Here is a 144,179-nt window from a genome sequence, read left to right as displayed (position 1 = left end):
TTCCAGTCATGGTCTCCGTCGATGAATACAGTTGGAGATCGCCGGGAACAGATGTGGTCACCAGTCTACATTGGCCAACTAATAGTTTTGTAGCAGGGCCCTCATTGTAAATTTATTCTAGCAATATTGAACTTTTCCTTGTGTTGAGCTTGCATTTAATATTGCTTCCAAAGTCTGGGTGTTGGCAGGTTAAGAAGTACATGCATACCACACGCACAAATAATATGCTAAACAATGCATCCATATTTTCCCCCACACTGCATGTTATACACCATTCATGTGAGACGTGCTGCTGACATGCTTGGAACATCTTGAATATCCTTAAGGCTTTACTAATGCAAATCTGTGAGTTTGTTTCCTTCCCAAGACGTGCTTCTTTTGTACCATGAAGTGCTTGTGTGTGTGCGTATGCATGTATGTCTGTGTGTCTCTGTGTGTGTGCGCGCGTTCTTGCCACACAGAGAAACAAGCACTTGCAAGTCAAAGGATGTGACTGTAAACACGCAAAATGAAAAACATCCGATGGGGATGGCCTGGAGAAACTCACCTAGCTTTTTATTACATCTTTTCATGGTTACTCTTTTTTTAAAAAAAAGAAAAGGAAAGGAAGAAGAAATAGAAGGGGGGGCATGGAAAGCTTTAGGTTCAGCAACAACTGAAAAGAAAAATTAAGAACAATTCCATAATAAAATTCTGAAATGTTAAACCAATCTTTGAGTTAATAATAATAATAATAATAATAATAATAATAATAATAATAATAATAATAATAATAATAACAACAACTTTATTTTTATACCCTGCCTCCATCCTCCCAAGGGGACTCAGGGTGGCTTACATGGGGCCAAAGCCCAAGCAAATACAATAACAAAACATAAAACACATCAAATAACAGAACCCCATGCAAATATAAAAATTAAACATCAACATAAAAGGATAAAATGGCAAACATTTATAAAACATAATTTAAAACACAAAGAAAATTAGAATCGTAAAAACAAACTGGGCAAAAGTGCACTAAGTGAGTTTTGTAAATATGAGGTAGTTGATGAAGTGCTACAAAATCATGAGAGATCACCTTGGAGTGGGGTGGACCCTGTGACTATATCAAAATTTCCAAAGCAAAAAGTGCAACTGATTAGGATGTGGTCACCGATACAGATACAAGTTTAGCATGGAGATGGGCAGTCCTTATCCAAAGGCCTGTGTGAAGAGCCAGGTTTTCAGGCTCTTTCTAACCGCTACCAGGGTGGTAACTTGCCTAATTTCCCTGAGGAGTGAGTTCCAGAGCCGGGGGGCCACCACAGAGAAGGCCCTCTCCCTCATCCCCACCAACCACGCTTGTGATGGTGGCAGGAGCGAGAGGAGGGCCTCCCCCGACGAACGAAGAGATCGTTAGAAGAGATCTTCTAACGAAGAGTTAGAAGAAGACTTTAGAGTTCAAGGTGTATGGAGATTAATCTGCTTATATTTATTTACTCCATCTGGTATCTTAAGAGTGGAATTGTGTTACTATTAAAAATTGTGGCATTTTCCATAAGTCACGGGGCCTATTTAGCTGAAGGGATAGTGTAGGGCTGTCCTGCCCCACTCTGTACCCATCTTCATGCCGTCAACTTGTTGAGTTGATGTCTCCATCAAATAATTTTGGAGATAGAATCCAAAAAGTAAAAATGTCCAGAGTCAATTCTATGGATGGAAATCCTGTCAAACATTCACAGACTCTTTCGTTAAAATAGTGTTTATAATGTCAGAGTGGACCAGGTTAGTTATAGCTTCAAAGTCCATAAAACTTAAGGAAAGATGCGGCAGCAGCAATAGTGGGTCAGGCAGTGCTCAAATTCGTTCACTGAAGAACATTAAAAGGTGGGAGTTCAAGTGACCATCTTCAAACATTCAAATAATTAAAGAGTGAACACTTCAGGCTGATGTCACGCTATCACCCCAAGGCACCCACCACCTCCTGCCATGTCTGCATTCAGCATCAATGAAAACAGGCCCTGCACATCTACTGATGTGCATAGGTAGAGTTCTTGCATGCATGAGAAGGGGGTAAGACTGGATTATTCACCCCCTTGCCCTTCATAGAGGGATTGTGTGCATATGTGTGTACATCACCTTCTAATGAATGCCAAACCAGAGCTGAGGAAAGTTACTGTTTTGGACTACAGCAGCCAGAACTTACTGCCACCATCACAACTGCATTTTTCAAAGTGCAAGGGATGGTGGGAAGGTTATCTCATGTGGCCTAATAATGCCTCACACTTTCCTTGAATGTATTTTTGTGGAGTGGCCTGACTATATCGCTTTCTTATAGGAACTACTGATAGATAGAGGCGATCACTTCTTTTTTATTGTATTAGCAGGACAGTTCCTCTCCTGGCATTTGGAAATATGGCATTTGGAGCCTTCCATTTTGTATTGAGATTCAAATTATATTGTTTTTAATGACTTTCTATACTTAAGGTTTTAATAATTAGAATAATGAAATTCTAAACCATCCAGTTTACTTGATAAAGGATCTACAATGAAGGCTGCCATGATTTACAAACAGCTTGGAAAGATGGTTTTTGTAATCTTTGTTTAAATGTATTCTGTGAATTAGAGACCACCAACTTCTAAAGAAATTCTGTTCTTCTGCCAAACGGTTCAGATCGTTATAAGGAAGCTGAGTCTAGTTTTGGCTAATGTGGACAGTTTAGAATACTTTTTGGCAAACATTTCAATAAAAACCCCTTCAGTGCAATTTTTACCCATTCATTCTAGTCTTCCTGGCTGGAACAACAACAACCATTTGCTCCATCATTGTCATAAAAATAGCCATTAAGCTGGCCAGCAAGATTCCCATAGACATTGATCCAGCAATATCATTCACATGTTTTTAAACTTTCTTCCATGAACTCCTAGTGTGCAAGCATTTTATGAGACTCTTGTCTGTTTCAAAAAGAGTATTTTAATCCCCGTATTTGGACAACTATTTTCATGCTTGGTCCTCATGCCCTTCTCCCTCCTTTTTCTCTTTTAGTAGTGATAAAAAAAGAGGATGGAAGGGGCAGAGAAGAAGAGAAGAAATGTGGCAGCACCCTTAATGTAATTGTTTTAACTTTACATGAGCTTTTGTGAGTATAAACCTACATCTTTGCGTGCAGTACAGAATAATCATAACTGCTCAGATATAAAGCATATGTACAGTTATAGGAGTGGGATGGAATGTAATAGTAACCAGAAGGATGCAGATCACAACCCTTGTCAAAGTTGTGCTCAAAGTGATACGGGCCTTTTAGATCTTTACAGTATTCAGTTAGTTATTGTCAACTTGGAAAATAATATTGTAAACCTTTTCAGTCACACACTAAGCCAGGCAGAAAAATCTGTCTTTTCACAAAACCTATCCTTCAACCTCTCAAAACCTACATTCATGATTCAGTCCCCACACCCAAAACTGTGTAATACATTTTCTTCCTGATCATTTTATTATATTCCCTACAGCATCTGATGAAGGAGATTATATCCATTTAAGCTACTACAAAAATATAAACCAGAAAGTCTTTAGAATGCTGTTACATTTCCTCTTTTTTCCCTTGCCTCCCCTTCCTTCCCTGTTTTTATGCTGCAAGAGCCTAACACAGGTACAGGCAGTCCCTGAGTTATAAACATATGACTTACAAATGACTCATAGTTAAGAACAAGGGTGAGACAACAGGAAGTGAAAGAAATCTTCCCCTAATAAGGGAAATCCACTCCTGGAAGTGTTATCAAGCAGAAAACGTGTCTCAACTGAAGTTTTCTCACCAGTCCTTATTTCCACAATAAGCCAATTCCAATTGTCACAGGGAGGGAAAGTTAGGTGAAATCTTCTGAACAGAGGCACAGACAGCAAAACAAACACCCTTTCCTGTCTGGAGTTACACTTTAAAGATGTACCTGTCCTGCCTTACATACAAATTCAACTTAAGAACAAACCTACAGAACCTGTCTTGTTCGTAACTTAGCAACTGCCTGTAATTCTTTGAAAAATACCACTTTGCAAGTGGTGTTTATTATGTGTTACACTTTTTAAATCTCCTCCTCCTGGTTTTACTTGGGTACTCTGTGTGTGTTTGTGTGTGTGTATAGAAAATGAAACGATTTTATATAGATATAGATATAGATATAGATATAGATATAGATATAGATATAGATATAGAGAGAGAGGGAGGGGGACAGATATACACACATACACATACCATTTTATAATTGTTTCATTATAATTTTATTTCTGATTGTTTTCTTTCATTACTTGCATTTCAGCTGAGAACTCAGGAAGCCTGATAGTGCAATCAATGAATAAATACACATTCATTAATAAGAAATTCTGTTCAAATATTATTCACCCAGATTCCAAGACAGAGGTCCTATTTAATACAAAATGTGGGGTCCCATCTTTCCCATTCCCCTCCCTCTTTTTGGACATTGTCCATCAATTTCTTTGAAGCCCTAGAGCACTGTATTCCTTCCTCTTTCCAAACTGGAATCATACTTGTGTTCTTCTTTTTACCTGGCTGATATTGACAGATGTTGGCACTGCTCACTTTTGTTCTGAGTATTATTCTTGTGATGATACTAGACGGCGATTGAGCCAAACAAAGATTGTATCACTTACCCTTTGGCTGCCATGGTTTGCCCTGAGAACTAAAGCACCACATAAATTTGAGAATAGATAAAAAAATACCCTGTTTTGTCTCCCTCATTGAGATGGATGACAGACTGAACATTTATTCTCATTAAACATTCTTTTCAGCTTTTCCATTCAGAGTTTGTCCTCAAGATACAGTTTCTTGGCTGCGGTGCCCAATGGTGAAAACTAAACCACTGAACAGACTAGACGCAGCTTAGCAAATGAATAGATGTTTGGTGCAGTGGAACATGTGATCCAAGGCGTTTATTTCCCTGTGACTTGCTCGGCTGAGTGGCTTAGGGGCTGTTTAGTATTCAGCCTTACAGGGTTGCACATTGAGAAGTTAAGTGAGAATGTAAAGCAGACACATCCATCCTATGTCACTGCTAATTGATTATGATCCAACAAGATGGTACACAATAAACCAATGTCATGATCATGATCGTTTCCTTTTTTTTAAGCTGTGGGAAGGGAAACTAGAATAAAGGCGAAGAAAGAACTTCATTGGTGGTGGGGCACATACAACCCAAACAACTATGCCAAGGTCACTGTAGTTGTCTTCTGTTTCAGTTAAAATTATGTTTGCTAAGGATTTCTTGCCCCCTCCCTCAGAATCACATTTGCTAGGGTTACATCTGAAATCTCCATGCGCCTAAAATGCCAATTATGATTCTCTGTCTGAGGAGTTCTAGATCAGCTGATGTCTGAGGAGACTTCACAAGGAACACAGAGTTGAGTTCTAGACACCACAATTCAAGAAGGATATTGACAAAGTGAAACATGTCCAGAGGAGAACAACCAAATAGTAAAATATATGGAAACCATGCCCTTTGAGGAGTGACTTAGGGAGCTGGGAGAAGAGGAGGTGATATGATAGTTATATTTAAATATCCAACTTTATGATTCTAAGAGGCCATGACATCAATTTGTGTTCAATCATCATATAGAATCATAGAGGTAGAAGATACAGCAAGGGTCACCCAGTCCAATGTATATTCATCTCACAGTGGACAAGGCTGCCAATGGATACTAGTCATAATGGGTTATATCTTACCACTAGTATCAGAACAAGCACACTATCTTGTTCATCTCTCTATATATCCTTGCCTGGATATTGGACACCTACCTCTACCTGGTAGATGTTCTAAACCATTTTAGCTTTTAATGCCTTTTTAGTCTAATGTGTTAAGTTATGTTTATTTAAGTTTGATCTTTGGTTATTTTCTGGTCAGCTTTATAATTTTATATTGAGATTGTTTTATCCATTGTTTTGATTTGTCGTTTCCTGGTTTTGGGCATTGAATGTTTGCCACTTTGTTGCTTTTGCTGGAATCTGCCCCGAGTCCCCTTGGGGAGATAGGGCAGGTTATAAATAAAGTGTTGTTGTTGTTGTTGTTGTTGTTGTTATCATCTTCAGGTAAACATAAATAGAAAGTATTATTGTACTTGTGTCCTATTTATTGGTTTCCCTTCTATCTCTGACTTGCCACTCCAAGGACACAATATGGAACAAGATAAACTGTTGATATGTCTAAATTCGGCTTGTTTTATGGACCTGTTGAGAATTCTGTAATACCTAAATACAAGGAATGCTGCATGCCATTCATTCTGCTACTTATATTTCTAAGCCAACACATATTTCATGGGATGCTTTGTTACGAGTGAATTAGTTAGTAACTTAATTGCTGCCATCTAAGCCTGCATCTAATAATCCAATTAACATAAGAGGAATGAGATAATGAAAATCCATGTTTGACATTTAGTGACACTCAGAGTTCATAATCCTAGATTAGTCTGTTTCAAAATGTTTCAGTCCTTTTCCCTTCCCATGGGGTCAATTTATTACTTAATAATCGCAGGAAGTTAACCATACTGAAAATTATCTTCCTGCAGGAGCACTGATCCCTGCCAAGTGTACATGTTGTTGTTTATTTGTTCAGTCGCTTTCAACTCTTCATGGCCTCATGGACCAGCCCATGCCAGAGCTCCCTATCAGCTGTCGCCACCCTCAACTCCTTCATGGTCAATGTTGCACCCCTAAGCTGCAGAGGCACCTCAAAATCACATTGGAGCCCCAGAATGCAAGCAAAGCAAGCTGTTTATTGAAGATTATATGCAAGAAATAGCAAATCAGAGTTCAAAGTCATTGAAATAAGACTTAAGTCCACAAGCTACAAAATACTTGAGAATCATAGAATCATAGAATCATAGAATCATAGAATAGTAGAGTTGGAAGAGACCTCATGGGCCATCCAGTCCAATCCCCTGCAAGAAGCAGGAAATCGCATTCAAAGCACCCCCGACAGATGGCCATCCAGCCTCTGCTTAAAAGTCTCCAAAGAAGGAGCCTCCACCACGGCCCGGGGGAGAGAGTTCCACTGTCGAACAGCTCTCACAGTGAGGAAGTTCTTCCTGATGTTCAGGTGGAATCTCCTTTCCTGTAGTTTGAAGCCATTGTTCCGCGTCCTAGTCTGCAGGGCAGCAGAAAACAAGCTTGCTCCCCCCTCCCTATGACTTCCCTTCACGTATTTGTACATGGCTATCATGTCTCCTCTCAGCCTTCTCTTCTGCAGGCTAAACATGCCCAGCTCTTTAAGCCGCTCCTCATAGGGCTTGTTCTCCAGACCCTTAATCATTTTAGTCGCCCTCCTCTGGACGCTTTCCAGCTTGTCAACATCTCCCTTCAACTGTGGTGCCCAAAATTGGACACAGTATTCCAGGTGTGGTCTGACCAAGGCAGAATAGAGGGGGAATCTTGAAGCAAGAGTCTATGAAAGTCACACAAAAGAACAGAGTCCAACGAAGGCAAAGGAGCAAACTGGATCACTGGAATCAAAGCACCAAGATTAGTCCAAGGAACAGAATAAATGCTAGAATACAGGATCTTAACTGGAACAGGAAATCTAAACTGCAAACTTACAGGAACAATAACTGGGTAATCCAAAAATCCCCAAGAGCAAGAACAAAGACTGGTACAAAACTCAAGGCACAAGGCTGCATAAATTGACATGAAAGTCCACAGGAACATGGAACAAGACTCTTGAAGCATGAAACAGGGATCTCTCTCTCTCGATGAGCAAAGTTACCAACTCTCACAGAAGCAGCTCTTCTTAAGGATAAACTCAAGGCCTCGTCCCATGGGAAGTCTGTTCATTATTCTTTCTTAATAGCAGCCTCTTGCTGCACCTGGAAACCTCACTTTCTCTGCTGATATACCACTTTCTTTCTGTCAAGCTCATTAGCCTTATCACATCTAGAATACCCATCTGGCAAAAGAAGGCCCGACATTGACTTTTTCAAGGAATGCAGTTCAAGCTTCTGGCTTGAAACCATTGTGTGCCTGTTCCCAGAATCCTCTGGCTGGCCTGGGACAGCAGTTTCCACCAACTTGAGCTTCATAGGAATCTCAGGCCCAAACCCAGAGTCCTTTGACAAGTCAGATGCAGGAACAATCACAGAGTCAGGAGCAGGGGAATACCATTCCTTCAACTATGCAGACCTTTGTTGCCAGTGTGATGTCTCTACTCTTCACTATTTTATCGAGGCTGGTCATTGCTCTCCTCCCAAGAAATAAATGTCTTCAGATTTCCTGGCTGCAGTCTACATCTGCAGTAATCTTTGCACTTAGAAATACAAAGTCTGTCACTGCCTCTGTGTTTTCTCCCTCAAGTGTACATAGTTAGTGCATAATAGTGATGAATTCAGTTCTCTAACAGTACATGTGTAGCTAAACCAGTCCCCTTGTCCTCACAAGAGGAAGGTTCTCCCACGTGGTCCCTGTGAAAATCCGCACATGTGGTAATTAGTGCACGTGCACAGCAGTAACGGAACATACAACAGCTGTTTGTAATAAAGTAATAATTGCCCCGCGCTCCCTCCCCAGAGGGTATATATATGGCTCAGTGAAGCCTTGGCCTTAGTTCCCTTTTTTCCGCCGTTCGCAGCAGTCATACGAACCTCTCTCAGTTTTTCTCCTCAGACTTACTTTATTTATCTTCACCTCACTATGGCGACTCCGGTCTTCAAAAAATGCCTGTCCTGTGGAGGAAAACTCCCTGACACAGACAGGCATGACAAATGTCTCCTTTGTTTAGGAGAAGCACACACCGTCACTTCTTGCTCAGCTTGCCGCGCTTTTACGCCCCAAGCTCGGAAGAACAGAGAGGCACGTCTTAAGGCAATTCTATATGAGCATGCCTTAATGCCTCCTCAAGCCTTACTGCAAGCCTCAGTGCCTCCAACACCAGGCCGCTCACTGGACCTTCCCTTAGAAGTTCCCTCAGCACCTCTTTTCTCTCCCTCACACTCTTCTACATCAAAGAGGTGCCACTCCAAATCCCCTTCTCTCCGGGAAGGTGCAACCCTGGAAAAGAAAAGGAAGAAAAAGAAACACCATTCTGCTTCAGCAGAGCTGGCCTGCCTTCCGCTTCCTGGCGCCTGCACCCCATTGCAACCTCCGTCCACTTTGAGAGGCCGCTCCTCTCGTGGGACAGAAGGGACGCAAGTAGCCCCAGCTACTCCAGTTCAGTGAGAGGGTGCGGCCCTGATCCCTACGGAGACAGCCCACTTCACTGCATCAGACCGCCACAACTTTCTCCTCACTCCTCAGAGGGGAAGAATGCGGTCAGGACCGAAGCTATACCATCCCGTAGACAGCCAGATGGGGAGCTCCCTCCTTCAGCTCCATTGAAACCCCCTTCTAACCACATAACGCCGGCGCAAAGGCCTCCCTCTACAGAGCCTATGCCAGCAACTTCGGTCCCTGAGCTTCCATTACACTATGTGCAGGCTCCATTCCCATCTCCATCACAACGGAAGACATGGCATGCTCCTGATACCATACTGACGTCATTCCCACAAGATGATTTCATTCATCGCTCTCCGGGAGGGAGAGAATATTTTTTCGGTCCCATAGAGGCTCTTAGTCGTCCACAGCCTCCTCTATTAGCACCACAACATGGACAGCCTGCTTTGCAGCCCTCCTCCTATGATACCGAAGTACCCGTTCCTTACCTTTCAGATTCAGACTCCACTGTTTCAGATGATCATAAGGAGCCTGCACAGACAGACTCTACCATACCAGAGGAACTTCTTACTTTTTCCTCCCTCATGACTCGTTTGTCAAAGGCCTTGAATTTACCAGTACCTACTCCTCAGAAGCCTATTGAAGACCCGCTGTTTCCATCCGAGCAACAGCTGCCTCCTACCTCCTCATTACCTCTTCCACCTTTACCTTTCCTGTTACAGCTCGCTCGTACTCCTGACACTTCTCCCCTAATGGGCCCTCCAGTCTCTAGAAAGAATGATATACTTTACAAACTAGATCTTGCCTCTGCTCCATGGGCATTGAAACCTCCTAAACCGAATTCACTGGCCATCAAGGTCACTCAGGGAAAACGTTTATTTATTTATTTATGTACAGTATTTATATTCCGCCCTTCTCACCCCGAAGGGGACTCAGGGCGGATCACATTAGAACACACATAGGGCAAACATTCAATGCCCATAAACACATCAAACAGAGACTGAGAGACACACGCAGAGGCAAGTTAACCTTCTTCTGAGGGGATGTTCGATTCTGGCCACAGGGGGGAGCAGCTGCTTCATCATCCACACTGATGGCACTTCCTCATTCCAGGTCGTAAATTAGTTAATCTTGCCTCCCCACTTTATAAGTGGTACCTTATCTCCTACTTGATAGATGCAACTATCTTTCGAGTTGCTAGGTCAGCAATGAGCAGGGGCTATTTTTTATTTTTAATTGACGGGTGCTCACCCCGCCACGGGCTGGCCTCGAACTCATGACCTCATGGTCAGAGTGATTTAAGGCAGCTGCTCAACAGCTGCGCCACAGCCCGGCCCCAGCACGATCTCACCCCACTCCAACAGATAAGGAGGGCAGAAAACTTGAGCTTCTGGGTAAGAAAGCCCACCTTACTGCCGGATTTGTAACTCGTCTAGCTCATTACACAGCCTATATGGCTTCTTATCAAGACTATTTATGGAATAAGATGAATACCTATATCGACACTCTTCCTCCAGAACATCGTGTGTTGGCAAGAGCATATCACCAGGAGGCAACAGCCCTTGCTAGGGCTCAAAAGGACATGTCAAAACACACTGCAGATGTGGCAGGCCGAATGTTTGCAACTGCAACTGCAATCCGGCGCCATGCATGGCTCCGTGCCTCTACACTTCCTGAGGATGGAAGAGAGATCGCGGAGAACCTTCCAGTCCACGATGATGGCTTATTCCATCCAGATACTGATGAGCAACTTAAAAGTATGCAAGACATGAAAAAGTCGACTTCCAAATATGGTTTTACTCCTCAGAACTCTTTTCAACCTAGAAGTAGAAACACACAATTTTCTTATTATCGTCGTCCCTTCATTACTGGGAATCAACCATTCCCGCAAACATCTCAACCACCTCAATTTCGACAACAACCTACAGCTCACCCTCGGCAACAGCCCAGAGGCCGTTACCAGCCTAGGGCAAGGGGCCGCTTTTAACGCATCTCACACCTTACCCTCCCTTAACCCCACTCATTTCTCTTTGGTGATGGGTTCTCCACAGTTACATGATGCCACTCCTCCCTCCACTTACAGTAATGTACTTACAGTACACAAAATTCTTCACTTGTTTTTGGAAATAGGTTAGCACTTTTTTCTCACGAGTGGCATCGTATTACATCAGATAGATGGTTTTTACAGGTTATCACAAATGGTTATTCCATCGAGTTTCACACACAGCCGAAGACAGGCCATATTAAAGTTACTTCTCTTTCCTCACCGTTGTGTCAGGAAATTTCTGAGTTGTTGAATAAAGGGGCAATTGTGCCCATTGATCCTTTGTTTTACTCTCGTTGTTTCTTTTCTCGTTACTTTTTAGTTCCTAAAAAGGATGGCGGCCAGCGTCCTGTTTTGGATTTGAGACTGTTACATTACGGCCCATAAATTCAGAATGATTTCCATTGCTACGATTTTACCTCTCTTACCTGAACGGGCACGGTTTGCTACTCTGGATTTAAAAGATGCATATTTTCATATAGCCATCGCCCCCCATCACCATAGGTACCTAGCTTTCATGGTCGGGGAACGGGCATTTTGCTTTACAGTTTTACCCCTTGGAATCTCTACCGCACCTCGTGTTTTCACGAAGTGCATGGCGGCAGTAATTGCTCATCTCCGCCTCCAGGGAGTTACTGTTTATCCTTATCTGGATGATTGGCTTTTTGTTGATAAATCCAAACAAGACCTTCTCCGCAATATTCACCTTACCCTCTCCCTCCTTCAGAATCTAGGTTTGGTGGTCAACACCAAGAAGTCCAAACTACAACCAACCCAACACATAGAATTCATCGGCACCTCCCTCGATTCAATTTCATGCACAACTCATTTACCGGAGGACCGGTTTCGAGCATTCAGATCACTCATCCTTCAAGTTCTTCATGCGCCTATGACACCGGCCTCTCGTATACATACTATACTTGGGCATATGGCTTCTACAACAGCAGTAACACCATATGCCTGTCTTCGCATGCGTACACTCCAGGCATGGTTCCTCTAGGTCTTCGACCCATGCAAACATGACCCACGTACACTACTTCATCTTCCACCACATGTCCATCAATCACTGATATGGTGGACTCATCGCTCTCTGTGCAGGAATGCCATTCAGACCAGCAGGCCCTTCCAAACAAATCACAACAGACGCCTCCCTCCATGGTTGGGGAGCGTTCTCCGGCAATCTCTCAGCCCATGGCCATTGGAGCCCTCTCAAATCACGCTACCACATCAATGTCCTGGAACTTCTAGCACGTTTCAAAGGCCTTCAAGCATTCTGCGACATTCTTTCAGGCTCCACAGTTCAAGTATGCACAGACAACACCACCGTAATGTGGTATGTCAACAAACAAGGTGGCACCAGATCCCGCTCACTTCTCAAACTCACAGTTGTTCTTTGGGACTGGTGCATCGCCCACAATATCACTCTCTCTGCCATACACTTGCCGGATCACGAAAATATCATGGCAGACAACCTCAGCCGGATAATATCCATACCTCACGAGTGGTTGCTCCACAAAGACAAGATAGCCAGACTGTTCCACAAGTGGGGACAACCTCAAGTCGACCTCTTTGCATCCCCAGCAAATGTCAAATGCCATTTCTATTGCGCTCGAGGTATATCAACATCCAACAACCGTTGTCTGGGAGACGCATTCCTTTTCAACTGGAAAGGTCCCCTACTCTATATCTTCCTTCCAACTCCCCTCCTCACTGAAGTAGTAGCTAAAATTTACAAGGACAAAGCCAACTGCGTTATCTTAGCACCATGGTGGCCCCGTCAACCTTGGTTTCCACTACTTTCAACAATGGCAGCAGGGACTTACTACACCCTTCCACGGTGCCCAGACCTTCTAACTGCAAACCAGGGCACACTTCGCCATCCAGACATAGACCGCCTTCACCTTACAGCGTGGCGGATCCACAACTAACTCTATCTCAACCAGTTAAAGACATCCTCCAAGCGGCTCATAGACCGTCTACGAGAAAATCATACAATTCAAAATGCGATAAATTCAATACTTTCACCCGCCAACATCACATTGACCCCCTTTCTGCACCCACATCCATCCTGCTAGAGTTCCTCGCCTCCTTAGCATCAGCTAGTTTATCTTTATCATCCCTTCACTGTTACCTTGCAGCGATTATGGCTCACCCCCGCAAACATGGCCTTCCTTCCTGTTTCCGTGACCCTATGATCCAGTTGTTTCTTCAAGGATACAAGAACACTAACCCCCCTCGTCCTCTCCTTCCGCCACCATGGAACTTGGAATTAGTCCTTTCAGCTTTGACAAAACCTCCTTTCGAACCACTGGCTACCACTGACCTTTCTTACCTTTCATGGAAGACAGCACTTCTAGTTGCTATCACATCAGGACGTCGAGCCAGTGAGATATGTGCCCTCCGTTCCGATGAATCCTATGTTCAATTTCACTCCGACAAGGTTGTCATGCGCCTCGACATCTCCTTTTTACCAAAAAGAGCATCCCTCTTCCATCTTTCTCAAGAGATAGTCCTACCAGCCTTCTACCAAAACCCATCAACACCGCTCGAATGCTCCCTTCACCTGCTGGATGTCCGCAGAGCCATTTCCTTTTACCTCAATAGAACTGCACCTTTTCGCACTTCACCAAGACTTTTCCTAAAATACCGCTCTGATACGAAGGGGAATCCAGTCTCATCCCAAAGGCTATCGGGATGGATCGTAGCCACAATTAAGTTGGCTTATCATTTACACCACAAGACGCCTCCCCTACATCTCAAAGGACATTCCACGAGGGCAATGGCAACCTCAGTGGCTTTCGATCGTGGCGTACCTTTAGAAGACATCTGCAAGGCAGCTGCTTGGGCTCCACCTTAGACATTTGTCAATCACTACAAATTGGACCTCCTTTCCGAATGACATGCAGCTTTTGGGAGAGCAGTGTTATTTTCAGCAGTAGCATGACTCCCACCATCCACGGTGAGTAGCTAGCTAATCTACCACATGTGCGGATTTTCACAGGGACCACGTGGGAGAACAATGAGTTGCTTACCTGTAACTGTGGTTCTCCGAGTGGTCACCTGTGAAATCCGCACATCCCCGCCCTTCCTCCCCTCTTTATGTCATGCCTTGGTGTCTCTGCCGCTCTATGGCGGGGGAACTAAGGCCGAGGCTTCACTGAGCCATATTGTGATGCCTCATGGGCCTTGTAGTCCTGCTCCTAGTGCCATCATGGCAGATGAAGACGAAAACATGGTTTTCGCCTGTTCAACAAGAGCCGGAGTCCTTTCACCTGCCGGATGTTGATGTTTGTCCCCAAGAATTCAGTAAAACAGACCTTGGACATTCCTCGCCTCCGTTCCCTAGAAAAGAATCCTACTGTGCTGACAGAGGAGTCAGGGAACAGAATCGCAGGAGTTTACGGATTGCTGCCAAACAACAGGCTGATTAGACCTGCTTCCCTTGGGAAATTCTAAGGAGTCTTGCATCTGGACAAAGTTGGGTTTCGCTTCCCGTTCTCTAGGGAAAGAGATTGTTGGCGGGAAAACGAGACCCCAATATAGGTGCCTGACGCGGGAGAATCTTTGCGGAGTCAACAGAGCAGCTTCAGGAGTAAGATCGTGTGTGGACTTCGTAACCCCAGTTCCTTGCTTCCCGGATTAAGTATTCAAGACTTGTCTCGCTTTGCTTTTAACCACGGACCTTGTTCCAAGAATCACTGTTCGCCTTGTATCCAGCCTTGTATCCAGCCTTGTATCCAGCCTTGTTTCCAGCCTTGTTGTCAAGCTACCTAGGACTCCTGAGACTCAGACATTTCCCCACACTATTGCTTGGCAATACTGTGTTTCGGTATTGGATAAAAACTTTGAACTCTAATATCATTTATTGGACAATACATTTTTGGACTATATTTGACCTCATCTGAAAGGTCTGCTTCTGAACTATATTCTTCACTTGTTTTTATTGCTTTTATACATTTACTTAATAAAGATATTAGATAGAGATTGGCCTCCGTGTATGGTTCTTGGTGCCCTGCTGTCAGGGGTCTGACACATATATATACCCTCTGGGGAGGGAGCGCGGGGCAATTATTACTTTATTACAAACAGCTGTTGTATGTTCCGTTACTGCTGTGCACGTGCACTAATTACCACATGTGCGGATTTCACAGGTGACCACTCGGAGAACCACAGTTACAGGTAAGCAACTCATTGTTATCATCAGTCTTTGAACAAGGCAGTTTCTGGGCGTGAAAAAATATTTTAAGTTGTCCTCCCATCTCCACAAATGTTTGTAAGAAACACAGACAAAGCATTATAAAGATTGGGCAAACCTAGTGGGCAAAAAATGTAAAATGTGGACTAGGGAGGTCAAAATTGCTCACATGGGTAACTGGGATAGTGATAGCCTCGTTTTCTATTCATTTGGTGTACTCAAACTTTGTTTCATGCACAAAATTATTCAAAATATTGTATATACAATTACCTTCAGTCTATGTATATGAGGTGTACATGAAACATAAACAAATGTATTTATATGTGGGATCCATCTCCAAGATATCTTACTATATTTAGAACATATAAATATTCCAAAGGAGACATATAAATATATTCAAAGCATGTCAAGTCCCAAGCAGTTTGAATATAGGATACTCAACTTTGTGGTTCATCTACTACAGATAGGTACAGTGAGGCACATTTTAGAGGTACAAAAATGGTTGTTTCTGTTTTAATTTCCAGTGTTATCATTAGGGCTGTGCAAAATTTCCTTTACACGCTGTAAGTCGTATGAGCTTTGTTAGGTTCATACTTAATGATGCGATATCCGATGCGTGGGCGTCATCTGCACAATTTTTTTTTAAAAAAATAGAAACTTTGGCCTAGTATTTTTTCATAAGTTGCATAAACGTTGTAACCCTGTGAGCCAGTTTTAATTCACAGAACAACCAAATACTACCGGGAGGCGAAGCCAAACGTATTGCCATGCCTCTCAGCCAATCAGGGCTGAAGGAAGGGGGTGGAGAGAGAGCCGCAGTCATTGCTCTTCCTCCTCAGCACCTCACCAGACCCTCCACTTGCGCTCGGGAAGGGAAAGAGAGAGGAGCTCTGTGCCAGGTTAGCTTTCCAGGCAGGCAGGCAGGCAGGCAGGCATAGGGTTCAGGGTTGCCAATTCCATTAGCTTATAGCTTACTGTAGCTGAGGCTGACCCTTTGTGCTGGGGAAAGAGAAGGCAAGAAAAACTTTGCATGCTGTAGAGACACTGAGACAGGCACTGGAAGGCAGGGGCTTGCTTGCTCTTTTTTGGGGTGGCTGGACATCTTTTACCTTAAGACTGCTTTATATTTTTGCTGCATTTTAAGAAATCTTTGAAAGTTACTGCCTGGGCTACATTGCTTTCTAGGTGTGCATAGAACCAAAAAGCAAACAACAATTTTTCACCCAATCACAATTTGCCTTGGCAGCATTTTCTAGCACTAGTGTGATCTCTGTGTGCATAATCAAGCAAAAAAGCACACAAACCTGTTGTTTAGTTCTGCCACAAGTTGCTTTGACTGCATTTTCTAGTACTAGTGTGATCTGTGTATGCATAATCCAGTACAAAGAACACAAACCCTTGTTTAACTCTGGCACAAGTTGCCTTAGCTGCTTTTTCAAGAGCTAGTGTGATCTCTGTGTGCATAATCTGTGTATATTTATAATTATTTTATGTCCCAGCATGGAATGCTTGCCGTATATATGTTGTGCTTCATCATGAGTCCACTTCGGGGTGAGAAGGAGGGATATAAATGTTTTAAATAAATATTTCGGAAACTTGGGAGGAATCGTGCCCTGGTTATGTTTTGTAATTGTAGCGAAATTTCAGGACTTAGCTCTTGTAGTTTGTTTTTTTTAAAGTTTTTTTTTAGTAAAAACAAAGAAAAATACCCAAAAATCCATAGATTAGTGAAATGTTTTGAAACTTTGGAGGGGGGATACAGTGTTAAATGTGTTCTACTATTGTAGCAAGTTTCACCTCAATAGCTCTAAAATGAGGGAGAAAGGAGCCCCGGAAGCCCCTCCCTTATGAACATAATTACTTTCACAAAATAATAACGAAATTTCATTACTATCATTATAGTAACAAAACACTGGTTCCCCCTAATTATATGATGATTTTTGAAACTTTTTAAATTTTCACACACTCCTAGTTTATCATTCTTATTGAGTTGTTGGTGGCTTCCTTGTCTTGAGAAATTTACTAGGTACACCTTCATTTCTTAACCTACAGCATAGTGTACATTTTCCTAGAAAGAACAAAGCCTTTTGGGAACAATGGGTCTAGGAAATGCATAAAATTACAACTGAAATTTGCTCTTCTGAAAATGTAATTCATTTCAATACATTCAATATAGTAGTAAAGGTAAAGGTTTTCCCCTGACATTAAGTCCAGTCGTGACTGACTCTGGGGGTTGGTGCTCATCTCCATTTCTAAGCCGAAGAGCCAGCGTTGTCCATAGACACCTCCAAGGTCATGTGGCTGGCATGACTGCATGGAGTGCTGTTACCTTCCCGCCGGAGCGGTACCTATTGATCTATTCACATTGGCATGTTTTCGAACTACTAGGTTGGCAGAAGCTGGAGCTAACAGCGGGCGCTCATTCTGCTCCCGGGATTTGAACCTGGCACCTTTCGGTCCGCAAGTTCAGCAGCTCAGCGCTTTAACACACTGTGCCACCAGGGGCCCCTTTCAATATAGTAAGACAGCAAATAAACTTAATATATTCTTTTGTAGTTATAACTATGACTGCATTGAAAATGTTTCACTTGTGTGATGTAAATCTTACCATTTATATTGTTGATTCATATGCCTGATACTCCACTTCATAGCATATTGTGAAGTCCACTTCACAAAAGTTCTTTCAGACAGGGGGAAAATCTTTTTTCTCTCTATATATCCCACCACTGTCACCAATTTAAACCTGGAACACACATGTATTCCCAATCAAAACCTGCAGGGATCTTCTTGGACTCTTTAAATCCTATTCAGTGTTTTGGAGAAACAGTCTTCATACAGAACGAAACAGTAACTCAGTTTATTTATTGAGATCTTGCAACAAAAGCGTGTTGGTTACATTTGTATATTGCTTTCTTGGTTGAATAACAATGTTTTGTTACAGCTTTCCTTCATACAAATCTTTATACACAGAAAGATTCATTTGTTTACTATGCAGAAACAGCCTCTTAACTCTTTTCAACTTGTTATACTAACTATTAGTTCAAATACCTTTTGTTAACATATTCCCTGACCTATATTCACTGACAACTAACTATCCTGACCTAGCAGTTAGCTTTCCCTGTCCTGACTGACTTTAGAATGTTTGGTTTTTTTTCCCCAACTGCCATTCTTGGCTCTCTCCCCTTTCAAATTCTAGCACCCGCTCATTTACATATGACCAATCAGGTTGCCCCTATGTAAATTAGCTCCTCCCCTGGCGCTACCTTCTAAGAATCACAAAATGGCTGTTCGCACACCAGCCCTGCAAAGTAGGTCATGTTTCAACACTAACACTCATATTTAAAATTTACACTATAATTAAGTATTTTGCTACACATATATTCACAAATGTGTTTTTAAAAAGGCATATTTTGTTTGAGAGATGGTCTAAATGCTTATGTTTGTCTGGTAACCATGGAAATTTAGCATAGAACCAAATTATAAACTGATTTGCTTCAATTACTATAATTTAGAGTTACTTACTTACTTTACTTACTTACTTAGGCGATCCCTCATAGTTCGAGGAAGATTGTCTTCCATCTCTGGTGTCTTGGGAGTGGGTTCTTAGGTGACTGAAGAGACCTATTCTTGATCCGCATGTTCTCCCGCAGTGAGGACATTGGTTTCCAGGTGGAAGGCGGTCTCGGTCAGGGTTAGCTTGACGCTCCTTCCTCTTGGCACGTTTCTGCCTTAAGCCCTCCATTCGTGCCTCTTCGAACTCCGCAGCACTGCTGGTCACAGCTGACCTCCAATTAGAGCGCTCAAGGGCCAGGGCTTCCCAGTTCTCAGTGTCCAGGCCACAGTTTTTAAGCCAACCTTAAAATTTAGAGTAAGGCTGTACAGACACAATGATCTTCATCTCGTGCGAAGTCAGCAAAAGTGTCCATAACAAAATAAAGGCCATTTTGTTATGTATGCTGAAGAAGCTACATTCCTCATCTAAAACTTTTGACTATAACACAGTGTCACACACACAAACACACCAACACTGCCTCCAACATTCTAGTAAGCAGTAAACTATGGTAGACTGTATATCAAATTATCTAGTTTCAAAAAATTGCTTGCCAAGAAAACCAATGATCAGCAGCTTGTCTTGGTGCCTTATTCTTGGCCTATTCTTTAGATTGTGCTGATACAACTATCAACACACACAAGTTTAAAGCAAACAGCTAGAAGACAGATCATGTGTTTTCTGAGCAAAGATATTTTTTCCACCTCCTTTACAGACATGGACTAAGCATTGTTCAAATCCCATTGTTATAGTTGACATTGATTCCTTCAAAAATATATTCTGCAGCTAATGAATGCGTCTGGAAAAAGCTGAAAACAAAGATGCTTTCATACTCTTTCCAAGAATATGACAAAATCAATAATCACAGTTTTGCAGAAACAACACAAGATTGATATGACCCTAGTACTTGGAATATCCTGCTTACTATATTTGATGTTGAAAAATTTGTCTCCCCAATCTGATCATCAGACAATTTTGTCTTTCTAAGCAATAATTGAATACTTGAAATGAGTTGCTATTTGGTTCATCTTATGGACAGGAATTAATAAAACATTCTCTATTTGTATCATGCCATTCTTTTTGAAATTGACATTATGGAAGGCTCACATCTATCCAATTGTTCCTCAAAAGATTTCTGAATCATTTGCCTGCATCAACAATGGCAAAATATAATTGCCAATTTAATAATACCGTCATTGACAACATTTTGAAGTGAGATACTTTGAATATGTCTGTGCCAACATCTTTAGTCAGGCTGATTGACAAAATATATGTACATGGAAATTTGAAGCACGGTTTAATTTTTCCCTCGTTATGCTTCTCATTGTAGATTTTTCAGTAGACTTTTATTGTAGTCCTTCTAAGATATTGTTAACACTGCAAAAGAGGAACAATTACAAGTGACAAAAAGACTGAATTGATTTCTGCATTTTAAAATGCTACCTTGTTTCAATACTGAAACGATTTTCTTTCTGAAAATAAAAAAACCTGGGATATAAATAATGCAAAGCATTTGCTATTATTTGCAGCTGGGTTTTAGTTTTTGCAGTTATTATGGTATCCAATGGGATTCCATTTATACATTTAGAAAACTTTAATATAAATTAAGAAATGGATGTAGGGTTCTAATGATATTTTAACCTATTTGGTTATTATAAAATTGATGCCTCCTCTTGTTTTTAAAATACTTTAAACATACAGGAGAAAAAAATTAATTTGCTGGTGAATTTCATACAATTTTTTCCTTCCAGCCACTCATGGTCAGCTATAGAATATCTGCACATCAGAGGGGAGGAATAGGAACTTCTAGAACATTTTTATGTTGTGTTTTATGTTTTCAGACAGTCTTATAAGAAAAACACTAAAAAGCCTTTGCTGATAATTGAACTAGATGGACTTAAACTGAGAAATATATCCTGGCTGACAACCCACTTCCTCTCAGCCTTGCTTGTAAGACAGACAACAATATTAATCTATGTTATTGGGCTGTTTTAAAAACTCATTACTTACACATTCATTAAAAGGTTAATTGACCCAACCAATATGCCATTTCACGGAATAATGCAATATAAACCTTTTTTGAAAACTTAAAAACTGTACAGGATGGCAAAAAGTCACAAAAGCACATGCTGTTTTAATATTTTTTGAAAATGTCTTTTGAAAAGATTTTACACATAATGTAATTTTATTTCATATATATACACACACATACACACGATGCTGTGGTGTTGTAAATTAAAAACAAAATAAAGGAGTTACTCTATTAAATATTGTGAGTAGCACTGGTCTACAGTCTGTTTGGTAGCTGGATACAGGGCAAATTAAGTACCATCCTTGGTTAATTTAAGCTCTCTCTCTCTCTCTCTCTCTCTCTCTCTCTCTCTCTCTAAAAAAAAACCAACAAAAAAAACAAGGAAAACAAAGAATGAGGATGAAAATGTTACTGCAGTTTCTATAACAAATTATAGAAAGAAATTCAAAGACAATATAGAGGTAAACTCTGCTCCAGACTTCCTGTCTCCTTAGAAAGGTCAGTGTAGACTCAAGTAATACAGTTGAATGCAGTTAAACCACATTATATGAGTCTATACTGACCAAACAATGAAGTTGCAAACTATATTATTTGGCAATGTAGATGGGGCCAATGAGGCTGAAGAACAAAGAGGCTGGTAGGGATCAGCATGCTGGGAGAAGGCTCAATATATACGGCTGTTTCAGAACTAAGCTCTCATGCACCTTTTGGGATGTCCATATTTTCTAGGGAGCTACACCACACATGGAAATTTTCCAGGCAGAATTCTTTCACTGTCTAGCTTTAAATTAGATTGAGTTCAATAGCTCCCCCACCTTATTTATGCTGACTAGGGCATATAAGAATTGCTATAATGTACTGGAGGGCAGTACTTTGTCCACTCCTGGGGACGCTTCCAGACTGACCTAGAAACTGCACCAAACAGGTTAAAATAATCCACTTTGGCATGAGTGCTAGTCCCCACTCCTCAGCCCAAACCTGGGCTTTCCGGGGTGGAACAACATTTTCTTCCTGCTTATCAAGGAAAAAGTTAAGTGAACTGATTTTAGAATATTAAATAAATGGTGGTTAGCAAAGTTGGCAGTGATAAAAAATCTTATCAGGAGTGGGATCTGCTAATCTGCTAGCAGCTTCATGTACGAATTCTGCACATGCAAACATGATCCGACACTCTTTTCTGAAATGTCATTTCATTAAGCATGGTAATGTAATCACGCTGAATCGAAAGCAACTGTTAAAAAGTCTCACCAAGTGTGTGAGCAAGAGAAACAACAGCAAATTTAAATCCTTAAGTAAATTGAAAGATGCTAAGCCTGCTAGTAACAAATAGGACACATTTGATCATTAGAGGGCTACGCAACTTGGTTCTGAGCTACAAGAAAATCATTTTCTATTTTTCAGCATTTTACACTATAAAGGAAAAAAGAAGACAAGAATGTAGAAGCCTAATCAGGAAAAATGGATCTGAGTATTTAAAAGTGGCAAGAACTCATTGTGGCCCAATAATAGACTTCATGTCTTATTTTCAAAAAACCAGAAATTGTCATATCATGTTAGGTTCTGCTTTGGGCTAGTTCAGAGTCCTTTGGGATTTTCCCCATTTGAGTGATTGTGGGAATGAGCAGAGCCAAACTGATGCAATTTCAAATAGTCTGTGACATTTTAAATAGTTTCTAGACAAAAATGCTCAGTTTTCAAGGAACAAACTGTATAATATGAGAGTCTTCAGGTGGGTTTGGAAAGGCATCAAAATTGGGGGTTGGGGGTTCTACTGTCTCCTCACTGTTAATTTAAAGGGACATGCACTCCTCTTTTCATTCCATTTTCATATCAAGAAAATGTTATTGTGAAGTTTACCACTATTGTATAATGAATTTTTTAGTAACTGAGGTCTGAATGTCATATGAATGCGAATAGCAGCCGCTGAGAAACCTGGGCATTCTCAGGATTTTAACTTGTTCTCTTGCTGACATGGCATGGCAACAATTTTTTTTAATGGGGTGGCTCCTTGGTACTTGTGTAGGTTTTCCTTGGGAATATAAATAGATGTTTCAGACAGGCGTTTCATTAAAATTGTCAGAGAAGTAAAGTACCATACTCTCTCTCTGTGTGCACTTTATGAACGTAGGTTTTTCCCTACATGTTACTTATGACCTCATCACATGGCTCAAAATAAGCATCCTAGGACGCTTAGAGCCAGCTTCTGGGATGGAGTCCCACGGCAGCCACCAGAGGATGTTGCCTGTGGCTCCATCCCCAACCAAAGTAAAAGCATCGCCAGACGCTTTCCCTGGCAACATGGGAGGCTTCCCATGTTGTGCTGGCTCCAGGGCCTCCCTGCAAGGGCTACACTTTCCCCTATGTGATGGGGAAGGTGTTGTGAGAGGGAGCTGTGTGTGGGGCTACAGATTCGCCTCACTGCTCCCTCTTTCCTGAACTTTATGATAAGGTTCTTACACTACTAAGGACTTCATCAGATCTGGGAAGTGTTCAGAAGAAGAAAGTTCAGTCTAACTCCATTTTGTAATAAAATGAAGTTTCCCCCTACCTTTTAATCACACTGTTTAGTGCACTCAGTTGTCTTGCGTATTTTTCAATGAAGAGGTTTCCGCACTGCAGACATTGGGCCCCGCCCATCATCCCTCTCGGTGCTTTTTGGTACTTCAACTCCAGTGGAATTTATGTTATGTGATGAAGTGGCAAGGCTGGAACTACACTGCTCTATAATGCAGTTTCAGAATGCAGATTAATTGCGTTGACCTGGATTATATGGCAATGTAAACTCATATGCTCCAGTTCAATGCAGCTAATCTGAATTCTGAAACTGCATTGTATGAAAGTGTAGATCCATCCAAAGGGTCTTTCCATACTACACACATATTGTTATGCTTCCACCTTAAGAGCCAGGCTTCCATCTTACAAAATTTGGGGGCTTGCAGTAATTAAAGTCTCAGCCAAGGGCTTTAATGCCTCACCAAACTACAAAACCAAGGATTCCATGGTAATTAAAGTGGGATCATAGTGTTATGATTATGTAATATCAAATGGCCCTAGATAAGAAAACAGACAAACTATATTAAGTGATAAAATTCAATGGCAAATGCACTCTACAACTATCATGCAGATTGTGTAAGTTTCGTGTACTTAAAAACCTCCAAAAAAGGAAAGTCCACCATGCTCTGAGGCATCATATTCCATTGACAAACAGCTCTCACGGTCTGGAAGTTCTTCCTAATGCTTAGGTGGAGTCTTTTCTCCTGCAGTTTGAATTGACACGAGGTTTGCACCTCTTTTTTGAGTTTGGGGGCTTGGGGTAGAGTTTCCTAAGTCTGATTTCCAAACTATGACTGTCTAGGGTGAACAATTCCAAAAGACTGGATTGCCCTTGGGGTCTGGTGTTTTCACCAAAGGAGATGTAGACACCCAACCCCTACTAAGACCCCAACCTGGTTGGTCTTCCTCTCTAGCAAGTTTCCCAGGTTTTAATCTTAATTATTAACATAGGTGTTATGTGTCTGGACTTGTTATTTCAGGGTTGGTCATCAATTATAATTGATGTTTATGGGCATGCATGAACAAAGACAAGAAAGGCGGTGGATAAGCATAACAGTAATAACATGGAACTGAAGTGGACGTAGGGAGAAATGAATGTCAGACAGGTTTTGGACTGAATGTATCACCATTTTGAGTAATGTTGCCCAAGGAGAAGAGATAAGAAACAAAGAACAACAACCCAAAGTGTTTGTTTTTGGGATTTGTTTCGGTAAGGATTCATCTGTCATTAGGCCTTGTATCCATTATAGGTGTACATTTTTTGTTAGTCCTCGTAAATCATATCAAATTTGTTCAATTCGTACTTACAAAGCAATATCCGACATGTGAGCCTGGCCTGCACCAAAAACTTAAGAATTGAAACTTACTCAATACTTTTTCATTTGCATTTTGTAGATCTTGGAAGCCTCCCAAAGTCAGTTTTATTTTCAGCATAAGGAAGCAAAGCAAAGCCAAAAGGGCCACCTTTCCTCTTTAAATTAATGGCCTCTTGCCATTAGAAGAGGAAAAGTAGGAAGGAAGCAGATTTCTCTGGAAAAGAAAGCACAGAACACTGGGAAATGTAGTTTGAGAAGGTGAGGAGCCCTATGCCAGAGAATGAAAAAGGCCATCCCCAAAACTCCATTTCCCAGAATTCTGCTGACATCAGAAAGCCCCAGTCAGAAGAGGGGAGAGATTTGTCCCTTCTGAGCAGCAGCCAGCCAGAGTTCCTATGAATGCCTGAATCTACAAAGAGGAGGACTGACTGATACTTCTAGTAAGTATTTTATTAATAATAATCATACTAATAATTTTATTTATTTAAATCAATGCGGGACAGGGAAGAAATCCCTAAATAGATGGCCTTTGGGGGGTCCCTTCCAATTCAATAGGGGAAGCATATTATTTAGATTAGAGGCTCAATGGCCATCTGTCAGGAGAGTTTTGATGTTGCCCTTTTGCCTGGAAGAAGGGCCCCCTCCAACTCTAGAATTTTATGAAAATGTATAATTGGTTAATATTAGTTTCTATTGGTTAATATATGAAAGACATTCAATAAGATAGCTGTTGTGGCTTTTAAAAATGTTTTTGTCAAAACTTAAAACAATTCCCTAAAACCAGTAAATGTATGAATATTTCTGAAATAAATTTGAGGGGAAGGCACGATCATCAAGTTTGCAGACAACACCAAACTGGGAGGGATAGCTAACACTCCAGAAGACAGGAGCAGAATTCAAAACGATCTTGACAGACTAGAGAGATGGGCCGAAACTAACAAAATGAAGTTCAACAGGGACAAATGCAAGATACTTCACTTCGGCAGAAAAAATGGAAATCAAAGATACAGAATGGGGGACGCCTGGCTTGACAGCAGTGTGTGCGAAAAAGACCTTGGAGTCCTCGTGGACAACAAGTTAAACATGAGCCAACAATGTGATGCAGCAGCTAAAAAAGCCAATGGGATTTTGGCCTGCATCAATAGGGGAATAGCGTCTAGATCCAGGGAAGTCATGCTCCCCCTCTATTCTGCCTTGGTCAGACCACACCTGGAATACTATGTCCAATTTTGGGCACCACAGATGAAGGGAGATGTTGACAAGCTGGAAAGCGTCCAGAGGAGGGCGACTAAAATGATTAAGGGTCTGGAGAACAAGCCCTATGAAGAGAGGCTTAAAGAGCTGGGCATGTTTAGCCTGCAGAAGAGAAGGCTGAGAGGAGACATGATAGCCATGTACAAATACGTGAGGGGAAGTCATAGGGAGGAGGGAGCAAGCTTATTTTCTGCTGCCCTGCAGACTAGGACACGGAACAATGGCTTCAAACTACAGGAAAGGAGATTCCACCTGAACATCAGAAAGAACTTCCTCACGGTGAGGGCTGTTCGGCAGTGGAACTCTCTGCCCCGGACTGTGGTGGAGGCTCCTTCTTTGGAAGCTTTTAAGCAGAGGCTGGATGGCCATCTGTCGGGGGTGCTTTGAATGCGATTTCCTGCTTCTTAGCGGGGGGTTGGACTAGATGGCCCATGAGGTCTCTTCCAACTCTACTATTCTATGATTCTATGATCCCCTGTTGTCTTGTGTCATTGTATAGAACATTCAAGGAGATAGCTCTTGTAGGGTTTTTTTAAAAAAATGTTGTTTACAAAACCTTTGAGAATTCCCCCAACATCCCATGGATATGTGAAACATTCTGAAAGTTCATGGGCTAACAGTGGTAATTATGTTCTACCATTATAGCAAGTTTTACCCCAATAGTTATAAGGATGAGGGAGAAAGGAGCCCTTGAAGTTTCCCCAATGATAGTAATTATGTGCATAATGAAAAAGTAACGATATTTCATTATTCTCATAATAGTAATGAAATTTTCACTAACTATACTTTAGAAACACCATAGAAACAAAATGCCAACACCCCCTAATTTTGAAATGACTTCTGAAACTTTTTAATGAATTGCACATGTCTAGTATCCAGTTACATAATTGTATTTTTTACTTTGTTTAATAATGTGTTATTATGTTGTTATGTAATGTTTGTGTTGCTTTTATGACTGTAAACCTGAGTCCCATCCGGGAGATAAGGCGGTATATAAATGAAGTATTATTATTATTACATTGCCACCAATTAGCAGGCACATCACTCATCCTCTTAAAATTCACATAATTTTATATTTCAAGATTAAAGACAAGAACCTGTTTTCCTTCATATTCCTGTTTCTCCTTCTCTGCTTCTCACAGTTTTCTATCTTTTTAAGATGAATGATAGTTCTTAGAAGATTTATACATTTTATAAAAGTTGTATCAGTGTATATGTGTGTTTGTTTCTCAACCTGTAAGATCTGCTCTGGCTGCTGCCATGTTCCATGCAGAAATAAGATTTGTGCAACTGGAGTTAAATGGTCCCAAATAAATTGTGCCCTGTGATGCATCCAATATCCCCTGCATTATCGTATGATCTTCATTTCTGGTCTGTCCTTTCTTATGCCATGAAAGGCTTTCAGACTAAATTCTGTAAGAGAACCTGTTCCAACACAAGATATGATCACAGTCTGTTTTTTCTCTCACACACAGAGTAGGCAGGTGGGAATGTAATCTTCCACTCTGCACTACTGTGTAATTCATTTTACTATTAACCCCAAGTCAATAAGATGTGCATTTGGTTCATGTAGAGAAAATGAGAGAAGGCATGCTTTAATTTGTTTCCTGAAGTGCCCAGCTATTATTTTAACCTTTAATTTATATCCTTTTCTGCCCAAACCCATTCAGGAACTGAAGCAAGATAAGACAAGTAAGTCTTTACATTCTTTATGGTCTGTTTTGTGCTGCTAGAAAAACTTTTAAAGGGTGAGGCTGGAGTTATTTGCACGTATTTCTTCAGTACCTCATGTAGCCAATACAGGCCCAAGGCTTTAAATTGTAAGGACTCCACTAACATGATTCACTGTTTATTAGTGAGAAAGTGAGAAAACAGAACAACAGGATTTTTATGTGTGAACTACTTTAAACATCAATATCTTTAATATGATTATATGTTATTACAATATTTTAAAGAATACCGTATTTTCTTTAGGAGAGGGAAAGGTGAAACAGTTAAATTATATGAACATCTCTAAACATTGAAAGATGAATGTTCATGTCACATCATGGCATGTTTTGATCAAGTCCCCTAAACTCCATACAAATACATTGAATCAGACTCCTTGAATAACAGCTGAGGTATTTTAATTCCATGCATGTACTTTGACCAGAAGTATACTTTTATATGTGCTCCTGAGGATCTTGGCTATATGCTCCACTTAGTACAGCTCCAAGACCAGGGTGGAGGAAGGACTTGGAAGTGGGATGACTGTAAGTGGAGAAAGCAAGGAGGCTAGATAATCAATTTTTAACATGGGGTTAGAACTCAAAGACATAGCCATGTTAGTCTGGAATTTCAGTATGCAAAGGGATATTGTCGCACCTTAAAGACCAATTGAAATAATGAAGTCGGAAGCATATTCTTTCATACACATGCTGTTTCTTCAGATGCATGTGAGAAAATAGATTTAGGGCCTGTGTACACAAACCCTGAGTGGTCTAAGTTGTTGGCTAGATTCTGCAGGGAGTGACATCTGTATCAGACTGGATAAGCTTGCAAATATTTGTTTAACCAAATAGTCCACATGGGCTGAGAGATTGCCGACTGTGGAAACAGAGGCTTAGAAAATGTTCATTTGTTTACCCTTTTTTTATTATTATTACAAGCCCAATCATGAATTGCTGGAATCATCACCTTTTGTCTCCTGGAAGTCACATCTTTGTTAAAGTTTGGAACTGAAATGCTGACTCAATCAAGACTCACTAACATCTTTTTGACCACTGTATCTGCAAAGGATGCTCCTCCCAGGGTACATCCGAACAGCTGATTGGATCCTGGGCCAGCGAATCCCAGGCTGCCATTTCCCAGCAAAAGGGAATTCCCACTTGGAGGTGGCGACATCAGCGGTGCTCTCAGCCAATCAGGGTGCGGATCCAGCCCAGCCCCTCTCTTTACCAGTCAGGGAGGGAAGCAGGAGCTTCAAATAGCTGTCATGCATATAAAGATCATGCTTTTCTCTGTATGTTATGGTTGTACCTTTAAAGCATCTTTGTGTGTACTTGTATCACTTCTGGCAGGTTTGAATAAATTTCTGTGGCTTGTTTTCACTCTGGTGAGTTTTCTCTATCTGTCCTGGCCTACTCAGTATTAGCCTGAGCTTGTCGGACATGAATCCGCGGTCCTAGTCTTAGATTTGACTACAGATATGCTAATAAAGAACTGAGTTGAAATAAAGCCTCTTTATCAAGAAGGAAAATTATTATTTTTATATAAAGTAATATATAAAGCAATTCAGGGGGGATTAAAAAGCATCCACTTTGGGCCAACACAAGTAGGGCTTCAAAAAACAATCCTGGTTATTTTAGGTGGTTCACATTTTTGCTCCAGTTCAAGCATTGGATGATGGGGAGACAAACTCAACTGTAGATCCACAAAGAGAAATTGAGAGGCCTGGAAGAAACAAAACATCCTAAATAAATTTATCTAGAACTCCCACAAAAGTGGAAGATTAATGAGTTGTTGTTGTTGTTTTTTTTAAAAAAAAACACTTTAAAAATCAGACTAACATCTCCTTAAAAATCTCTCAGTCCATCAGCATGACTCTATAGTCAATTTCCACTAGACATTGACCACAAAATCATGCTGGAGAACTGCAAATGCCTGGAGAATTGTTCTCTCTATGATGACTCTGTGGTCAATATCTGATGTACAGCCATTCTGGGGTCCTAGAGATTTCTATAAACAACATGTTATATTGATCAAATCTATGCACAATCCTGTTCACAAAACCTAAACTCGTGAATGTGATTTTTGCCAGGAGCAAAGCTTGCATGGCTTAAATTCATAAGAAGAATGTCTGGAAATATGAGATAAAGTCTCAGTCCTAGAAGTACCAGCCAGTTACTGTCCAAAGAAGACATTAGACTTAAAGACAGTAGACCCTGATATGCAATGAAGGCTCATGGTGCCAGCAAGAAGATGCCAATGAAAACCTTCAATGCAAGCTTTCTCACTTGTCTCAGCCAGAGCTAAGAAAAATTTTTGCATGATAACTCCCACTCCTGCTGGCTGGGGAATTCTGCAGGTTGTAGTCCGAAAAGTAATTCTTCCAAGTCTGATCTAGAGAATGAACGTATTTGGTGTTTCTGTCTCCCCTTGGTCTGAGCCATCTTCAGGAGCTGAGGCATTCCTCAAATTTTTAAGAAATTCACTCTAGCAAAGGGGGTTTGGATCCCAAATATGTCATAAGTTGCTCTAATGGCCCACTTCCTCAACAAACGTATTGAGAGGGTTGGCACTCAAAACACAACACTTTGCAAGGGCACAATACCCCCAATTCTTAATTTGTAGCTCAACTGAATCCATATAGTCTTTTATAAATAAACCCCATTTATAAAGAATGGATTTATCATGCATTTGGTGATTGAATCCTGAGAAACTAAGTAAACACAGTTACTTTTCATTTAACTCATAACATCTTTTAATGAAAGGGGGTAGATTGCTGGATCTGGCTAGCCTACCTTGAAGGCCTCAAGGGCTTAATAAGCATTCTGTTTAATGTCCTCTAGGGCATCTCTTTGGGATTGTTTGGTTTCTCGTGTTAGAACTAGTGTTCCAGGGTGGAGTTATTCCATTTATTTTCAAGTGGTCTAAAATAATGGCAGGTGTCTGCAGTCTTAAATACCGCAATACATTATATATTTCTTCACTAAACAGGCAATTACTTGAAGACTTTTGAAGATACTTCATTTAAATAATAGCAATAAAATTATCCTTATGTGTTCCTCATGCTTCTCAAGTCATACATTGTAATTTCTTTCTCAGAGGTGGAGCAATGCCAAGCTATTACATTTGCTCCTCAATTTGTTTTTTTTTCTTTTCATTAAGATAACATATCTGTGCTCGAAAATGATTCATTATGCTTCTCAACCATAAACAGTTTTGGATTATATTTTAATCATTAAAAGACACAATTTCCAGGACATTTGTTGTCATATTCCTTCAAATGAATTGTGACTTATAATAACACTATCCTAATGTGTTCTTGGCAAGATTTGTTCAGAGGGGTTTGCCGTTGTGATTATTGTTATTATGTGGCTTCAGATCATTTCTAACACAATGACAAAGGTGAACCTATCAAAGAGTTTTCTTGGCAAGATATATTCAAAGCGGCACTTACCTTTACCTTCCTCTGAGGCCAAATGACCAAGGCACCCAATGGGTTTCCATGGCTGGGTGAGGAGTTCAAACCTTGGTCTCCAGGGTCATCACTGAGCACTCAAAACACCCATATGAATACATATACCATAGTAAACTTTTATGAATATATATGATACTATACTGGAAATGGATGTATGCAATCTACAGGAGGTAGTAAAAATGATTTCTTGTAGAGACTAGTGGTGTAAGAAATGTGGAAATGCTAAGTACAGAACATATAATGGAAGTGGATTTTTTTAAAAAAATCAGAGTTTAGGAAAACAATATTTTGGACTACAGTTCCCCTGATCTGCCAATCAGTATGGTCACTGGGCACTTCACAACTGTCTATAACAGCTTCTTACCTCCAATTAATGCATCCAATATCTAAAATTCCCTAGCAATATTACTATTGCTTTCTGATGGTGCAGGTTGTTAAGTCTTCCAGATGGGTTTAAAAAAGGAAGTTTTAACAGTCTTGGTGCCTCTGTAAATGCTGATAAACTTGCTTGGCAAAGCTCTGTCATCCAGGAACCAGGGTTTCCTTCCTCTTCCTCTTCTCCTTCCTCCCCTTCTTCCTTCCTGGGTGGACAGAAGTGACTGGGTAGCTTGAAAGCATGGGGTTGAGGCTGAATATCCAGTCAGACACTGGAAATGAGGAGATGAAAATACAATAGTTTGATCTGCAGAATAACACCAAGGGGTGGGTGCAAGAAAGTCCCACATTTGACAGTTTGGTAGCTTTTGTGTGTCATGAGTGACTTGAGAAACTGCAAGTCGCTTCTGATTTTGTAGCTGACCAGAGAAGTTTGAAGTAAACATATGCAGTCAAACCTCTTCCCCTTTTCTTCACTTCTCCCGCTCAGCTCTGTCCTTCAATTCAGCATCTCTGTTCCAAAACAATTCTGTTTTCCAAAACTTCTTTTGCGCTTCCCCCTCCCATCTGATCCCATCTGATGGGGACAGGAACAGGGCCCCAGTGCACCTTGTCTTGTCCCCACCATGTGATGGGGGAAGGAGGGAGGGTGTGCAGGGAGCCACAATGCGCTCTGCGCAACTGCCAGCAAAATAGCACGGCTCCATGTGAAGAGGTTGTATATGAAGCAAACACTGTGATGATTGTGTCCATGTTATCTCCACACTCACTGTTGTTTTTTAAAAGGTTGAATTTGCTTTGGAACCTTTATACATTTTGTTTCATCTCTTTTCAGACATTCAGTGCAATGTCAGAGAGTTCAATAGTTCTGGTCCTTTGCAGATTAATTTTTGGTGTGTGAAAGTGAATGGCTTATGGCAGATTAGCTTAATTAAACAACACATTTCTAGCACATACTGTTCCAAAATCAAATGAGTTTCTCATTTTAATTTTTTCCCATATAGGTATGTTTTGTGATATCGTCTTGGCAGAACATGCATAAACTGGAGCCCCCGGTGGCGTAGTGGATTAAAGTCTTGTGACTTGAAGGTTGGGTTGCTGACCTGAAAGCTGCCAAGTTCAAATCCCATCCAGGGAGAATGCGGATGAGCTCCCTCTATCAGCTCCAGCTCCATGTGGGGACATGAGAGAAGCCTCCCACAAGCATGGTAAAAACATCAAAACATCCGGGCGTCCCCTGGGCAACGTCCTTGCAGACGGCCAATTCTCTCACCAGAAGTGACTCAGGTTGCTCCTGACACACACACACACACACACACAAAAACCATGCATAAACTGCAAACAGGTAGGGATTTGTAGCTTTCATTCAAAATAATAGTCTCTAAATAGTTGCATATAGCCCGTGTGAAGCAAATTTCCCTCCCCCCTCCCCCCTCTCTCTCGCCTCTCTCTTAAGAACTCAACTGGTCTCTGGTTGAATAAAATGATGAACACTAGTACCAAAATAAAACAGTGTGCTACTAATCAATACTGTTGGTTGTGATATTGCATGGGGTTTTTAAAATACTTGAAATAGAAGAATTCGAAGAGAGCCAATGTGGAATAGTGATCGGAACATTGGACTATAATTCTGGAAACTTAGTGACCTTGGGCAGGGCACACTCTCTCAGCCTTGGAGGAAGGCAAAGGCAAACTGCTTCTTAGCAAACCCTGTGATAAGTACATCTTAGGATTGCCATAAGTCAGAAATTATTTGAAAACATACAAGAATGAAGAATTTGATATACTAGGCCAAGTCTTTTAAAACGAAGAAAGAGAATTACTGGGTGTTGTAAGAACATTGGTGTATCAAAAACCTGTAATAAAAAGCCAGATATTTTATTCCCTCCATCCTGCTGCCAAAAGCAGTTGCCTTTTACATCCCTTTAAAATGGTAAATACACAAGCAACTTTCTGCTAACACTCAGTGAGGTTAAAAGGTCTGTACACTGTGATATTTCTGAGATCTAGAATTGGCTTTTGATCTCTTTAACACCTCAGGAAAACTATATTATGTGCTGTGGTGGCTCTGCTACCCCATCCACCAGCCATCAGTAACTGTAGCATCTGGATGTAAGTGTGAAGTCATCCCTGGGTTGAGGGGCTACTAGCTATATGAGGATGTAAGTTGCAACAGTTCAGTTCCTGACACCTGCAAGAGAGCTTCTAATATGCCCTTGAATATTTTGTCCTCATTGTTATTTTATTAACTATTTCCAAGGAAAAATACATGGAAGACTCCAGTCACTGCTCTACAACTGCTGGGTCTTAACAGTTTGGCTATACATTACTTTAGGACAGATAATTTAATTTTAGCCAAGTTTTGCACACATGGTAAAATAAAAGGGAAAGGTCTCCCCTTGACATTAAGTTTAGTTGTGGCTTTTTTTGTGTGTGTGTGTCAGGAGCAACCTGAGTTGCTTCTGGGGTGAGAGAATTGGCCGTCTGCATGGACATTACCCAGGGGATGCCCGGATGTTTTGATGTTTTTACCATTCTTGTAGGAGGCTTCTCTCATGTCCCCGCATGGAGTTGGAGCTGATAGAGAGAGCTCATCCACACTCTCCCCGGGTGGGATTTGAGGTGGGATTCGAACCTGGCAGCCTTCAAGGTCAGCAACCCAGGTCAGCAACCCAACCTTCAAGTCACAAGGCTTTAATCCACTAGGCCACAGGGGCTCCTGTTTTGGCTGACTCAGGTGGATGGTGCTCATCTACATTTCTAAGCCAAAGAGCCGGTGTTGTCCATAGACACCTTCAAGCTCATGTGGCCAGCATGGCTGTATGGAGCACTGTTTCCTTCCCGCTGGAGTGGTACCTATTGATCTACTCACATTTGCATGTTTTGGAGCTGTTAGGTTGGCAGAAGCTGGGTCTAACAGCGGGAGCTCAACCCACTCCCTGGATTCGAACTGCTGACCTTTTGGTCAGCAAGTTCAGCAGCTCAGTGGTTTAAACTGCTGCACCACATGGTAAAATAATCAACCATTATTTATTTGGCAGAGTTGTGCTGAGTATGTTGTTTAATTCAGCTTTACAGCCTTGTTTCACTTCCAAAGCACTGGGCAGCTGTACTTCATCCATGTTCCTATTTTCACATTCTACCATCAGTTGTCCACATTTGCTTGGGTGAAGGGTACCAGACCCCTGTGAAAGTGAAAGATCACAAATAAAGATTGGTTTTAGCATCTTGACATTGTCCTCCTTTCTTCCTGTTACCTTATTTTTGGCCACTAACAAGATGCAAATTTCTTCAGGCAGAAAGCAAAGAGATGATACTGGAGTCCCTGTACTAAGCTGAGCAGACATGTCTGTCATACTTCAAAGTACCCAATTGATCTTGTACAGTTAGCAGTCTTTATTTGGCACCTGTTAATATTATGGGGCCCCTGATGGCACAGTGCGTTAAAGCGCTGAGCTGCTGAACTTGCGGACCAAAAGGTGCCAGGTTCAAATCCTGGGAGCGGAATGAGCACCCTCTGTTAGCCCCAGCTCCTGCCAACCTAGCAGTTCGAAAACATGCAAATGTGAGTAGATCAATAGGTATCGCTCCGGTGGGAAGGTAACGGTGCTCCATGCAGTCATGCCGGCCACATGACCTTGGAGGTGTCTACGGACAATGGCGACTCTTCGGCTTAGAAATGGAGATGAGCACCAACCTCCAGAGTCAGTCACGACTGGACTTATCGTCAGGGGAAAACCTTTACCTTAATATTATAGGTCTCTACATGTAACAGAGACACATCACCTTAATTCCATAGGTGTGGTCTTGCCAAGCAGAGGTAACTATCATAGACATGGGATAAGACTTTCACTAGCCTGAAAATTTCTACTTTCATCATGTTTTTTTATTTCCAACCAGTATTCTCCGCCTCTCTGTTTTGCCTGGAGTTGAGCCTAGAATGGTGATCACCTCCATGGATTAAACAAGAGAGCATGAGGCTCATCAATGAGACCTCGCCCTTCAAAGGGCTGATCAGAAACTAGGGAGCTGGCCCTTGTGTGAGTAGCATTATCTCTCCACTCCATCCCAACATTAAAAGATAGGGATCATAGTACACACAGTTGGAGCACATTCTAAGATATAATATGTCTAAGAAGTCAATCTCGTCATCCTTTTTACTGATCACCCCATTCTGACATATGCAGAGGTGACCATGACAAGGAAAAGGTGATGGCACTGGTGCTCACTCTGGACAGCAGATCAGGCTGAATCAGACCTGATCATGCAGCCCCAGCATACTCCATAGATTACAGCAAATTCTGGAATATCTTTCAACTTTGCTAAAAGCAGAGTAAAGTCAACTGAAAATCCCCATGATATGCATTATTTCAGGATTTTCGGGCTCATGTAAACAAGCCCTGTGTTTATACAGCCTTTTCACCATCCTTCCCTGCTTTCCTAATCTCTCTCTTTATATTGCTCTTTTCCTGATAGATCCTCATAAAAGGTAGGTCTGAGGGGACATTACAAGGAGACACAAGCTATAGAGATATAGCTATATGCCTGATGCATGTCTTCAAGACAGGATTTCAGCCTATGTTTTTTCTGTTCTTTGCTTTTAAAAAATAAAGGCTTCAAAATCTAATAGAGACCACAACTGCATCATAAAGCATATAGAGCAAAGAGAGTCAGATATAGTTATTTGTATTTTCTAGTGATTAATTCCAAATCCAACAGTGGTAAATCACAAATGCACATTATGTGTTTCTGTTGTTTCTACAGGCTCTTTTTTGACTTCGGTTCTAGAATTGCCTCTGGTTTTTTACATCTTTTTCTGCTGGAATCAATAATTCCAAACTGTCAGAACATGAGCAGTATTTTGTTTAACAGACGAAGCTAGGGAGGAATAGGCAAAAATAGACACTTTTTGTTCCAATATGAAATGCCCTGCATATATAACAGAATTACTTCAAGTAGTCCTCTGCTGTGTTGTTGTTTTAAGAAACAATATAACAGAAATGCATACTCTCCAACTGACCAAGCTAGATAGAGACAGTCCCAATTAATCTTCTGTCACCCACCTTTTCAACTCCTAATGTTCATATCCAGTAGATGGCTGTTGTTTTTAAGTACATAGCAAAAATGTCATTGTGATAGATGTGCATTGTGCATCAAAGTGCATTGTGCCATGAGGCTTTTTTTAGCTTGAGTCCAGCTGCATGATTAGCCACAGTACTACTTATAATTGACTTATATTATTGAGTAGCTTGTTGAGTGACTTTGGACCTGGGAGTGTCATCTTTAGGAGCTACTCATTTTAGATGGTCTTATCATGGGTTTTTCATGGTAACGTTCAAAAGGCGGGTTACTGTGCCTCCACTAACAAGTGTTAGCTGTAATGCTACTGCCATTATCTCCAAGATGTCCTATACCAGTGTCAAGTCCCACTACTACTGCTGCCCAGTAGCTGCTTGGCATATTTAGGACGTCACCACATTAAGTAGTGGATTTGCCACAACGAAGAACCAATCGCCCCACAGCCCACATTGTTTGGCTTCCCCCTTACCCCATCGCATGGGGGGAAGCATCTACCACCAGGCTTCCACCCGTTTTTCCTCATGAAACACAAGAAGCCCTCCATGTTGCTTCTTTGATGGCTTATAAAGTTTCCTCTTCACTTGTGCCATTGAGCCCCGCTGGAAGTAGATCTACATAGTGAGATAAGAGCCGGCAGGCTCAGTGGCTGAAGAGGGGTGAAAGCAACATAGGACAGGCAATTTTGCCCATATGATGAGGCCCTTAGTCTATCTCCTCAACTTTCTGACATGGGAGACACTAGCACTGTACCTGCCACATATCCTCTTGCCCCACAACTTAGCTGCTTGCCTCACAACAAACATCAAATTTTCAAATGCAAAAGATTTTATCTGTCTTGAAATGCTTATTGCCCTTTGTCCTAGGAAACAACATAATACATAAGGAAGTTGCTCTCTACTGTACTAGGAATAAGAAGGTTGGAAAGAAAAATCTAGTAGTGTTTGTCCTAGGCACATATACATGCTACCAAAGTGAAGATATACAGTGGTTAATTAGAAATACGTACAAACTTCATCCTCAGAGTACATAAGCATGTTTCTAATGTGTTGAGATATTATGCTGTTTAAGAGCCTAATGCCCAAATCATCCAAATACTGTATTTAGTTATACTATGCTTGTATGTTTGACCGTCCTCAGTAGAATCCAATGTTCCAAAACTTTCAGGACTCATCTAAATCCATAATAAATATTTCCTCTCATCCTTCCTTATCCCTCACCCCATTTCGCACAAAACCATTTTGTATGTGGGAGAAAATCTGATGTAGACAAAAGCAACACAATTGAGATGTAATATCTATTTTAGTCTGCATGTGAAAAGGTCTTGCAGAGTGTGCAGATGTGTAGACTTTATTGAAGGGCTCCCTTTCTTTGTGTCTAATTACGTCTCGGTTCTACTCTCCCAGTCCTGCTTACAGCCAGCTCAGGGAGGCCTTAAGCCAGCACAGGTGTGTGCTGAACTTCTTCCCCTAGCATTACACTCGGCTCCTGGCTTTAGTGCCAATTTTATGTACATTCTAGTACAGATGTGAGGAAGACCTCACCCTAGAACCCAAATTTCATTTACAGAAAGTTCTACCATTTGTACATTATGTGTACTTCAGCCCATTAAAGTGAGGCCTGAAAGATATACTTTTTGAAACTGACAACTCAGAATCATTCAACCAATATGCCCAATACATACATCATATGAGATGAACATACAGTGCATACATCAGCTGTAGGATTCAGCCAGAGAACTAAATTTAACTAGGAAGGAATTAGATCTTGAAAAGAATGGTAATTATAGGAGGCAGCACATAAAAGAGATCAATTCTGCTTTCCAGAAATCCAGTGACTGTGCGATCCATGCTCTACAGAACCAGTTCAGTCTTTAAATATGTTTTTGCTCTGTGCAGTGCCCGCCTATGCTTGTTTACTCAGCATAGGTACCATTGTGCTCTGTGGGATTCACATGTGTTAGAAGTGAGCATAAGCCTTAGATACTTTTCTTTTGGAGACAAAAAGAAAAAGACCTTTTGGCATCACCAGCATTCAGAGCCTGGGGTGCAATTTCAAGGCAGTTTCTGATTTATACACAGTGTGCAATTATTTTGGGTTGCTATGAGTATCTTGTTGAGCCCTGAGGCAAAATCCAGACTCCAAAAAAGCAGGTGCAACTTAGCTGAAATTTTGTAGGAACTGTTCTTTCTTTATTCATAAATACCAGGTTGTAATTTCAGCAGCAGAGCCCTTGATCATTGATAGGGGTTTTCAATGATTCATTGAAATGTTTCCCCTGTTAGACAGTCAGCCATTTGATTCATGAGTTTTAATATCGCTTACAATGGAAATGTTATTTTTCTTGAGTTATGGACTGACTGGTTTCAATCTGTGTTTGTTTTACACTGTATGACAGGCTTTGGCATATGTATGGATTCTCAATGTCACCTCTCTTCACTAAAAATATGTTTCAAAGACTGATAGAATTTGCCCCCCAGAAGCCATTTCATTGAAATTGTTTAGCCTGAAGTGAGAATGAACAGTGTTTAGATTACAAGTTGGAACAGGCAGGACCACACAAAACATTACACAAACAAGTTTTTGTTACGAGGATATGTAAATTGTGAACCTTTCAGAAATTGGATTTGAGTGAGAACATAGAAGACTGTTTGGATTTTATATGGAAAAATAAGTCATCTATGTGGAGAACATATATTATTGGCCCATTGTTCCAGAAACACGTATTTTGTTATTGCGTGAGTCATAGATGCTTGGAATACATCAATTCAGGAGGAAAAAATAAAAATATCTGCAACAGGAAGCCTTATTTTTTAATCAAAAATTTAAATAATGCATGTAAACATATCACGAGAAAAACTGTGGAATTATAAAAAAAAAACTACATAGAAATGTATCTATTTCCAGTTTACTAAATCAACTCAGCTTCCCACAAAATGTCTATGTTCTTCTGAGGCACATTTATGTTATAAATCTAGTTCACTGCCATGTGCACCAATTCAGGATAGAATGGGAAATAATACCATGCTTTCAATAAACATGTGATCAAATCTAAAATGTCCAAATGAACAGCATTTTAATAGTACAATTTTAGGTGACAAATCTATTTCATATTCCATTATTTATTTTGTAAGTCTCAGCCATGACTGCCAAAATGTATATGCTTAATATTTAAATAATTTACAATCACAGTTTGACATCTCCAACATCTATCATTTTATAAATCATCAATCTTTGTTAAGTGTGAAAAAGTCACATACCATCTATATTTACATTTATAAAGACGCTCTTTAAGATACGTTGAGATTACTTCCCTTACTGCATTTAACAAAGTCAATTCCAGCTATCCTTCCTTCAATTTCATTGAAAATAAAGAAATGATATTATCTTTAGCCTAATCAAATGATATTTTAAAAATGCAATCTATATATTATATCATTGCTTTCATTTAGTTTTTATAACTATAAAAGGCAAACCTCTGAACAAATCTTGCTGAGAAAACCCCTGATAGGTTCAGCTTACAGTCGTCATAAGCCAGGAACAACTTAAAGGCACACACCAACAAATTATTTCTTTTCCCTCTCTGAAAGCCACTTTGGGTCTCATTTTGGGAGACAGGGAACATAAAAATGAAATAAAATAAATCCTTTTTAAAAAACTCAGAATGTACAATTTTTGCTGGGCTGTTAGTCAAATTGTTTTACTTTTGTAAATTGCTGTGTACACTGATTTTGTTATAAGTAATACAGTAGAGTCTCACTTATCCAACAGAAACGGGCCGGCAGAACGTTGGATAAGCAAATATGTTGGATAATAAGGAGGGATTAAGGAAAAGCCTATTAAACATTAAATTAGGTTACGATTTTACAAATTAAGCACTAAAACATCATGTTACACAACAAATTTGGCAGAAAAAGTAGTTTAATACACAATAATGTTATGTTGTAATTACTGTATTTATGAATTTAGCACCAAAAATCACGATTTATTGAAAACATCGACTACAAAAATGTGTTGGATAATCCAGAACATTGGATAAGCGAGTGTTGGATAAGTGAAACTCTACTGTACTACTAGTAGTAATAACAACCACCACCACCATAATAATCTTGACAGAAATCTGGTCAGAATATATATAAAGAAAGAGAGTGTGGGCAATAGATTAGATGTATTCTAAGTGTGCAGGTCATACTGCATTTGAATTTGCAGAGACTGGGAAACTCTAGTTTCTGTCTGTAGGGACACCTTGAAAATGCCATTCTTTGAAAAGAAACGATTATCTCTTCACTCCAAAGAGCAGAGAATAATGTGAATCACCTGGATCCATTTGAATGAATTGTGGAATAGTTTTACATGGCATTCAACGATACAACCAGAAGTCTCAGGACACATGTTTGCTTGATGTGGAGCAGCACCCCTGATGTTAACAGAGCATACGATGCAGATTCCTGAATGTCAAACTGACTTCTTGGCATTTGGATGTGTTTTTTAAAAAAATAAATAAATAAAATAAAATGGTGCTATACCTTTGGGAAACTGCATTCTTGTCAAATGGCAACTTTGAAGTTTATTCATTTGCCCAAGGCATGTGCAATTATTCCTCAGTTGTTATAGGGCAGGGGTGAGCAACTCAAGTGGATACAAGGCCAATTTCCACCCAGGTACTGAACTGTGCTGAAAATGATACCTGAAATGTATTTGTTCAGGATGCTGTTTTGGCTTGGGGAGAGGTAGCAGCATGGAGGGGCGATTTAAAATAAATTGCTGCATTACTTATACTGTATGGAGGTGTTTTTCAGTGAAATAAAATCCTGAAAAATTGCAGTTTTAGGTGTTTTCTGTACATACAAGATGCCTGAGGAATTACTAAGGAATAAGGATCTTAGACGGTTGAATAAAGAGGATACTGTTTTTAGAATGTCAAACAAAGAATAAAACATCTTTTCCTTTGTTCACCATATCAAATTCATTTTGATGATTACAAAATGACCTTTGTCCCATCTGAGGTACACCCACTGTGTCAACGAGATTTGCATAAGTGTTCCATTGACTTTAGTGGGAACTCACTATGGCAGCTATTTATTTGTTTATTTATTTATTTACAGTATTTATATTCCATCCTTCTCACCCCAAAGGGGACTCAAACATTCAATTCCATTAGACATATGACATATAGACAGACATAGAGGCAATTTAACATTTTCTAGCTTCTGGCTTCATGAGGGTATGCTCGATTCCAGCCACAGGGGGAGCTGCCACTTCATCATCCACTTGTGACACCAAATCCTTTATGTAGTACTTCTTCATTACTTTCCTCATGCTGCTGGAAGTTTTATGATATCATAAATTAGTTAAATTATCCTCCCCGCATAAAGCGGTACCTATATTTTCTACTTGACAGATGCAACTGTCTTTCGAGCTGCTTGGGTCAATAGCAAGCTAGGCTATTAATGGTTGGGAGTTCAATCAGACCTGGGCTTCGATCTCATTGTTGTAGCCCAGCCTGATATTGGCCCCATTCATCCAGTTATTGTCCCTGCACCTGCTTTTCCAGAGGCACCTGCCTTGCCAGAGGAGTCTGGGTTTGGACCTGAGATGCAGCCAGAGCCTGCGATGCAGCCAGAGTTTGTTCCAGTGGATTCTGGGACCAGAGACAGAATGGTTGCAAGCAGGCATTTTGAATCACATTCCTCACAGCCGTCAAGGTCGGATCTCCAAGTGCCAGATGGACATTCTAGTTTGTATGTGGGAGTTGATACAGTGGAGAGATAATTAGTTTGACAGGAAGACAGCGATAACTCACTAGAGGAGGGGAAGGGAATTTTTGAGGAGGAGCAGACGGTTGCTTTTGAAGCAAAACAATAAGAAATCTTCTCATGGGAAAAAGACCTTGGATTTCCCTTTAAAAGGGTTGCTTTCCCTGACACAGCCAGAAGTGGTAATGCTGCTAATTCAAGAGAGGAAGATCTTTGTTCTGTGTTCCTGTGTATTCCTGCAGCCATGTATCTTGCTTCAAGTTCCAGCCTCGGTTTGGCCTTGAATCCAGTTGGATATTCCAGTGACTTTACCATTTGATTTCTATTCTAGTCAAGATCCTCACCTTGTGTTTCAACATTGACTTCATACCTTGGACCATCTTGGAGTTTAATCCTGCTTTCTAGTCTTGTTTCCTGTGGTTATCATTTGACTCATGCCTTGGAATTAATTTTGTTTGGACTATTCTTGATACCTTTCTTCAAGTACCTTGCTCTTGTGGATTTAAACCTATTTTACTGACTCTGAACTTTGTTTTGCTATTGCTTGCATATAAGCTTCAATAAACAGCTTGCTTGCTTATATTGTGGGCCTCCAGTGTGGTTTTGAGGTGCCTACGTATCCTAGGGGTGCAACGCTCATGAACTCTCAGTCAGTAGTGATTTATTGCAGCTGGCTAATAACCAGCTGTGCCACAGACCAACCCACTATAATGTGATAATTTTGACACTTAAAAAAGTGTGCAACTACAAAGTGTAGGAAAATCTGATGTTATTTCTTAGGTCATCTTATATTTAGAAATCTCTTTTAAAAAATCCTTTCAAACAGAATTAGGCTATACAAATAGAATCTTCTTTGGGGCAGGGCAGTCAGAAATAGACTCAGCTTGACCCGGCTGGTGTAGTCGGAGTGCCAAATGACCTGTTCATATTTACCAGCAAAGATTTTGACAAAAGAACAAGTATGCCAGCAATATTGAACAAAATGGAGGGGGGGGGAGAGTAATAAAGACAGCTAGCTGGAATAATATAATTTTATTAATTGTTAGAGAATGAAATCTGTATTAATTGCCATTTTGAAATAGATTGTTGTTGGTTCAGGCATCACATCAGGAGAAGAAAGGAAGGAAAAATTAGGAGTGAGCAGTCAGCTTCACAAACAAAGGGACATTCAGGACTCATTCAAGGCTAAATTTGGCCTGGGAAGTAGCTAGATAAAGATAAGACAGTTGCAAACTCTGTATAAACAATAGGACTCAGTCTGAAGAATCCTGGACATGCTCAGTGCGACAACTGGGAGGAACAAGAGCAGGAGGTGGAATTGGGAAGAGTTGTGAGGTGGGGCTAGGAGAGAGGTGTGTGTTTCTGTGTAATTTTCTGTACCCTGTAATGTTTGACATTTAGGTGCCATGTTAAAGTTAGCTGTGGTATGGAATTCATTTTAGGATTCTTGACAAAAGCAGAAGACATAAGTTTTAGAAAAACATGCATTTGGACCTTCCTGATTTAAGATCAAAGGTTTCCTGCAGCAAGGCTACCTGCTATAGCAGTGGTTTTGAGGGGTTGCCAAAAGAACTTCCATGATCACAATACTCTCTAAAAAGATCAGTTTTATACAACCCTTCAAGTACTTTTAACACTGCTATCTGCAGTTGACATATCCAAGGGGATATCTTGGATCAAACTGAAAAGTAAAATTGAAAGTACATTGATACATGGCATAAAGAAGTGGGATTAGAAGGAACAGGTAAGAAAAGGTAGGAAAATGTAAACAATTTATTTTCCTTCTTAGTAGACAATCGTGCCTCACTTTGTTACCAGACTCCAGACTTAATTTCTGGACTAACATGCAAGTGAGATTTAATTGTTCCAGGACATATAGGCCATGTGCCTTGATCTCCTTCTTGCCCAGCCTCAGAATGGGCACAATGGCTGGTGAAGGCTTTTGCAAGGATCAGAGGCATTTTGGATGAACAGAGGCCAGCAATCCAACATGTGGATTATGTGAAGATAAGCATGTGTCCATTTACCAGAAAAGAATACACCAAAAGCCTCTTATTAAAGTCAATAAAGCACAGCAAACATTTCTGGAATTGGTATTTGTACTTTGTTGGTTGAAGAAGAATGTAGACAAAAATTAAAGTCAGCTGAACAGAAAATGACTAACAGTTGCTTAAGTGCCGGAAAGAGCATTTACGTAGATGGGAAAATTGTGGAGTTTGAAAACAAGCATGTTCTACAGCTCGATTTCAGTTTGCTCACCATGTGTGCACTGCTGCAGCTGGATAAAAACTTCTAAGGGTTCTTTGTTGGTAAATTTACTACTGCTTTGAGAGCTTGGAAAACTACTTAATTTCATAAACTTACTAAAACATTTTTTCCAAGCTATGATTAGTTTGCATTATACAAATATACAAGTGTACTAGGAAATATATAAATTATTTTGTGGAACCAGGAGGAATCTTGTTTTTGCCATTTTGTATAAGGGACACAATTTTATTATGCCATTGTATAGTATGGGATGTGAGCACCTACCAGTTTTGGTGTCTGATGAGTGGCCTGAGAACAAATCCAGTGGATACCAAAAAATTTCAAATCTCCCACTCTATTATCTTTGGTGAATCACACACTCCTAGCTTTAGAAGAAGGCAATGGGAAACTTTCTCCAAAAACTTGTCAATAAAATCCAATGGTAGAATGCCATTACTTAGAATCGACTTTAATGTACATTACAACAACACAATTCATACAATGAGCACATCCATGCTCATGCAAATAGTAAAACTGCCACTGTGAAAAATCTGTATTTCAAGTTTTAGGGCTACAGAGTTATTGATCAACACAATATAGTTTCATTGAGGCCACTCTTTCCATCATACCATCAAATTTATCAAGCCCTGATTATGAGCAGATTCTGGAGCCCCTGGTGGCGCAGTGGATTAAACCTTTGTGCCAGCAGAACTAATGACTTGAAGGTTGGGTTGCTGACCTGAAGGTTGCTGGCAGAGTCAGCCCTAGGTATTTTTCAAGTGTAGGCGAACAGAATTTGCCCCCCCCCCCAACAATAACTGAAAAATAAAAGCGTTGGATAAGCAAAAATGTTGGATAATGAGGGATTAAGGAAAAGCCTATTAAACATTAATTACATTAAGATTTTACAAATTAAGCACCAAAACATCATGTTTTACAACAAATCAACAGAAAAAGCAGTCTCGACTGCGCCCCCGTATGTTTGGCGCCCAAAGCGACCTCTTAATTCGCCTCATTGTTGGACCGGCTCTGGTTGCTGGTTCAAATCCAACATGGAGAGAGTGTGGATGAGCTCCCTCTATCACAGTGGTTCTCAACCTGTGGGTTTCCAGATATTTTGGCCTTCAATTCCCAGAAACTGGTAAACTGGCTAGGATTTCTGGGAGTTGTAGGCCAAAACACCTGGGGACCCACAGGTTGAGAACCACTGCTCTATCAGCTTCAGCTCCATGCAGGGACATGAAAGAAGCCTCCCACAAGGATGGTAAAAACATCAAAAAAAATCCAGGCATCCCCTGGGTAACGTCCTCGCAGACAGCCAATTTCTCACACAAGAAGTGATTTGCAGTTTCTCAAGTGGCTCCTGACATGAAAAAAGCAGATTCTAACCATTAGTAGAATCCATTGATACTCTCAAGGGAAATATTACTGGCACCCAGCTTCAGTGAACACAGTGTCAAGTTTCTCAGACAGGTGACAAGTCTCATGGAAAACAGTTGAAATCTGGATTAATGGGGTAGGAGAAACTTTTTCAAATCCCAATAAACCAGACAAATATTAAGGGACCAATAGAAAAAATATTATCAGGAAAAATAGTTCATGAGTTTGCCTACAACTGTGTGTGTGTGTGTGTGTGTGTGTGTGTGTGTATAAAATAAAAATGCCAGAATCAAGCACATAGTTTAAGAATTTGTATCTGTAAGAGTTTGCATTCATTACCAACATAAGGGGAACTTCCACCATATTTTGAAATGCAAATGGTCAGCTGGCCAACTCTTTTCTGGACTGGTTTGGGAAAGAAAATCTAAGGAACAATGAAAGTACTGAAATGAAGTTGGGAGTTGGCAAAGGCTGAACTGTCCATCATGTTAAATTTTAATAAGGAGTAAAATTAGAGCTAGCTAAGTTGTTGAGTGTGTACTAAATTATGCCTCCAAGTTTAAGTAAATGCCAATCTGCAATTTAATAATATTTCACGGTATGATCTCACATTTTGAGAGAGGGTATGCTATCTACTTCTTTGTTGGAAGGTGTCATATGTTTCTGTTACCTTTGAAAAACACAATGGAAATACAGTGCCTCTGTCATCCTTCTCTTTGCACAGCCTCTAAAATCCTGCTCTAACATCCTATGCCAACTGAGCACAGTCTGCGGATACAAGGGGCATGTTTCTTTTCACTTGTTTCATTGACATTATGAGATGCCTGTCCCAGGAAACCAGCATTGTTGCCTCTGTTCTTTTTGATGGCCTCACCAAAACAGCCTAAAAAAAGGACCTTGGAGAAAAGATTATATGTTTCCTGGTTTCCATTATGTTTTCATAGTCCACAAATGATGTCTCTTGTTGGATTGCTTGTGTAAAATATTATCTTGATGTTGTTGCATGATTGTATTAGAAGTGTCTAAAAGTTAATTTGAGACACCCCCAACTACAGATGTCTTATCTGATTATGATGTTTTGGGTGATTATGTAATGTGTGTGGATGTATTTGCATTGGTTTTTTATTTTTGTAAGCCGCTTTGAGTCCCACCCACAGGAGAAAAGCGGGATAGAAATGAAATAATAATAATAATAATAATAATAATAATAATAATAATAATAAGAAGAAGAAGAAGAAGAAGAAGAAGAAGAATGATGTCACTTTGTAGTTAAACAACTTGAGTTTCCTCATTCAACAAGAAGTCCGGAAGTATCAGAAGCTACAAGCGGATCCTTAAGAAATTGTATAATACAATAAATGTAGAACCCTTCTATCAATATCAGAAAAGTATTTCCAACTTGTCTTGATAACTGGTGAGTTTGTTTGCCTCTACCTATTCTCTCAACCCATATCAAAGCACTTGCTAAGCATTCCACACCTTCCATGTGGAATGTAGGTAAAGCTGCATACTATTTCCATTTTGGTAACATTGTAGCCCAAACCTTTGGATGGCCTCTCCAACTTACAGAAGAAACAAGATGGAATTTTGAGATGCCTGCTGAAGTTTTTCCTTCTGCATGGGAAAAGGAACAGCATAAGATATGGCATGCATGGGTTAAAGCTGTTCCTCTGCTGTGGGTAGGTATAATGTAGAAAAGAAATATTCAAGCAGAAGCAGGCATGCTGATAAGGTACTCACAATTAGTCTTTTATTGCATCACGTCACAATCAGATCTAAAGGCATCTGATCACTCACTCTCCCTCCCTGCTTCTCAGTGTTCATTCTTTTTATCTTCCCCCAGCCCCACTCTTCACACACACCTTCACAATCACCCAGCTGACATTCATAAATATGGCTTGTGTCTCTTCCCCTTGGCTTAAGGGAGTATGTTTTCTTTATTCCAAGGGCAGGACCCCCTGACTTCCTCAAACTCTTACAGTACTCCACAGACCACGGGGCACAGGAAAACTGAGCATTCAAGTAGGATCAGAGCTCTCATAACACGGTGTTCCCAAATCCGTTCTAGCTAGGCAGTCCATAAAGATACTGTGGATAATGGTATCAAAAATAGTTCAAAGATACAACAGAACTAGTAGAATCATACACTCATTTATCATTCCAACTGATTCATAGAAAAGCTCATGTGTAGACAAGAATACCTTAATGTGAATTGCTGGAGTTAAGAGACATGGGCCTAGTCCAACTGCTAGCTGCAATTTAATCACTGTTGATTTACCCTTTATTCAAATGGTCTTCTCTCATCAGGACTATCAATTTTATTTAGACCATCAACTGCCAGATGATCAAAAATGTCACAAATCTGGAAGCAAGAGGTGCTATGTTGTTGTCTTGGATGACAAAACATGATATTGTTTGGGAGTGGGGAATATAGAAAGGGGAAGAAAGATTACAGTTTCATAATTGCATTAATTATCCCAGATGAAAAAAGGAGGAAACAGAAAACACACGAAACTACAAGATCAAAGACAGCTGCTTTGAAACCGCAAGCAGAGATAGAAGGAGACTTTTTCCCCCTCACAGCTAAACACGAGATCATAAGAAACCTAGTTGGCATGATACGCTGGCATTCTGTTCCTGCAATTAAGTACAGATTAGTGTTCCAAACATAATAAATAGAAACCCAGGAACAGTAACAGATATATTATATTTGGAACAATGTTTGGCTCTGGCAATACTCCTTTCCTACTGGAGTAATGCCAAGGTTAATCTAACATAATTGTTGCTATCTCCAGATTCTTCTTCTTTTAAATAAATAAAGCCGGCAGCCCTGGGGTTGTTGATATAACTCTGACATTAACAACCACAGAGCATGACTATATCAGATCTCATTCTTTCTGGATTAAGCAGCGGGTTACTGAATTACTCTGCCACTGTTAATGTGTTTTGCAGGAAGGTGGCAGAAACTCAGTGAAAGCCTTCGCTCTGAGTCCACTTAAGACTCATAAACTTGTGTGTGCGCAATTGATGTAAGCTTACACGCAAGAACCACTACCATTCTGATGTGTGGTAAGGAACAATGCTGAACATACCATACAGCAATCTACGTTGCCAACTAGAAACTTTACAAACCAGAGCCAGGTGCAAAATCCTGAAGGGTGGGTGTGATGATTGCCAAACACTAGGCACAGCAGCAGGGGAACTTGGCTCGGCTTCCCATGAGCCATGCACTAGGATGACCTACAGTGAAGAGATTCAAGGAGCTGATTTCAGAGGAAGCAGTGAAGAATCTTTTTTTTTATTAAACTGCTGAGAGTCAAAAACATTGACTGGAAATTGTTCAGAGATCAATCAATCTCAGTCTGATTTCTGGACCTTCCTTGTTGGAAACCAATTTAAGAGACTTCTGTTAAGATCAAAAAATGAAGCAATACAGGTCAGAGCTTCAAAATGTTACTTTTGGGATCACGAGCCTCAGACTCCCTCAACTAGCAAGGCCAGTGACCAAGGGGTTTATGGATTCTGGGAATTGTAGTTCAAGTAACTCTCTTTCCCCACATACACTAAATCCTATTGTTAATTTATTTGTTTTGTTGTTTTTATTGTTGTTGTTGTTTTTATTATCATCATATCTCATCTTTTTTTCTGAAAGGTGATTAGACAAAGACTAAAGAGAAGTAAAGCTAAAAACTTTTTGATAAATGATTAAATACAATTAAACAACTTATATTAAAATAACATTAATTTTAAGGAGTGTAAAACTATTTAAAATTATTTTCTGTAATAAGAAATGAAAAAGACAGCATCCCATCCCCCATTTTAAAAAAGGCTTCCCGCAGGCAATCTTTAAATCCATGCTGCAGGAAAAAAGGTGTTTGCAATGCTCACCAGTGAAAGGAAGGTGTGCAGGACTGCTTTACCCCTTCCCACAAAGAGAATCTCACAACCTGGGAGCAGCTACCGAGAAGACTCTTTCCTCTTTCCTCACCAGACTAGCCAATGACCGTACTGAGGCAGGGGGAAACCCTCCCCTCCGTCCCAATGAGAAGATGCCTATATCCAATTCATTGAATTTACCTGTGTGTTCACTGACCATTCTACAATTTATTCTATGGTTCTTGTCTAATTAAGACTAATAGGACTCTAGACTTATACCAAGTTGAATTATTTGTCCATCTCGCCTCTTGGCAGGCACCATATAGTCTGTGGGTTGCCCTGCTATTGGTTTATTTTTGAGGCACCTGGGCAACCCTCTCCTGCTAAAAAAATACACTTTGCTCTAAAAAGGGACTTTCTGCTTCAGGATTAGTTGTTTTCTCTTAAAGCACTGATTCTCAACCTGTGGGTCCCCAGGAGTTTTGGCCTACAACTCCCAGAAATCCCAGCCAGTTTACCAGCTGATAGGAATTCTGGGAGTGGAAGGCCAAAACATCTGGGGACCCACAGGATGAAAACCACTGTCTTAAAGCAAAGTGTAAGGCCTTGCCTTAGAAAGTATGTGAAGGTGTCTTTCCCTACTTCACTGTATTTTTTTCAAAACCAGAAGTGACGGGCAGACGCAATGGGAGGAATCTCTCAATAATCTGCCTTTTCATCAAACCCATCATTCATTCATTCATTCATCTCTCTTATATTATTATCAAATGTACCAATTAAACTTATTTAGCCCCTATTCTTCCCTGTTGCAATGTGCAGTGGTATGTCTCTAACGCCAGGGCATCAAAGCCATTAAAGCCTTTCAGCTAGTATATTGCTCAGGAAAATGTACTATGGATTGAGTACCCCTTATATGAAATGCTTGGGGCAAAAGGTGTTCTATATTTTGGATTTCCTCCCCAGATTTTGGAATACTTGAATATAAATAATAAGATATCTTGGAGATGGGATTCAAGTCTTAACATGAAATTCATTTATGTTTCACTTTAAACAAATTATTTTAAAAAATAATTGTGCAAATTAAACAACATTTGGGTATATTGAACCTTCAAAAAAGAAAGGTGTCACTATATCAGCCACTCATGTGGAAGATTTTGGATTTTGGAATATTATTGATTTTTTAATTCCAGATAGTCGGTATGATCATGGAATGGGTAAGTGATTTTATGCATTCTAATTATGTTTACTATCTCTTTCTCTCAATAGTAAATTCATATTTCAAATAGATTCTTGGTCTCTACTAATGTTATCTTAATGGACTGTAATAGCATTACATTTGCTGCTCTTATTCTATGCTAACACTATCTTAATTAAAAAGAACTGTATTACATATTATTACATATTGATACAATATAATATTGCATCAACTAATAAATCTGGCTATTACAGAAATCAGCTGCATTGGATAACAATATTATAATTAAAAACAGAGCTGGGACTGAATGTTCAGACTAAAGAGAGTAAGCTGCACAGACAGAAAAGGAATGGAAACACCCTTTAGCTTTGAATGTTCTGAAGCATAAAATACAGATTTTTGTGACTGTCTTAATGCCTAAATATTTATAACAGGGGTCAAAGGCTTTTTGTTAAATGTCAAAGTTGGTTATATTAAGCATTCCTTGACATGATCTATCAGAGCTCTGCATATGTTTTTAATGAATGATGACTCCACTTCCTCCGCAAGGGTTTTGGCCTGGAGCCAATAGTTGGGAAATGCTTCAAGAAAGAAGAGAAGAGAATAATAAACAGCTTCTGACTATTTTAAAAGATTTTTTATGTATTACGTATTTTTCTCTTGGATTTAGACAGTTGATGAAAAATAGATACAGATATATATATCCCACCATGGCACTACCTTTCTGTTATGGTGGGATTTCATGCTCATGTAAGGCAAGAGGCTATGTTGATGGCAGCAGGGTTATTGCCTCCCAAGTCTGTCAGGCTTTTGCTGAGGAGCCAGACTGGATGTGCCAAACAGCTACTGGGCAGCAGTGGCAGTGAAGGGTGACACTGGCAGAGATCTCCCAGACACAATGTCAGTGGCACCATAGCTAACACTTCATAATACTATACAGGAGGAGGCATGGCAATACTTTTTGAATGTCTGTTACCAAGAAAACTCTATGATGCAACAATTCAAAATGAAAAAATGATTTGCCATCTGTGGTATAGCTGGTAGGGATGTACAATTCAGCTAAACCCCAATCTGTTTTCAGTGATCCGAATTTCAGTTTTTCGGGAACTTCCTGAATTTAGGAGAACTGAAATCCATTTTTCAATCCAGCAACTGAAGGATCCGGGAAGATCTGGCCCATTGGCGGCAATAGGGAACTTATGAGGCTCCCCTTTCCGTAATTTTTAGGGCATCAGTCTTAAGAACCTCCCCCTCCCCCCCCTCTTTTCTGGGATCTGTTCTTATATCCTGGATTAAAAGCATCAGGTTTAAGAAACCAGCCTTTCTGGTATTGTTTGCCCTCAACACCCTTTCAATGAAGCTGAGTTCAACATTTATTTCAATGGGAGCCAAACCATCTGAAGGAGCATTAGCCATTCTTTAAAAAAGATATACATTACTTCCTCATTTTATGGCGGCTTTAAAAATGGTAAGATATCTCTATTCCACTTTTGAAGCTTGCCTCGTGTGAAGGGCACCATCAGTGGCAGTTTCTTAAGTATGTAGAAAGTAAACTGCTTATTTATTGCTGAGGAGCCCCTAGTGGCGCAGTGGGTCAAACCCTTCTGCCGACAGATTTGATGACTTGAAGGTTGGGTTGCTAACCTGAAGTTTGCTGGTTTGAATCCAAACCGGGGAGAGCGTGGATGAGCTCCCTCTATCAGCTCCAGCTCCATATGGGGACATGAGAGAAGCCTCCCACAAGGATGGTAAAACATCAAAACATCTGGGTGTCCCCTTGGCAATGTCCTTTCAGACAGCCAATTCTCTCACACCAGAAGCAAATTGCAGTTTCTCATGTCGCTCCTGACACACACACAAAAAAAATGCTATTTGAGTCAAAAAGCAAGGCAAACCATGCAGAACTGCGAGCGGCACTGAGAATTTAGATCACCGTACTGTCTCTCAGAAGCCTGCTCGCAACAGAAAAATGGAAGCCCAGTTTGGCTGAAAGACACATCATGGCTTTCTTCTGTTTTGGTTGGCTTAACAGGCAGGGCTCATAGGGAAACCCCGTGCGGGTGCGCAGGTGCCTCTCTGTGTGCCATACATAGCTGAAAGAAACAGAAAGCAGTCATTTTTGGCAGCCACGTGGTCTGTTGTGGCTGGAAAAAAATGGTGGTGGAGCCTGTGCTGGGATGGCTGGCCAAACCAGCTGGAGCCCATTTTTCAAAATGGATCCATGCACAACCATAGTAACTGGGAGAAGAACAAAATGAGAGTACTGCCACCTACAATACAAATTCTCCATTACTTCAATGTTAGAAATTTGAGGACTGACCATTACTTTGCCCTTGCTGCCTGGATTGGATCTTTCCTTTCTGCAAGATGAGCTCACAGAAATGGGATGATCACACTAGAGGTAAGAAATATATGAGGGCTATCCAGAAAGTAGATTACGTTTTGGAATTAAAAATGAACTAAGTATAGGAGAAAACATTTACCATATGCAGTTGAAAGCCACACCCAAATACCACTTCTCAACATAGTCGCCATTCAAATCTAGGCACTTATCATAGCAATGAATGAGCTTGGCAACTCCTTCCCCACAAAACCGTCCTGGATCTCTCTTCTAAGGTTTTGCAAATGCTTGCAAACGATGTTGGCAAGGAAGGTTATGGCAACGGTTTTTTGAGACAGGAAAGATGTGCTTCTTGTGGACTTCCTGGAACAAGGCATGACGATAAACTCAGAAAGGTATTGCCAAACTTTGCGAAACCTTAGAAGAGTGATCCAGGATGAGCATGGGGGTAAGTTAAGCGCAGGGATTTTGCTGTTTCATGGGGACACCCAGCCCCACATGGCAGGTCACACACGTGAAGTTCTGGGGTCTTTTGGGTGGGAGTTGTTTCCTCATCTGCCGTGCAGTCCAGGCCTTGCACTGAGCGACTACCACTTGTTTCCAACAATGGGGAGGGGGTGGCTGGCAACGCAGCGTTTTGGCGACGATGCACAGCTGCGGGAAGGGGTGACCAGCTGGTTGGGGATGCAAGCGGCAGAGTTTTGTGGGGAAGGAGTTGCCAAGCTCATTCATCGCTATGATAAGTGCCTAGATGAATGGCGACTATGTTGAGAAGTGGTATTTAGGTGTGGCTTTCAACTGCATATGGTAAATGTTTTCTCCTATACTTTGTTCATTTTTAATTCCAAAACATAATCTACTTTCTGGATAACCCTCATATATGATTCCCCCTCATCTCTCTAGCCTCCTGAGAAGCAACACCAAGCTGTTCAGATATCTTCTTGAACAGTTTTAGAAGAGTATGCTGAGTAGATGAAAATTATCTTGCATCTTTTGGCAGGGATCCTATGCTCAATGTTAAAATTTTCCTTAAAGAGAAAGAGCTTTCCATTCATGGAAGGATCACTCTGGTTTCAGTCCAGAGTAATTTAAAATGACTTGACCCTGATTCTCAAAGTAAAAATGAAAAAGTACAGTCCAGTCTGAAGAATCTTTCAGATATTTTTATATGATAGTCATGTTTGAACTATATGAAACCATCAAGGATAGGAAAGGATTCCCTGGCCTGGATTTAGCTGGAAAATGCTAAGAGGGAAAGCAGATGTTGAAGACAAATGCATCTAATGAAGCCCCAATGGTGTTTTATTCATACAGACCAAATGAACCCAAACATTGGAAGTCTGTGACATTCTGTACTGCTCATGTTTTTATGTATTTCTTGTTCATGTAACATCTTTATCACAATACATTTGGGGCTTGATTCACCAAATAACAGCACACACATTTTTTTTTTAGAAAAAACATTCTTTCTTAAACAAATTGTTACCTGAAATGAGGGACACAATAATGGTATCAACTGCACAAACTAATAGAAATTGTTATTATATATTGAAAAGAAATATCTATATTCACCCAAGGTTACTAAGTGGGTTCCCATGGCCAAATGGGGAATGGGATTGTGGTGTCCAGAGTCAACATTCACTACACCATGATTAATTATATGAAATGATTGAAAGCAATTCACAGCAAGCCCAATGTTGTTAGTGCTAGCTAAAAACTGTGGGCCTTTCTAAGGTGAAGGTAAAGGTTTTCCCCTAACATTAAGTCTAGTCGTGTCTGACTTTGGGGGTTGGTGCTCATCTCCATTTCTAAGCCGAAGAACTGGCATTGTCCATACACAGTTCCAAGGTCATGTAGCCATCATGACTGCATGAAGCTCCTTTAACTTTCCACAGGAGCGGTACCTATTGATCTACTCACATTTGAATGTTTTCAAACTTCTAGGTTGGCAGAAGCTGAGACTAATAGCAGGAGCTCACCCCCATTCCCTGGATTCGAACCACCGACCTTTTGATCAGCAAATTCAGCAGCTCAGAGGTTTAATCCGGTGCACCACTGAGGGCTCTTCTACACAGATCTAAAACCCCGGCTAAAAGAATGAATTAGCCTGAGGCATCCAGATGATGTTTCAAGCTAGAAAATGGGAGTAAACCGAATTTACTCAGTTTAATCCAGTTTTTAAAAATACCTCTAAAGGTCCCGATCTTTAAAGATATGGGGCCTGTGGAAACCCTCCTGGGATTACTTTCTAATCTAATGCTTTAAGGCTGTGTAGTTGTAACAAGAGATTGGTCTGAAGCAATATAATTTAAACCAGCTAAAATTCCACATCTACGGAAGATTACTCTGGATTGTATATAGGTTGCTTTTTTCTTGGTCGTGCTGAATTCACTTAAACTTTCTCCAGAAGCATCTCCTTTTCTGAAAAATAACACTGCTATTATTTCCATGCTCAACAATGTAATTCACTTTCTACACCTGCAGCTTTTTTTGTCAGAATTTTAAAGTAATATGTTTTAACAGACAAAACAATAGCTTCCAGTTACATTGATTCCTTCTAGCATGCAATTGCAAATAGGCATGATAGGCTGTAATCTTTTTTGTGAAAAACAAACTAACAAAAAACACTACCAACTGCAGATAACAGAACATATGATCCCATGCTTGTTTCTTGATGAGGCAACCAGAAAGGGAACACAAAATAGCATTGCACTTGGCTATGGGGAAAGCTTAGTGTTGTAGTCTGGGGTTCTGAGAGTCTAAGGGCCCTTCCACACAGCCATATAGCCCAGAATAGCAAGGCAGACAATCCACAAAATCTGCTTTGAACTGAGTTATCTGAGTCCACACTGCCATATAATCCAGTTCAATGTGGATTTTATACAGCTGTGTGTAAGGGGTCTTACGTTCAAATTACCGCTCAACCATGGAAATTCACAATGGGCCCTTCCACACAGCCATATAGCCAAAAATATCAAGGTCGATAATCCACAATATCTGCTTTGAACTGGATTATCTGAGTCCACACTGCCATATAATCCAGTTCAATGTGGATTTTATGCAGCTGTGTGGAAGGGACTTTTGTCACCTTGAGCAAGTCACATTCTCTTAGCCTAAGAAGAAGGTAATGGCAAACTCTCTATGAACAAATCTTGCTAAAACAACTCTATGAAAGAATCACTGAAAATTGTAGTTGTCTTGAAGGTAAACACTAAGAATAACAGGAAATGTTTATACAGTATCTGCAACAAAAGCCCATTTGTAATTTTCTTGTTCACTTGTCTTGGATAGGCTAACAAGGCAGTTGGCCATTTTGAGGTGTGTAGAAGTGAAATGCTGAAGCAGCCACTGCCATATAATCCAGAATATCAAAGCAGATAATCCACATTATCTGCTTTGAAGTGGATTACATGAGTCTACATTACCATGTAATTCTGTTCAAATCAGATAATCTGGATCTTATATGACAGTGTAGAAGTGGCCTATGAAAGAAGCAGTCACCATACTGATAAACATTACCAAATCCTCCAACGGTCCCAACTTGGCAGGGGCAGTCCTGATTCGCCGTCTATCGCCCATTTTACATCTGCTTTAAAAATATTCCAGATTTCCCTTCTCCCAGTTTCCCACTTAGTCCTCCGTTTATTTCAGTTAATCTAATCTTAGGACCCTTCCACACAGCTGTATAAAATCCACATTGAACCGGATTATATGGCAGTGTGGACTCAGATAATCCAGTTCAAAGCAGATATTGTGAATTGTCTGCCTTGATATAAAATCCAGATTATCTTCTTTGAACTGGATGATATGGCAGTGTAGACTCCGGCCCCTTCTACACTGCCCTATACCCCAGAATCTGATCCCAGATTATCTGCTTTGAACTGGATGATATGAGTCTTCAGTTCAAAGCAGATAATGAGGATTATTTGCTTTGATAATCTGGATTATTTGGCAGCGTAGAAGGGGCCTTAGTTCAAGGTGCAAAAACAGTTTGCACTCAGATTAGCAGAGGGAAAGACTAGCAGCCTTATCATACCATCGGCAGTGTTTCTCGACGGCTCTCCAGTTCACCGCCAGGCATCAGGAAGCCACCGTCACCTTCACCGGGCTCCTCTCACAGTTCTTCACACAGGGAGAAGCGTGGAGTGTGCCGCTTCTCCCATTGAAGGAATGGCAACACAAGAAGCTTCCCGTGTTGTCAGAGCGGTGACAGCAAAATGCTGGTTCTGCCCCCCTTCACCCACAGAGCCAGCATGACATTGTGTTATCAGAGCTGGCTGCTCTGTGGGTGACAGGGGCTAGATCAGCGTGTGCCACCGTATCTAGCCCCATATGATGAGGTCTTAGGAGAAGCAGAATCTTGCCCCCCCCCCCCGCCCGCTGCAATTGTATTTAGCTTGTGAGTTATCTCTCATTAAGAACTTCTGTCATCTTGATCACACTTTGGTTTTGCTTGACCTTACACTGGCTTTTATTTGTGAAATATTGAAAGGAGTTCATCACTGGAGTAGGATACATCTACACTGTAGAGACTTCAACATTGCTTTCCAAAGTCTTTAGCCTTCTCTGACAAAGAATGCTGGTACCTCACCAAGCTTCAAATCCCCAGATTCTATAACATTGAGACATGGCAGTTCAAGTGATGTCAAACTACATTAATTCTACAGGGTAGATACACCCACAGTCGCACTATTGAGAGAATGAGATAAGAATGGCCCCAGTGCTGCTCGAAACACGAGTTACTTCATTCAAGTGTATTTTTCTCCTTTATTAGTGAGATATTGCTGCTTCCCACAATTTGTGTCCAAGGGATGGGAAGAAATTTCACTATGCTTTTTACAGAAGTTCTTCTCAGGCTGCTTCCAGAATTAAAGGCAAAAAGAACAGACTACACTTGAACCTGTTAGGCATTTGACATTTGGATCATTTATTAATTTAATTTGGTAGTTCATTTTTCCCTTGAACTTTTCTTCTTTGAAAATGCCTGTAGGCCAAGATGCAAAAGTGGAAAAGACAAAATGTTACTTAAGTTTTTATTTTATGATCTGTCTGATGAAAACAATTTTCCATGAAAATCAGAAAGGCTTCTGTTTTTACATTCACTTTTAATTAACCAATAAGGTTAAGCACAATTTGATTATCAGTGGCGAATTATGGGTGGTAGAAGGATACTTTGGATACTTTGATTGATGATATCAACAAACCCACTGAGAGATCTTAGAGGACCCTATTACAAAATAATTTTGACCAGTGTGTTTAAAAGTGGCTCTGTCCAAAATGAGGCCTGAAACTAGAAAGGATTTATGTAATCATTTTCATTCAAAAAACAGTCTCCAATTGATACATGTTTTATTTTGCCCAAGAATGGCTAATTGGTCAACAATTTGGGGGGTGGGGAAGAGCTGCCTTATCATCGCATCCCTCAAAATAGTAAGAAATTATCATAACCAGCAATCACCATCTGGTACTTAGTTATACTTGATGGCATGTAGCTGATGCCCATAAAGTAGTTTCTAGGTATGGGAAGAATTATGATCATGGCATTCGTGTCATAATTATGACTAATTAGTGATGATGAATTTAGAATGACTACATAAATGTACTCATCTATAGTGGTTTTGTATTCACAATCACTACTTACACATGATTGTGACACTATTGCCACAATTGTAACTCTCCCCCACCCCATCTATTTTAGCAGGCATGATGTTTCCATTAGGCTGCAGAAGGGGGAGAGAAATGGTTACTTAGTGAACACATGATACATTCATTTTTAGGTCACCATATGTTGGAAATGACTTCAAGGCACTCAACAACAACAAATTATTCTTCATTGAAGACTAATAGCTCAAGCTTCAGGAAAATCCTCAGGTTCAACAGTCTCTGAGAGCAGTCCATCAGGTTCTGTCTACCAGCTTTACAAAGATTACAAGGAACATGAAGGTCAAAATCCATATGGTCATGCTTATGATGCCACTCTTGGTAGCCACAGATCAATTTCATCAGATCTATCTAGATCCAAAGTTTGTCCAGCCACAGATGTTGGACAAAATATAAATCAAAAACATTCCTCGCTGGACATGGAAGCTATGAAATTTTGAGCTGCCACCAACAAGATTGCCTTAGCATATATATGAAAGTTCCCAGACACCACTAGCCCTTTGGTGATATTGCACCAGAAAGTTATTTCGGAGAAATATGGGAACCTAAGCTAAGTTTGCAATTCTATGTATGTATGTGTGTATGTGTGTGTGTGTGTGTGTGTGTGTGTGTATGCATGTATATGTGTGTGTGTGTGTGTATATATAATATAGTGTTGTATGGTTGGTTGGTTGGTTCTATGTATGTTATATTATAAACTTGTTAAAAAGTATAAAATAAATCCCCAGTAAGTCAAACATGCATATTATATAAAAATGGTAGAATGTCTTAGCTTTCCATTTCATTATTTTTTTAAAATGAGTAAGATGAATAATGAAGGCAGACATCTCTAATCCTTAGTTTGACCATCCATAATGCTATTCTTATTATCATAGCACAAGATGTCATCAACAGATATGCTATGACATGGTTTAACTAGAATTTTAAGAACGAGCTAATCTAAGGACGGATTGGAAGATATGTGGGAAAGTACTTGGGAGACAAGCAGATGGTACATTTAATAGATTTTGGCTGATACCTTTGAACTTCTTAGCCAGTCCATGTCTTCTAGTTGTGCTCTGGCATCATATTTCCAGGGTTAGGCTGTCTGTTTTTTTAATTTAAGAAGGGAAAGAAATTTACCAAATCATTTGAAGTCAGGTTGCTTTGAAACCTCAGCTGCTCGCTTCACTTTTTGTTTTTCCTAATTGGGGTTGGGAAAGTTCAGAGTACAGCTGCAGGGTTGACTAGCTCTAGGATGAAGTAGAAGCTGGAATCTGTGCACAAAGCTTGGACGGCAAGCTCAAAAATATGACTCCATCAGAGAATCAGCTTCTTCTAAGGCATCCAAAGAGGTCCCTTTTCATTTACTTGAGGTACTGTGCTTATTTCACAGTTGCTCAAGAGGAACAATACCATTCCCAATTCAATATAGTCATTTTAATTAATTTTTGAGTGTTGGAATGATTAATAAAAAAATTCCAAGTTTTTCAACCCTGACATTTTGAGCCATTGCAAAATGTTCTTCTTTACTGCAGTCAAGTTCACATTTTCTTGGCCAGTAAAACCATAGGAATGCAATATTTTGTTGCTAGGAATCTTTGGCTAAGACCCATGGTAACTCAGTTGAACAAACTGGAAGACTGTGGCCTCAGCTTTAATAGGATACAATATATATAATAATCAGAGTTTGGAAAGGCTCTTTTTTTTTTTGAAGTCTTAACTCACAGTATATCCCAAAGGTAATGTTTCATATATATTAGAGTAGAGCCCGAATCCTGTTTCATCTGTTTCTTTCATGGTTTTGTACCATCCATTTGGATTGCTCAGAGCGGAACAACTCCACGGAGACAAAAGAAGCAGTGAAACGAATTTTAAAAAGGAATAGTATCTGTTTGGTAGACTGATTTTCGGCACTTGGCTGTAGGCCCGGCAGGCAGGGCCTACAGTCGAGCACCGAGCGCTCAATGCTCATAGGCTTGGCTTGCAGGGCCTGGCACTTTGCCGCCCAAGGCCTGAAAAATCTTTGCCCCCCCCCCCCCCCCCATGCTCAAAAAGAAGCACTATTGGTCAGTGAAAAAAACAACAGGTGGAAGGTCTTGGGAAAAAGGGGAGGAAATAAACATTGGGGTATCCAGAAGAGAAGGAAGGTCTTTTCTCACCATAGCTGTTGTTACCACCATTTCCCTTTTGCCCTCCAGCCTCACTTCATGAGTCCCATCACAGCAGAAAAATGATATTAGTTTTACAAGCTATAATCTTAGCCACTTTCAGTGATGGGATATTCTCTACAAGCCACTTTGTTTTGTTTCATGGGTTCACAATAATTGGATTTACTGTTGCTCAATAAAATTGTATGTTTATATTGTAAGCCCCCCTGAGTCCCCTGATGGATGAGAAGGGCGGGGTAGAAGTGATGTAATAAATAAATAAATAAATTTTGGAGGCGAGGGGTTGTAAGAAAACACAGACTTTTTTGCTCTGAAAAAGAAGATGTATCTGGGGAAAGGAGGACATACGGTAACCTGCAAATATTCTAACAAAAGTAAATAAATATAGCCCTGTAATTGATGAGATAAATAGTACGAGTCTTTATGCTTTCAAGAGCTACAAAATATTCAAGCAAGACAGTAAATTTTTGAAAATGAAGACCTTCTTTCCATAAGATAAAAGGATGATAGGCAAGCAAGTAGAGATGGAGTATCAATACATCAGAACTTGACCAGTTTTAGTGAAGATGAGCCCTCTGCTGTTTTAGCCCCCCCTCCCTTTTCTAGCATATGAGCATCTTGCAGATGTTAAATTACATCTGTTTACAACATTTCCCAATAAGTCCTCTGAGTTTTCCTCTGGTAGGTCCTGAAAGGCTTATGTCTGCTGGCAAAACACTGTGGTTATTTTTATTAAAATAATTAGTCATGGTGCCTGGGAAGATTAATGAAAAGCTTGAGCTTAGGATGTCTGTTAATGAGCTGTGGATCTTTTTCCTGTCACCTTCACAGCTTTGTAAGTTGTTTTAACCTTCAGATTTAAAAGTTAGGGCTCACCACTTCCCCCACATGAAACTTGAATTATTTTTTTTTCTGCTGAGCTTTTGTAATATAGAATACAATTGTATTGTGAACTGTAGCCTTTTTCTTTATGAGAATAATACTGTAGTATTTTTCCCATTAAAACTTTAAACGAATGACATGTTAATAGAATGATTGTCTAATTGTGAACATTGGTAAATTTATTAACACTATTCATAGCACTGTGATTTCTCATTACCCACCATCCTATGAGGTTCTGGGCTTTGTTGTTTAGAGAGGGACATTTAGAATTCCCAGCCAGGGAGCTCCTCTAGTGATATCCCAAACTACAAATTTGTAGATTCTATGGGATGCTGCCATGGAAGTTAAAGTGGACTTGCACTGCTATAATTGTGTCATGTGGAAGGACTTCCACTCCCAATCCAAAATAAATATGCTCTAACTCTCTACCAATATGTTATGGAGAGAAAATTCTGTTAAAAGTAAACAGTGGTTTTCAACCTGTGGGTCCCCAGATGCTTTGGTCTTCAACCCCCAGAAATCCTAACAGCTGGTAAACTGGCTTGGATTTCTGGGAGTGGTAGGCCAAAACACCTTGGGACCCACAGGTTGAGAACCACTGCTTTACAGATTTCAATTTGTTAAAGCTTCACCCATCCACTGAAGACAGGGTGATACTCTTGATGGTGATATCCCACAACTCCCAGCAGCTCCAGCCAATGTAAATAATGGTGGGAAATACTGAAATTGCTTAATTCGCATTCCCAGTTGTGCATCAGGCTCAGTTCCTCAGATGCAGCATCAGACTGGGGAAAGGAAAGAGAGACCCCATCTACATCCCCAGGTCTGCCTGTTCTCAGTATAACTGACAGACTCAAGCACTAGACCCAGCTTACATAGTACATATGTGTCTATCAATATACAATAGACTCGAGTGGAACCAGCATCCATCGAAAAATGCAAAACGATACACAGAAAACACAGTGAAGTCTGCTGAATGGCAGCCCTGACCTCAGTTATCCATGTTCTGATAGCCTCCTGAGTAGGCTATTGTAATGTATAATTTGTGAAGGTTAGCCTAAAATCCATTTAGCGAGTAATTACAAATAAATGCTAAATCCTAAATGAGAACCAGCATGGTGTAGTGGTTTGACACCCACAATATAAAATGCACACACACAGCTCTCCCAAAGACAAGACTAAAGATTTTTTTTTTTAGCAGTGATACAGAAAATGGGTACCTGATACAGTTGGAGGTTAAGAATTGTGATGTTTGAAAGATTTTATAGACTGTGGAGGGCATAAAATCATTTTATTTTGTGCCTAGTTTCCCATCCCTTAGACATTATTTTCATCCACTCTGTCATACCAGTTTTCATGATGTCTGCCTCTATCATGTCTGATGGCAATGTTTTGATCTTCCAAATGATGATACAATCAGCTTTCTAATTACAGAAACAGTCACATGATACTTCAACTTTTTATTTCAGCTAAAAACTTCAAATGTGCTACTTGAAAGTTTTCCTTAAGCTTTCTGATCATAGGGATTGGGAATCAAGTGGAACACATCAGAAAAATAATGACCTGGGGCAAGCCCCAGTGGCAAGAGGATCTTTCTTTCATTTAAGCTGTAAATCCAAACCCTCCATTATTAGGACCACATTTTTGTTGGCTTGAAGTTGCTCTGTTGAATCATTGTACTCCTGCTTTAAGATGTAATAAACTTTAAGCACTGCTATTATTCTAAGACTTGATTAATCCCAGACTGCCTGGTATGAGCATGCGTCTGTGTTGTGTACACACATAGGGGTTTTTCAACCATAAATATCTCTCTGTGTGTACAAAATAACTATGTAGTAAGCTACAAGTCTATATGAGTAAAGAACCTGTGAATTTCCAAATGGGTTTATCCACCCATCATCTTTGACCGTTGGTCATATTGGCTAGGGCTCACAGTACTTAGAGTTTAACATAATCAGGAGTTTTATCTTGGTTATCAATATATAAGTACAGGAAGAATTATTAATCTTATGAACTAAGGATTTTATTGCAAAATGTAGGCAAACTGACATTGAAGCAGGACCATTACCTTTGATGACAGTCTCTATCACATTATGTAATGTGCATCCCCCTGACAGTCTGGCTTCTCCCTATGATAAACCTATTCCTTGTTATTGTTGGGAAAACCCAGGCAACAGAAGAGGAATGGCCCCATCACATCAGGAAGATGACGGAAACATTCCACAATCTGCTACTATTGATGAGAAAACCTATCAATGGCTGCAGGTTGTATCGTATTTACATCACTTACCTAGTGCAATTAGGCCATTCCACTTCTGTTGACTGGGGCTCAAAGTATATGAAGTTCAACATCACCTGAATGGTCACAAATGTCCAGACCTTGATTGAAATGATATCAGGATGGGATTCTCCCCTCCCCTCTCCCTTGCTATACCCGAGGCAATATTATTTTTTTTAATTTAAGTTTTATTTGAAAAAAAATTAACATAGCTAAAATGGCAAAATTACAAAATTAGGGGTGTGGGATCATGAATTGGTGATTCAGCTCAAATGGAGAGATGTGCAATAGCGAAGGCGCTCATGCCACTATGTTGCCGCTATTGATGATCACATGAATAGCAGCTTTGTACAAAAAAGTCCTAAAAATGATGCTTCTCAAAAGAAAAAAAGTACACACTACCATACTTTTCTAATAACCCATATGCAGTTTTCCTTATGGACAAAAGGAGTCAGTATTTTATACTCAAACACAAAAGATCAATTTACAATTGGGCCTGATTAAGTACCTCATCACAAAAGCCATGGATTAGCTACGCATTGTGGCAAGTCCATGGGCACCCAGCAGGGGGCATGGAGAACTCATCGCTCCACACCACTCATCACATGACTTATAGAGACCCCCCATCCCATGAGCGAAAATGTTGCCGACTGGCTTCCCCCCATTGCTGGTACAGCAACGGGGGGAAACTCCCATGTTGCTGCAGTGGCGACATATGCCGCTTGCTCTCCTCTTCCTGGACGGAGCCTAATCAGAAGTACACATGCATTGTATAATTCTGAAAGGGGAGAACAAGTAGCGTACGGTCAGGAAAAAATCCCATTGGATGAGGTAGTAAGAGATTTTTGTGCTATATCCCAGAATTGCTCAGCCAGCATGAACATAGTGACTGGGAATGCTATTAACTGTACTCAAATAATGATGCAACCAACTTTTCTGAGTTCTGGCCTGTGCTCATTCACAGAGGAAAAAAAGAATGCAACTGAAGATGCAGTTTTATGAGTGGTGATCCTATGACATTGAGAACAAACAACATTTTAATCAGGCCAGACATGTGAAAATTTTGAATAGACATGGCCCTGCTCACATGAATGTTAGGTTGATATGCACTTTCTGGCATACCCAGCAGAGAAATGGCTGCTTATGTGTATGTTAAAAACCGCTCTATCTAAAGAAGCATCACCTTCAGAACAAGTTAACACCCTGCTGACTTTGCAGTTACACTTGTGCATACTTTCTTACCTGACAAATCATAACACTTGTACGATTTGTTTTGCCTGGAGCAGTAAATCTCTTTAAGTGATGAATGTAGATAAGATAATATAGGTAAAGAATCCAAGCTATGCACAGATGTGCATGCCCTTGGCTTGCTATTGATCAATGTGGTGAAGTTTTGAAGTCATATTCTGATCTATTGCCCAGCCATGTTTGCTCATCTGTGTTAACTTGATATATGAATTGTGCAAAAAAAAAAAACCAAAACAGACTAAACATTTTATTAAAGATTGTACAACTCAAAACATGTTGGTAACAGTTTTGCTTTCCGTGTATATGTGTGTGTGTATGTATGTGTGTGTGTGTGTGTGTGTGTGTGTGTGTGTGTGTGTGTGTATATATATATGCTTGCTTAAAGAGATGGAGTATTTCTCTTGCTACTGAAAGCTTTTGAGAAAACCATTTAGGATTTCATCAGATGACCCTTTGCAAAGCAGGGGGCAATGGAAGACAGAGAGTGAAATTGTGGGGCAGAATAGGGATCCATGTCACTGTGTTTCCTACCATTGGGGTCTGTGCCATTCCTTCCCATGAAGTTTTCCCACTGTTCCCTGTTTCTTTTTTGGCTCCTATGCTTTTTTCCTATGAGGAGTCAGGTGTACACCCGACTCCTTTGGGTTCCGCTGCCACAACGCTGCTGGTACAGAGCCCTATGGAATTCTGCCAGAATTAGCCCCGTGTCATGTGATGGGCTCTGGGGGGGGGGGAGGGGTGTCCAAGCCAGTGGCATTAAGCTTAAGAAAAAACAATGATCCTCAACGCTTTATTGTGTGGGATGAAGTCCTCTGTTTTCTCTTAAGCTAAGAATTTCCATGCCCTGAAATATCTGAGTATTCATAAAAATAATTTTTCATTTTTGAGAAAGGTGTTATGTGCACTCTTTTTGGAACCTTTTATTACAGAACAGATGTTCAAGAGTTAGAAATTTCAACATCCACTCGAATATCTGGAATAGTAGAATTAGATGCACTGACTCATAGTCTAAGTTCAGAATCTTCTCTCAAAACCTTTTGAGACTTGATGCATCCAGATGATTAAAATAGAGTACTGAGTCAGGATATAATTATAAAAGGTACTGTAAGAGAAGAATTAACATCCAAGCTGTAAAATTCTCTCCCTGGTGAAGCCTGCTTGGGTCCTTCCTACATTTTAAAAAGAATGTTCCCAGCCTTTAATCTGTGAGAAATCTCCCTGCTTCCAACCCTTGTCCCTTCTCCATTTGCTGAATGTTCTGTTTTGTTTTCTTTAACAAACAAGACTATTCTTATCTTCTAAATTGTATTTTATGGCTGTAGCAACTAGATGTTTATCCAGAAGGTGTTCCTCCACTAATTGAAGACCTTTGTTGGATCAAAGAGCTTAGCATCTGCTGTGGCCCTACACCTAGAATCCACAGAGATTCCACCAACAGCAGCTACTTAAGGGCTGCAGCTACACTGTAGAATTAATGTAGTTGACTCCACTTTAATTGCCATGACTAGGTGCTATGGAATCTTCAGAGTTGGTAGTTTCTTGGTGCTCTTTGGTAAAGAAGGAAAAAACTGTGTAAGACATAGCACTGAGTCTTGGTAATTAAAATTGCATTATTCTAGAGTGCAGATGCCTCTTAAGAATATTTTTGATGCATGATGCTGTGGTCCTATTCAATTAGGGCCTTCTGTTTTGGTTGCCATATTCCATGTGCTCAATCCCAGTGCTGCTCTATGATCCAACGAACTAGAACAACTTGGATGGAGAAGGTGGTGATAGTGGAGGGGTGCTGAATTACCCTCACCAAACATGCTTGTGATGGTGGTTGGACTAAGGCAAAGCCCAAATGACACTACTTGGATACAGCCCCTAAGTCCTCTCTTAGAATTTTCGAGGTCCTCCAGGTGACTCTATGGTACCTATCTACTGGAAGCTAGCATAGGGTCATGCTGGAAAATTCCTAGATAGGATACTTTTAGGTCCTCCAGGATGACTATGGTAATCTCTGACAAAATTTGTTTATTTCATTAAGGTTTTTCTATTATCTATAGTTTCCTGTTTTCACAGTAGCTTCAGGAACGTAGTCCCTGTGGATATTGGGATCATACTGTATATATGGATCGGTAGGAGATGCATAATTATTAAGCAGGTGTGCTATGTTGCATTAAAACACATTGTAATGGCAGTGGGGTGGGGGGAGAATAGAAGAGTGTCCTTGTTTGTCCTTTGGGGTTTTGTGGGGGTGTAACTTTTCATTAATGGTTCTGATTTTTAAAGTGATAAGTTTTTAAAATATGTAATTCTCTGAATGGACATGATAACTGTGTTCTAGGTTTTCCTGTATAATGGTTGCTTCCCCACCAACAGTACTGACAATTAAATGGGCTATGCAAGTAATCGAAGAACAGGTGTTCTTCAGCTGAGCCGACATATCAAATTCAGAAAGGAAACAATGCCTGTCTCTTGCTAACAAAGGAAATAATACCTCTCATATATACATCAAATTGTTGTTGCAACATTGATGACTTTGGCGAGACAAAAGTTTAGTGTGTCTTTCTTAAATAATTAAGTCTGCCAAGGCCTCTTCCCTTATCCATCTGGCTAAAACCCAAGCAGCCTGGATAGACATTCATGGATTATTGATGCTTAGTAAATATCTATTATGTTTCTAAGCTCATTGTTACAGTTTTAGAAATCTGCCAGTTTTAGAAATCTGCCAACTAAATGTAGTGGGGGACAGAAGAAAAACAGGCATTGAAGAGACTTCCCAAAGTATTCAATAAGGAATTTTTCCTACAAGTAGAAATCTTTACAAAAAACCTAGAATTTAATTTTTTTCCTAACATTCTAGCATGGTGAATATGAGTACAATTGCCCCATCACATTCACAGACTTTGTAGCATCGATGGGTTTAATTATCTATGGTTTGAATATATATATTTATATTTAAATCCAAAAAGCAAACCTTGATTTTGCCATTTTTAAATATAAAAAGGCCATTGTACTTCATCACTGAATATAATAGAACTTGAGAATCCTTGGATCGTGATATCCATGACTGTTCCTGGAACCAAACTCCAACACGTACTGAAGGCCCAACTGCATACAGCTGAGGAATGTGTGGCCCATTAGATATTCTTGAACTACAGCTCCCAAGTGTCCTAATTACTTTGATCATACTGGGAGTTCCGGTTCCACAACATCTGGAAGGCTTCAAATTTGCCATAATAATAATAATAATAATAAAACTTTATTTATACCCCGCCACCATCTCCCCAACGGGGACTCGGGGCGGCTAACATGGGGCCATGCCCAGAACAATACAATATAACAAAATATAAAACAACATAACATAGCACCATTAAAAATACAATAAATGATAATAGGCATTACATCAAGAAATCAAAAAACAGTAAAACAAGGGCAAGCCACGTGAACACAAAGATAAAACCTGGAGTGAGAGGGACATAGGGGTACTCCACTGCGGGCAGGGACATATGGAAGTGGGGTAATCTAGAGGATAGATGTTCGGGGTGGGAGTAACACAGAAGTAACAGAAATTACTCACCAAAGGCACAGCGGAAGAGCCATGTTTTCAAGTCTTTCCTAAAAGCTAACAGCGTGGGAGCTTGCCTAATTTCAGTAGGTAGTGAGTTCCACAATCGGGGGGCCACAGCAGAAAAGGCCCTCTCCCTTGTACTCACAAGGCGGGCTTGGGATAAAGACAGTGGTGATAACAGGGCCTCCCCGGATGATCGTAAAGATCGGGCAGGTTTATGGAAGGAAATACAGTCACAGAGGTAGGTGGGTCCCAAACCGTTTAGGGCTTTATAGATGATAGTCTGCACCTTGAATTGGGACCGGAAAATGAACGGCAGCCAGTGGAGCTCCTTAAACAGGGGAGTGGATCTCTCCCTGTAACTTGCCCCCGTTATTTATCTGGCAGCCGAGCGTTGGACCAATTGTAATTTCCGAGCCGTCTTCAAGGGAAGCCCCACGTAGAGCGCATTACAGTAGTCCAGTCTAGAGGTAACTAAGGCATGGACCACTGTGGTCAAATCAGACTTCACGAGGTATGGTCGCAGTTGGCGCACAAGCTTGAGTTGTGCAAAGGCCCTTCCGGCCACCGCCGACACCTGTGCTTCAAGCGCCAACGCTGAATCCAGGAGGACTCCCAAACTGCGGACCTGTGATTTCAGGGGGAGTGCAACCCCGTCCAGCACAGGTTGCCACCCAATACCCCGATCCGACGCACGATTGACCAGGAGGGCCTCTGTCTTGTCAGGATTGATCCTCAGCTTGTTCCTCCTCATCCAGTCTGCCACAGCGGCCAGACACTGGTTCAGCACCCGAGGCGCTTCCTTGGAGGCAGATGGAAAGGAGTAGTGGATTTGCGTGTCATCTGCGTAGAGATGGCAATGCCCTCCAAAACTCCGGATGACCCCTCCCAGCGGTTTCATGTAGATGTTAAATAGCATGGGGGATAAAATAGACCCCTGCGGAACCCCACAGGTCAATGGCCAGGGGTCCGAGCAGGTGTCCCCCAGCTTCACCATCTGGGAACGACCCTCCAGGAAGGACTGGAGCCACAGCAAAACCGTGCCCCCGAGCCCTATCCCGGAGAGCCTCCCAAGAAGGATACCATGATCGATGGTATCGAAAGCCGCTGAGATATCCAGGAGAACCAGCAGGGTCACACTCCCCCTGTCCAGCTCCCTGCGGAGGTCATCCACCAAGGCGACCAAAGCCATCTCGGTGCTGTGCCCAGGCCTGAAGCCTGACTGCGAGCGGTCCAGAAAATCAGTGTTATCGAGGAACTCCTGGAGCTGCGTGGCAACCACCCGCTCCAGAACCTTGCCCAAAAATGGGAGGTTGGAGATTGGTCTGTAATTGTCACAAACCGATGGGTCTAGCGAGGTCTTTTTTAGTAACGGTTTTACCACCGCTTGCTTAAAACAGGATGGAAATGACCCTTGACCCAAGGAGGCATTTATTATAGCCACAAACCACTCCAACAACCCATCTTTGGCCAGTTTAACCAGCCAAGAGGGACAAGGATCCAGAGCACAAGTGGTCGCCCTCACAGACCCAAGAATCCCCTCCACGTCATCAGGAAGAACAAGCTGGAAAGAATCCCATAAGATCGAACCGACAGGTGCCTCGGTTACCTCTGCTGAAACCATAGTCAAGCTGGAGTCCAACTCACGACGTATCTGAGCAACTTTGCCTGCGAAATGGTGTGCGAAATCGCCACACCGAGTCGCCAAGTCATCGGGAAGCTCCTGGGCCTCAGGAGGCCGCAGGAGCTCCCCAACAACTCGGAACAACTCCGATGGCCTATTGGCTGCAGACGCTATGCGGGCAGTCGTGAAAGCTTTCCTGGCTGCTCGCAGAGCCACGGAGTAAGCCTTAATAGCGGCTTTAGCCCGTGCTTGGTCGGACACATCCTGAGATTTCCTCCAGATGCACTCTAGTCCCCTCCTCGTACGCTTCATCACGGCCAGCTCCTCAGTGAACCAAGGAGTAGACGTGACTCTACGCAGCGAGAGGGGACGTTCGGGAGCGATCGTGTTCAGTGCCCTTGCTAGCTCACTATTATAGTGATCAGCCAGGACATCAACAGGATCGCCAGTCTCCAGAACAGGAAGATCCCCAAGAGACCTCAGGAGTCCATCTGGATCCATCAGCCTCCTGGGGCGGACCATCTTAATGGGTCCACCACCCCTGCAGAGGTTAGAAGACACGGCGAAGCTTAAACAGATCAGATTATGGTCAGACCATGACAATGGAAGGATGTTTTGTTCTTCCACTCTGACTGTCCCACCGTCCACAATGAAGACAAGGTCCAAGGTGTGTCCTGCCTGATGTGTGGGCCTAGATACAACTTGAGTCAGCCCCATGGTCGTCATGGCAACCATGAAATCCTGAGCTGCACCTGTTAATGTGGTCTCGGCATGGATGTTAAAGTCTCCCAAAACTATGAGTTGTTGGGAGACCAAGGCCGCATTAGAGACCACTTCTGCTAGCTCAGATAGGGAGACTGCTGGGTCATGGGGTGGACGGTACACCAACAGAATCCCCAAGCTGTCTCGGGCTCCCACCTTCAGCAGGACACATTCAAACCTCGTAGATTGTGGAACAGTGCATCTGATCAGGGCGATGGACTGCCGGAAGATCACCGCAACTCCTCCTCCCCGCCCCTCAACCCTGGCCTGCTGATGGACCCCGAAACCCGGTGGACACAGCTGAGTGAGATTCACCCCACCCAGTTCATCCAACCATGTCTCGGTAATACATGCCAGATACGCCCCCTCATCCAGGATCAAATCCTGGATGATAGCTGTCTTACCATTGACGGATCTGGCATTCAGAAGCAGGACCTTAAGGTTGAGGGGTCTGTCCTGAAGACTACCACACCTATTCCTCTCCAGGGTCGCAATAACTCTGTTGCACTTCTCCCTGGGTCGTTGGTGACCGTTCTTCCTTCTCCCCCACACCACCTCAATGGGGCCCCACCCGTGAGAACCCTCTTCCTCCTGAGAGATTGGCTTGTTGAGATTGCCATTTGAAGGGGATAGTCAGCTATCCTGGGATGAAAGGCCTCCAAGTGTATTTGATTGTTTAAAAGAGAGGCTTATCTCCGCTGGTATGAGAGAGGAGGAGTCATCTAATATGATAACATCATCTAATGTGGGAGGGGGACTAGGCACAGCTAGTGACTGATGACAGGGCTGGGGGGTAGAACAGACATGGCTTGAAATTAGAGACTCTTGTATTTCGCGAGACAGCCCAATGTCTAGGGGGCGAATCACTGGGTCTACTAATACCCTCTTAAGAATGATACCCCATTGTTGGAGTTTAGGCCCGTACAAAAACAGTTCTTCCAGTAACATTCTATCCTCCAGCCCAATGAGAAGACATAAGGAGCGGTTCCAAGATTGATAGTCTCTGCGAAGCCAGTCAATGGTCTTGATCTTTACTTCCGACCGGCTCAAAGAAAGAATTTGAGAGAGAGATATCTGGACAGCTCGCTTTGATGTCCATCTGCCTCTATTTAGCATAGAGTCTGAGACTTCCACTGCCACCTTGTTGGTTCGCAACAGATTGCAGGAAGTATCTCGAGATTGTCCAAACAGTTCTGGGGACAGTATGTTGTTTGTCCTTTGGTAGGCTCTATTAATTTCCTTCCAGGCCACCCTCCCCTGACCCTCTTTCCCAGATAATAACCCATCCCCATCCTTGGCCACTTCCAAATCTGACCTATTAACTACTTTCTGCTCCTCTAGCTTTATTCTTCCATGGTCTTCCAGAGCGTTTAGTTCCTCATTAATGTTAGTAGAACTGATTGGTACAGTTGTTATAGTGTCTATAGGAGAAGGGTTTTTCACAATCAGGGAAATTCCCTTGAAAAGATGATCAATTTTCTTGTTCAGTGTCTCCAGTTGATACAAAACAGTACTGAACGATTTCCCCAACAAATCACATAGGTGAAGAAGTTTATTTTTCTTCGGAAATTCCTGCCAACTCATTCCTAATACTTTCTCAAAAACCTTCCTATAGTAACCACTCTAATCTTTCAAATCTCTGTATGCAACATGAGGGCACATGTTATGGCAGATTCTTCTTCTGATGCTGAGAGGCTTATAAATGTAAAGGCAAATAAATAGCCATAGATTGAAGAAAGGAGCAAAGGTTCAGGCCCAACCTATCTGTCCGACTGCATCTCCCGATATGAGCCTGCCAAAGCCCTACGATCTGCTAGAGAGGCCCTGCTCTTGGTTCCACCCTCATCTCAGGTACAGTTGGTGGGTACGAGAGAGAGGGCCTTCTCGACATTGACTCCTTAGCTCTGGAACTCCCTCCCTAAGGACATCTGAATGGCCCCCTCCCTGCTTTCCTTCAGAAAGCAAATGAAAACTTGCATCTGGAGGGAAGTTTTTAGGAAAGACAATGAGCAATGAGAAAGCACATTAGATGACAATGGATTTTGAAATTATAGCAACAAGTTGGAGCTGGTTTTTAATTATAGCTGATTTTAATTATTGTTTTATTATGTACTGTAGTTTTATATGATGTGTTAAAATTTTTGTATCTGTGATTTATCTTCAACTTGAATTTTGTATTGTCTTAGATTCATACAGCATCAAATTGCTGCCGAATGTTAGCTACTCTGTATTTGTCAATGAGGGAGAGGGTGGGGTATAAAATAAAATAAAGTAAATAAATAAATAAAGACTCAGTCAAAAATTCATGACACTCTTAAACTGCCCTATTTTCGATGCCTAAGGGCCCATCCAGACAGGCCCAAAATGTGGGAGCTGTTGTTTTTTTTTCAAACGATGCCTCCAGTAAAAACGAATTAATTTGGAATAACATAAGTTATTCTGAATTAATTAAATACCCCATTAGATCTGGGCCTTCCTAAAAGTCCCAGGTCTAGTAGGGTATTGGACCTGTGGGGACTCACTTCCTGGTAGTCCTGGGACTATCCGGGGTGCCTATCCATATGCCATCCCAAATCTTTTGGGCTTCTGGAACGCAAAGGTCTGGGATGGTGTCCACCCCTCGCTCAAGCCCCAAAATAACCCCTAAAAATAAAGTTAAACTTACCTTGCTGCCATTATGTTCCTCCTCGCACCCTTCTGGCATGAGGAAATGATGCACCAGGAGACGGGGGTGGAATGAGGAGGGATTTTCTTCTTCAAACCCCCCCATCACCTGCCGCATCATTTCCTGGCACCAGGAAGAGGAATGTAGTGGTGGCCAGTTAAGTTTAACTTCATTTTAAAGGGTTATTTTGGGGGGCTTCGGGGTGGCTACATGCCACCCAATTGTTATCAGGATGGCATGCAGTCACCCTCCCCAGGAAAGCCTTTTTTTTGAGGGGGAGAGGGAGTGGGGACAAAAATCTGTGCCAAAGTGGTTTTTAAAACCCATTTTGGTGTGGATTTTTTGGGCTGTGTGGATACTCTCTCAGAGCTGTATTGATCTGAAGCAATGTTTCAGCAAAAATAATTCCGTTTAAAATTTATTGGAAGTGTAATTAGCCCTTCATATAAAGAAATGTCCTACCTCAGTTATCAATTGTCAATATAATCCAGAATGTGGTATATAATGTGGGCATGTGAGTGGTTACCCCCTTCTAGTTGGTTGTGTTATATTATGACATAATACGATAATAATGTTGTATTTAAGACATTTGGAAAACAAATGTGTCCTTTTCAATGATCTTCAAATGTGGAATTTAACCAGTCAATTTGATTGAATCTTGAATGGTTGTTCTGTAGCTAAAGACCTCTCCTCTAAAGATGGATAGGTAAAGGTTTGCTTTTTCTTGTTCAATGGTCAGAACATCTTACTGCCTCAGCTGCACTTGAGCAGGTATTTTATAGATGTCAAATTCAAGAAAAATATTTTTGGAATGATGCCATTTTAGATTAACATGCGTGACTAATTCATGTTCTTTTCTTTTCCAACTTTCCCTTTTTTTCTTTCCTTTGTAATTTTTTTTTTTACAGGCTCAGCCAATCTTCACATAATGCTTTTCTGTCCTTTTAGATCTTTGAAAGGGGAAGGTGCATAACATTTCATTCTTGTCAGGACCAGACTAGGCAGCAGAAAAATCTGCAATCATGTAAAAGGAAGGAAGGAAGGAAGGAAGGAAGGAAGGAAGGAAGGAAGGATAGAGTAGGAACATAATTGGGACTCAGGTATGTTCCTCTTTATCCTTGCTAGCTAGTGCTAACCTAAATCCAACAGCTAGATTCAACTAAATGTTGACTTACCCCTCAGCAATACATTGAATGGGTTTGCTCTACTTTGGGGAAGCAATTGGTTTTAGAACTTTAACTCTAACAGCTATTTTCCTAATGGAATGAAAACCAGCTTGGGAATGTGATATAGGGTGTATATACACTGTAGAATTAATTTTGGGGTTTGTAGTTTGGTGAGACACCAATACATTTTGGTAGATAAGGATAAATACCTTGTAAAATCACAACTCTCATGATTCCATAGCATTAAGCAATGTCCCATTGGCTTGCTGTCATGACCTAAACATAGCACCTCCTCCTGACACAGACAAGGAGCAATTTAAATCCATTCTCACTTCCACAACAAACCTTCCATCATGGAATAGGATAGGACACCTTATCTCATTTTGCAGGCCTGGACCCAAACATCTTGACTTTGTCCTTCTAGGATTTGCTCCTACAGCATCTGTTGGACCTACGTGGCTCCAAAGTTCTCAGGACACAAGAGGAAGGAAGGTGTTTTGACTCCTGAGAACTCTAGATACTCCAGTTTCAATGACAGCGCATTTGCCTGCCAGGTGCAAGCTTTGGAGACATACTTCATCTGGAAGTTGAACCTTTCAAAAAACAGGGCCCACCACTGCTGACATTGGTTCAAATTCCAACCATCTGCAGGTACTCTCAATTAAGGTGATCGGTGTGTACCTTTACTGAATTGACCACTCCCTCTAGCAAATTCTGCCAAGCTTCAAATGCAGACTTCACTACCAACAGTTCTTTCTCCCAAATGGTATAGTTACGCTCCAAACTGGACAATTGGCAGGAGTAGTATGCACAGGGTCACCAGTCCACTCCCTCAGGTTGCAACAATACCTCTGCAAGTGCCAAATGCAATGCATTGGCTTGTACAACAAAGGAAGAATGTGAATTGGGATGCTGAAGGACTGACTCGGACGTAAATTGTTCATTTAGCTGCTGAAATCCCTTCCCTGCTTGGCCACCACTGAAACGGGGCCTTACCCCTCAAGCACTGAGTGATGAGGTCAAATACATTTGCAAAGTCCAGAATAAAACTGTTCAAAAAGCAGCAGCCGAACTGCTATATGGGATTGGTTACAGGGAGCATAAGTAAGGTAAAGGTTTTCCCCTGAAGTTAAGTCCAGTTGTGACCGACTCTGGGGGTTGGTGCTCATCTCCATTTCTAAGCCGAAGAGCCGGCATTGTCTGTAGACACCTCCAAGGTCATGTGGCCGGCATGACTGCATGGAGCGCTGTTACCTTCCCGCCAGAGCAGAACCTATTGATCTACTCACATTTGCATGTTTTCCACCTGCTAGGATGGCAGGAGCTGGGGCTAACAGCGGGCGCTCATTCCGCTCCCGGGATTTGAACCTGGGACCTTTCGGTCTGCAAGTTCAGCAGCTCAGCGCTTTAACACACTGCGCCACCACCAGGGCGCATACAACTCCACTATTGCAACAGCTCCATTGGTTGCCAACACATTTTCAGTCATAATTCAGAGTGCTGATTTTGACCTACAAAGCCCTATATAGCTTCAGTGCAGGTTATTTGAAGCACCATATCTCTTTCTATGAGCCTGGAAGACATCTAAAATCAACTATAAAGGGCCTCCTCTCTGTCTCAGTACTCACTCAAGTGTGTTTGATGGGAACATGGTGGCTGCTCCTAGACTGCGGAACTCCCTCCCAAGAGAGACCAGTATGGCCACATCCCTGTTGGCCTTCCACAAGCAGGTCAAAACCTTCCTCTGCCAGAAGGGGACTGTGAGTTTTAAATGCTATTTTAACTGCATTTATTATTTTAACTGTATTTTTAACACAATTTTTTAAAAAATATTATTTGTATTCACTTTGTTTTAAAATGTGACTAAAGTGTGTGATTGTTAGACACCTTGAGTCCCCACAGAGAGAAAGGCAAGTTTTAAATAAAGTAAATAAGAATAAGAATATTGTATAAAATTACCTTCAGGCGGTATGTGCAAAGTATACATGAAGCATAAATGAACATCATGTTTAGACTTACCTCCAAAATGCATACATATGCAAATACAGACATTCCAAAATCCAGAAAAAAATCCAAATTCCCCAAACACTTCTGGCACTATGGACTTTGGATAAAGAATACTTAACCTGCATTATCTGAATCGTCACCAGGCCTCACTATACGGAATGCTTTCTTAATAAAAAGGGCCACGTGAATGAAATATTCAACAATAGGGTGATTGTCTCAATAGTGCCCAAGGACGTCTTAGGCCAAGGATGGATTCATGTCCTCTGGAATCTTCTGCCCATTTGAAAAGCCCATTTAGCAAAAACCAGCACTTTATGGCTTTGTAAGTGCTTTAGAATATGTAAGCATATTTGAAAGAAAAACAGAAGAGAACCTAAATTGGCCATGAAAGTTCGATTTAGGAACAATAAAAAGGAATGAAACTTACATCATAGCTGCTCCCTGCAATTTAACATTTAACATCATTACAGATTAAGCAGTGGAAATGAAAGAAGCTACAATAAAGGATTTTTGGGATTTGAAAGGATGATTTGCAATTGAAATGGAGCTCTTTCGATTAAAAATGTGTATAGTTCAATCTGTACAATCCAGAAAGAGATGAAAGAAGGAGGAGATGATGATTCTGAAGGAATATGAAAAAAGAAATGGAGCAGGTAATCTGGATTTTTGCTGAGCGAGAAGGTAAGCTATTGTCTTTTTTAAAAGGTTATGAACTAGGGACAATTTGGCTACATGAGCTGTAACATGAGAACAAGGTTGTACAAAATGGCTCTTGAATGTATAACCAAGTTTGATATTTTTGGTGGAATAATGCAGTAAGACATGATTGATATATTGGTATAACAAATTTAGGCCCCTTTCACACAGCTGCATAAAATCCCACATTTTCTGCTTTGAATTGGAATATATGGCAGTGTGGACTCGGATAACCCAGTTCAAAGCAGATATTGTGGGATTTTCTGCCTTGATATTCTGGGTTATATGGCTGTGTGGAAGGGCCCATAGTTACAACAGTTCAGCAGTTTTGATAAATTGGTATATCCTTCTATAATGTGACTCTTGATTTTGAGAATTCACAACTGAGAAGTGGGGGAAGTAACTCACATAATCAAAATGCTCCTTAGGAACATTTTAAAGCAGATTTTCTTTCTTTTTTCTTTTTTCTTTTAAAAAAACCCCCTGATTTCAAAATAATCCTGTGTCGGTAATAATCTAGCAATTAAACTGAAATTCTGTCTTAATTAAAGCCATCTTTCAAACAGATGAGTATTTTGTTATCAAAAAGAGCTGGATTTAAGTCTGTCAGTTTGAACCAGAGGTTGAAGCCTCTTGTGAGGTAATATTTTAATTATAGAGAGGAGATTTGGATTAGTGTGGAAGGCAAAAATATATATGAAGGGTTCTGCAGAAGCATATGACTATGTTCTATATGATGAGAGAAAACTAAATATTGGAGAATTCTGGAAAAATCAAAGCCTTGCAAAGCAGAGTATTTTATAAACTCCAAATAGTTGCCAACCTACTTTGCATGTCATCTCAATTTTAAGCAACTTCTATTATTGACACTTTGAAAATTATATGCTATTATCTTCTGAGCAGCTTTTAAAGATACCACAACTAATCTCTTCTGCACTGTGTCTGTGGTAATTTTAATAAGGATAAAATATGGACATTTTAAGGAGGCTGTCTTTAGAAGTTACTGGAATAAACTAGGGGTCCATCACACCATGTGCACAAAAGCAGATTATAGATGGTCAAGAGTATATTCATCCTAAGTGGCAATGAACTGTCCCTTCAATATATTTTCAGAAAGAAAGAGAAAAGGGGTGATGGAGGATATATTGAATTTAGTGGTGAATTTTGAGACACTGAAACATTTATTATTATTATTTTATTATGACACAGCAAACAAGATAGATATGCTGGATTTCGTATCACAAAATCACAAGTCGAACAGATCCCAGTAGGGTGGCCTTTTGCAGTTGGCAGATCGTAATTTTGTCAATGTCTATTGTTTCCAAATGCCAGCTGAGATCTTTTGGCACGGCACCCAATGTGCTGATCACCACCGGGACCACCACCGGGACCACCTGGTTTCTGCCAGAGTCTTTGAAGTTCAATCTTGAGGTCCTGATAGCGGCTGAGTTTTTCCTGTTGTTTTTCATCAATGCGACTCTCACCTGGGATGGCAACATCAATGATCCAAACCTTTTTCTTTTCCACAACTGTGATGTCTGGTGTGTTGTGTTCCAGAACTTTGTCAGTCTGGATTCGGAAGTCCCACAATATCTTTGCGTGCTCATTTTCCAATACTTTTGCAGGTTTGTGATCCCACCAGTTCTTTATTGCAGGGAGGTGGTACTTGAGGCATAAGTTCCAATGAATCATTTGGGCCACATAGTTGTGCCTCTGTTTGTAGTCTGTCTGTGCGATTTTCTTACAGCAGCTGAGGATATGATCAATGGTTTCATCGGTTTCCTTGCAGAGTCTGCATTTTGGGTCATCAGCTGATTTTTTTATCTTGGCCTTAAGTGCATTTGTCCTGATGGCTTGCTCCTGGGATGCAAGGATCAGGCCTTCTGTCTCCTTCTTCAGGGTCCCATTCGTGAGCCAGAGCCTGGTCTTCTCCTTATCAGCTTTTCCTTCAATTTTGTCAAGGAACTTTCCATGCAATGTTTTGTTGTGCCAGCTGTCAGCTCTAGTTTATAGTGTGGTTTTCTTGTACTGGTTTTTTGTCTGCTGTACTTTGAGGAGTTTCTGATTTTTGACTTCAATCAAAGCAGGTTCTTCACTTTGCTTTACATATTCTGCCAGGGCATGTTCTTCTTCTTTGACTGCTTGTTTTACTTGTAAGAGTCCTCTGCCCCCTGATCTTCTAGGCAGATATAGCCGGTCAACATCACTGCAAGGGTGCAGTGAATGATCAATGGTCATGAGTTTTCTTGTTTTTTTGTCCAAATTGTCCAGTTCCATCTGTGTCCAGTTTATGATGCCTGCAGTATATCTTATGACAGGTATGGCCCAGGTGTTTATGGCCTTGATGGTGTTGCTCCATTGAGCTTGCTTTTGAGAATTTTTCTGACCCTTTCTTTACTGACCTTATTATTATTATTATTATTATTATTATTATTATTATTATTATTATTGCACCATCTTTGTGCACAGAGCTTAACATGTAAAACAACAACAAAACAGTTTCCTCAGATGTACAATCACAAGTCAACATCTATCGTGTATTTGGAAGAATAGTCTGCTCCCCAGTGGAGCCATCATTCTTAGTTCATTGATGTATGGTTTCCAGGTTGTTTGACTTTAAAAAAAAAGAAATGAGAAATTAAGAACTTGGGTAATTTTTTTTTTAAAAAAAATAATTTTCATCCTTCTTCATTCAAGGTGGAAGGAAAAGAAAAATAAGGAGGATTCAGAGTTTCTTCCAAGATGGGTCACTGCCTGATAGTTTGCTCATTTTTGTTTTGTCATCTTCCTTATTTTTTATTTTGAAAGCTAGATAAACAGGAAGGATTCAGGATTCTTCAAGATTTTCCAAATTCCTCAATTTTCTGGTTAAAATTAACACTGCGAGGGGGTGTGTGTCATGCATTTTTTTTCTTTTTTCCAAGGACATTTCTTTAGAACACTTTGCAGAGGAAATGCAAGCCAATGTTTGTTCCACAAACAAAGAATTTTCTTAGCATGGTTCTTGCCGACTTTTCTTTGAGACATGCAGGGAGAGTCCCACATGGGAAGTGGTGTTGCAACTGGTTTAGCAAATTAAAATAGTAAACAGAGGGGTATCAGTCAACATATTTCTGTACGGAATGCTTAAGTTCAGCAAAATGAAATAATTGCATCTCCAGCTCCTAAAATGAAATTAGCAGACATGTACATTACCTGGGAACTAGTGCTTTTTATGCCAAGTCATGCTTGAGACCAGGATCTGTCATTCCTCTCCCCCCCCCCCCCCCCAGTATGCCAGGGAGCATACATTTAAACCCTTCAGCTATGTTTCTTTGTGTCCTGAGACTCTCCAAGATTCGACAGTCCCTGGCTCCCAAAGTGACAACAGTCTAGAAACAAAAGGGATGATTTTAGCATCCTAGGATAGAGACCAACACTGGACATCACACAACATTGTGCCCCACCCACAACTGGGGTAAAAGTATCACCGGATGCTTCCACCTCAACACGGAAGGCTTTTTGTGTTGTGCTTGCTCCAATGGAGCCAGCACGGGGCCTCACCACAAGGGCGATGATTTCCCCATGTGATGGGGAAATTGTCATGGAGAGGGAGCTGTGCATGGTTCTTTTTGATGAGGTCCCATAACACTATTGTAAATCGCTTTTTCTGTTTTACCTTCTGAAGATATTTTGTAGATGCAATTATTTTAATTTTGACCTGACATGGCTTAAGGATTAATACTTCTGCTCCATATGAGTAAAGGAACACAGCACTGAACGTTGAGGTTGGAGGGAAAATACCTGCTTCATCTGAATCCCCAGGAGTCCATTGTTGGTCATTTCTATGAAACCAGAGGTGATCTAGGACCTCTTCACACATCCTTTTTACAACCGCGGGAGCTGGATTTTTGGGGTTCAACCACAGAGCCTGATGGCTCCCATCACACCCTGGATAACTACTTTGGAGGCAGCTCCGTGGCTGTTATGCTATCGCTGAAAAATGGTGATGGTAGAAAACAGCACACTCCCCATTTTTCCGTAAGGAAAGATGGGTCAAGGCACCGAAAAAATGCTTCCCCTGATGTGATGAGGAAGGGGGAAGCCACAATGGAATGGGCTGTGGGGCAACAGGTCCCCGTGCCCCCTGTGCGACTGCCGCCAGGACAAGGCAATCCACAACATTTTCAGTAGCATGTCTGAAATGGTCCCTAATCACCTTTGCTGCTTTTTGCAGCTGTGTGTTTCTAGGGAGCAAACAGGGATTAAATTGAGTATCATGCTTTTCTCATGTAGTCTATCTAGGGGAAGGGGGTCAGGTTCAGTACAAAATGCACAATACCACACCCTGTTCTAGAATAGCCTTCCCCAATTCACATCTTTCAGAGGTGATGGACTAAGCTGCTATCATCCTTATCCAGGGCTCCATGTTGGAAGTGGCTTCCCTAGAAAATCAAACTCTGAGGGCACCTTTACACTACAAAATTGAATCACTTTAACTATCAAGCTTCATCCTATGGAATCCTGTGGTTTTTAGTTTGAGAAAACACTAGAGATCTCTGGCTCAGAATTCTAAATAACCCTCCCTAAACTACACTTTCTAAGGTCTCATCTGCACTGCCATGTAATGCAGTTTGGAACTGCATTATGTGGCCAGTATAGATGGGGCCTAAGACTTCATGGCATGGAACTACATCAGAAAATTAGAATCAAAGTGTTACCGTTTTTTACTGCATGTATTTCTGTGTGTGGGATATAGGCTCAGTGTGTCTTAGAAAATGGTTAAAAGACTATACCTCTATTCACAGATTTATCTCAGAGATGTTGGAAATCAGAATTGCTCTGGAGAAGACAGGAGCCCCTGGTGGTGCAGTGGTTTAAATCCTTGTGCTGGCAGGACTGATGACTTGAAGGTTGGGTTGCTGAGCTGAAGGTTGCCTGTTCAAATCCAACCCAGGGAGAGGATGGATGAGCTCTCTCTATCAGCTCCAGCTCCATGCGGGGACATGAGAGAAGCCTCCCACAAGGATGGTAAAAACATCCAAAAAACCCCCATCTGGGCATCACCTGGGCAATGTCCTTGGAGATGGCCAATTCGCTCACACCAGAAGCAACTTGAGACCAGAAGTCGCTTATGACATGAGAAAACGAAAACTGGAGGGGACAACAGGAATACATTCTCTTTTTGTTTGAACAATGTTCAAGAGAAAAGACAACATAACAAGCAGTTTCATCCTATTGTTGGAATCGCTCTTCAGAGTGCAGAAAATAGTCAAATGGCTCCAAAAACAATGTAATACCCCATGTGCATTCAAAACTAATTTGTCTGAGAGAAGTTATTCTGAGATGAAGACTATATGCACAAGACAAATATTGCTTTCAGAAAATACTGCTTTTAGATATTCAAGCAGTCATGTTATATACTCTTATGTGAAAATAAATTCAACTGAACAGAGTGATCTTCCCAATAAAACACCTGTAGGGTTGTACAGTCTAATTCTTATTATTGGGATTCTGAAAGAGAACACTCATGTTATGGGGCCGATACTGTAGCTAGGTCTTAAATATTCCTCATAGGTTTTAGATACCTATGATTTTTTTTCTTTTAAAGCTGGGATGGGGAAAGCACTGTATGGTAGCAATTTTATTCATTATATCTGCTCTTTTTCATCCAGTGTCTAAATAGAATAAAAATCTGGAAGCTTTTTGCTGCATGAGAGGAAAGCAGAGTATGGCATGTCCAGAACAGAAGTAAACATCCAAAACAGCCTCCCTTGGATTTTGTTTTCCTTAAAATTTGGACATTTCAGGATTTCATGAAATCAAGTATGTTCCCTATTTACAAGTAACTGGAAGCCAGGAATATTAAAGCTACTATGTGTTCTATCTTCTGAATTATTGGTATGCAGTTCACATCCCAAATGTCATTAACAGCTTTTGCTGCATCTGTGACTAATTTGAGGCTAAAAGGATACATCTTCCAACAGAAGGGATGTGGAAGTACCATTGGTATTGCCTGAGAAAGCTTCAAGATAGAAACCTCACAAGAATCCAATCCAAAATAGAGGTGATTAATCTGCATTTCATGTCATTTTATTTTCTTAATTTCATTTTTGACAGCTACATATATTGGCTATGGGTCATCTCAATTAGCTGTATTTATTTTGGCCACCCAGAAAGGTAACACAATCATTTTAAAAAATCACCTAATATGCTTCGAGAAATAAGAGGCTGCAAGAACCATAGAAAGGAAAATGTAAAGTACATTTTATCCATGCTAGCCTCACAGACCTCTTTTTATGAACATATTTTAAATGCCAACTGTAAGACTAGAAGAGTTCAGTGGTCCATCTGACTTGTTCTCCTGATTTCCACAGTAGCTAAGGAAAACCATCAGTAGACTGCATGGCTAGAAGAACTGGCCTAATTTTGACATTTCCTTTATTTTCATATGCTTTGCTTTTTGTGTTTCCTAACCTGACAAAAAATATTGGAAAATTTATACAACATTGTGACATTTTGCTTGGCCAATTTAAGATCCCTCACATTGTGGATTCCCCCTCCCCCCAATCAAGGACCAACACACGTGTGTGTGTTGTGTGTGTGTGTATCAGGGATGTGCAAAATTTTATTTTTAATTTTATTTTTTCATAAGTTGTTTACAACAAATAAGATACAGTATCATATAGTAATTTTTGCATTGGAAAATTTAAACATTCTTGAACATCACATAGGAATTAATTAAAGGCCTTAATGTTAATAATTAATAAAGTGACATAATGATATAAGTAATAATAAAAGGACACCTAAATTAGTTTAAAACTTTCCTTATCTAAAATATACTGTACTTATAGTTCTAATACAATTCTTCTAATTACTTAAATATATTTAACTTTTTTTGCCTTCCCTTTTCCCCTTCTTTGTGCAACCTGCTGCTTCTGGTGTGCTATTTATCTCTATTTTATTATTTATCTCTATTATTTTGATATCTTTTCTATTATTTTTTATCTTCAAGGACTCTATTATCTATTTTTCATTTTTTTGGCTTTTATGATTTATTTTTATATCTGCACTAATTAACGCATGATCTGAATTTTTATAACCCTTCTTTCTGCATCTAGCGACCTAGAGATTAAGAGACAAATATATAATCTATTATTGAGTAATTTTGGTGGAGTGAAATGTGAATCTCATTTTTAATACATTGTATCTAATTTGTAAGTTTTGTATATACAAAAGGATATTACGAAACACCCGGGGGGAGTGAGGGGAGGGCACCCATGCAAAAACTTAAGATTCAAAACTCACCCAAGACTTTTTTGTTCACATTTTTTAATGCTCAGAAGCCTATCAACGACAGTTTTGTTTTCAGCGAAAGCAAGGGAAGCCAAAAAGGCTGCTATTCCTCTTTAAATTAATGGCCTATCACCATGAGGAGAGGAAAGCAACAGGATGGGACAAACTGAATGAGCTGGAAGAGAGACTGAGAGAGCTCAGAATTCTGGGAAATGTAATTTGGGAAAGCAAGGAGCCCTGCACCAGTGAATTCAAAATGTCCCGCCCTAACTAGATTTCCCAGAATTCTGTTCAGCATGAGAAAGCTCCAAACCAACAGGGGAGAGATTTTTCCCTCCTAGCAGCAGCCAGATTTCCAATAAATTGTTGAATCAGTGCTGTGCTGGGGAAAATCCCTTAATTGAAGTTCTATTGGATATTGTGAGAGACATTCAATGAGATAGCTGTTGTGGCTTTTAAAAAAGTCTTTGTCAAAACTTTAAAAAAAAATCCCAAAAGCAGTAGATGTAGGAATATTTCTGAAACTTGGGGGAATGATCACTTGTTATTTTGTGTCATAGCATAGAAAATTCAAGGTGATAGCTCTTGTGGGTTTTTTTAAAAGTTGTTTGTAAAAGTTTTGAAAATTCCTCAAAAATCCATGGAGGAGTGAAACATTCTGAAACTTGATGGGCCAACAGTAGTAAATGTGTTCTATAATTGTAGCAAGTTTCATGCCAATAGCTCTAACAATGAGGAAGAAAAGTACCCCTGACGTTTCCCCATTGGTACAATTAATTAATTACTTAATGAAAGATAACAAAAAAGTAGTTAACTTGTTATAGTTATGATACAGACCTCGTCCAATTTCAGAAACTATGTTTTCATTTGTTTTGATCTGTTTTAATTGTATTTATATGTTTAATCTGTTTTTATTGCTCAATGTATTTATTTGTGTATTTGTAATGTGCCATTGAATTTTTGCCATAATTGTAAGTCCCCTTTGGGGTGGAAGAAATGGGTAGAAATATAGTAAAGAAAGAAAGAAAGACTTTAGAAACAATTTTTCCCACCCCACTAATTTTGTAGTGAGTATTGAAACATCTTTTTTCATTGATCACATAGACCTTATATATAAATGCATAAATTGCATTCTTTGGATCTCTGAGAAACAAAAAAACTAAGATGCAGATGTGAACTACATAGAAGAAAGGATTTTAGCCCTCTGTGTTCTACTCTTCCCCATTTTGAATGTTCATATCCAGGCATAGCAAGATTGTCTTTTACTTTTATTATGAAAGAAGATGAATGGGGAAGAAACAAGGTTTTGTATAAAATGGGGGAAATTGCATACAATGCAGCCAAGTTTTAACACACAATAGAAATCCAAGGGCTGTCCCAGGAGGCATTCACAGACAACAGAACTCTGTTTACCACAAATCTCTGTATTCTCCCTCTTGGGTGGTTACTGCTAGACCCTCTGTTCTTCGGCCAGGTTTCACATCCTTTGTATCAAGTGACTTGTGCTGAAAAGCAAAACATGGAGAGGTTCAGAGGGACTTGAGATCAAAGCCTCAAATACAGGCATTTGGGTGGTCAGTTACAACAAAAACCCTTGTATGAAGCGTAATGCTGTTGATGTCCAATGAATATATCAAATGAACAAATGTATCCAATACATTATCCAATGGCTATGAAATGGTAAATGTTAGCCATTGAAGGGAGACATAAAGCACAAAGGGGCATTGGGAATATACATGAGCATAAGCCAAATAAAGCGGCAGTTTGGAGCCATTAAAATATCCACAAATGAACAGAAGCCTGAGCACAGATAGCTCTACAAGGTGCAAAGGTGTCTTTGGACACTGGCCTCAGGTGTCTGTTTGATGATACCAGTTAATGTCATGCACTTCACACCTGGGAAAAGCCTCTTTATTTGTTTTTCATGCCTACATATGTATTTCCTTGATATAAGAGAAAGGCAAAGATGAGAACTCTGGGAAAAATTGCAGCAAATAAAGGAAGGGCAATGTTTCCACCAGGCCTTTTCACCCCTCATATGCAACCCGTTCCTATGCCTGGTACGACTGATAAGAAAATAAACTAATTGAAAAGTATTGTGCCATGAAAAGACGGAAATCTCCAAATGTTAGGAATTAATTAAACTACAAAAAAGAGTATTTATTTTAAGGTTTCCTTTTGGGCGAGATGAAAGTAACAAGAGAGCACACAATCTCTCCTCAGCCCTCCTTGTGAAAAATGTGCTGTAGCTTGTTAAGCAAATGTTAGTCAAACACAATCTCTAAATATCTCTGGAGATGATTCAGTCCAGTGACGTTTGGAATGGTTTATTTTGGAAAAACCAAATGTTGTGCTATTTGAGGAAGAGATTGTTCCTAAGTGACAGGGAAATCTAAGCAAGTGAACAAAACTTTGGTTTATTGAAAAGAAATTAAGAGTTTTCAAATCCAGCACAACTAGAGTTTGGTTTCATCCTGTTGTAGTCTTTGTGTAAACTGTATAATCCCATGCATTAAGAAGTGGTGACAAGCAATTGCCTTTGGGTCGAATGTACTGAAAGCTAAGTGATGCATTGCTTTCTAACTGATATGCTGCTTTAGAGAATAATGAAGTCTCCTTCTCTGGAGGCGTTCAAACAAAAACTGGCCATCTGTCAGGAGTGCTTTGATTTTGTTTCCCTGAATATGGTTGAAATGGGGCCCTTGGGGGTCTCTTTCAACTTTCTAAGTGACACCCAAGTGACGTATTGTTTACTTGACACTTCTGAAGTGATTCTCAACCTTTTTGTCATGACCACACTGAAGTCAACATATGCACTATCTTTTCAATCATTTCATGCCCGTCCTGCCCATATTTCAGGCTGCTACATCTTAACTCATGGAATGAGTGAAGATTACTCAGATAATGTGTTCTGAGTCTTGCTGAAGGAAACTTGGTTTATATGTGGACATTCTGCCTTTAAGCCACCTGTTAATTTATAGCAACTTCGTTCATTTCATGGGATTTTCTTAGGCAATATTTAGAAGTGAAATTGCTTCTTCTGAAATATAGCCTACAGTACCTGGTATCTATTAAATGTCTCCCATCCAAGTTCTAAACAGGGCTTACTCTGTTTTGCTTTCATGACCAGCTCTGTTTCTGGTGTCTTAATATCACTGGGAAATTCAGTGGCGCGTTGGTTCCAACTTGGGAGGGAAATAGTTTTCCCATAAGCTCAATGGGAGTTTTATTTATGTCAGTCTTGCACCAAATTTCTTCAAGAGGCAGCTACAATATCAATATACAATATTTTGAAAAGCATTTTCAGTATATTTTAACTTAAATTGTTGCCATGTGCCAGTCATTTCTAACCTATGGCAACCTAACAAGCAGTTTTTTTATGGAATTTGTTCAGAGAGATTTGCCCTTCCTCTAAGGCTAATAGAATATAACTTGCCCTAAGTTTCCATGGCTGAGTGTCAATCTGAACCTTGGTGTCCCCTGGGGGAAAAGAGCGGTAAATAAATAAATAAATAAATAAATAAATACATCCTCTGCCAGCACTTAAACCATTACACCATTATGTTCTCAGTAACATATACATTTACCAGGTAAATATGCTTTCACAATGAAATGGCATTTTGAGAATGTTCTGTTTCCAAACTATCCATGTAAGAAATCACCCATATTCTTTCCTGCACATAGAAAAGCAGGAGCTGTGACTTTGGTTTCCATGAAGGTGAAATGTCCTCTGAAATCATAATGTATGCAATCTTCCTCTCCATCTTTGAGAATAATTTGCCCAAAATATGTGAAATTACCAAATCTTGCAATAGCACATGAAAATGAAGTGGTAATAGATTCCATCGAAATAAAGTATGGTTTAGATACACCAACCTTCAAAAAAAACTAACAAGTAAACAAATAAATGAAAGCAAGTACTGCAAGATAATGAAACATGACTTCTCAGTTGAACTTCCATTTTCAACTTCCACATTCATATTCACATGCTGCTTTTATGTAGGTCACAATAGCTCAGCTCTGTTTTTTACTTGAAACATCAGATATTCTGATTATGTGCTTGTTCATTTACGCTGCCAGTGTGGATTAATTATACAAGTTTCTTTCTTCCATGTATATAAAGCAGGCAGATGGGCAGAGGGTATAGATCAAGATAAGTATTTAACTAAAGTGTTTTCTGACTTTTGCTCACATAATCGCTAAAGGCAACAAAATGGACTAATGTCTAAGGCATAACTAAAGCTTAACAGATAGTAATTAAAGGAGCTCCAAGAAAATGTGGACTTATGAATGCCAGGGGACCCAAGGCGAACATGATCACACTCATTTGTTTCCCATACAGAAGGTACAGTCATTTAGAAAGGCAGTTACTATGGAAACTCCATAATTGCTGGGCCCATATGTGTTGTTCCTCAAGGGAAAAAGTTTTGTTTCCTAATATAAAATGACAGTCATGTCATGAATACAGATGCCATTTGCAAGTCTAAAGAAAAAAGTAAATTATCTTCTTTTTCCTCCCTATGTGTCATTAGATGGTTAGTTAATTCTTTTTAAGTTAGATTTCCTTTGGTCCTCCTTCCAAACAAGAGAAGTGACCTATTGCAAAACATCCCACCCTTCGCCTCTCTCTTTCTTCTCTCCTCTTCCTCCTCCTCCTTTAGTTTTGTTTTTGGAATAATGCCATTTTATTTTACATTCTGTCATTTTGTTGAATACATAATATATATACTGGACACCTGTGTAAATATGTTTAAATATGTATCCTTTGGGGTTAGGCTTGCAAAGCTTTGAAATTGGGTGGGTGCAATCCACAATGAAACTAGTTTTAACTCCCTTTACCTATTGAATAATAAGGTACTAATGTTCTGAAGAGGTCAAAGTTAAATTTGATGGTGAGATCAGCATCTTGAATTATCAGGAAAGGACAAATTCCGGCTTCCTCTTCCTCATTTTTCCACTTGGACAAATTATTCTTGATAAATTTTCCAGCTTGGTACAAATGTTAAATGTCAAAGAAGAACACTGAAATCCCTTTCCCCCATAGACAGAGACACTATTGACTGAGAAACATAAGGCTTGATCAGTAAATTAAAAGAAGAGTAAATCTCCTTAGGAAAATGGTTCTTTTTTCTGATGTTTTGCAGAAAATTCATGAATTTTCATGTGTTGTTCTTAGTATGCCTCTTTTATCAGGCACTCTAAAATGGTAAGCTCCCATATTTCCAGGAACAGCTTGGAAATCATATTGACAAAGTCATAAACAATGTTCAGCTATCCACAGTAGTCATGGAAAAAATCTTATTTGTGTGCACTCCAAATAAGTATCTTTATAAACTGGCCATTTTACATTAATGTATATACCTAACTTGCATTCATATTTGGTGTATTTCTTCCCTCTTTGTTCATCTTTTCACTCTATCCCATTTTCAAAAAAGATAAGATTGTAATTATTATCCAACCAATCAAGCAAAGCTCACTCCAGTATTTAGAATAAATAATAATAATAAACTTTATTTATACCCTTCCACCATCTCCCTGAAGAGACTCGGGGCGGCTCACAGAAGTACTACCAGTGACGAATATAAAATAAAAAACACATAAACATGTAGAATATAACAACATAAATTTACAACAGCAAACATGCATAAAATGACACATAATAAAAATGTTAACATTTGTAAAACACAGTGGTGCCTGCTGATAAGACTGGTAGTCTTAAATTAACAATCCAAGTGCTGGAATGAAGCAATCACTAAATCCTCACATCTAACCATTAAAATCTACTCAAGGTCAAAGGCCTGTTTAAAATGAAGTTCTAATGTGGAAAAGGCTTTTGATTCAATTATGTGACTACTTTTTATTATTTGACAAAATGACATTGTTACAGTTTTCAAATGATTCTAACTTTCTACTTGCCTCTAAACTGAAATAATAATTGGACTTACACCTGCTTTGTCCATTCTAACTCCATTCAATTTTTCAAAGTGTAATATGCTGTTTCAGTTCACTCTTTTCTCCAGAAAATAAGTATCCCAGCAGTTTTATCATGTCATCAATGGATATGCAGAGATGACACACTGTATTTTCTCTAAATTTGAAGTCATATTCTTTTGCAAGAATTGTATCTTAAGTAGGAAAAACAGGAGGAAAGGAAAAAGAAGGAGTAGTGGTAGGTTTAGCTTGGAGAAGAGAATATTAAGAGGAGAATTGAAGGCCACATATAAATAACTGAAAGGATATCATATTAAGGAGGGAGCCAGCTTGTTTTCTGCTGCTTCAGAGACTGAGAAAAACAGCAACAGATTCAAATTACAGAGAAAGAGATTCTACCTAAATATTCAGAAAAAAAACTTCCTCAAAGTAAGAGCTGTTCACCTGTGGAATTTGCTGCCTTGAGAATGGTGGAATCTATTTCTTTGGAGGTTTTTAATCAGAGCCCAAATGGACATTTGCTGGAAGTGCTTTGAATATATATTCCTGCATGGCAGGAGTTTGGACTGGATGGCCCTTGGGGTCTCTTTCAACTCTAGGATTCTGGGATTCCAAGAAAATAATGTTTATTGATTTAGACTTCTCACATTTTGCCATTATCACAGATTCCTTGGAGAGAGGTGAAATCAGATGTGGCATGCTACTTCTGGACTTCATAATATGATACCTTCATAACCAGATGTTTGAATCAAGACAACCACAACTGCACCTGAAATTTTCAGAATGAGAACAAACACAGCAACGAGTCTGCATACCAACTTAGGCGATGTTAGAGGGCCTGACATAATACTAATAAAAACTACAAAAGCATTGCCTTCCAGATGATGGTACTATCAGTGACCATAGCCACATCTATTTCCAATTTTAAAAAATTGTCATGAAATTAATTGAATATGCTGAACAATTCAACATGTTCTATGTGGTGCACAAACCCCCGAAATGTTAGTGGTTTATGTCTGGAACTTTTGGATTCAGATTGATTTCTAACATTATTTTTTGAAGAAGTATAATGCAATATTGGTGTTGTCCATGTAGTTGGTGCATCTTGGGAAACCTCTAGTATGTGGCCTCCCCCTAAAGGCTTCCACAGATGGCTGTCTGTTTCAAATTGGCTTGGGCTGACAGCCTAACCATGCAATGAAAAGGTTGACATTTTATCTTTAAGGTTCCCAAATGCAGATTCCATTACTAATGAAGCCATAAATGCTAGAATTTCTGTCGTTATACAAGTGAAACCTTGTTCTGCTCAGGTCCACTTCCCTTTGGAACATGTTAATACAATTAACATCTGAAAAATATTAACATAATGTAGAATACAAGATGGGGCTTTAAAATTTCTACATTGGAAAGCCCATATGACTTTCACTTTTTTTGCAGCTCCCACTCCCCACTCCCATCCCCTTTCAGTTGAAGGATATGCATTTTGCTGGTAAAGAAAGGCTTAAGCAGCACAACACAATTTTTACATCCAACAAGAGTTGACCTACTGCATGTCTTCAAAGGATTTTGTGGCAAAATTATTCAGAGGGGTTTTGCCATTGTTGTCTCAGTGCTGTCAGAGGGAAGGTGGGATTCCTCTGCATACTTTCAAGGGGGTGTGTGAAAGGAGGAAGAAACCAGACCCAGCATTTTGGTGTGGGTGGGGAAATGGATTTTCTCTGCCTGCTTAAAAATAGAACAATAAAAGAGTTATGCACTAGAATAAACAAAACATATATGGATCTCCAAAATAAAATCACAAATATTTTGTTTCTGGTCTATTTAATCAGGCTGCATTCACTCAAAAGTTGTGGAGGAGAATTGGAGAGACTCACAAGTGCCACTACCTCTCACTTACAAATCAGAAAGCTTCCAGTAACTTCTATAAATACATAAAGAGTATGATGATCTGAAAGGACCATGTTGTTTCAGGATCTGCTGCTGAACAAACAAATCATCTCCACACCTTCCATTCCTCCATTCTATTTTCTGTTCTGTTTCTTATAAGATGTATGAGGCAGCAGGCAAAATAGAATAATAATAGCAATGATAGTGTCACCATACTTCTTGACCTATTCGAATGATTTAAAATACCCAATTTTCTTAGGAAATAGCTGCAGTATGAATCAGACAGTCCTTGGAGTTCACCCATACTAGGGAAAGCAAACAAATTTATGAATTCATGTAATGGATTTTTTGCTGTGTTTAGTATGCTGGTAAACAGAGGCATAAAAAGTGGGGCAGTGGTGATATTATTAGCTTCCCGAATTCTGCTCCCCCAGGAAATGTTCCTTCAGCTATAATTTTTTTTAACATTGGAATTGAGCATTTAGAAATAAGTAAGTTTTAGGCAATAGGCATCCAAAGAAAATTTTACATTAGAATCCTGCAACGCAAACACTTCATCAATTTACTAACATATTATATATGTTCAAGGAAGACTTTCCATGAATACACATTCTGCATGTTACAGGACTCATATTTGTTGCATTTATATATGTGTATGAAATTTCATTTTTAGTTTTGACACATATGCACTGACACCATAGAAGTGCAGAAAAGAAACCTTAGTCAACTTGGCTTTTGAAAGCAACATATCTGAAAGAATTTCAAGTTCACTGTTTCTCTGTAGGGTTGCACAGAAATCATGGATGGCATCTTAGACTTTGTCAACAGTTCAAATAATTACAATAGAGTGGCTTGTAAAATATGTCTGTTTGCTAGTCACTTGATATTTTGTTTACAAAATAATTTTGCATACATATAGGCTAAGTATCTCTTATCTAAAATGTTTGGAATCAGAAGTGGTTTGGATTTTGGATCTTTTTTAATTTTGTGTTATCTGTATTTGCATATGTGGATGTAATGAAGTATCTTGGAGATGGGACCCAAGTCTAAACTCAGAATTCACATATATTTTTACACATAAATGCAAGGTAATTTTATACAATATTTTTCAATTATTGTGTACAAAATAGCTTTCAATTATACTGAAACATCAGAAAATAGGGTATTACTTTCTCTGAGAACTGTGTAGACAGACAGTTTTGGAATTCTGGATAAGGGATGCTGCCTCTTTTCTGTTATTTCAACTTAATTAGCTTTTGGGGGGGGGGGAAACTTCACAACATACTTTCTTAAAACATATTAATTAGGGGTTAGGTTTGTTGTCAAATTTGAAAAAAATCTCCAAAGGGCTAAATCATTCAACACTCTTTCCAATTTTGCTACACACAACCAGTGAAAATTGTCTCACTATACTCTCGCTGATATATTAGTAAACTTGTGCACGGATCCGTTTTAGCTGTTTTACGTCAGCCAAACCAGCTTCTTCGGCTCTACTAGATGGCCACAACGGCAAGAGACTCTTCCTCCCCTATTCTGCATCACAATTGTGTCTTGGCTTCAGTGTATTTTTGGCTTGGCTTCTGGCTTGGCCTCTCTTTTGAATCTTTTTGTTTTTTGTTTATTTTATTGATTTGTTTTATTTGGTGGGACTGACTGGGGGTTGGGAACATGCAGGATAGGTGGGTGGGGTGCTCACGAAGTTTGAGGGTTTGGAGAGTCATCCTTTTAGCCTCTTTTTCTCCTCCCCTCTTCGCCTTCAGAAAATACTTCAAAATGATAATAAGTATTATTAATAATAGTAATCCCAGCCAAAAGAAAAGCGTCATTCTCTGAAATCTACTAACCTAGTTACCTCTCTTCTAGAGTAGAAAGTAGAAACAACTTTAAGGAAGCCTTAAACCTGAAACAGAAAGGCATGAAGGGAAAAAGGGCAGGCACCACTCCAGGCAAAGACTGCATTGCAATCAAGAGAAAAGAGAGGGCTTTTAAAAGGAAGCCCAGGGTAGGATAACTCCAGGGAATTGGTCTTCCTTCCCTAGGAAGTTGAAAGCCTTGGAAAACTGCATGCAGGGAGAGAGCGCATGCTCCTGCAGCACCTTTAGTGTCTGTCTTTTCTAGAGTAGAAACAGCTTTAAGAAAGCATTAAACTCAGGTATCCTCTACAGACCAAAGGGAAAGGATTGCAGAAAGAGTGGTATCTTAACTCTGATGCTTTTAAATCTAGATCTTAATGAAGGATATAAGGACACATGATGCAGTTGCCTAAAATGATGAGAAGGGGAGCCGGAGACACCCCCCCCCCTTTTCCACCAATCGGTTGGATCTAGCCATATTTTTCGGCTGTGGTTCAAAAACACCATTTGGCTGCGAGCCCATTTTCGGGAGGTGCACAAAAACAGATATGGGGGTCTACCAGTATCTGGCTAACAGAAACTAATTGAGGTGGAGCCAAAATGCACAAGCCCATAAATTAGTGTTCTTAACTGTATAGAGATCCTCTATAGTCAGAGGATGCTCTCTCCTTCAGAAAGTTCTTCAGCAGGTGGCAAGTGATATTTCCACCTAGATAATTACTGAGGCCAACAGTCATTGTTGGGGGAGCTGCTCATTCTGTTCTCACCCTGCTTTTCATTAGCTCCAAGAAATGTCACAAAATATGGACAACAGGTATGCTAATAGAGAAAGGAAGTTTCAAAAATATCTTGAAGCATTTCAGTTTCAACTCTGCCATTGGGTTGGGCTCCCAAGGATGTACAGCTCCCAGTAAGTGTCCTCCTTCCCGCACACACACATATATACTTGCCCCCTTGAGCACCGTGACATTTCATGCTACCTTTATGTATTTTGATGTCACATAGTCATTTGTGGTACATCATACATAAAGGCAGCAGAGAAATTTAAATTAAAACTCCATGGGCAACATTAGACCACTTTGGTTATTGCTGATGTCACTATATGCTACAGGCATTAGCAATATGTCCTGTTGCTACAAATCAATTGAATGGCCACAAACCTTTCAGCCATAAATTAGGAGAGGGCACTCTCTCCCTCATGAAGAGGTCACAGCCTCGTCTTCCTTTTTCTGAATGATATTAAAGCATATGAAAGTAATTATACAACTTGAAAAATGTCAGAAATAACTGAGTTGAACAACCCCGAGATTAAACATCTGCCAGTTTTTGAGGATAAAGATGGTATTTTTGTTTGGGTCATTTGTCTTTCTTCAAAATCTCTACTGTTACAATGAGCCTGTATTGGCATCTGAAATATTCTCCAAAGGGACCACTCAAAACGGCACAAAATTGGAACCTCAAGGTCACAGAGGAATGAAGAAAAAGTGGAAGCAGACACTTGCAAATGCTCTCTCCCAACAATGACAATGATTTAAATCTTGTTTTTCTTGTTAAGGGGGTTAGGAACACTGTGCCACATATCTGTGATCTCATACATGTAACCTCGGCCCAGCCCCAAGATTTTGCTCCCTGAGGAAAAAGACAAAGGAGTGATTTCCCATGCAATTTTTCATTGTTGACTTTTATTTCACCAATCATAATATGGGGCAGCTTTCTCCATGCCCTGTAGAATAGAGTGCTACCTTGGGGCTAGAGAGGAAGGTAACTGTGATGCACATAGCTCTGCTAGGAAAAGACGGAACTGGCGGAAACCGGCCTCTCCATTGGTGTGAGACTCCTGTATAGGAAGCTCAATCCACAGGTAGCCTGGGTCCAAGAGCAGAAACATTTTGCTACATCCTCTTCAATTTTTATCCCCAGGACATTTTACTAAAAAAAATATCAGCTTCACACTGTTTGAAAGCCTGTGATATATTACAAACAGATAGTAAAGAGGATGTATCTTTTAAATCTTGTGGGAATTTATAAAAAATGACATTTACATGTCATTTTTTTTTTAAAAAAGGAAACCTGTTTTTACACAGTTCCCTTCTTTCTCTCTGTCATCCACCATCCTGCCCCAGTCAGAAATATTGTGTATATATGTATACATGATAGGGCTTGTAGATGACACTCTTTGACAGCAACAGCTCATATATTTTCCCCCTGTCAAAGTGATTCTATTTTCTATATATTACCAAGCCTCCTTGGAATGACTGCCTTTCACTAAGTTTTGTTCTTGTCTGATATAACATGTTGCGCAGTAACAGGTGAAAATAGGATGGGTACTAAATGTTAGTGATACAAGAAGGTACACAACGTGAACCGCATCTCCTTAACATGTTCTTATCTGCCACTCTCCAGTGCTACTTTTACAGGTTGAAAAAGATACCAATCAAAGTTCAAGTTCAGTGACTGGATACACTGGTGAAACTGAGAAGCAAGAATAATGCTCAGAACATTAAAATCCACAAACTTTACACCACACTGTGGATGGAAGCCTTTGGGTATTTAATTCTTTCATATAAGGAAAATAATTATATTAGAGGTATTTTCCCCATTGCAATATTCTGTTCATCCAAAGGTCTTGCAGAAAAAGCAGTATGCTCCTCCTCCACATCTTACTTTATCTCCAAAATTGGGTCTCAAGGCAGTTTACAATTTAAAAGAGCTATACATTTAAAAAGATATCCAAACAAACTTTAAAACAGAATTAAATTCTGGACAGTACTGTATTAAAACACAGTATCAAGTTATTTGAATGCAACTTAAAAGGATAAAAATTAGACATGTGTGTGAAATTCGTTCCTACCATTTCTACTGTTTCTTTTGTGTTTTCTCTTTCTATGGAAGCACAAAATGGGAAGCCCCCTCCCCACACAAAAATCTGCTTGACATGAAAGCCTACTTTCATGTCATCCAAACTAACCTCCTTGCCTTGGAAAGAGAGTGTGCGTGCAGCTCGGCTGCAGGCGCACTCTAGGCCTGCCTGCACACCCCGCCACATATGCACTCTCGGAGAATGTAGCAGGGCATGTGTGGCGAGGCAGCCAGGCTCAGAGCTTGGTTGCAAGATCACTCTGGGCCTGCCTATATACCCCACCACATATGCACTCTCAGAGAGTGAGGTGAGGTGTGTGTGGTGGGGCGTGCAGGTAGGCAGACCCGAAGCTTGGCTGCAGGTGTGCTCCAGCCCTACCTGCATGCCCCGCCACACTCTTTGAGAGTGTGTCAGTGGGACATATGTGGTGGGGCATGCAGACAGGTAGGCTTGGAGCTCAGCTGCAGGCACACTCCTTGCCTACCTGCATGCTGCATCACACACACACACTTCAGATAGTGTGGCGGTAGAGCATGTGTGTCAGGGCATACAGGTAGGCAGGCTTGGCGTGTGCCTGCAGCTAAGCTCTAGAGTAGAAACAGCAGGTGCCAGGTAAGAAGAACACATGCCAGGAAGAGGAGCTAGTGGGAGGGAAGCCCCCCTCCCATAATGATCTGATTTTTGGGCCCTGAAACAAAAGAACTGAAAGCAACTCTCAATTTTGGGAGGCTTACAAAAATGGATCAGGGCCCCCAACAAATTCCGGTACACAAACAGGGCAAGGTTTCCCCTGAATGTACATATCTAATAAAAATAGTACAGTTCAAAACAATAGAGCAATACAGCAGCCCTTATCATGTTCTTTAAACATTGTCTGGTTTAAAAGCCTATCAGACTAAAAAGGCTTAGCTGCCCAACAGTAAGACAACAAGATGGGAGTTCCAGAGTCTCAGGAAACCATCAAGAAGGCCCTTTTGTGTTCCTACCAATCATACTTGCAATGATGGTGGGGCTGAGAAAAGGGTTTCCTGGCCACATAATAAACCACAGCCTTCATGTTCAAAGCTAAGGTCAACTCAAAGTGTCAGTTTGTGTCTTCAAAGGAAAAGTATCCCTGTCTAATGAAGGCTGAATCATCTTTCCATGGGCTGCCTTTCAATTGATCAGACACTGGTTTAGGGCCAGGATAGCTTCCTTGGATTGGGATGGAATGGTGTGATACAGCGGGATGTTGTCCACATATTGATGTAATCTTCATGGAACCCTTCTCAGCAGTTCCAAATAGTGTGGGGAAACAGAACCAAGTTGGTCCATGGTGGTCTATGGACTGGTTATTGTCCACAAGTTATTAATTTCTAGCCCCTGGAGAATTTCCAAGCAAGTGAGAGGGAGGAAAGAAGGAAGGAAGGAAGGAAGGAAGGAAGGAAGGAAGGAAGGAAGGAAGGAAGGAAGGAAGGAAGGAAGGAAGGAAGGGGTATAGCCACTGGGTACAAATATTATGCCGGTTCCTGGCATAAGGAGAAAAAAGCCCATGTGGTCTCCAACACTAAATAGCTTAAGAATCACTGTACTACAGTATTACACAAAATACAAATATATGTCTACTTGCACAGTTCTATTGAAGTTATAAGAAATGTATCTTAATTTATTTTTTAATGAATAATCTTTATTAAGTTTTCTACAAATTAAAATTCTAGTAAGTTCGAAGTAGAACCAGGGGGAAAAAAAAGAAAAGTAGGTAGATATTAGAATGATATCAGCTATAGCAACAAGGATATAAGGGATACGTGCTTTTGAAAATGTGGTAGTTTTCTACACACACATATGCAATTACCTGATACTCTTGTTTCAACATGTGGTTGTTGACATGATACAGCAGCTGTGGATAAGAGCATCAGGCAAACTGGCGGCTCTGTCACACTGTTTTGAAATCCGATTAAGACTTTGTATAAATATTTGGGCTGTGTAACTGTAGACAGTAGATGGGTCTCAGTATTCCAGGAAAAGAGAGAAAAGGCAAAAGAGTTGGCAAAAGAGTGGAAGAGTAGGAAGTGTATGCCAGAAATAATAATTTCTATCAATGAGCAATGTAACAATGGCAGGTCTCCGCAACAGGAAATGCTAAAGCAGAGAGCAAGCCACTATATAGATACAGGATGAGAAATTATTAGGGGAGAAAAGTACAACAGATGGGTTCTTTTGGCTGAAGCTTCACTGGTTGTAAAGGCAGCCAAAGCAAATACAGGATGAAGTAAATACTTCGATTCTCAAAACACCTTCCTTCTAAAACCACAGAGGAATTAACAGCAAGTCAGCTGGCCCCAGCATGAAACTCCTTGGCCTAGTCTCAGAGTCACTCTTCACATTACACGGAAAGCCATGGTCAACTAAGAGCCAAGTGAGCACCAATGGGGAATTTCTACAAAGAGGGGGACAATTGTGCCAGGTACAGAGAAATAACCTTCCCATGTATTTTTGGCAATAGTTGGCATGTACAATTGGAACTCGACTTTCATTGGGTGGTTAGATGTGCAGGATCCACACAAAAGTGGAAAAAACTGCACATTTTAACCCGCAGTCACTCATGCTACAAACTATGCTACTGCAAAAATCTCTGCCTTGCTCCCAGGCTGCCTCTACTGCCCTTCCATTGTCGATCTCCAGGCTTCCATCCCCAACCTCCTGGGATAATGACACTGCTGCAGAAATCTCCTTTACTGTCATTCTTCTCCTGAGAAGAACCAAAGGATAGTAATACTAAAGGAGATGTTTGCTATAGCTGCAGCAAGACTAGCCACCTTATCACATTGAGAAATTTCCCCCTCACAGGACACTTCAGTCTCTTTTCAAGCAGGGAGAGGCATGGAGCTCATCATGTGTTCCAGAGTTGAAAAGAGGCAGAAATGTCTGAAAGGAGGGAACTCTGAACATGGACCAGCAATCGTGTTCAGGGCTCCTACCTCTTATCACACTTTACAACTGAAAAACAGGTGGGATGAGAACCATCAAAAGTTTCCTGTCCTGTTTCATTGCCCAACTGTCTGTTGTATCCTATGGGCTTTGATGCAGAACTATAGGATCACTATCTCATGTACCCTTTCAATGTGATGAGGTGATAAGTCCTCCTTGCCCTCTTCTTCATCCCCTTTCCCACCACCATTCCTCCAATGCATGGTGCATGTGGTCCATGACAGATGCAGCTCAGCCATCTGCTCCCATTCTTTCTCACTGGCTAACTCACTCTGTTGGCTTCATTCAGCCTGCACACCACTCTGGCAACACCTCCATTCCCTGCCACTCACTGGATGCCTCTGCCCCCTGCTTCCTCTGCCCTCTTAGGCCCCCAACAATGATGACCAGAGCAACTAGAGTGAGAGGGGAAAGGGTGAAGAAGGCAAAGGGGTGCTTGTTTCTGCTGCTTTTGCCTCTGTGAACATTTCTTCCCCCCGACTCCTGAAGGTGGAAGTGTTCCAACTCACTGATTTCCAACAAGACAGTTGAAAGTGCACTTGCAACCATGTCACACGGCCACCAGAGGTGCTCCACTTCATTGAATCCAGTGCCCCAGGCTGTGTATCGCTGGGCTCCAGCTGAGGGAAGGAAGCATGGAGGGAAGCATGGAGCACGCAGCGTCCCCCCATGGATTGCAATGGCAACACAGGAGCCCTCCCATGTTGCCATGGTGGTAGCATACACCAGCTCCTCCCTCCTTTACCCACAGAGCCACGACAGCATTGTCTGATGGGAGCCGGTGGGCTCAGTGGGTGACCTGGGCTAAACCAGTGCATACCGCTGATTTTAGCCCTGTGTGAAGAGCTCATTGGTCTCTGATCTTTTAAGAAAATGGGGTCTTCCTGGCTGCTTGATTGGTGAATAGAATGCTTTTCATTTCAAACACCTAATAATATTTTTTAATTTTTGACAAATTGTGGCAATTAATTTGCCTATATTTTATCATTATTTTAATATAATTGAAATATAGTGTATATGCCATAATCCTTGTGGGTTAGATGGATACCAGACACATTGCAAAATGCAAACTCAAGTGCTTCTAGGAGTTCTCATTGATTTCACACTGAATAGTGAACTTAGAGTTAGTTGCTTTAGAGCTTGTCATGAGGATTTAAACATTAGAGTCCCTAATGCTACCAAACAAAATTGATAACTGGGTTGTTGTATGTCTTTCGGGCTGTGTGGCCATGTTCCAGAAGTATACTTCTGGAACATGGCCACACAGCCCGAAAGACATACAACAACCCTGTGATCCCGGCCATGAAAGCCTTCGACAACACAAAATTGATAACTACCAATGTTGAAATCCCAGACTGCTTCATCAAAGTATTGTCTGTTTTCTTTTCCTGGCTTGACAAATCAGACAAATAGATAGTCTAAATATTTTGGAACTGTCTTCCATATAAATATTCTACCTTTAATAGAAATTCTGTGAAATACAGTAGATGCGTAGTTAAAGAAACTTATTCTAATGCAGTGCAGAATGCATGCTTGTTGCCCTACAGTTTATTCTGAATATTCTCATTTCAAGCCATAAAGATCCATGTGGTTCTTAGATCTCTTTATGGAAATTCCAGTTAATTTTTACAGACATTTGTGGTAATCAAAAAATGCCTTGCTACATGTAAGAATAACAATAACAACAGCAACAACAAAACCTTTCATCCAGGTGTAGCACCCCATTCTTTGCCAATGTGAATTTTCCACACATCAATGCGGCCATTCATAAAGCTCGTGCTCTAGTGTGGAAAACATTTCTGAAATACATTGTAACATGGAAGATCTCAAACACCACAGCAACATTTGCAGGCTAGAGTTGAAAATAACATCAGTCTGAGAAGAAATCTTTCAGGACTCAATGGATTAATAAAATTTTCAGAATGGCTAATGTTAACTTTATGATAACTTTATAGAATCCAGCCGCAAAACCTGGAACTGTCTATCTGTAAAGCAGATAGATGTACTTAACAGTCTCCATTGTTATATGATTTATATGGTGAGAAAGTGGGATCGCCCAAAACACATACAAAGACAGTTCATGCTTTTAGACATTGGAATGTGGTTTTCTGCACCAATATAGAGTAATTGCTATGTCCATTAAAGTGAGCTCAGCTGGCCAGTTGTAGATTGATTCACATGTACACACTCTGATTGGTATTCTTCATTCTTGAAATGGAAAACAATATAAATATTTGTAAGTATTCCTCTAATGTAAGAGTGGACAAAGAACAGCAATGAAGTTTTATGTGCTCACATATTTGTGAGTTTGTATCCTTCCTCTCCATTCCATTGATTATGTGTCAAATTTAGTCTCCCACCAATTTCCATTGAACCATTGCCGCTGTCGTTGTCATCATCATCATCAACATCATCCAGGACTTATAGTCAAACTACAGAAAAGCTTTAGCAATATAGCACCAATTAAGCATTAGGATCACTTTGTTTTAATGCGAACAGTTCTCTCTCCCTTGCTTGATCTCTGTTGAATCTTGCATCCTGGAAACAATAGTTTTATTTACTTTATGACGGTCATCTTTACTGCTTCCAAGACAGTAGGAATGCATGTGCAGGTACTGATGCATTTTATTTCAGAAAGTTCTGTGTTTATTTAAACCAACCTTGAATATTTCTGTATGGCAGAATGGGTTGGACTAGGTGGCCCTTGTGGTCTGTTCCAATTCTATGCTATTATGTTTCTATGAATGTGAATAAAAAATCTTTGGTGATACTAGGGGCTCCCAGGAATTGCTTCAAAAGAAGGAAAAGGATCTTTTAAAATAGGCTTATCCAAAAAGAGAATCTGGGACTTCCTGAGACTATTTCCCCATGTGGAGATACCTTTTGATAACTCCCTTCTTAAAAATAAACAACTCTGCATATGAGTGCACATGGTTTCTTATGAGTTGCATATTTCTAGCTGTCATTGCCATGTACGTCCCAGCTCCAATAACTTATTTGAAATAACTAAGTATGTTGCTTTTCATGAAAATCAAAGTATTGTGTGGGAAGGGGGAGCATTTATTTATAATCTACAACAGATTGTTACATGTTGTGCAAAACATTAGCTGCAACATATGTTGCAGATTAAAAAAGTAATTAATTGTAGTGGGAACCCATTTTCTTGAGCTTCTGTTGGCGTAACCAAGAGGATGTCATGGTACTTAAACCACTGTCTCAATACCTTTCTGATGTGCTGAAAGACATTAGATGCCAGAAATTATGAACTATTAACACTGCTGATGGAAACTGTTAGTGTGTTTTTCATATGTTTTGCTACTTAAATTCCCTGTACAGTCTGTTTTTCATTTCTTCCAGGAAACAAACTTTGAAAGATTAAATGCTTTGCATTATCTTTCAACAACAATGACGTGATTTATATAAATCTTTTCACAAGGAAAAAAAGACCAGATTTTGGAAAAGTTGGCTTTTGGACTACAGTACTCAGAATCTCCTAGCTAGCAGGATATGCTTTGTGTAGCAGTTATGTACAAATGATGTTTCAATTACCATGTGTGCTTTCGGGTGGCCCTTTTGCCATCTGTACACATGTTGGAATAGCTGACTAGTCAGATGAAACAATATTTCGGTACAAGAACAATCTTTATTCCTCATTTCTGCAAGTTGTGAGAGGCTTGAATTATGCATTGCACATTAAATAAAATTAATGATCTTTTTTCAAACTGAGATTTATACAGGAGTCAATAAAATGAAACAGATGTTATGGCATGACCTGAGTTGTGTGTAGAAAATGCAAGCACACATCCATATATTTTGAAATAAGATGTTAATAGAAACCTTTGTTTAAAATAAAGAGTGTAAGCCAGAAAAATTGTCACAGCTGCTATAGAGAGATTACACCCATGTTTCTGTCTTTCAGAAAAACAGCTGGAATTAAAAAGATTATTAATGACAACCATATTTTGAAGGAAATAAGTGGGCACTTGAAATATTTCAGTAGGTGCTCTATTCCATGACAGGTATTTGTTTTGCTTCCTTTGTTACATAGTGATACTACAATCCCAAAAGATAACAGCTGGATTTTTTTTTAAAAAAAGATAAGTGATGTATTTTTATTATAAGCAGATGGTGTTTTATTCACAATAAATATTAATGGTTCAGTGGTTTTTACCTCCCTTTTCTTCATTTTCTTTATTTAAATATATATATATGTATTATTGTTGTGCGCCTTCAAGTCAAAACCTTTGGCACGATTTTTTCAGCAGAGATTTGCCATCACCTTTCTTGGATGCTGGAGGAGTAAGATTTTTCCAAGGCCAGTGGGATTTCATGGACAAAGGAAATTTCGAACCTTGGTCTCCAGAGTTGTAGGCCAGTGCTCAGATCACATGAATGATATCTATATGTGATATACTTCAAGATAAAATGACCAATAATAGTGGACACAGTTCCTCCAAAGACGGTGTGTCTCCCATTACTGATCATCCTCTACAGCAAAGGAGGGGATCATGTGACCCTCCAGATATTACGGAACTGCAACTTCCAGTATTTTCCACCAATAACTATACTGGTGGGGGGATGTTGGTATTTGAACTCTGACAATATCTGGAATACTACACATAGTTCCTATTCCTGGTTTACCTTGTAGACTGTATTTTAGAAGTGTGCAAATGACTAGTAAAAAATCAGAAATTGGAAGAATTTGGAAGTTTTGTAAGTCAAAAGTCTTTTCAAAACGTTAGCATGGTCCACTCCAAAAACATAAGAATCGAAGGTGACCCCCAAAACTTTTTTGTTAGCATTTTGTAAAGGTTGGAAGGTTCCTAGTCAGATTCCTTCATTGCAAGGCAAGAAAGTAAGCTGCTACTAGTGTAGTCTGTCATGGTGGTTGTTAGAGTGGTCCAGCATTTTTGTGTTCTCAAATAATATGCTTGTCCAGGTTGGTTCATCAAGTGCCCTGCTATGGCTGACTTCTCAGGTTGAATTAGTCTGCAGTGCCTTTCATGTTCCTTGATTTGTGTTTGGGTGCTATGTTTGGACCTCGACCTGGAAATGCTGGACAACTCTAACAACTACCATGTCATACTAATAAGAGAAACATTGAAATCCACAAGCACATGGACAATTTCAACAGAAAGGAGGAAACCATGAAAATGAACAAAATCTGGCTACCAGCATTAAAAACCTCTAAAATCAGAATAGTAAATAAAGAACAAGACTCAAAAAGCAGGGGAATTCCAGACAAGAATAAATCAGGGCCAGCTAACACCTCCCAACAAAGGATCCCCTAGGCAGCTACCAGCCAAGCCTTGAAACTGCAAGGCCATTAAAGTGGTAATCAAGGTGGCAAATTGCACCATTGACACTTGCCTCAAGCAGACAAGAGTTCTTTCCCCTCACCCTGGACATTCTACAGATATATAAATTCCACTTGCCTAGTTTTCAACAGACCCCTCAACCTCTGAGGATGCCTGCCATAGATGTGGGTGAAACGTCAGGAGAGAATGCTTCTGGAATATGGCCATACAGCCCAGAATACTCACAACAACCCAGTAATTCCGGCCATGAAAGACTTCGACAACACATAGCTCTTGCAGTTTTTTCAAATGTTGTTTTTAAAAACGTTTAAAATTTTGTAAAAATCAGTGGATTATCAAAATGTTCTGAAATTTGGTGGGCTAAGAGTGGGTAATCTGTTGTACCACTGCAGCAAGTTTCATCACTATAGCTCAAAAAACGAGGAATAGAGAAGCCCTGAATTTTCCCCACTGACAGTGATGTTCTCCCTATTGCACAATCGCGACTACCATTAACGAAGTACGTACAAAGATTCATAAGTTTTTTTAAGTTCCGAAATGCTTACCCCAAAAATTGAGAAATAACTTTTAAAATGAAGCACCAGTGTCCCCTACTTTTGAACACAGTTTAGAACCATTTTTATAGATTGTGCATGCCTACTGTCTTTCAATATAAGAAACATGAATTATCCATACATCCCTTAGGGGTGCTCAAGCCCAACAAGATCAGGGAGATTCTGTGTTTCCCACCTGTGCCAAGAGGACTATTGGGCACCTCCTCCTTATGCAAGGTAATGTTGCCCGATAACTTGTTGGCATCACACATATGTTGTGAAGTAAGGATAGTATAGAACACATCCCAAAACCCTTTGCCAGATAGAGGGGTTCTGTCACAATGAGTGGTTTCTTGGCTATAGATTTTTCTGCATTTTTCAGGAAATTTTACCAAGGTCCCAGGCTGTGCTTCAAAGGACCTGTAATAACAAAATGTTCACATCCAAACATGGTAAACACAGTTGCACAGCTACGCCACTTCCTTGGCATTCTGAGTTTTTGAAGGTGATGAAACCACAGTAGCGATGGCTAGAATACAACAGATATGTCTTATAATGGATATGAATGAACACACTTAAGAGTCTATGTGGTAGTCATGGCTATTAAGAAATCTTACTGCTTGGTCACCATTGTGTCTGCTTAATTGGTTGATGGTATCAAAAAGGACCAAGATTCAAGACAAGCAAGAAGATTGCATTTCCCAATCTGTTTCTTGGCATATCATTGCCTTACTTTGCTTATTACCTTTAAATTCCCATATATTTTAAAGTCCTACAGGGCTTGGTTCCAGGTTACCTATGGAATCACCTCCTCCCATATCATCCACCCTGTAAACTCAAGTTCTTTATTCTGGTCGACCTCTGGATGGAAATGCTCATCCAGAGGATTTTTTTTCTTCAGTTGCCCCTGGACTACAGATGACCTATTGAAATTCAGACACTGTTTAAATTCAAAACACGATTGAAGACTAATCTCTTCTGGAAGGCCCATCCAGATGATTTTAAAATTTTGTCCAGAATTTAAAATTCTTAATTTGTTTTAAAACTGATATTATGTGTTTTAACTTATTTCTGATGCATATTTTAACTGATTTGTGTTTTTAACAAATGTTATCTGTTGTATTTTAATCAGTTATTGTTTCCTGTCTCCATTAATGAGGAGAGGCAAGTCAGAAATAATAATAATAATAATAATAATAATAATAATAATAATAATAATAATAATAATAATACCTCTACTAGGATGACAAGTTTCTTTCTGTCACCAAATGGTACCTGAAACCAGCTTGAAATAATTCCAAGTAATCTGTAGCATACTAGCATAGTATTATTCTAGATATATTGCTTTATTTTGTTTATTAGCTGCCAGTATTTATAGATTGTTCATATTCTAAAACTTCTAAGCGATATATAAGCAATACATAATAAAAGTGTAATAAAATACAGTACACCAACTTAGAAGTGACAGTTGCATTGCCATGACAAGTACAAAATTACTTTTCTAGGAACACTTGTTGAAACAAATGAGTTTTCAGCATGTGCTTTTCTCATTCACATTGGGAAGGTGTTCCAGAGAGTAGACTCTAAAGGCAATATGGCAGTAACTCTAAAGGCAATATGGCAGTAAAAATTCCAGTTCAAACTACCATGAAACTTTGAAATTTTAGGTGCCACTAGGAGATTATGTCCAGCAAGAAAGTAAATTATATCCAGTAACTGGCAGTAAGTAAATTTCCAAATATCCTAAATATAGCTCTCACATAGATTAGGTATAGGGAAAATCAGAATCGAGCCCACCTGTCCTGTCTCTGGACTGCTCCAAGACTTTACACCTCTTAAATGTGAAAAACATTGCCTTCAACAGTGTTTCCCAAACGCTGGTCTTCCTGGTATTTTGGACTTCAGCTCCCAGTCTCCCTGAACATTGGCCAAAACAACAGAGTCTTCTGGGGGTTGAAATCCCAAACATTCAGTAGACTATAGTTTGGGAATCACTACCTTAAATGTCAAATTGCACTTCCAGCTGTGATTTGGTATTTAAATAGAATTTCACCCCACAAGCCTGTATCAGACAAAAAAAAAAAGAAATAGCATTTTTAAAAGTAAAAATAAGCAACAACATTGGGAAAATTCTAAAAGCAGTCTAGAATTAAAAACAGGGCGCACCATACTCAACCCGTATCAATAGGACCAATCCTTTGATATTATGGAAGGTCAAACTTAGTTTACCCTTGCGTGGTTTTCTTTCATTACATGACTCTTCATGTCATGTAGAGTTGACATTTATTATTTGGCAGAAGCTGGAAAGAGTTCTCATCATGTCCTCATTAAGAGCAGAAAAGTGAGCAACATGCAGCCGATCGGCTCCCAAACAATTATATGCTCCCGGAACTCCCAACTACTAGAAAAATTTAAATGAAGACTAATACTTGTGGCAACTTCCAGGAGGTGAGACTCTTTTAAAAGCAAGATATGTGTACTACCCACACTTTGGGCCCTTCCACAAAGGCATAAAATGCAGCCCAAAGCCAGCAAAAAATTTAGCAATTTTGAGCCAAATGGAGGTCACAGAAAGCACCCTCGATCACCTCCATGGCAGAATATTCGTCCAATGGCAGGGATGGGATAAGCTCAGTTTTCCACCCTCCCTGGAGCCACCTCCCCTCCTCCAAAGCTGCATTGCTGGCTGAATGACAAAGACTCAGGATGTACAGAGCAGGTAGCACTGGTAAGGGGGAGGTTTCTGACATTGGGGGGCAGGATGAAGGCACTGGGGGCAGGAAGGCACTGCCATCTTACCTTCCTGGGCTGACTGAGCCCAGAGAATGCAAGATAGCTGTGGATCCCACATTAGGATCTGGGGTTGCAACTACCCCAACATGGAATGATCTAGAATGTAGCAGTCCTCACTGCTCCAACACTGGGAAAGGTCCAGATCTTCTCCAGTGCTGTTTTGACCCAGGGTCTAGCCAGATTAAATGGTTTATCCCTGTTTCAATCTCATTAACCTTGTGTGTTGTATGGATACACCATGCTAATACAATTGCTACACTGCATTATATGGTAGTGTAGATTAGGCCTTTGTTTTCCTTTAAAAAAGCAGTACTAGTCTTTCTGAAAGCGGAAAGTGCCTGTCTGATTACTCTAGTTTTTAATGGAATGGGTAGTGTAGTTTAAAATGGTTCACATGAAAAAGGGAATTCCCTGCACAACTTGCAAAGGTTGCCCAACCCATTCTAGAAGGATCACCATCCAAATTGCTGTTAACAGCCTGTACCAGAGATAGTTATTGAAGGTTCCATACAAGATCTTTTCCAGACAATTCCCACACATCAATATTTTTTGTAAAACTGCCTCAGATCCAAAGCCAAATTTTCTTCCAGATGTTTCCTTCCATGGATTAGCCATGAAAATGAGTCAAAGGTCTTCCGCGGTGCTCCTTGGGTGTTGTAAGACTTGTTTACCTCTAGATGCTTGGAGAATACTTGCCACTCATTTCCCAGTAGCCCTGACATTTTGTCAAAGTGATTTAGCTTTGTTTGAAGTGCCTACAATGATATTCTGGGGTTTTGGAATAAAGGGCACAGTGTTGACTACGAAACAGAATCACATTGTGTTCTCTCACATTCATTGCTGCTGCCTTTATGTGTGGGCTCATCTTCATTGACTCAGTCAAAAGGCTCCACACAGAAGAAAAAAGTAATAGAATGCAAACTTTGATCCACACAAAATAATTAGTGTTGACACTTATTTTTTAAAATTATATGAGCTGCTGCTTCTTTGCTCAATTCAGTTGATACACATATATGTGGACACATAAACACATGTCTAGTGATTATTTTTCTATAAATATAAGGAGGAAATTTATGTTATTTTGCTCTGATATAGCTTGATACCTTTGGTAGTTCATATCTACTTGGTGGCTCTTTTTGAAGTGTTGTATGTACATTTTTGTTGGAATTATGTTGTTTTAGCTCAGCCAACACCTGCTTCTAGTCAATGGGGTAAATTATTCAGCCAGCTGCAAACACACATGGAATAGTTTGAAATTTATTTCCAAACATAAATCTGGCAGTTACACTGATTGAAAACAAAAACAAAACACACAACAAGCCAAGACTGTGTTACTGACTGGGATAACATTAAAATATTTTAATGTTTACCCTGCAGGCTGGTTCATGTGAAAACCCCTACACAGAGCCTGGTTTTTTTTTTTCAATCTTATATGGAAATTTACATTCTTTGAAGGCATCCACCACACACTTCTTCACAAATTCCAACCCAGACGGAGTAAGCTCTGTCTAAAAAACTCCAGCTTACTGGGTGTTAGGAGCAATGCTTTCTGTGCCTTTCTTGGGAGAGAATGGCATAGCTCTTGCAAAAAAGGTAGAAATGAGTCGCACAACCATATCAATTTCCATGATAGATCAGAGGATACAGATAGGGCCTTCTCCTAATATCCTGAGCAATTTTGGAAGAGGCTGGTTGTGCAAATATCATGCCTCATTCATATTTTTGTCCTTCAAGTTAACATTGATCTATGGCAACCCTATGACTGACAGATATTCAAGTAACTCTCTCCTCAACTACCCTGCTCAAATCTTGCAGACTCATGGACATGGCTTCTCTTACTGAAACTAGACTTTTGGAATGTGGTTTTCCCCTTTTTCTATTGCCTTGCACTCTACCGAGTATTATCAGCTTTTTTACTGATTAATTTGCTCTCATGATACAGCCAAAACATAACAGTCTCAATTTAGTTATCTTAGCTTCCGCATAGAGTTCAGGTCTGATTTTGTCTGTGATCCATTAATTTGTTGTTTAGTAATTCCCAGTATCTGTAGAACTATTCTCCAGCATCCCAAATTCTAAATGAATTGATTTTCTTTCCATCAGCTTTTCTCTATCTCCAGCTTTCACAATCATACATTGTAATGGCAAAGACAATGACATGGACCATCTTTAGTAATCAATTATATATATTTTTATCTTTCTAGATCTTGTCTAGTTCCTTCACAGCTGCCCTTTAAAATCCCATTCTTCTTCTGAATTCTTGATTGTAGTTCCACTCTGATTTTACTAGTGCCATTTTCCTTTTCTGGTGAACTTTTTGCCATTTTTATCACCACAGAAAAATCATTCAAGGTAAAACAGGGAATGGATAGGAAATAATGAAAAGTCATTTACTTCCACTGCATTTCACCTAAGCACACCTTTCTCGATGTCTGAATCTCATCCACGATTCAAAAGAAAAAGGTTTGCTGTCCTATAAGTCTGCTTCCATTCTTTTCTTTCTTTTCTTTCTTTTTTGCTACCTGCATTTTTGTTGATGTGTTGCACTGAAGAGTAAAACTGCCTATTGGACATAATTAGTAAATAATTTATAGGATATAAACGTCAAAAGGCAATTAAACTATTTTAAAGCAAAAACCATTCAAAACAACAACACTGTCCAGCATATGCACAGCATATACAAACTCTAAATACCTAGCAGAATAAAAAGGGCTTTTTTAGTACTGGAGAGAGATAATAAGGAGGGTGTCATTATTGTCTCTGGGAAGGGAGTTCTAGGAGCAACCATTGAATAGAACCAGCCCCACAAAGTTTACAATAGCATTCAAAATGGAATCACCATCCCAATGACATGGGAGCCACCAGCCACCACAACCTATATGCACATTAGATCAAAAATGTTTACATGTACATTTGTGTATGTATGTGTTTTCTGATGTATAGTGACCCCATAAGTTTTTCTTAAACAAAGAATACTCAGAGTTTATTTGCCATTACCTTCCTCTAAAATATGGCCTACACACACCTGGTATTCTTTGAGGATCTGCCCTTCAAATATTGCCATATGTGTCAAGAGAGGAGAACTAATAGTTCCAGAAGAAAACTGTAATATAGGAAGCTCAACAAATGACCCATAGGGCACTTTTTATATTGATGGTAATGTGAGAAGCAGTGAGACAAGAAAGAAGGTCGACATTCTGATCTTTATCTGAGCCTCATAGCAGCCAGTTATGTCAGAGCTCTCTTGGAATCTTATTTATGACCTCATCAAAGAGAGAAAGCAAACTGCCTCTCTGAGGCCATGCATGAATCTTTGCGCTATTCACAGGGTGTGCTGCTTGACAGAAGGTGAGGCAGGTGGTAGGTTGGGTCCCTTAGGGTCACCACAACTGCAAAAGCTGTACTGGAAAAAGAAAGCTGAACTTAGATTCAGATTTTTTGACAAGCTCTCCCTCCTCTTCCCTGTCTCGCTCTCACATACTTTATAGAAAGAATTGGGGATTGTCTAAAGGACTGAAAAGAAGCTATATGAACAGAGCCCTTTTAAAATGGGTTAAAACAACCACATCACCATCTTCACCTCAAGCACTGATTCTAGCTTCCCACAAAATGTGTAGGGTTTTGATACACTGAAATCTTTATAAGATACCTTGAAGTATTCTTCAAAGAAATGTTGCTTGGAAAATAGCCTTTAACTGGAAAAAGACAGAAAACCCATGCACTTAGGTGAAGATTCTTCAAACACTAGAAGATAGAACACCATCCTTAAGAAAATATTTCTTTATATTTGTTTAAAAAGCACTGGTATATTTCAACTGTTATTACAACCGAATAGGGAAAGCATTCATTGTAGTTGTTAGGAACTGATAGAAAGAGAATATAAAACAAAAGAAATGTTCATTAGAATCATATATCAATTACATGTATGTTCAGTACTATGAACATGTTTTGCTTTCCTTTTTTTACAGGCCAGGGGTGGGACCTATCAGATGTTACTGAACTACAATCCCGACCTTCCCTGAGCCCTGGCCATGCTAGCTGAGGTTGGTGAATGGTGGAGTTGGAGGAGAACAGACTTCCCATCACTAAGATCAATTCTCATATTCACATGGCATAATTCAAACAAAATTAGGTACATTTAGGCCTCACCAGTTTCACTGAGAGGAGGGAGAACATGCTCAAGGTGCGGGTTTGGTCAACTACACAAACATACCTATGCTTCAACATGGATCAGTCTGCTTTGAAGCAACATATATCATCTGATCTTCCTACATGGTTTTATGTATGCTCATTTTTGTCTCCAACTTAAAAGATGCAGAAGATGGAAAACGAGAACAACACAGAAACTCAAGTAATTCAGCATGGAAGTGACTATACAGAAAAAAAGTATTGCTACTTACTGAGAACAAAAAATGGGATTTGTCCATGGAAAGAAACAGTGGAGGTTAAAAACAAGCTAGAAGCAAATGAGGTACTATCCACTCTAGTTCAGAATTAAAAATACAAGCTCTTCCTACTTCCATCTCTCTGTCTAATCAATCAAATCAAGTAACTAATCAGTTTAAGCTGCTGATAGTGACTTCTGCTTGAATCCTTAAATTCTGTTCAGTCCTACAAAGCCTGTATAGATGTCTTTCATATGTTTTTCTCTCTTAAGAACAATTATTAGTTCATTTCTGTGTGTCTTTCTGTGCTGGTGTTTGTGTAGATGGATGGATAGATAGACGACAGACAGACAGACAGACAGACAGACAGACAGACAGACAGAAGGACAGACAGACAGACAGACAGACAGATAGACAGCAATATTAGTAAAGGTACTGCTGCTTGACAGAATAGGCACCTACCCTAATAGATTATACTCTATTAGAATAGCATCCATGTATTTCAGATTCATATCTCATTCCTTCCTATAATCGTTTCTTTAGAGTATTGTCTACACTGTGCTATAGCACACTGTTACTGAAATCAGCTATCTGCCTCAAGGGGACAGTGTAGGTTTGTTGCCCAGCACGCCATGCTACTTTGAGAGCCAGGAAAAATGTAATCAGGTTTGAAGGCAGTAACAGAAGTTTTATTCATCTGGCTCGGTGGTTCCCAAACTTATTTGGCCTACTGCCCCCTTTCCAGAAAAAATATTACTCTGCGCCCCCTAGAAAGGGGATGTGGCTTAGAGGGGTGGGCATGGCTCCTTCTCAAGAGGGTGGGGCGGAGCCTCTCCCCTCATCCAAGATGCAGGGCTGGGAGGGGAAGAGGGAGGTGGGAGGGGCCACAAATGGGCAGCCAGGACTGGGAGGGTGGAGTTATAAGCTCTGAGGCAGGGCTGAGCTTCTATCCCTGTCCTGCAGCACCTGCCCGGACACAGGGGATGGGGCTAGACGAGGGGTGGGATCTCTTCCAGAGTTCCTGATGGGGCTTAACCTGTCTATCCTGCCCCTGTGTTCTAACAAGCGCCTCAGGGGAGGTATACAGAGGCCCCCACCCCTAACCACGCCCTTTAGTCCTAAAAGGCCTCTCAGGAGAGGTATAGAGGCTCAGCCCTGTCTCAGGCTCTTATTGCATCACTTCTACCCCGTCCTTCTCACCCATCAGGGGACTCAGGGCGGCTTACAATATAAACATACACATCAAAAAACAGTTTTCATCAAATTTAAAAATCCATCAAGATTAAAAATTACAATAAAATTAAGAATATACATTAAAATATACATAATTATACATTTAAATATACATTTAAAGCGCTTTCCATGTCCAGGTGGGGTCTGTCAGTAGGTCATATATTCATATCTCATTTTTGCTGCTACTCATGCTCAAATGCCTGGCCCCATAACCACATTTTTGTTCTCTTTCGGAAAGACAGGAGGGAGGGAGCCTGCCTGACTTCACTGGGGAGGGCGTTCCATAGGCGGGGAGCCACTACTGAAAAAGCCGTCTCTCGTCCCCGCCAGCCGCACCTGTGAGGCTGACGGGACCACGAGCAGGGCCTCACCTGACGATCTTAAGCTTCGAGGTGGGTCGTAGTGGGAGAAACATAGCGGGAGGCCCCACCCCCTTCCCTAGCTCCACCCTCTGTGTCCCAAAAAGTGCCTCAGGAGAGGTATAGATTCTCAGCCCTGTCTCAGGCTCTTGGAAAGAAGCCATGCCCACTCCTCTAGCTCTGCCCCCTGTGTCCTAACAGGCACCTCAGATGCTCAGCCCTGTCTCCGGCACTTGGGAAGAGGTTCCATCCCTCCCCTGGCCCCGCCCCCATGTTGTAATAGGTGCCATCACTGTCCCCCTGGATCGCTGCAGCACCCACCAGGGGGCGGTAGCACCCACTTTGGGAATCACTGATCTGGCTAGATGGATGTTAGAGCACCATAGATGCTCTAAAGAGCTGACATAACATAATACAGTGCAAAGCATTTTATCCGCTTTGGCAGCCATTCAGAAGTCCTGCTCTCTCCCCTGATTGACTCTGGAATGGTCGAGATAGCATCTGAGCTGTCATTGGCTGGGGACTCCCTGTAATGGGAGTCTCCCTTGTGGTGGGAAAAATTGAGAGCTGCTATTTGTCCATTTGAAGCTGGAGCCATTTGGAAGATCCTCCTAGGAGAAAAAGGGCAAGACTTGGGAAATTGTCTGAAATAGTCTAGGATGGGATTATGGGGTTTACAGCAGGTGCCAGAGACAAGAAACAAAGCTTATGCAAATACCTTGATTACATCTCTACGATCTGAAGAGAAACCAGAGTATAATCATCGGCCATCCCTTGTGTCCGAGTATTGTGATTACATCTCAAAAGAGGCCTTGCTTCCCTGAGGGGATTCCATCTTAGCTAGATATCAGGTTGGTTTCCTGGATGTTCAGCCTCCCAATAATTTTCCAAGCATATTTTATATAATTCAAGTTTCTGTGGATGCTCAATACTTGTGCATATATGAGTCCTCTCCCTTGATTGTACATTAATAAACAAAATATATGTAAATGGGTTCTCTTCCAGTAGCAGATTGGAAAAAATAGTTATTTCAATACAGTTATGCATAGTTTCCTTAACATAGAAGAGGGGGAAAGAGGGAGATTGGCCTAAGGAAGCAGATAATGGAACCCCTGAAGTCTCATTCTTAACTGCATCTTAAGGAAAGTTCCTGTTCTCTCTGTCTGGCCTGAGGGGTTTCCTGCCAAAGCAGTTTTAGATTTGGCAAATGATTAGATAAATCCTCCCATGAATGTTTGGGGCTGGGTTGGGCCTCAAGGCTCAGCTAAGCTCTAAAAATATGAGACTGGAACAAAATCAAACTTTTTAAATTAGATGACAGGTCAGTAGTGTCTGGTTTCTGTTTATTAACCTTGTGCCTATTTCTTCCAGGTTGACCAACAACCTTTTAATGAGGAAAATGAAATTTCACCACCATTAGCTAGTCAAGAAACTACTCAATCTCTGTCACCATCAAGAGAAGATAGTGCTGAGGAATTCAAAACTGAGCTGACCTTTTTTAACGATTTGGTGTTCACAAATGACCCAGTGTCCCATATTGAATACTTACCTTATTACAGAACCTACACAAACCTTGTAGAAATCTCTTCTTGTAGAAATCCAGATGAACAGCAGGAGAATGCAGATAAAGATGGACTTCAAAGCAATGGCTGTGCCTCAAAGCTTCAATATGAAGATGAACCCCTTCATGACTTAGATAATTTTACTACTGGATATTTCCCATATTATAGAACTTGTGAGGAGTTTTTCAGCAACTCAGATCTTCCCAGTAACATATATAATACAGCAGAGATTGAGGAGGTTGGAGGAAATAGTGCAGATCAAACAGACAGTGAAACTGACTATGAAATTGGAGGTCTATATGAAGATATAGTATGTTACAAGCAAAGTAGTCAATCTTCTTAATTTGGAACTACTGAATGTGGTACAAACTTTATACAAAGCTTTATGAATGATGAAAATTCTTCAGGCCTAACTAAATTGCACATATGCAAAAATATCAAGAGAAAGTAAAGACATTATGGAAAGGGAACCATTTGGATAACTGTGGAGTTGAAGGTCATGAGCATTGGTTATTTAACATTTTCTTTACTCCCTTGACAGTATTTATACCTGCTATATTTTTTAAAATAGAGGGATATTTTTGGTTCATATCTAGTAATTCTTAAATATTATAAGGAATAATAGATATAGTTGTTGGGTTTTTTTTAAAAAAAAAAAGTCACAACAATGTCCTGCTTACATACACCAGAAACCCATAATTCTATAATCTATTGTTTTCCTAGATTAGTAGACATCCTTTCCAAATTAAGTATTGCTGACGTATTCTCTGGGCTAAATCCCATTGTTAGTCCTGACTAGAGTAGACTCAGTGAATCAGTGGGATTTACCCCCTTGTTAACTCAACTGATTGATCAATTGATTGAATAGATCTATTCTAACTGGGACTAACCATCAGCATGTCCACTGTTGTTCCTTAACATCCCTTACCATTGTGGCCATTTTTATTTTCAGAATTGTCAAGAAAACTATGACATACTTTAGGAGATCAGCTGGTGCCTTAGGAGTCCTCAACTCACTGATTGGTTCTCTAATTGATCCCCGTGACTCCCTATATTTTAGATGAGAGTTTAAATGTGAATCAAAGAGTTTCTTCCAGTGGCTATTTTCTGTATTATAGGAAAAATAGAAAATTGCTTCTCAATCCTGTAACTTTAAGCAATATGTTTCGCAGTAGAGATGGTGGTAAAGGGTGTGGTATTGAAATGGAAGGCACTGGGGAGAGAAGTAGAAATTACAGTAATAGTTGTGCAGTGTGTTAAGCCACTGGGACTGAAATCATAGGTAGAGGTTTATGAATCCCTACCATTATACAAGCCTAGTCATCATTTATATTTAAATCTTCTTATAAGACATCATTATGCATATTAAGGGGATATTTAAAAAAGACTAGGAGAAATGTTCAATGAACTTTGAAAAATGGAGAACAATTGGAGGAATGAAAGGAAGAGAATCAATGCAAAGATGAAAAAGCTCTATTTTCTTTACCCCAACCCTACAAAGCGGAAAGTGCACTAAGCTTTCAAATGCTGAAGAAGAACTTTGGAATAAATGAAACAGGTCCTAAATTTTTTATTCAAAAGCTTCCTCTGATTGTTAATAACTGAACACATTTTAAACACACTATTGTTACTAAATGTTTGTTAAAAACCTAACCTTTCTTTGTTCCACAAGTATTCTGGTTATGAAAAGCTGAGGTGGAAGACCTTTTGCTGAAATAATAGACAAATATTCAAAAGGAATTAAACTTTTTAATGAGGACATGGAAGAAAATATAGACCAAAAATGAAAACGATAGGGTTATGCTTAGTTCAGATACTTTATTTATTTATTTATTTATTTATTTATTTATTTATTTAGCTATCAGTAATCCACCCTATATTAAATCATAAGTCTTTGGCACTGATAGGAAACAGAACATCAGACTCCACTTCTTTTCCCATTCTGCAATAAAGAATTACTTATTATATGGCTTTGTTTAATAGCAGGGGGAAAACAATATTCTATGCCAGTGGTGGTGAACCAATTTCTCAGCCCACAATCCAAAACCAGCTGTAAGGCAAATGGGTGAGCGAGAAGGAGGAGTGGGTGGGTGAGGGGGGCAAGCATTGCGTGCCACCACTGTTCTAGGCCAACTCTTGTACAAGCCCTATTGTGGTATGTGCATGATTATGGGCCAGGTTCTCATTCCTTAATTCCGAAAAGATCCTGGCATCTCACCAGAATATTTTTTCTCCTCAATTTGATACATTTTTTTCTATTCATCTTCCCCTCAATAGAGTTGGAATGATTGTAACAAAAGTACAGCAGCCTTCAATTTCTATAGACAGTCCATCTGTTGTCAAAAGTCTCCTGAAGTCCTAGTAAATGTTGTTTACCCGTATTCTTTCTTATTTATATTGTCTCTCCCTTCTGTGTGCTCTCTTTCCTTCAGTTTTTCTTGCTTTATTTCTTCCCATGAAGAATTTACTCATTTTCTTATTCTCCTAAGCATTATCATTGTTTCTGGGTTGTTTAATTTCTCTCCTTCTGTTCTGTACCTCTTTTTTCCTTTTCTTTCCACTCCCTTTCTTTACTATTCCCAGACACTGTGTGCAGCTGCTTCTCTGAAGGCTTGTCTCCTTCCTCCAAGTCTCCTGCTGACACATGGTTCATATTGCAAGCATTTCATGTTGATCGTGGGGAACACCACTCATGATATTGTTGGCCAATCCTCACAAATACTGTAAAAATGATTATTTAATGGAAAATTTGCTGTTCACTAGTCAATCTGCATCTTCCCAGAAAGTTATTCATAGACTTACATTCCTCACTGCCAGTTTTATCAAAACATTCTTTTAAAAATTACAGGAAAGGAGCAATGAGCCATGAAAATATCAAGAATAAAAATTTAGAAGCCTTCAAAACATTAGTAATGACTGCTGATTTGATATCCACTCTTTTCTGTGATTTAAAAACCAGAAACATATTGTAGCAGGTTGTTTAATGTGACTGTAATAGGTGAATATTATTATACATTACAGATGAAAAAAGTCCATATTTTAATGTAGCAAAATTTGTGTAGTCCTCCAGAAAAATCCCAAGTAACATAATATATGTGAGTAATCACTTGTTAGTCTGCACATGTTACTTCAAAAAGCTTGGAGCAGAAGTCATCTAGCTTTCCGATGGCCTTCCACCAAAGCATCTTATAGCATTTTGTCTTGTCAATCATTCTTTAACCTGGAGGACATAATGAGGATAGCTAATTTCTATGATGTGTTAATGGCCCCTGAATTTTACCATGTTTTGGGACATCTGAAATGAACTTGTACAAAAATATGCCTGTCCAGGAAAGAGTAAAACAGAACAATATCACTCAGGTTTCATCTACACTGTAGAATGGATATAGTTTGATGCCACTTTCGACCTCTTCACAGGCATTTCAGGTCATGCCGTTATGCTGGCAATTGCCAGTGAAAAGGAAGGTACATGGGGCAACTTGTGCTGCCCCGAGTATCCTTCCTCCTTACCCCATCACCCATCATATGGGGGAAAGGAGATCAAAGTGCGGGTAGCTTCATCAGAGCTACCCAAACTAACTTTCCTCTCCACAGTGGTGGAGGAAGCAGCCTTTAGTGCTTCCCCTCCATTTTGGGAGGAATGTGGGCGGGGCCTGCCATGCATTGTTTGATGGCACACAGCAGGCCCCATCCTTGCTGTGCAACAAAGCAGCAAAACGTGGCAAAAATACCCCGTGTGAAGAGGTCGTCTAACTGCCATGGCTCAATGCTATGGAATCCTATGAGTTGTAGTTTGTTGAGGTACCAGGATTCTGACAGAGAAGACTAAAGACCTTGGAAAACTACAATCCCCATGACGTCATAGCAGAGCCATGGCAGTTAAATTGGCATCAAACTGTATCCATTCTACAGTGTAGATGCATCCCCAGTTACCTTCAAATATTGACTCAGATGTTCTGACAGGCATCTCAAAAAGCTACCAGACTAGGTATATAAAACATGTATTCCTTTTTATCATGTGACGCATTACTATTTTTCAGCAACAAAATACTACACTTCTGCAATTATTTGATGTCCTGCTCACTTCAAAGGATCAGTCTGAACGCAGATCAGAGATGGCTGCTCTCAAATCCAATCTTTATTGAAGAACACATGACTTTGGAAAAGTCAGGAATGACTCAATGTTTACATACAACTATTTTTATAACTTTTAATGCTACGTAACACCACACGTAAATATCATCATCAAGTCCCACCCCCAATATCACATTACTACCATTTTCACACACTAGACCAATTATAATTGTTTATACTTTCGGCCCCAAGTTCCCAGGCATATTCTATCTTCTTCTGCCAGGTGCTCCTGGGATTGTTTATGTTATGACTCCCAGTTACAGGGCTGAATTACCAAAGCCCTGTAACTGGGTTCCATGACATGGTGCCCTCCTTTTCTTCGTCCTCCTCTTCGGTTCTTCTTTCATCACAAGTCTGAAACAAAACAATAATTCTATGTGTCCATTTTGTCCAAAGTACCCATATATTTTTTCAGTAAGCTACGATGGAATACAGGGTGTATTTTCCCTAAACTTTTTGGCAATGCCAACTGGAAAGTCACCTCGTTGATAACACCCTGTATTCTAAATGGTCCAATATATTTAGGGCCCAATTTTTTCGAAGGTAGCCCCAGTTTGATGTTTTGGGTACTTAGCCACACTAAATCTCCTTTCTCCAATTTATCACCTTCCACCCTCTTTCTGTCTGCGAATACTTTATACTTTTTATGTGCTTCTTTTAAGGATGCAGTCACTTGACTCCAGCATTCCATCATTTGCGCTTTCCATTTCCCTGCCTCTGTTTCCTCATTCTCTGTCCATCTTGGCAGCTGGGGCAGAGGCTGTATTTCATGCCCGTAAACTACTTCAAAGGGGGTTTTATTTGTTGCTGAATGTATAGTCGAATTAAAAGCTAGTTCTGCAAAAGCCAACCACCGAGACCAGTCATTTTGTCTCATGTTAGAGTACATTCGAAGGAACTGCCCAAGTGTCTGCTGAGTACGTTCTACCGCCCCATTTGTCATGGGGTGAAAAGCAGAACTTAAGCTCCTTTCTGCTCCTAGCATTTCCAGGAATTTTTCCCAAAATTTTGCTGTGAATTGTACTCCTCTGTCACTGACCACTCTACTGGGACATCCATGCAGTTTGTAAATGTGGTTTATGTACAATTCAGCTAGTTTCTCGGCTGATGGTAGTTTCGTCAGTGCTATAAAGTGGGCCTGTTTAGAAAACAGGTCCAATACTGTCCAAATATAACGATGTCCTTTGCTAACCGGTAGTTCCCCCACAAAGTCCATAGCTACACATTCCCAAGGTCTGGTAGGTTCTGCTACTGTTTGTAATAATCCCATTGGCTTCCCTCCTCTCGATTTATTTCTGGCACAATCATCACATTGAACAACATAATTTTTTATGTCCTTCCTCATCCCTGGCCACCAGCAATGTTTTGCTATTGCTTTTGTTGTTTTTGTAATTCCTGTATAACCAGCGCTCTGATTGTTGTGAAAACGATGCAAAATCTTGATCCTTAATGTTGCTGGGATATACAGTTTCTTGTTCACAAACCAAAATCCCCCCTTCTGCTCCCCCTGTTCTGCATTGGATGCGATCCACTGGTCTCCTTCATAAGACTGTTTCAGCTCGTTTCCCCAATTATCTTTTCCGTCGAGTTCAACCATAGCAGTGTTCTCCTTTTGGGTTTGTGCTCTTGTTCTGACAGCTAAGCCCCATTGTTTGTCAGAGAATATTGTTCCCTCTTTTGCTGTGGGTATTCCTTCGTGTTGAGGCATGCGTGAAAGAGCATCTGCCAAGACATTCTGCTTCCCCTGAAAAAACTTTAATTGGAAATCGAACCTGCTGAAGTATTGTGCCCATCTAATCTGTTTGGGGGACAATTTTCGAGGGGACTTTAAATACTGGAGGTTCTTATGGTCAGACCAAATTTCAAATGGGATTCCGCTTCCTTCGAGAAAGTGTCGCCAGCATTCTAAGGCTTTTAATATGGCTAGTGCCTCTTTTTCCCATATCGGCCAACATTTTTCAGTTTCGCTGAACTTCCGGGACAAATATCCACAGGGTTTTAAGTTCCCATTTTGATCCTTTTGCAATAGTACTGCCCCATACGCACAGTCTGAGGCATCGCAATGGATTATGAAAGGGCTCCTGATATCGGGGTGTTTTAGAATGGGTCCTTCTGTGAAGCATTCTTTTAGGGTTTCAAATGCCTTTTGGCATTCTGGCGTCCAACTTAGTTTGGCGCCAGGAGCTTTTACTTTTGCTGTCTCTCCCTTCCCTTTTGTTTTTAAAAGTTCAGTAAGGGGTGCGGTTATTTGCGCGAAGCCTTTTATGAAGGATCTATAAAAATTTGCAAACCCCAGAAACGATTGCAATTGCCTCCTTGTTTGAGGCACTCCCCATTCTTTTACATCTGATACTTTAGCTGGATCCATAGCTAACCCTTCTGGAGATATCCGATACCCCAGAAAGTCAATTTGAGTTTTATTAAATTCACATTTGGACAGTTTTGCGTACAGCTTTGCTTCTCTTAGTCTCTGCAAAACTTCCCGGACCAATTTCACGTGCTTTTCCTTATCTTCAGTCACAATCAAGATATCATCAAGAAATATGAATACCCCTCTGTACAACAATGGGTGCAGTATTTCATTTATAAGCTGCATAAAGCACCCGCCTCCATTTTTTAATCCGAAAGGTAAAATTTTATATTCAAAATGGCCGAATGCGCAGGAAAATGCAGTTTTCCAAGTATCCTCCGGTTTGATCCTTAATTTATGATATGCTTCAATTAAATCGAGTTTAGTAAATATGCTCCCTTTTTTCAATACGGTAATTAAATCCTTTACTAAGGGCATAGGGTATTTATTGTCCTTAGTAATTGCATTTAAATTTCGATAATCAATGCACAATCTTAGGGAGTTGTCTTTCTTTCTCCTGAATAACACTGGGGCCCCGAGAGGAGAATTGGATGGCTTAATGAAGCCCCGCGCCAGGTTTTTATCAATGTATTTCCTCAATTCCTCCTTCTCCTGCACAGACATGGGATACACTTTTGGTTTTGGTAAGTTTGCTCCGGGGGTTATTTCAATTTCTACTTCTATATTCCTTTTGGGAGGTAATTTACTTGCCTCTTTCTGATTGAACACATCCACAAAGTCTCTGTATTCAGGTGGCAATAGCAGTGGGTCTATTTCACCTTCTTCATCTCCCTCGTCCTCCTCTTCTGCAATCTTGCTTATCTCCCATTGCGTCTGCTGTTCTTTAAATGCTAGGCTCTTTCCTCTCCAATCTACTTCGGGATTTGCCTGTTCGAGCCATGGTATCCCTAATATTACGTGGTATGTGGCAATAGGGGCTATCACAAAGGATATTCTTCCTTCCCATTTGCCTATTTTACATGGGACCTCCCGTATTTCCTTTGTAGATACTTCCCCAGTAGCAACTGATCCATCTAGCTGCGAAAACGCAATTGGGGAGTCAAGCGCCATCTGCTGGCATTTCAACGCTCCTGCTAACTCTGGAGTTATAATATTCCTGGAACAACCACAATCCACAAATGCCTTGCAGGTGGCCCGATTCTCTAGCCCCGAGAGGCAGATTGGCACTACTATCATGCGTTTGTCCCGACTCACCAATTTTTCTGAAGATTCTGGGGCTTGCACCTCCTCCTCCGCACGCCTCCCGGTTGCTGGCTTGGGCTTTGAGGGTTTTGGCGGCTCCCCCTTCCGCGCCCAGCATTCTGCTGCTCGATGGCCCGTCTTCCCACATACAAAGCATCCCGGTTTAGGTTTGTTGTCGTCTCCTCTGGAGGGAATCCCCGGCCTCCCTCCAGGTCTTTCCTGCTTCCTCGTTTCTCCTCGACCTCTCGCCACCGGTCTTTGCTGGCCGCCGCTGCTCCTGAAGCGCTTTACTTGGGCCAGGGTGGATTCAACGCGCCCCGCTAGTTGAATCCATCCCTGGAGCGTTTCGGGGTCATCTCTGTGCGCTGCCCAGCTGAAAATCTCGGGGCGTAGTCCCTCTTTAAATAATTCCACTTTGGTCACTTCAGACCACTCTGGTACCCTTTCCGCGAGGTGGAGGAATTCCTCTGCGTACTCGGGTACCGTTTTGTCCCTCTGCTTTATTCCTTTCAGCTGGTCTCGAGCCCTCAATTGCTCTAGCCGGTCTCTGAACCGGTTTTCCAGTGCGGCGAGGAAGCGGGGCACTGACCTCAGGCATGGGTCCTGTCTGGCATGTAGTTGCACATACCAGCTGGCCGCTCCTCTCTTTAGTGTGTTGCCGATGGCCCGAACCCTGCTTGCTTCGGAGGGGAATGTGTGTGCATTGTCTTCCATGTATCCCCTGATGCTAATTAGAAAAAAGTTCAGTTCGGCTGATTCCCCTCCGTATTCTAGCTTGAGATCTTCCCTTCTTGGCATCCATTCAGCGGCCCGTTGATGCTGTCTGGGAGGCATGGGGAAGGGTTGCATCGGGTTTCCTTGGATCACGCCGCGCCCCACTCCGGTGGTCATTCTGCGCGGCTCCCGAAATCCTGCCGCCGCTGTCGGCCCTTCCCCCCATCCGCATACTGGCCTCGCTGTAGCCCCCGCATCTCGCCTTTCCCCGTCGTACGGCACATCCTCCTCCTCTTCCTGGATCTCCTGCTCCTCTCCGCCTTCGTCTGCTAATCCACTGGACCCGATCCCTGGCCCCAGTGGTCTTTCCACCCCGACGCCCATCCGGGGGGTTGGGAGCTCTGTTGGAGATGGCGGCCTCAGAGTTCCCAGAGCTCGCTGGCGCTCCACTTCGCGTGCCATTCTGTCTCTGAACTCCAGCTCCTGCCAATATTCCTCGTCTCCCTCGTCCCTTGCCGCCGCGGGACTCTGCGTTGAAGCTCGCTGTCCCCTCTGGCTCCAATCGCCTCCTTTGCTTGGCTCTCTCTCGGCGCCATATCGGATGTGCTCTTTTTGGAGATTCTCTTCCAATATTGGCACTATTCTCCCCACGGTATCCGACAGCCTGGATAAATGAGTTTCCAGGATGGATAACCGCAGGGCCACGGTCTCCGGCATGCTTCCTCCAGATCCCCAACTGGTTTCTGCCGCCGCCGGAACACCTCTTCCCCCTCTGGGAATCCTCTGGGTCACGCCGTCCGGCTTGGGGTACCCCGTAGAGGAAGCTATGGCTTGCAATGTCTCTTCTGCCAACGGCAGAGCTCCCAGCGGAGGCCCCTTTGCTCCGTCATGGCTTTGATCTCCTTCCCTGCTCATTATCACTTCACTGCAAATTTGCAGGAGGGTGAGAACTGGATTCCTGACTTAATTGTCCTGCTCACTTCAAAGGATCAGTCTGAACGCAGATCAGAGATGGCTGCTCTCAAATCCAATCTTTATTGAAGAACACATGACTTTGGAAAAGTCAGGAATGACTCAATGTTTACATACAACTATTTTTATAACTTTTAATGCTACGTAACACCACACGTAAATATCATCATCAAGTCCCACCCCCAATATCACATTACTACCATTTTCACACACTAGACCAATTATAATTGTTTATACTTTCGGCCCCAAGTTCCCAGGCATATTCTATCTTCTTCTGCCAGGTGCTCCTGGGATTGTTTATGTTATGACTCCCAGTTACAGGGCTGAATTACCAAAGCCCTGTAACTGGGTTCCATGACAATTTGAATTTTTAAAAATCTAATCTTTATCCCTCTAAAAATGCAGATATTTGAGGAGAACTCTCTAGATAGTTGTTAATTTCTATGCATGAAACCATTTGGAGAATTTGAACTGAAGTAAGCTCTTGGAAGTAGATAGGCAGAAAAAACTGTTCAAATTTCACTTACCCAAACTTTGAGGATTGAAGATTTGCCAGTGATAGATTTTGCGCTGCTGGCAGTTACTTTTAAGCAGTGTGTGGTAGTGAACAAGTGCATAGAGCACTACAAAGACTGCATCTGGAGCAGTTTGGACAAGGATGGACCGCGTATGAAGGAATTTGCAGTACCATCACCTGCTTTACAGACCACACAACCCCCACCAATGACAGACTAGGACCAAGCCTGGAACACAAACTCCCTATGACTTTCAACCCTGGAGAATTTGGTGAACAATGGAACATGGATGATAGGATCTGAAGTACCTTCACCCACATCCAGAGACTATTCCTAACCCCCTCAGTCATGTATCTGTACCAAAGATGGCACACACCCCCATGACTCTTCTTATATACTGCTGAGGTTTTTTGGAGGATTGACCACAAACGATGGGATTTCCAGTACCTTCACCCCATCCAGAAACTACTGCAAACCCCATCGGCCATAGATCTGCATCAATGGGCCCATTCATAATATCCAAAACAACTCAATGCCCAATACTAATAACCCGGGCACCGCCGGGACCCCAAGCTAATATATATATATATATATATATATATATATATATATATACACACACACACACACACACACACATACACACAATGTGGAGCAAGGTAGATAGATAGGTAGGGAGCCATGGCGGAGGAACCTTCCCGGGAACAAGGCCTAATAATAATAATAATAATAATAATAATAATAATAGTAATAAATAATCCCAACAAAGGATTCCCCCAGGCAGGAAACAGCCAAGCTTTGAAGCTGAAAGTCTATTCTATGGGCAATTGAAACATTTACACCTGCCTCCAAATGACAAGAGTTCTTTCTTTCTCCCACCCTAGACCTTCCACAGCTATATAAACCCCACTTGACTAGTTTCCAACTTCTGAAGATGCCTGCCATAGATGCAGGCAAAACGTCAGGAGAGAATGCTTCTGTAACATGGCTATACAGCCCAGAAAGCTCACAGTAACCCACTTGTCTTTACCTTATTACACAAATGTAATGTGCACCTCAGTTTTGGCATAGTCGTTTAAGATTGGTGTAAATATGGTAGTTTTAGCCTTCTTACTCAGATAGAAGCTTAAATAGGGCTACAGTAACTAATTAGGCTTTGGTATTTTGGAGAATATGCTCAGCATGATAACTATGGTCCTTGCCCTCTGCTGAGCATGAGAATTATGAGCAGACCTTCTTCTCAACCTCTGACAACTCTGATGGCAAGGCTGGGGTGACTTACTTGAAGTGGGGACAAATGTGGGCGAAACATCAGTATTTTAAAAACTCTAAAATAAGGACAGTAAATAAAGAACACCACTCAGAAAACAGAAGAATTCCAGACAGGAAACAATCAGGGCCAGCTAACACCTCCCAACAAAGGATTTCCCCAGGCAGAAAGAAGCCAGGCTTTGATGCTGCAAGGCTATTTAATGCTAATCAAGGTGGCCAATTGCAACATTCACACGTGTCTCAGACAAGAGTTCTTTTTCCCACCCTGAACACTCCACATATATATAAACCCCACTTGCCTGGTTTCCAAGACACCTCACAACCTCTGAGGATGCCTGCCATAGATGCAAGTGAAATGCCAGGAGGGAATGCTTCTGAAACATAGCCATACAGCCCGTAAAACTCACAGCAGCCCAGTGATTCTGGCCATGAAAGCCTTCGGCAACACAATAAATGTATCATCCTCCTCCTCCTAGTTATGAAGAAATGGGTAATAAATGTATTATTGTTGTTGCTGTTATAATTAATATTAGGCTAGATAAGGAAAGACAGTTAATACATTTATTATTATTATGATTATCATCACATTAGATAAGGATAAGGGGTAATAAATTCATTATTACTATTATTAAACTAAATAAGAAGTGAGCAATGCAATTATTATTATTATTATTATTATCATCATTATTATTATTATTTGACTACATAAGGAGAGGTGGGTAATACATTTATTATCATTATCACATCAGATAAGGACAAGGGGTAATAAATTCATTATTACTATTATGAGAGGGAGGGAGGAGAAGAGGAAGGAAGGAAAGAAAGAAAAGGAAGGAGAAGAAGGAAGGAAGGAAGGAAGGAAGGAAGGAAGGAAGGAAGGAAGGAAGGAAGGAAAAAGAGGAAGAAGGAAGAAAAGAAAGAAAGAAGGGAGAGAGGGAGGAAAGGAAAAAGGCAGGAAGGAAGGAAAGAAGGGAGGGAGGGAGGGAGGAAAGAAGGATGGGAAGGAGGGAGAAGAGGAAGGAAGGAAAGAAGAAAGGAAAGAGAAGAAGGAAGGGAAGGTGGAAAGAAGGATGGGAGGGAGGGAGGAAAGGAGAGAAAAAGGAAGGAAAGAGTGGATGGGAGGGGAAGAGGAAGAAGGAAGGGCAGAAAGGGAGAGGAGGGAGAAGAGGGAGAGCGCATGGGGATCCTCATCCCAGCCCCACCTCCTCCCCCCTGGCGGGCCACTCGCTCCACACCAGAGGTTCCAAGGGACTCCTGCCAGGGACCCCGGGAAGGAAGGGAGAGAGGGAAGGAGTCACCCACACCCAACCGCCACACACCCTCCCTCCCTCCCTCCCTCCCTGGAGGCTGCTCCCCAGCCCACCTGCCCGCCCACCTGCCTTCTCCTCCGGCTCAACACTCAGTGCCCTCAGCTGGGCCCCTGGTGCGCCATCCTGCAAGAGGCTGTGCCTGGGAGGAGGGCGCTGTGGATGCTGTGGGCGGAGGAGCAGGAGGGAGGCAGAAGCCCGATGGCGGGAAACAAAAGGCTGAGCCCGTTGCTGCTGCTGCTGCTTCTACTGTGGGTGATGACGTGGGTGTAGGAGGGCGGGAAAGAGAGAGAGATGCCCGGGGACATAGTTAAAGGGGCAAGATGCAAAGAGGGTGGGGGAGCCAGGGAGGGAGGGAGGGAGGCGGGCGCTGCACCCTTCCAGGCTCTGCCGGCTCTTCCCGCCAAGGCACCTCCTCAGGCACAAGTTGGTGCCCCCTAGAGGATTGCGCCTTCTGCAACGGCATAGTTTGTGTATAGCTGGAGCCTCCCCTGAACAAGCCACACTAGATTGTGTGACTTCAGCTTTTATTGTGTGACTTCAGCACAATCAGAAAGGAAGAAACCATGGAAATGAACAAACTCTGGCTACCAATATTAAAAATAACTCTAAAACCAGGACAGCAAATAAAAAACAACACTCAAAAAACAGGGGAATTTCAGACAGGATATAATCAGGGCCAGCTAACACCTCCTAACAAAGGATTCCCCTCTGCAAGGCCATTCAATGCTAATTAAGGTAGTCAATAGCAACATTCATACTTGCCACAAACAGACAAGAGTTCTTTCTTCCACCCTGGACCTTCCACAGATATATAAACCTCACTTACCTAGTTTCCAACAGACCACACCACCTCTGAGGATGTCTGCCATAGAAGTGGGCGAAACATCAGGAGATAATGCTTCTGGAATATAGCCATACAGCCTGGAAAACTCACAGCAACCCAATGGCATAAGATATTTTTGGCCCAAATATTGGCTGAGACAAACAAACCAAAAGTACCCCAAAGGCGTAATAATAATTTTGTATACTTTTTTGGCCCTGGTTGCTTTATTACCCTTTTTTAAAAAAAGACACTTGTATGTGAGAAATGAGCAGAATTGTTGTTGTTGTTGTTGTTGTTGTTGTTGTTGTTGTTGTTGTTACAGTATGAGAGCATTGTGACTCCCCTGCAATTTCCATGGCAACATATTATTGAATCCCTGGACTGGCAGCTTAGGAGTACTGGTAGTGGTATTTGGAATCCTCAGACAGAGATCTCTTCTGGTACCTAAACAAATGACAAATACCAGGATTCTATAGGCAATGGGATCAGAGTCCTAGGATTGCACTCTGCCAACTTGAATTTCAAATTTGAAGAAAGAGTATACAAATAAAAATCATCATTGATTGTCAAAGGCTTTCATGGCCGGAATCACTGGGTTGCTGTGAGTCCTTCAGGCTGTATGACCATGTTCCAGAAGTTTTATCTCCTGACATTTTGCCCACAACTGTAGCAGGCATCCTCAGAGGTTGTGAGATATATATTTGGAGAATATATACCTCACAATACCTCACAACCTCTGAAGATGCCTGCCACAGATGTGGATGAAATGTCAGGAGAGAAAACTTCTGGAACATGGTCATATAGCCCAAAAGACTCACAGCAACCCAAAAATCATAATCATCAACAACATCAATATCCTACATTGCTTACTTAGTTACAAATGTGTAAAAAAAAAAGTACATATCTTGACCCAACTCATTTAACAGTTAGTAGTTGCATCAAGTGAAGGAAATCTATTCAGGTACTGATCAGGCTACAATAGCCTTTCCAGCTCCCTCCCAACAGTGAGCAAGGCTGCAATGGGATTAATGTGCATGGAACAGTTACAAATTAGTAATGATAGATTATGCATCCACAACTGTGATGCAGAACGCTAGCCAAAAACAATGATAGAATGGACTCCATATTATGAAATGCTATATGGTGAAAAAAAATTGCACTCATCTTGTAGCCACTGCAATCTAGACACACAATGTTCTTGACCGTTCACTCACAATAAGGGTGAGAAGGGTGGGGTATAAATATTGTAAATAAATAAATAAGGTTCTTTGGGCTTTAATCCAGTTAAAATCCTTGCCTTTTACCTTACAGTTTTCCAGAAAAAGCAGGTTGGGGGCAGGGGACATTTGATCAGCTCTTTGAGGCAGCATTTCATTGCGAAGGAGTTAGTAGTGGGCAGAATAAGTTAGCAGGAGATTACTGGGAACTATTTCTTTCCTGGTGTGATTTTTTTGTGGTTTCTTTGTTTAAGAAGGAATATGTGTGTGTGGACACTTGCATACTAGTACAGTATATCAGCATTAGCATATCCCCACTCAGCAGGAAATTCACATGCGTGATGTGTGTGTGGGAGAGGGGGAAGGGGAATGGGGCAGTTATGACCCTGTGGCTGAAAATAATATGAAGGATGGACTGCCCCCCTACATCAAGTTGCATTTGCTGGACGGGGGGGGGCTTGTTATGCCATCTGTGGCATTAATGGGATCACTGTAAGGTTACTATGGACTGGGAAAATGCAAGTGTGAAACAAGTCTGGAGCGGGGTTATTAGTGTAGACAAGCCAGGGCAAATTCTCCCCAAACTCAGTTTCCTGATATTCTTTTCAAACTGATGTTCAATATCCTGTTGATCCTGGACATCACTGAAGATGCTGACTCCTCAGTGGGCTAGTTTTTCTTTTTATGCTTTTAAAAATATTTTGCACCTCTGAAAACATCTGGGATCACCACGCCACACTACTTTAACTTATTGCTTCATTTTGACTTTGGCTCTGTCAGCACTCAACCACCATTCCGCTGCTAAAAGAAATGATGCTATAGAATTGTACCACAAATATGAAGATTATCCCAAAGCTTAATTAGTTTGCATTTCCAAACATGCATGGGATGAAATAAAGCCCTCTTTTCTAGCCTTGAGTTATAGCTAAAATTAGCTCCTCTGCACTGACTGTTCAGCTTGATTTATGTGAACAATGAATCTGAGAAATCAAGGATTTTGGAGATAAGTGTATTACAGGCTTTCTGGATTAGAAGAGCAAGTATGAAGCAAAATAATTAAGGGCTGTGATTCACATTATTATACGGAATGTTATTTTAATATACTTTCCATACAGCTGTATAAATGCAGGTGAGAAATGCTAAGAAAAAAATAAAATATACAGTTTTCTTGGGCATGATATATTTTCTCCAAATTACTTTTGTTTTCATACGCCACTCCTCCCTTTCTCTGAACAGTTATCCACAGTTTACAGACTTTTCTCCAAACCTTCCCCTATTGAAGCCTTGCTTTTGAAAGGGCAGGATGGGTTTTTTTCATGTCAGGAGCGACTTGAGAAACTGGAAGTTGCTTCTGGTGTGAGAAAATTGGCCATTTGCAAGGACGTTGCCTAGTGGACGCCTGGATGTTCGATGTTTTACCATCCCTGTGGGAGGCTTCTCTCATGTCCCCGCATGGGGAGCTGGAGCTGACAGAGGGAGCTCACCCATTCTCCCTGGATTCAAACTGGCAACCTTCAAGTCAGCAACCCAACCTTCAAATCAGCAGTCCTGCCAGCACAAGGGTTTAATCACAGGGTTGTTGCATGTCTTTCGGGCTGTGTGGCCATGTTCCAGAAGTATTCTCTCCTGACGTTTCCATCCTGAGGGTTTAATCCATTGCACCACCGGGGGCTCCGGTTTTAAAGAACTTGATTAAGGAGCAAATTCACCAATGGCTTAGAGGAACAAAGGAAATATGCTTTTTTATTATAGGAATTTCAAAGTTATTAAGAGGGCTTATCTAAGTTAGTTCCATTCTCCAGTAGATTTGAAAGAAAATATAGAATGTTAATATGTTATATGGTAAGAGTTGCAAGTTTGGTATATGAGTAATACCAGAGAAATATTGAGCCTCCAAATATTGAAGAAATTATGGAAAAATTAATGGATTTATCAAAATTAGATTAATGGACAAACATTAAAAAATAAACTATACAATGTATCTAAAAATCTGGCAACCTTTTACATATAGTGTAAAGAGGGAATGAGAGACATTGTTGTCATTGGTTTTGATACATAGAGAAGAAAATCTTTATTATAAGGGAAGACAGTAAATATAAAAGATGCGGTTCAGAGAGGAAGAATATTGTTTATAAATTAAAGCATTCTAAGAAGAGTGGGAATAGGAACACTGTATTGTGTATTGCCTTTGTCTTTTGTCTTTTATGGAATACACAAACACACGCGCGCACACACAGTACTGTGTATTGTCTGTCTGTTGCTACTAGTAATTTAAGTAGTAATAAGTGTGATATTAAAAGTTATCAATTAAATATTTATTTCTTCCCATTCTAGGGAAGAGCAGAGAGAGGACTGATGGGAGAAAAAGAGATGGAGAAAGTTCTCTATAGTTTACATATTGCAATGTATGTTTACATACTTTTGTGGGTGGTATTTTGCCACCTTTTCTCTTCCCATCAATGAACTCTCTCCTCTCCTTTTCATGGCTTGCAAAGCCAACCTTTCAACCCCAAAAGACTCTTCATAAAAATCACAGTCAATAACTCTTTCCTGAGTATCTCTAACATCCTCATCCAGGAAAATGGCTCATTTGGGAATGGCAAATGTTTCAGTAAAAAGGCTTGTCAGAAGGGAATGTATTTACTTTTATCTTTCTACTTCAAAAATCCATAATTATTGCTCTGAGACCTCGGTATTTCAATATTATTAGCAGTCCTTTCAAGTTTTCAAAACAATCCACAATTACTTGGGAACACACTATGTAGTTTTCATTGATCTCATATAATCCTTTAATCTCATGAATCCTTAAAGTTAATTCTTAAAATCAAGCCTCAACAAAATGTTCTTTCTTAATAGTGAAATTGAGGAGTGCGGTATTGGGGGATCCTCAACCATTACTCACAAGACACTGGGAATGATCAGGCTTCACAATATGTTTGTTGTTTCAATTTCATTCATTTGAGATGTGTTGCTCAATGATGATAATGATGATGATGATGATGATGATGATGATGATGATGATGATGATAATAATAATAATAATCTTTATTTATACCCTGCCACCATCTCCCCAATGGGGACTCGGGGCGGCTTACATGGGGCCATGCCCAGAACAATACAATATAACAAAATATAATAGAACAAATCATAGCACATTAAACAACACAATAAAAGAAAATATACACTACATTAAACAAGATCAAAGAACAATAAAACCAAGGGCGGGCCACATGAACACTAGATTAAAACTCGAGGTGAGAAAGGAAGTAGGAGTAAAAACCACAGAGGACAGGATCATAAAGTGGCAGTGCGATCTGGAGGACAAATATTGAAGGAGAGCAGCAAAAGGGATGTATGTAGTGATTACTCTCCAAAGGCACAACGGAAGAGCCATGTTTTCAGGTCTTTCTTAAAGGCTGCTAGTGTGGGGGCTTGCCTAATCTCACCGGGCAGTGAGTTCCACAATCGGGGGGCCACAGCTCCAGTCTTTCATTGATTTTCTTCTTGAAAAAGCAAGCTTTTTTTCTTCTCACTGTGAGAAGGTCTTTAAAAATTGTGCTGTTTCCAAAGACTAGTCAGATTGAGATTAATCTGTGCAAAATCTGAAAAATGGCCAGGAAGTAGCATTTACTTGGTTTACTTCAAATATTGTCAGTCATGTCAAGTTATTTTAAGGAGTGTAATGCAACACATCACTCTCTGCTGTGTGTACAAGAGGCAATAGGAAGTATCCACTACATTGGAATTGCATTTCAAGTAACTGATTCATAAACATTTAGAAGCAACAGTCTTGCCAATACAAGCAAGGTTTTGTTTTGTTTTGTTTTTTTTTTGTTGTTTTTTTAAACCAAACTACAGACACCTCTTCACTTTCACTGTGGTTAGTGGTGCAGGATCCCCATGAAAATGGGAAAACTAGAAATTAAGAAATGTGTGGTTTTTTAAAAAAATCTGAGAGAACACTTCTCTACGAAGCTCTAGATCAGTGGTTCTCAACCTGTGGGTCCCCAGGTGTTTTGGCCTACAATTCCCAGAAATCCCAGTCATTTTACCAGCTGTTAGGATTTCTGGGACTTGAAGGTCAAAACATCTGGGGACCCACACATTGAGAACCACTGATCTAGATCCTGCAGCATGACTCCAGGTTGACCATAGAGTCACACTGAAGGATGTAGAAATTCTTAGGGAGAATATTTTAATCAAATCTGCAAAAGTCAACCTGGCAAATGTATACAACAGCATATCAAACAAAATGAAATCACATTTGCCCAAATGTTATTAAAAAGTTTCCTGAATTCTTGTTCACATAGATCTTCTATAATCACTTTTCCCTAAAGGCAAAATGGATCTTACCAACAAGCATAGGATGGATGTAGGTGGACAGCCAAACAACAACAACAACACGATGACTTTATTACGGTCCATGATCAGCACAGAGAGCCAAACAATGGTATAGACTTTTATTATTTCTTTTCTACCAATCAGTTGTGCTTTTTCCATTGTTGAATTGAGCTTTACTCAAGTCCCAGACTTTGAAAAATGAAAACACAAAATAAACAGCTGCAGAAGACAATGTTAATGCCTAACAGGGCATCTCTTAAGGCAGTTTTGTTGACTAAGTTAATACACTGGAAAAAAATAGTGAAAATGGTCTGAGCTCTTGCCCCTCCCCATGGATCTGACTTAACTTTTTAGCTTTGAACTCTCATTAGAAACTAAGCTTTTGGCACAGTCATGCTTATCAGAGAGCAACAGAACTTGCCATTCAACAAAAGAGGCTTATAGATTTTTTTCACTTCCATTTTCTAGAAAAATGGAAATGATGCAGTATGAGGAAGTGGCTCTGCCCCCATTTAGAAATTTCTTTGAAGCTATGATGGTTTTAAGCACAGTACCTTGACCTGGTATTGCTTTCAATGTTCATTACAAAAATGGCTACATCTGGTGCATTTCTCCACTTTATTCATGAAGGTATTTTGAATTCTCATTTAAGTGTTGCACACAAATTGGGTGTGCTTATAACCCACGTTGTCTCATATCTTTTTTTGCCCAGTTTCTTTGCATCTTTTCAGAGGAGCAGCCATGAGAAATATTGAGGTTCATTTTGGAAATAGCAATTTCCATGTCTCAACCATCCCCCAAACAAATCTGTTTAGGTTTGGTCCAAGACCCAATAATCTCTCTTAGGGGTAACCCCCCCCCCCAATTATAATAAAATTATAATTATTCCCATTAATGTATGAATTTAAGTTCCTTTAAATGAGTGGACAACACTGATGTTACTTCAGACCTTTGACTAACAATGCACACAAGTAAATGAAATTTATTAAGAATGTATTATATCTTCAGATAAGAGTCAGTGTGTCAGATGCTATGTAGTTCTTATGAGATTTTCTTCATTCCCCTCTTTTGCTTCTGGGTCCTAAAGCATTATCCTACTGTACCACAGTTAAAAGCCTTAAAAATAAAGAAAACCTTACCGAGCCACTATTAGGCCTCTCTGGAGCTTCCTAGAATGCACAAATGATGTGCCAGGAAGGAGATGGGATTGAAGTCCAAGACAGTTGGAGGGCTGAAGTTTGCCCATGCCTGGTGTATCTACATATATTGGTGTTGCTGCTTGAAACTACTGTATCTTAACTACCACAGCTGTATTTTATGGAATCCTGTGATTTATAATTTGCTGAGAAGGTTCCCAGGAGAGAGTTATGCTGCCATATAGTCCAGAGAGTGGGATACAGCTATGTAGCAGAATATTCTCTACATGTTGGCAGCCTTTTTCAACATACACACACATATATATTAAAATATAATATAAAATATAATCTTTTTGTTAATTTTCTCTCTATATGGAGACCTTTGCAATACCCTGTAGATCTAGATCTCCTATTTGATTTTATTGCTTTTCCAACACTGTTCTGTTGCTGGCTTTATGCCATATTTTTGGCTATTGATTTTCAGTTTCAGTTTCTTCTCTTATTTTCTGAGTGAGCATTTTGTATCAATAAACCAAATCATTTGTTTACATTAAAAATTTCCATCTGTAGTCCTTCTCTGATGGGACATTGATCCTTACTCTCTTAACCATCTGATTTGCAAAGGTATGAATTCAAATACACATGAGATTGTCAGATTAAAGAATACATTAATCCTATTGGAGCGCTGTCCATATGTGTTATTTCTAAACATGAGGAGTCAAATGGAGAAGCTTCAAAGCTCTTCCTTCTCCTCCTCCCTCACTCAGTATAATGATGTTGAAAGTGATGCTTCAAAGAGGTTAAACTTCAAGATTCCTCAGATCTTAGAACCCTTAATCTTAATTTAGCAAAGGATTTCTCAATTCAAAACTTATACTTAGCCAGAGTTCCAAAGCAGAGAATGAATATAATGAATTAGTCTCTAAATGAACTGTGTTAGCTATCGCCCAGAACCTTCTTAAAGCACAATGGGAACTGGTGCAATTTGCAATCACATTCTGCTCTTTTTAGTTCCTGTTGGGCAGAATCTAAAGTTATCCTCATAAGCTTCTTTTTCATGTTTAAATAATCACAAACACACTCTTTCTATCTGAACCACTCTGAAGGAAAAACCATCTGGGAGGCCCATCTCAAATTCTTACACTAAACAGTGTTTATGTCTTCATAACATTATTACCTTATTTAAAAGAGAGGAATGGAGGGAGAGATTTTAAGCACATAAAATGATGCGGCTGAGGCAGCTACAGTCCTTGCTCCACTGCATAATTTCAAATAAACATACTTAATTTCCATAAACTTCTGCTGTGCCCCTCCCTGCCAGGTTTCTATCATACAAATTTCCTCGATTTGTACACCCAAAAATAAAAGAGAGTGGGACAATTGCATTAGACAATTGTACGTAAGACTACCACAAATGCTGAAAAACATCATCCTGCTTCCAGCACAACTGTGCGTTGTCTTGTTAAGGGGGAGCAAAGACCTTAGGGGTCACTTTTACACACATTAAATCACAAATATGCATGTTTATGTACATTTCAGCAACAATACTTTGGAGGAGGAGAGGACCTGCAATGTTTGCATGGAGCATCAGAAAACATCACTGTCTCCACAAATGTCTTCACAACTGATACAAGTTGCGGAATTGTGAATTCTTTTTGGTAGGATGAGAGATGCAGTCCTGTCATATGGCATAAGTTTAAACACAAAGTTCCACCAGTTCAATCCCTTGCATCATCAGGTAGGGCCAAGAAAGATCCCTTCCAGAAAATATGGACACTAGTTGATCATAAATGTAGTTCACTTTGAGTGAGATGAAACAATTGGCTGATTCAATGTAAAGTAGCTTCCTATGTTATTAAAACACATTGTATACTTTTTAAAATAATAATAATAATAATAATAATAATAATAATAATAATAATAATAACATCACCACCACTATATGTGTGGACTTTAATGAAAACAATCTTGATGCCTAAAAGGATAATACTTCTTCAATATCTGCTGTGACCATTTATAACAGTTATTGCTGAAATCTGCAGAAGTTGTATTCATGCTAAACTACATTTTTCTGACTTTGGCAAGATTGGAATGGCCTGGGCCTATCTGACTAAAATGGATAAACTTCACATATTGGAAACCCAAGTTCACTTATAGGTCAGTAGTGGAATCTATGGAATCAAACATGGGCAAAATATGTCAGCCATGGAACGATTATGACTAAACAATTTATGCTGCAAAAGTATTGTTAAAGAGGCAAATTAAATAGAATTAAAATTATTAGCAAAAGATCCCTCTATATAATTAAATGCATTTCAGTATCACCATAAAATTGTCCTATTGTTTGATTTCGTACTGTCCCTGAACATCTCTGTTCTTCCTTTCTAAGTGATTATAGTTGCTCTGTACAGACATGTTTTTTAGAGTTGAGGAGGAACAACTAAATGCTGAAGAGGACTGAGGAGAGTGTGGTAACACCTTCACTTTGTCTCCCACCACAAAACCTTCACTCTGGTCAAGGATATGAGGTATTGACATAACTCCAGCCTACATTCCTCCTGCCTCTCACACTTCCAACAAAATATATTTCTTCATGGCTACAGACATTCAAATAGAGAATTGGTTTTGTGGGAGTGAAAACCAATTGTATCTATGATGTGTGGATTCCCTCCACCCATGAAGGTCGTAACTATCTCATATTGCCATTGTGTTCCTAAATTCCATTGTCCAGTTAATACGAGGGTTATCCAGAAAGTTTGTTATGTTTTGGAATTAAAAATAAACAAAGTATAGGAGAAAACATTTACCATATTCAGTTGAAAGACAGACCCAAATACCAGTTCTCACCATAGTCCCCATTGAAATTTAGGCAGTTATCATAGCGATAAAAGTGTTTGGAAAGCCCCCCCCCCCCAACATTCCCGCTTGGCTTGCGTCCTGAACCCGGCTGGCTTCCCTTCCCTCAGCTGTGCATGTGCTGCACTCAGCTTTCCCCACGATCTTCCTGGATTGCTCTTCTGTTTTGCAAATACTTGCAAGGAAGGTTTTTTTGAGACAGGAAAGGTATGCTTCTTGCAAAACCTTAGAAGAGCGCCTTCCTTGCATACAGTGATACAGTGAATGCTTAGTATGGCACGTATACTAGGATGACATTCCAGTTCATGCCTGGTAGACAAACCTTTAGTTATGACGGTGCTTCTGTTCTTTGCTTGTCTTCTTCTTAGGTGGCAGACATGCAATCTGTTTTCAGGGCTATATAAGAAGCCTTACTAGACTGGTAGACCCTTCCAGAGATTGTGCTCTGCTGCTGTATCCTTAGGGAAGTCAGCTCCGTGCCAAAATGAAGCAGTTAAATAGGGTTTCATGAAGAAGTTTACGTTCATTATTTTTAAAATATAGCATCCATTGAAATATAACATCTATTTTATTCTCCTTTGACAGAGAAAAAGCAGGCTACAAATATTATACCCAACTTGTATATCATTATTATTCTGCTTCAGAACAACCCACCTTCTAAATGCACAATGAACTTCTGATGTCAGACTTCTCAAAAGACTAAACCATTTTGCAAGAGTAGGAGCGATAAAAATTATGCTAGTCTCAGACTGAAATACAGTGCCCTCTCCTGACCAAATCCAAAGAAGCAATATGAATGACCCAATGGCAGTTTGCAGGGAAGGTGAAGCTACATATGAAGCAAAATGCCATATTTGCATCTAAAATTGTTACTTTTTAAAATACATATTGGTGTGATGGAATAAAATAAATAATATTATCTTCACCTATAGCAGCCCTGATCAAAAATTCTTTCTGCATTTGCTATATGCTTTGGAAAGTAATTCCTCACTGATGCCAACCACCCCCCTCCCAAATTTTTCCAAACAACATGCAAAAAACATTTCAGCTTAAGGACCTCGATTCCATTTGTAATTGAATCTGTCATCATTTCATTGGGTTGCAAATTACATTTTTAGTTGGGGTGGCAAGCCCACGCCTCTGCAGGTAGTGCTCCTGGAATGCAGAGGATTACCCAGAGGGTTTTTATATTCTCTGACCATTGCCCATGCTTGTTGAAATGGGTGATAGTTGCAGCCCAACAACATCTGAAACACTACAGATTCTTTATCTCCCTTATACGTGATTCTCTGAGCATTTTGAGTAAGGCAGGTGCCAAAGACAGTCCTGACACATGGTGAAGTGTATCACTTCATTTTTTGAGAGAGAGAGGGAATATTCTTATCCTTTGCCAGTCTTTCAATGGGGTTTTTTTTTTGGTGTTGTTGACTTGCTACTGGGTAGTAGGGTTTAAGGAGCATGTGTCCCTTCAGATGGCTTCAACTCTCATCAGTTGTACCCAACAAGGTCAAAATTGTGAGGTTCAGTGTCAACAGCACTCTGTCAGCATAGCTGCACTGTCCACTTAGGTTGGTGCGGGGCTGAGCCAGTTTTGTTCTGGCCACTCAGAGCTGATGGAGGGCAATGCTAGGTAAGGTAGCCTTGCCCTGTGTTAACTGAAGTCAGGGGATAATCCAAATTCTAGGCCAGGGACATGGGATGGCAGTCCCAGTTCCCTCTTGCTCTCTGCCATTGCCTACAGTGACATTGACCAGGGTAATGGGATGCTCTCCCCTTCCCCTTCTTGCCCCACTGCAGGTAACAATGGACAGGTAGGAATTGTGCTGCAGCCAAAGACTGCTGCGACACGGAAGATGGGAGGGTGCCCATCCACTGGTGCCAAACCATGTTTGGTGCCACTGACTAGTTGGGACTCCCTACTGTCCTCCGCAGCAGAGTCCCTGTGTGAACCATACCTGGGCCAATTCAGCATATACCACATCGTCAAGGCTTGGATTTTCAGGTCAGTGTAGATCTACCCTAAAAAGACTGAGAAGGTTTGGACAGGGGCACATTGACTACATCATGGTATATGTAGGTTGTTGGAAGCATAATCTTTCCTGTTACATTATTGGACAGCAGGAGTAAACCATTTTTATGTAACTACAAAACTGCTTTTGTCATTGGGGATATGCTTTTGTTTGATAACTCCAGCAGTCTGAATGGCTGGTCCATTCAACTCTGCCTCCAAACCCTCCATAGTTGGGCAGGAATAGCCCCAGATAATGCTCTGCATTTCTGCTTTGTTACCTGCTTTTAATGTTTCCTAGTTTCCTAGAAACATCAGGAGAGAATGCTTCTGGAACATGGCCATACAGCAAACTCACAGCAACCCACTTTCCTAGTTTCTCTTTCCACTTCTCATTTTTACCTTGATATTCAGCTTATTTTAGCTGTTGCAAATGGAGTGTTATATTACTTATTAAGAATGCTATGCACATACATGCACACAGACAAAGTACTATATTGATTATTTTTCTTTTTTCAGAGTTTCTCTGCTTCAAGTGGTAATAACAGTTTGGTTGTTTTTCCTCATTCATAATTTTACCTTCTTGTTGCCTAGCCACATAACTACACCTTAGTGCTGTTCTGTCACACAATTTTCATCTATGAAATGCTGGAGATTTTGTGTTTCAAATGATCTCTTCCCCAGCCACACTATCAGTTCAGAAAAGCAGACAAATAGATTGTTTTTTAAAACATGTCTGAATTTAAGCACATACTGCTGCCTAAAGGATGTATGAGGAATGACTTAGAACTAAGCAGGAGAAAAAAACCTGAGCTTAGTAAGCCATAAGCAAAGCAGCAAAGAGTAATAACGTATTATTCTTATTCGGCTTTTGATAACATTGCATTTACAAATTGACATCAATTCTTCAATTATACCCTAAAAATGAAGTGAGGCATTTTAAAGTCATTATTGTTTCTAATTAATGTTTTAATTATGCTATGCCCCAAACAATGAAGGGAAGTAGTAAGATCAGATCTACTTTGATTTTCCCTTAAGCTCTAAAAATAATAACAACAACGGAGGTTTACAAATGTGTAACCTAGAACATTCATAACTACAGTGATACCTTGACATGTGAGTTTAATTTGTTCTGTGACCAAGGTTGCAACTCAATTTATTCGTATGTCAAATCAGATTTCCCCATTGAAATGTTATTCATCCGTTCCAGCACCCCACCCCCCCACCCCCGCAAACCACACCAATTTTTGGCTGGCTGTCTCTCATGCCCTGCCTGCCCAGGCCCCAGTTGTCATCCATAACAGCAGCAGCAGCAATGCTGCTGCCTAAATTGCCACTGCCAGGACCATGCCCCAGACCCTGGCCCCAGCACTGCCCTCAACTCTGCCCCCATGGCCTCGTCTGGCACCAACTTCTACTTACGCTGCCTGGGCAAGAATGATCTCCAGCCATCCTTCACTCTGCACCTCTTTTCCCTGCAGTGTGTTTTTTGGGTTGGAGGGGAGGGCTGTGTACTGGCTTGGGGGGCACCTCCGCGTCTCCACTTCAGAGGACCTCATTTTAGCCAACGGAAAAAGCTGCGAGTTGGAGGGAGGGAGAGAGGAGCTGTGCACCTTCCACTTGTGTCAAAACTGTTTTACTTAAAGTAAAACTTAAACTTAAACATTGGGTTGCTTCAAGGTCCAACTTTAAAACATAGAGATAGCACACAGCTGAAGTTACAAAGCAAATTCTCATTAACATTGAGAGCACTACAAAGGCGGTTCAGGATCAAGAATAAACAGTAGACAAGGTTTGCAGTCCATGAGTCAAACACCGAGAGTTAACTTAGTATAATGGTTCAGGGGACAAGAGTACAAACTACAGTCAGAGTTCCAGGAGTTGAGCCAGATAATCAAAAGTCCAAGGAAAACTCAAAATCTGTAAGTCAAAAGCCAGACTGGTTTTTTAAGAGTCCAGGGATTTAAAGTACATCAAGGTCTGCAACAAGATTACAAGATCAACAGTGTCCAAAGCAAGGTTCTCACCAAGGTGCAAGGTTCAGCAAAGTAAATCACAAGAGGTCAGGGTATGACAATCCACACAACCTTAGGGGAAAACAGATACTTTTCTCCCAAAGA

General features: G+C 40.4%; 1 protein-coding gene and 2 long non-coding RNA genes across 6 annotated transcripts; 2 read left to right on the top strand and 1 right to left on the bottom strand.

The window, feature by feature from the left end:
* The first annotated feature begins 24,504 nt into the window (after positions 1-24,504).
* LOC134296161 (uncharacterized) lies at positions 24,505-28,914 on the top strand. Its single transcript, XR_010002740.1, has 3 exons — positions 24,505-25,312; positions 27,797-27,818; positions 28,775-28,914. It is a non-coding gene; the product is annotated as an uncharacterized LOC134296161 (long non-coding RNA).
* Positions 28,915-29,359: 445 nt separating this feature from the next.
* Positions 29,360-141,105, bottom strand: LOC103279589 (uncharacterized). 2 transcript variants are annotated; one of them, XR_010002739.1, is made up of 4 exons: positions 140,374-141,105; positions 86,938-87,029; positions 31,673-31,955; positions 29,360-29,558 (listed from the first exon to the last, which is right to left on the bottom strand). It is a non-coding gene; the product is annotated as an uncharacterized LOC103279589 (long non-coding RNA). The 2 variants fall into 2 exon arrangements; XR_506879.3 differs by lacking the exons at positions 86,938-87,029; positions 140,374-141,105 and adding an exon at positions 47,883-49,455.
* On the top strand, positions 112,948-117,678 carry LOC134296160 (uncharacterized). Of its 3 annotated transcripts, none has more exons than XM_062970339.1 (4): positions 112,948-113,017; positions 113,638-113,712; positions 113,982-114,140; positions 117,018-117,678. In XM_062970339.1, exons 2-4 carry the CDS (start codon positions 113,701-113,703, stop codon positions 117,549-117,551), a joined length of 705 nt encoding a protein of 234 aa, XP_062826409.1. In that variant the 5' UTR covers positions 112,948-113,017; positions 113,638-113,700; the 3' UTR covers positions 117,552-117,678. The 3 variants fall into 3 exon arrangements, with proteins under 3 accessions (XP_062826409.1, XP_062826410.1, XP_062826411.1); XM_062970340.1 differs by having other exon boundaries at positions 113,638-113,801; XM_062970341.1 differs by lacking the exon at positions 113,638-113,712 and having other exon boundaries at positions 112,956-113,017.
* Positions 141,106-144,179: the final 3,074 nt, after the last annotated feature.

This window comes from Anolis carolinensis, chromosome 2, assembly GCF_035594765.1.
Source record: "Anolis carolinensis isolate JA03-04 chromosome 2, rAnoCar3.1.pri, whole genome shotgun sequence".
Lineage (NCBI taxonomy): Eukaryota > Metazoa > Chordata > Lepidosauria > Squamata > Dactyloidae > Anolis > Anolis carolinensis.
The sequence above is the reverse complement of the archived record's forward strand: the minus strand, read 5'-3'. Positions and strand labels throughout refer to the sequence as shown.

Coding starts and splice junctions, on each gene's coding strand:
- LOC134296160 (XM_062970339.1), top strand. Junction 114,141..117,017: donor ACAAGCTAGAAGCAAATGAG/GTACTATCCACT, acceptor TATTTCTTCCAG/GTTGACCAACAACCTTTTAA.